The sequence below is a fragment of the Pinus tabuliformis genome, chromosome 5_1 (genome assembly GCF_031772625.1).
Source record: "Pinus tabuliformis cultivar Carrire ecotype Pingquan chromosome 5_1, CPIR1, whole genome shotgun sequence".
Lineage (NCBI taxonomy): Eukaryota > Viridiplantae > Streptophyta > Pinopsida > Pinales > Pinaceae > Pinus > Pinus tabuliformis.
The window spans coordinates 141,214,935-141,359,113 of NC_142305.1; the positions used below are offsets into that span (position 1 = coordinate 141,214,935).

Genomic DNA, 144,179 nt, shown 5'->3' on the forward strand with positions numbered 1-144,179 from the left:
ATCATCATATTTCCAAGCGAAGACATGTTTATTTTTTCTTAATAATCTAATGAATGCTATCCTTTCTTCCACAGAAAGTCCTAATCCCAAATTAATGTTTTGAGGGTTCTGCTCAGTACCAAGGTTTATCAATTCAAATCTTAAGGTGGAACTTTGGAGCTTTGCATTGGTCACCTGTTTAAACCTGTCTTTAATATCGTAGAGATCCTCAAGTTTAACCACAGGTTTTGGTATTGAGTTTTCCTCATGTTTTTCTTTCATCTGAAGATCATGATCGCTTTCCTCAATGATCTGATCATCGTAGGACTTGTCGGAAGTCAAAAAATGTAAGATGTCTTCATCATGATTGAACACTTGCCAATTGGTAACATTGTCAGGAATCGATGGTCTAAAAATTAACTCTACTGAAAATCTATTTGGGCTATAATCTTCGGAAGGTAGGAGTTTGGAGGCAACATTAGCTAATAGGTCTGCTGCTGAATTCTGAGACCTAGGGATGGGAGAAATATTGAATCCTAAAAATTGAGAGGTGAGTTCTTGTACCAGAGACTGATAGTGTTTGAGATGACTAGAAAGACAATGAATTGTGTTTCTAACCTGTTTTATGATAATCTCTGAATCACCAAACACTTTCAAATGTTGAACATTAAGGCCAATAGCTTTATATAGTCCTTGAACTAAGGCCTCATTCTCAGCTGTATTATTCGTGCATTCAAATTCCAATCTGCATGATAACATATTTTTTCTCCCAAAGGGCTAACCAAAATACATCCTCCTCCCAAACCTTCACTGGACTTAGACCCATCAAAATATAGTGACCAAAATAAAGAATTATCAACAATTTTATTTACAGTTTCCTCAGTAACATTAAAACATCTTGACCTATCTGTTTATGAAAAATTTTCGATTTGAGATGTGAAATTGTTAACTGGGAAAGGAGATGGTTGGGCAGTGAAGTCGCCAAAGAATGATTCAGATGAATAATTCCCTAAGATATTGTTATTAAATGCTATTGGTTGATTCTCCTGTTCAAATTCTGTAACAGTATGGGTCATGTGTTTCTCCCGATCAATCTTGATATGATTAGGTTTTCCTTTGTAAGGTAACCACATATGGGACCAATCGATGGAAATATAACCGTGGAGTTTTTCAGACCAATCTCTACTTAAAATCAACCCATAAAATTTAGGTATATCAGCGATCAAAATATCAATTCTTTGAACTACTCTAGGATCAGCTGATAACCTGATAGTTACTGAGTTAATTTCCCCTAAAACCTGGACCTTAGTTCTATCTAACTGTACAATATGAATTGCAGACTTTTGGGGTTCAATGTTTAGTTTGGAACAAACTGAAGCTAGCATTATATTAGAGGATGCCCCTGAGTCAATCAAACAGTTGTGTAGGTTTCTATTGTAGATCTCGTAGGTTAAGAGGAAAGGTGGAGTATGAGAATTTGATCTATCTCCAATTAGAATCATATCAGTAGTTTCAACCCTACCAGAAGGTGGTTGACCTGAATCATTTGCAGCTCTAGCACTAGGAAGAGGCGAAGAAGGAACTGCATTCAGTTACTTAAGAAGTAATTTCTGCTGATGTTTTAATTTTGTAAGTTCAAACATGGTTGTCATGCGAAAAGAGTCAATTTTGCGGACAAAACCGACCTCCCTAGAAGCTAAGGCTTTCTAGTGACAAACAAGACAACTAAACACTACCTTTCTCTAAATATGCATTTAGAATACAAGTAATCAGGTGATTATAACATACCTTTAGTCCAACACTTTGTAGTAGTCTAGCCTCGCCGATCTGGATGAGCTCCTCCTTCTCTTCGAAACCTGCATTCACTAACAAGCAAAGGATTACATAGCACCTGAATAACTCATAAAATAAAACATATTCATCATACAGACCAAGGAGTATATGAAACAAATCATGTATAACAATCTGTTGAGAAAAATGAGCTTAATTGTATTAAGTGGAAACAAAAGAAACCATTACAACTTGTGCCTTGGTGTTATGCAGGTTCCTCCCAGGGTCCAGCAAGAGTTCTCCTTTACTTTGATCAGCTCACCCACTTCCAAATGAAGCTAAGAAAGGATGGGAATCTCTTCTCTCAAGCTCTATAAGGGAGTCTTAATTCCAGAAGCATCTACCCTTAGGAATGTTTAGCTTTCAACCTCCCCTCCCTCTGGCCCAAAGCCTGTATTTATAGTGCTTTAGAGGAATTTAATCAGGTCCACCATCAATGGGATAAGCCCCTCTTTGAATGGGATAGCTCCCCTCTTGATGGGATAAGTTCCTCTTTCATAGGGATACGTGAACCATCTGGAGGCGCTCAATACACGACAAACAAACTTCTAGAATGCTCTAGAATCGACCACAAGTAACTTTTTTGAAGTAAAACTCGCGCCTTTTGACCTTTACAGGGGTACGTACCCACCCCTTTACAGACAGAGCGTACAAGTACGCAAGTATTGTGAACTTGAGGTGCGTACACGCAGGTAAGGCTAAGAGAAACTGCGTACCCAGAGATATATAGATTTTTAAAGACTTTCTCTCTTTCTTGGAGTTTGACATGAAGAGCAGAGGTATGAGACTTGCTAAGGAGGATAGTATGACAGTTGATAGAGCCATACTAACTGCAAACAGTCATGGTGACAAATTTTAGTGTAACAATGGTGATGTTTGCCTTAGTCTTCTTCATATCATCAACAATATTATAATCCATTGAATCCGATACTACCAACGTTTTAGATGTTGAAGGTATTGTTACACTAAAAAATGTCACCATGACTATTTACAGTTAGTATGGCTCTATCAACAGTCATGCTATCCTCCTGGGCAAGTCTTATGCCTCTGCTCTCCATGTCAAACTCCAAAAAAGAGAGAAAGTCTTTGTAAATGTGTTTATCTCTGGGTACGCAGATTCTCTCGGCCTTACCTGCGTATACGCACCTAATGTTCACAAAAACTGCGTACTTGTACGCTCTGTATATAAAGGGGCAGGTGCGTACCCCTGTAAAGGTCAAAAGGCGCGAGTTTCATCTTTAAAAAGTTACTTGTGGTCATTTCTAGAGCATTCTAGAAGGTTGTTTGACATGTATTGAGCGCCTCCAGATGGTTCATGTACCCCTATGAAAGAGGAACTTATCCCATCAAGAAAGGAGCTATCCCATCCAAAGAGGGGATTATCCCATTGATGGTGGACCTGATTAACTTCCTCTTGAGCACTATAAATACAGGCATTGGGCCAGAAGGAGGGGAGGTTGAAAGCTAAACATTTCTAAGGGTAGATGCTGCTGGAATTAGGACTCCCATTTAGAAGCTTGTGAGGAGAGATTACCATCTTTGCTTGTTCTATTTGGAAGTGGGTGAGCTTTGTCAAAGTAAAGGAGAACTCTTGATGGACCCTGGGAGGGACTTGCACAACACCAAGGCTCAGGTTGTAATTGTTCCTTTTGTTTCCTATTAATGCAAATGAGTCCATTCTTCTCAATAACTTGTTATCTATGAGTTGTTTCATGTACTCCTTGGTCTATATGTTAAATATGTTTTATTTTATGAGATTATCAAGTGCTATTTAATCGTTTTATTGTTAGTGAATGCAGGTTTCGAAGTGAAGGAGGAGCTCATCCGGATTGGCGAGGCTGGACTACTACAACAGCGCTGGATTACAGGTAGGATCTAAACACTTGATTTCTTGTATGGTAAAGGCATGTTTAGAGAAGGATTGCTCTTGTTTGTCTTGTTTGTCACTAGAGAGTCTTAGGCTCCTAGGGAGGTTGGTTGTGTCCGCACTATCGACTCTTTCCGCCTGACAAATTGGCGACTCCACTGGGGACTCCATTGATGTGAAAGTTTTTTCCTTTGTATGCAACTTTGATCTGAGAAAAGTCATTTATTTTCTGGTTTTTTCCTGTGTGACTTTGTATTTGGGTAGGCTAGCTTAGGGTTAGATTAAATTTAGTTTTTCTTGGTTTTTCCAGTAGTACGCACCCTCTGAGTATTGCACAGTGCGTACCTGTACGCACTGTTGCTGTGTGCACAGAGCGGGCCTGCACCTGTCTTAACAGGTTGCCTGCGTACCCTGCTAAAAATTAAGAAATTTCCATTTTTTACATTTTTCTTTTTAGATTTTGCTTTTTCTTAGTTTTTACTGCCCAGATCCATTAGTCTCCTGTCAAAGATCTTCACCTGAACTTGTTTCGATAGCATTGAGTGTTTTAGTGGATTTCATAGAAGTTTAAGCCCTAGGGTTTGATTTTTGAGTAGGTCCTGTAGTGACTTTGGCGGTAGAAGTTGTCAAACCTTAGATCTCTCTGGTTTTGTCAGCCTTCTTAGGAGTCGGACCTGTCATAAAGTCTACCTGTGAGAGCAACTTATCTTTGAGTTGTCTCTTTGGCAAATTTCGAAGTGCTTGTTGATTGAGTATTGAATTCCATTTTACAAAAAGAACAAAAAGATTTGAGTTTTGTTTTGACTGGTTTTTTGATTCTACATTAGCTGGTCCTTGGCTTGATTGTGGTCAAGTAAAACAACCTAGAATCGTCCTTGTAGGCTTTTGCCTCGTTAGGTTTGCTTTAGAGTAAATTTCCTTTTGATTTGCTTGTGAGTCAATTTTTCATAGATTTTATAGAATTTTGAGATTGATTTTCGTTAAAATAGATTTATATGCTTTGTTAAACAAAAAATACAAAAACATCTCCTTTGAAAAGTTTTGTTTCAAGTAGCTTTTGGAGTATTTTGAAAGAGAAAGAATTTTTCGTGCACGTAATGAGTGGTCATGTTTGTATGCTTGGAAAGATAAAGAGTTTTATTTCTTTGATTTTCGTTGCCAAGAGAGTTGTTTTTATATAAATTTGCATTCTCTAAACTTTCTTAGCTAAGAATTTCATTGAAAAAGAAAAGTAGCGTAAATCATCTTAGGTGCATCTTTGTAGTGGTTGCGAGTCGAGTCTACACACCATTGGTTTCATTTCCGCTACCTTTTGTCTTTAAAGAAAACCATAAAATTAACGCTTAAAGTAAAATCAACTTAGTAACTTTTATTTACTAGGGCTCTGAAACACCAATTTAGATCAGGCTAGTGTCTTGGAGTAGGAGAGTAATTAACTCTCCAAGACAACAAAACCAAACAAGTAGCTTATCTTGTGATAGAATAAATCCAATTGTCTCATTTGTACTCTGGGAAAGCTCCTCTTAAAGGAGAAGCACGAGCTCGTGTCCGAACCAGTGAGGGGATCAATCCTCCCTCGTTGGGAACGACGCCAGACACGCACGTATTACAAACGGTAAACCTCGGATTAACCATTGTCGAGGAGCCAGGGGTCACTTGTCGGTAAACCTTGGATTATTGTCAAGGAATCGACAAGGGGATTGAGCTTGATACTCTGCCCTTGCGTGCTGTCGGAGTGTAGACTGTTCCCCCAGGTGCATTTGTTGCGGTTGGTAACCTTAGTGACCATTATCTTTAGGATTCTACCGAGGTGACGGTGGAGGGAAGATCCCACTGTACCTGGAGCAGACGTCGGCTAGACTCACTTGGATTTTCCGAGGGGTTCACTTCACTCGAGACGGTTAAAGTGGAGGAACTTTTGCCGGTCTATTCATTAAGCAGGTTGCCAGGGTAACTGTTCCACCCGCCTCTTCTGTACTGAATCCGGCGATGTTGGGTTTCATCTCCAACTAGCGTTTTCGGTCTGGAAGGCTACTGTTTGTGCTTGGTTTGACGCCCTAGATTCTTTAGGCGTGTGATTCAAATTTGTTTGGTTCTTTAGCGACTTTAGGTGTTTTGATTTGAAATTTTACTTTGTTTTCGTGTGTAGTAGTTAAAAGTTTTTAGCTGTGGCGGAATTACCGAGACAGTCCCATAGACTTCGGGGCAAGTCACCTGAAATTGTTACCGGAACTGATTTGTTGAGGAAACTCCGTAGATCACGGGGTGGGCCTCCTGAAGACGTCCCAGGTCAGTACGAAGGATTGAAGGTCCTTGTAACTCCTCCTAGTGGCAGTAGAGTAGGTTCACCTGAAGAAGGAGAGTCTTCCTTGGTAGTCCATCCAGATTACCAAAGTCTAGAAACAGGTTATAATCCTGAAGCTGTTACAGTTTCTGAGCTTGCTGGTAGTTTTTCATCTACTAGTGATATAGGCGAAGAACCTGAAATATCTGAACCTGTTACTCCAACTTCTAGTGTACCAGATTCACCCAGGGTAGAAAGAGTCATCACCGAAAATCTTCCTACTGGTTTGATAGCTATTGAAGAACTTGCTCCAGAGGAAGAATTAGGCGTATCTACCCTTGAAGATCAACCTACTCTTGATCTAAGAGAGCGTGAATCTATCTTTTACAGTCCTCCTAGAAGTACTACTTGGTACCTTTCGTTAACCAATTACTTAGACAACTCAGGGGTAGGTTTTTCTCCACCTCGTACTCCTTTTCCACCTGGAGGTATTTATACTCCTGTAAATATGTCTGGTCAGTCGTCCGTGTTCACTCAATCTCCTGAATCTTTCTTACACGGCGGTCCTTCTGTTCCCACCGGGTATCAGTCACTTTCTGGTACCTTTGCGGGGGCATCTCCTCAACCCATTGATCATGGGTTATTAGCTGGAAACAATGGTAATAAACCGTTGGGTGTAGGAGACATTTACATGATGTCAGGATCAGTTCCCATTTCTCAACCTCAAGGTGGCCAATTACCGCCTGGGGGGCAGCCTCAATTAACGCCTGGGGGGCAACCTCAAGGTACACAAATTGTGTCTGGGGGGCAGCCTCAAGGTCAGTATGTACCTATGGTGCAATACATGCCTCAAGGTCAACCCCAGCCTCAATATGTACCCCAAGGTCAACCTCAGTATCAGTATTTACCTCAAGGGTATCAACCCCAAGGGTAGCAACCTCAAGGGTATCAACCTCAAGGTCAAGGTCAACCCCAGTATCAGTATTTACCCCAAGGTTATCAACCTCAAGGTCAATACTCGAGTCAAGGTTATCAACCACCTCAAGGTCAGTCATATGTTCAAGGTATGGGAACTGTACCTTTCAGTTATCAATCCTATCCTCAATCCGGTTATGGATCTCAGTATCCTCAACCTGTTACGGGTCAATACCCCGGAATGATAGTGTGGGATCCATCACAGGGTCAACAAGTGTTGCAGCCAAGTATACAATTGGTACCTCAAACTGGACAACCCGTGGTTTCTGGTTCACCCCAGCAACCGCAACCTGTCCAGTCAAATGTTCAAACTTCTGTAACTTCGGTAGTTACTCAGCCGCCAATTGCACCTAGTACTCCATCTCAAACGGCTGCAGCAACTACCGCAACATCTGCCGCACTTACTTCTGGAGTATCGACAGCTCCTGTTTCTACTGTCTCTGTGACCACTCCTCAGACATCTTTACCCTTATCTGGATCTACGATTCAAACTACGGTTCAGATGCCTGTAGGTCAGCCTGGTATAAGTACGGTTGTCACTACTCAACCGCAATTTGTTCATCAACCGTACCAGGGACAGTACCAATATGGGCAAGCTGTCCAGCAGCCGGTTTACCAGTATCAACCGTATCCTGGGTATACTTATCAACAACCTCAACAACCCCAGTACGGTCCGGTTAATCCTGGTTTTCCAGGAGGATATAATATCCCGAATGCGATTCCTGTTCCAAGTTATCCTGGATATCCTCCTCCTGGGGCTGGTCTTGTGACCCAGAGTTTCAAAGATCCTAACCAGCAGTTACCGTTTATCGCAACTTTGGATTTACCAGACTTGACGCGCCTAACGAACGATCCAATTCAATATCTTCCGTTCTGGCCGCCAATTCCAAATAAGTTGCCCAGTGATATACCCAAGTTCGAAGGTAAGTCTGGAGAGGATCCGTCCAATCACGTGATGACTTACCACCTCTGGTGTGCTTCAAATTCTATCTCGGATGATTCGATCCGCTTACGTCTTTTCCAGCGTACACTCATTGGTCTCGCGGCCAAGTGGTACATTGAGTTACCTCGGGCCTCTTTTTACAATTTTAGCCAGTTAGCTACCTCGTTCTTAACTCATTTTCAGTTGCCGATCAGATACGATAACGGCACGGAGTTATTAACTTCACTAAAACAATCGACGTCCACGTATATTTCTGATCACATTCATGAGTGGAGACGTCGAAGAAGGTTAGTGAAAGCTTTTATTCCGGACCAAATCTTAGCTGAATGGTTTGTTAAATAATTATTACCGAAGATTACTGAAGATGTAGCTAAGGCCGGAGTAGTTACTGAGGAGCAAGTCATTGCTCAGGCGCAGTACCTTGACTTAGTTTATACTCAGTCGGGTACGTTACACGAGAAGATCCCAGATCTTCCAAAATCGAATCAAATCGTTGCTGCTCCTTCGGGATCTCATGCCGCTGATGGTATGATTGGTACGGTGAACACAAAGAGCAAGAAGAAGTCTTCCAAGAATTCTACTACTCCTATAATCACCTTGCCTGATTCCCCGACGGGAGAGTCTTCTCCTGAACTTTCCGCCAATATTCACGCTGTAGAGTCATCTACGGCCAAATCAAAAAATGGTGGAAAGAAGAAAGGAAAGAAGAAGGCTAAAGCAGACAAGGCTCTGAAGGAGAAATCAGAAAAGTCGGAAACCAATGACGAAAAGCGCAAACCTCGATATCCTTGTCTTATTTGTGAAGAGGATCATTTTACAAGAGATTGCCCTCATCGGGCCGAGGTTGTGAAAATAGTCAAAGGTTCTCCCACTCCTGCTGTGTTGAAAGATCCATTTCCAAAGCAGGAGAGTAAGATGATAGGTTCTTCCTCGACTACCAGTGAAGAACCCATTTTGATGATGTCTCATGTGAGGATTGCGACTCGGTCGCAAGATTATGGTAGTAAGAATCCTGTTGATGGTAAGGAAGCAGAATCTTCTCATTCTAATCCATCAACCTCAGCTCCTGGTTCCGATCCACTACAGATCGAAAAACCTAACCCGGACTTAGTAATTAAACCGCCCGCCAAGGGTGTTCTTCGAAGGTCTGCTTTCAATCCACATGCGAGAGCGGCCCAGAATTACAACATTGTTGAGGATTTAGCTGTTTCACCCTCAACAATGTCGGCTTTAGAAGTGCTGCAATCATGCCCATCACAACGAAAATTACTTTTGTCGGCTATCGGAGCTGTTGATGTTCAGGACCCGAATCTGATAATCTTCGATCTAGAAAATAGTACACCGCGCCTTCCCCATCAAATGGCTTTCCAGATTCCAGTGATAGTCAAGAACACGCCTATTCATCGGACTGTAATTGATGAGGGAGCTTCCACGTGTATTATGTCGATTCAGTGTTGGAGATCGCTTGGTTCTCCTTCGCTGAACCAATCCCCGACCATCCTTAAGGCCTTTGATGGCCGTGGGTTCCATCCGTTTGGTATTCTACAGGAATTGCCTATAAGGGTAGAAGGTAAAACCGTTAGTCTGGATGTGGAGGTGGTTGATGCCCCTCTAGACTACAACCTTCTTTTGGGTCGAAGTTGGTCATATGCTATGACAGCGGTCGTTTCATCGGTCTTCAGAGTAATAAAGTTTCCACATAATGGCAAGATCGTGACAATTGATCAGCTGACATACTTTTCATCCGACCCAGCCTCTTCAGAAAGTATCCAGCATGTCGGTAAGACGACAATCCCTTATAGGGACATTGGCGTAGGTTTAGTTAAAGATTCCGGTTTACTGGGAACTTTTCCTTTCCCTCCAATCAACGCAGACCCTTCATTTGCATCAATTCATATGATTACATCAGACACCATTATTTACGACAATCCTTGGATTGTCCCATCTGAATCTGAGATAGACTCATTAGGTGATGCTATGCCTTTGAGTCCATATGAAATTGCTTATGAAGCCGTCGTGTCTTTTACCGACTCGCGTTCAACCCAAATCGACCAAATGAATGTGGTCAGTGAGGAATCACTTTTCACATCAACCTCAGAACGGATAGCATTTCCCGAAGTCGTGTCATCTGACGAGCAACTTCGCGAAATCCTAAGTGTAGACGATCTACCATGGGAAGATCTCCATCATCGATCTTCGTTTTTACCTGAGGGTGATGTTTTTGAAAACGATTTTTCATCTATTTTTACCACTGAATATGTCAAAGACGCTCAGAATCCAACGAAACATCCTGATTCAGAGTTGAATCTAGGGAATATTTCTCGTACTGTTCCCATTGACATTTCAGTGAAGTCCGGAATTGAGGAAAACATTCATATAGGTGCCTCATGTACAGAAGATGAAATTCAAGCTTACAAGGCCCTATTCCAAGAATTCTGCGATGTGTTCGCCTGGTCTTACGAGGAAATGCCGGGAATCGATCCTGCCATTGTTGTTCATGAAATAAAGACCTACCCGGACGCTAAACCCGTCCGGCAACGGTTGCGTCAGATTCACCCTAGAAAAGCGGCTGCGATTAAAGCAGAAGTCGAAAAGCTGTTGAAAGCAGGTTTCATTTATCCAATCCCGTTAACAGATTGGGTATCGAATATTGTTCCAGTTAACAAGAAACAAGGAACAATAAGAATCTGTATCGACTATAGGGATATAAATCGAGCTTGTCCAAAAGACAACTATCCTACGCCCTATATCGATCAAATAATTGATGATTGTGCCGGAAGTGAAATTTTTTCCTTTATGGATGGTTTTTCGGGCTATAATCAAATCAATATTCTACCTGCCGATCAACCAAAAACGGCATTCATTTGTCCGTGGGGGAAATTTGCTTACTGCAAATTACCTTTTGGGCTTAAGAATGCCGGAGCCACTTTTCAACGGGCGATGTCTTATGCATTTCATGACATCAAGCACATTGTGCAACCGTACCTCGATGATTTGCCTGCTCATTCTTTACATCGAGCTGATCACCTTGTCCACTTACGAGCAATCTTTATGCGGTGTAGGTATTATCGTATTCGGTTGAATCCGCACAAGTGTGTATTCTGTATAGAAGCGGGTCGATTGCTGGGATTTGTTGTTTCAAAAGCCGGCATTCGCGTCGATCCCTCGAAGATCGAAGCTATAATCAAATTGCCTCCTCCTTCGAGTTTGCGCCAACTCCAAATTTTGCAAGGGAAAGCAAACTTTTTACGGCGATTCATTCCAAACTACGCCGAGGTCACTAAGGGTTTTACACGGTTGTTGAAACAGAACGCTCAATTCTTTTGGGACAAGATTGCCCAACAATCTTTTGATGCACTTAAGCACGCGTTGACCCATGCACCGTTGTTGCATCCTCCCAACTACAACCAGGACTACTTCTTATACCTCGCAGCTTTGCATTCCACTATTGGAATGGTGTTAGTCCAAGAAGATGAATTCGGAATGGAACATGTGATATATTATTTTAGTAGGACGTTAAACCCCACTGAGCTAAAATATTCGCATGTGGAGAAATTGGCCCTGGCAGCCGTTCAAGCTGTCCAGCGTTTTCGTCACTACATTCTTCTCCGTAAAACTACAGTTATTTCGGATTGCAACCCTATGATTTATATTTTGACTAAACAACTGCTAGGGGGCAAGTACTCTAAATGGATCGTTATCCTGCAAGAGTTCGACTTGGAGTTCGAGAAGTCCAAGTCTAAGAAATCCTTAGTTTTTGCGGAATTGATGTGTGATTTCCCGCGTACTGACACAGAGACTGTGGTAGAAGAGTCCATTGCGGACGAATCTTTGTTTCTTATCAGTACTTTAGATCCGTGGTATGGGGATATAATCATCTATCTCCAAACCCAAACCTTTCGGCCTGAAGCTTCAAAGTCGGAACGTCGAAAAATTCGGTTTCAATCCCAGCAATACAAAATTATTGGAGATACACTTTATCGCCAGGGGGCAGACTTAGTTTTTCGACGTTGTTTAACTCACGAAGAGGCTGAGAGGGTTTTGAATGATTGTCACTCTGGAGCGTGTGGCGGTCATATGTCTGGGTATGCCACAGCTCAGAAGGTGTTGCGTGCTAGCTATTTCTGGCCGTCCATGTTTAAAGATTGTATCATTGCGGTCCGAAAATGCCACAACTGCCAAGTGTTTGATCGTAAGATGCGCGCACCACCTGCTCCTCTCCATCCTATAATTGTCGTTGGTCCTTTCGCTAAATGGGGTATTGATTTTATTACTTGTAACCCTCACTCGGCCGGGGGGCATGCGTATATCATCCTCGCGGTTGATTATTTTACTAAATGGGCCGAGGCGATGCCTACATTCGACGCAAGCGGCAAAACAGCTGCAGTTTTCGTATTCAATCACATTATAACTAGGTTTGGTGTCCCGCAAGTGATCATCACTGACCATGGGAGCCATTTTCGAAACATCATGATGACTGAGCTTACAAGCTAGCTTGGTTTGCGCCACGATAGCTCTACTCCTTATTATCCGCAAGCCAACGGTTTGGTTGAGTCTATCAACAAAGTTCTAGTTATCATGATCCGACGAATCATTGGTATTCATCGGTCAAATTGGCACAACATGTTATTTTAGATATCATTTTGGGATTCAACTGCGTTAAGTAAGTCATTCACGTATGAACATTTCCATGAGAGGTAGTCGTAACTGACTAATTTCTCATGATTTTTGAATAGTTCACTTAGCACTCATTGCATCGGGTGATGCTCACAGGGGTGAAGAAGTGGGATTGAAACTAGTGAAATGAATCACATAGCATCAATCATCACTTCCGGGGCTTGCACCCGATAACTAGGACTTCCCAGGAGGTCACTCATCCCAGAACTCCTCTGGCTCAAGCGCGCTTAACTGTGGAGTTTTCCCCACAATCAAGCCCACTTAGCTTGCTACCCCATTTGCAAAACCTTAGCAAGTATTGTGCCTCATGAACCATTCAAGTAGAGATCCCTTGACTCTTTTTGAACATGTTATTTTCAGCGCTATGGGCATACCGAACTTCAGTGAAAACTTCAACAGGGTTCACTCCTTTCCAGCTAGTTTATGGCTTGGAAGCCGTGTTACCCATTGAATGCGAAATCCTATCACTTCAAATGGCTGTCGAATTACTCCCAGCTACTTCCGAAGAGGAGAAACGTTTATTATACTTAGCTCAATTAGATGAGACTCGACGTGACGCTGCATTGGCAATCGAGACTCACGCGAAGCAAATGAAAGCTCAGTATGATAGAAATGTGACCCCTCGAAGTTTTTCGGAGGGATACCTAGTGCTATTATATGATCAAGCTAACGATAAGATAGGTGCTGGAAAATTCGTTCCTATGTGGCATGGACCCTACATTGTAAAGCGAAAGCTAGCAAAAGGGGCCTATGAGCTGGTAGATTTTGATGGGGACTCTTTGGGTAAACCCAGAAATGGACTTTACCTAAAGAGGTATTATGCTTAAATGATGGGTATGGAGAATTTTTAGTTAGCTTAGGTTTTCTTTCTAGCTAGTATGTTTGTTAGTTTAGATAGTGTGCTTAGCTTAGAAAGTGTGTTTTTCGTCGTTATTCTGGCTTATCTTGGTTTTAATCTTGATATTGCAGATGTCGACGCCTCTCCAAACGTACATTGGATTTGCTGATGGTGCTTGTCGTAGTACACGGAATATCTCTTCCGCAACTTGGGTTATCTATTCGCCCTCTGACGAGTTAGTTTCTATGCATGGGGTGAGCCTCGGTCAAACAACGAACAACATTGCAGAATACAGTGCAGTGGTTGAATTATTGTCTGAATCTATTTCATTTGGAATTCGACGTTTGATAGTGAGGTTAGATTCTGAACTCGTTGTATTACAGCTTAATAGAGTATATGCCATTAGAAATCCTGTGTTATTAAGGTTGTTTTTGAGAGTGCGTCTCTTGGAACGTGAATTTGATTACATTGAATATCAGCATATTCCAAGGTCTTTAAATACATTAGCAGATGCAATTGCTTCTCGAATGTTGGACAGACATTTGCGATAATCATGCAAGTAAATTTAAAAACATTTCATCACATATGTTAAACAAGATAAGCCGGTAATAATGATATATATATATATATATATATATATATAGATAGGAGTGTTTCAAAAATATACATCGTCTTCGATCATAGGTTGGAAAACACCTTATGATCGGCAAAAATGATAAGTACAAAAAACCAAAAATGTCATATGTGTCTACAAAAGTGACTAGCCAATCACTGGTGGTGCTCTCTATATGAGACCACTGCCCGCGCTACCCTACACAGGAACCTCCTAAAAGGTCCTGGGACTGCGACCACATAGCGCTGAAGTCGAATAGGAATGTCATCTATGGTGGTCTCTGGTATACCCGTCGTTAGACGCTCTAGATCTTGTTCCAGCTCGGCTAAGGTCTCTGCGGCCGCATCCTGTGGGGCTGGTGCTGGTACAGCTGGTACTCTCCTCTCAAAAGCCCGAAGGTTGGCCGGACGCCGTGGACCTACATCTGCATTTTGGAAATTTGTGCTGTCAGTTTTGAGACGATATATAAAAAGCAAAAAAAAAAATAGATAATTTAAAAACTTGTGAAAAATGAAATACCTCTGTCGTCCCACTGTTCTCCCTGTGGAAGAACCATGTCCGGATCATTCCGAAAATCCATTCCGGCATAAGGAAAATCCTGAATAGCAAAGACCTGGCTCTCTAGCCAGTGAAAGTAACCATCAGGAGATCGAACAACTGTCGCGCCCTCATCAGGATGCCGGGCCATTACCGCAACCCATCTCGTCAAATTAGGCTCCCGAGGAGCCCCAACTGGAACAGTAAGTTGTTGGGGGATCATCATCAGAACTCTCTCTAGGGCAAAGCTCACAACTAAAGGCCCATTTCCAAAGGTCTTCAGTTGTCCGTTCTTTGCCCTGGTTAGTTGGCCCTTCATATTGCCCAACACAGCATCGCACCAGTTGAAAATGGTGCCTCGGTAGCAATCTATCACCATCCGCATTTGGGACCCGGTGGCAATGTGCAAGGCGGTTGCGCCGCAGAGTCTGGTAACAGTAAAGGCTATCACCATAAGTTCGGGCAGGGTTATGTACTTGATTTCTATCCCTCTCTCCTGGTTCTGATTGTTGCACCACTCTAGCCGGAGGCTAGCAAGGGATTGGCCACCCGGCCTAGTCCCGGACAGAGTCAGTTGCTCACCCCTATTAGGCAAGCCAGAGAGAAAATATATGTCGGAGGGCTCTATCTCGAGCTGGTTCTCTCCGATGTAGAAGCATTGATCCTAAATGTTCCACCTTTCAACCAGCCACTCAAGGAATGGCACCTGGCCCCTCATGCCAGGTATGGCCCAGTATTTGTACAAACCGCATGCTTTTAACGCATCAATAGAAGGTTGATGACCAATTGCGGCCAAATCAACGTCCTCGTGTTCTCTTTCTCTCCAATCTAGCATGGTGAATGCCCTACACACCAAAAAACAATAGTTAGAATTCATAAAATAAATTTTGGTTGGTTGAATTTGGAGTTTGGGGTTTCAAAATGCGTGTTTCACGGGGTACGCACCCCGCGTTCAGAACACAGAGCGGCGGTACGCAGCTGGTCTGAAGGCGGGCTGCGTACCCCGACCTTTTTCCTATATACAAAAAAGGTCGGGGTACGCAGGTCGCCCATGGGGCACCTGCGTACCCCGAGAAACATATCCTAAAACCCTAAACCCCCTAAAAAATCAAACTAAAACCTAAAAATGAATTTTAAATGGATGAAATTGAAGAGGAGGATGTTGTGGAATACCTGAAAGAGACGGCGCTCGATTCTGACGGTCGGATTCTCCGCAATGTCCACGGGAAGTTTTCTTGTCAAAAGCCCTTTTCTCAACCTCAACAGTAAAATGGTAAAAATGACATGGTAAAAAGTCTTTTTATAGGTTTTTTGGATGAATGAATGCTAAGTTTGTTTATTTTTCACCATGAAAGGACATTTTTCAATGTATTTTTACCCATCTTAAACAGGTATGAGTAATGTGTCGTTTTTGTGCAGGACAAAAGGACTTTAGAGTAAAATTGTCATTTTCCACGAACCAAAACATCAGAGTCATCTTTTAAGCCCTTTTCTGACTCCTAAAACATGAAAAGATTGCCGAGCGTTTCTTTTACACTCGTTAAAACGGAATTAAAAGACGGTCCCCTTATAGCTCTTTTCTGACCGTAAAAACAGGAAAAGATTGCCGGGTTTTTGTCGTTTCAAACTCGATACGGAAATAAAACGACGTGTCCTTGATCGCTTTTTACTTTTCAGGTCAGTGGCACTAATCATGAAAGTACTCCTTGGTCGCAAGATCAAGCGGTTCTCCCAGGTATTATTTTATACTTTTTCGGGCTTGGGGGACACAAATTTACGAAAAAATTCAACCTGGAGTCTTCTTAAGTTTTTCAGACTCTCTAAAATTGAAAAACGCCGAGTTTCTCCTATACTGGGCTCGTTAAAATTTCATAGTAAAGGGCCTGTTCAATTACAAACAGGAACGAACCACTCCTTCCTAGGGTTCGAATCAAAACTAGGTTGGACTCATCCGAAGGATGAGCTTATAATCAAGCATATGTTATCCTCCTCAAGCTTGTAAAAAATAAAGAGGTACTTGCCAGAAATGGTGGGGGAAAAGAGAGAAGAATGAGCCTATTTGTTATCCTTTGTCTCAGAAGAAACCTTATTACCTCTCTTGAACACGACACTTTTCATTCACCTGGGTTGGGAAATCCTTTACCTCACAGTTGATCAAACCACATTGAAAGTCTTCAGCCGGGTTCCGGGGATTAACTTTGAGTCATTTGTTACCAAGCCATCTGTTGTGTCGTTATGTGTTCAAGAGGTCTGCAAACAAAACTTTCATCTACAAAATACTTGTCATCCATTTGACCATCCCTGAGTCAGTCCTTACAGCAACATTTCTTCAACTTGAACAATGATTTCGTGTTGTAGGCTTGCCTGCAACGGGTCGCTTTCTATCGACATCAGCACATTATCTAGAAAGATGACTTAGAAATCGTCAGTACCTTGAAGTCCGCATGCATCAATGGCAGATTTCTCGCCTTTGACGTCAGTTTACATCATTGACTTTCGATCGAAGGATTCCGTGAAATGTTCGACATCAACTCATTCATTCACATTTCATGGATTGTACTGGGTACTTTGAGAACCATTGACATCACTGGTGGTCTCTCTCACACTTGTTAACGGTTTACATCATTGACTGGTAATCAAGTGGTTTCTACCATGCTCGCCATCAACTCATTTATTCGCATGGCTAGAATCGTACCAATTTGGGAAGTAGAAATGAAGACCCTGGATCTAGTTCCCACCATCCAGGCTGCGAGGAGTTTTGTATTCATTATCTAGTAGACTAATCATAAACAAATGGCTGCGTCTATACTGTGTCTACAAAAGTCTATGATTATGATGTACTGCAAGATCATTCATGTATCAGAATAGTTAGTCTGTTAGTTAAAGTTTTGATCTGAGTATGGGAATGCCTACCTCAGCGATGATATAATCTTATACATGTATTTTGTGTTGAAAATTGCAGGTTCTGACCAGGCTCTCCACGAGATAATCCTTGAAATGATAAAGCGCTTCACCCTTCCTAGATAAAACAAAACCCTAATCTACTACAGGCTTCGCACTTTAGGGGGCAATCTGTTACACTAAAAAATGTCACCATGACTATTTACAGTTAGTATGGCTCTATCAACAGTCATGCTATCCTCCTGGGCAAGTCTTATGCCTCTGCTCTCCATGTCAAACTCCAAAAAAGAGAGAAAGTCTTTGTAAATGTGTTTATCTCTGGGTACGCAGATTCTCTCGGCCTTACCTGCGTATACGCACCTAATGTTCACAAAAACTGCGTACTTGTACGCTCTGTATGTAAAGGGGCAGGTGCGTACCCCTGTAAAGGTCAAAAGGCGCGAGTTTAATCTTTAAAAAGTTACTTGTGATCATTTCTAGAGCATTCTAGAAGGTTGTTTGACGTGTATTGAGCGCCTCCAGATGGTTCATGTACCCCTATGAAAGAGGAACTTATCCCATCAAGAAAGGAGCTATCCCATCCAAAGAGGGGATTATCCCATTGATGGTGGACCTGATTAACTTCCTCTTGAGCACTATAAATACAGGCATTGGGCCAGAAGGAGGGGAGGTTGAAAGCTAAACATTTCTAAGGGTAGATGCTGCTGGAATTAGGACTCCCATTTAGAAGCTTGTGAGGAGAGATTACCATCTTTGCTTGTTCTATTTGGAAGTGGGTGAGCTTTGTCAAAGTACAGGAGAACTCTTGATGGACCCTGGGAGGGACTTGCACAACACCAAGGCTCAGGTTGTAATTGTTCCTTTTGTTTCCTATTAATGCAAATGAGTCCATTCTTCTCAATAACTTGTTATCTATGAGTTGTTTCATGTACTCCTTGGTCTATATGTTAAATATGTTTTATTTTATGAGATTATCGAGTGCTATTTAATCGTTTGATTGTTAGTGAATGCAGGTTTCGAAGTGAAGGAGGAGCTCATCTGGATCGGCAAGGCTGGACTACTACAACAGCGCTGGATTACAGGTAGGATCTAAACACTTGATTTCTTGTATGGTAAAGGCATGTTTAGAGAAGGATTGCTCTTGTTTGTCTTGTTTGTCACTAGAGAGTCTTAGGCTCCTAGGGAGGTTGGTTGTGTCCGCACTATCGACTCTTTCCGCCTGACAGGTATATTTGACGATGATGGTTGATTTTGAGGTACTGTTGCAGCCAGCTTTCTTGTGGGTACCTTTTCCTTTGTAGTAGTAGTACCTGCACTCCTTTTCTTTGAACTTGCCTGGACAAGTTCAGGGGCACCTTTACTCCTAGTAGTCACAGGAAAAGCCTCTTGTTCATTTTCTGTATCGGAGTTAGGTAATATGAAATCCCACATTCCATGGCATTCAACAACTTCCTCTTCTTCGAATTCATCGGATGGTGGAATTGTTTCATCTTCTTCTTCCTCTTCAAGATCAGAATCTGCATTAGATATAACATTTGGTGGTTTTGATTTAGTTTTCTTGAAATTCCTAAATGGCCTTTTTGTTGAGGTTTCAGCTACTTGTTTTTTGATTTCAACCATTTCATTTGACACAGTCTTGAGGACCTTTTGTAAACCTTCTATATCATATGGATCTTTAGCGGTTTTCTTCTTTGAATCATCTTTAAAAGAAACTTTTTTGGATTTTCTATCTTCAAGAGCAGCTTTCTTTTCTAGAGCATTAATACGTTTCTCCACAACAAGTGCTTCTTTCATGTTTTCAGCTAAAGTTGGTTTTGCAGTCCTGTCTACGAAGATAGCTATATTGGCGGGTAGGGCGGTTATATACCATTCACTTTTGTTTGCTCACTTGGTTTGGAGGCCATTGGAATCTTATTTAAGAGTTTATTGAATCACGAGTTGAATTCTTTAATCAGTTCCTTATGCTCTATCCTAAGATTGGAGAGATCACTGATTAATGTGGCTAAAGATCTATCATCTCCATACTTAGTAAGAAATTGTTCTTGGCAAATGTTTCAACTGGTAATGGATCTAGAGGGCAGGGAAAAATACCAAGATCCCGCTGATCCTTGCAAAGTATAAGGGAAAAGCCTAACGACAACATCTTCCTCTGTTACTCCTTTCAAATTAACTGATAACATGAAGTTATTAATATGTTCTTAAGCTTGTATTCCATCATCTGGGTTAAACTTGGGTAGCCATTTTTCAGAAGCATCATGAAATGCATGTAATGGTGCAGGCATATTGACCGCACCAGGTCTATTCCATGGATTTGCCATTGAAACACCAGCAGTGGATGAGATTGCTGATGAAATTCCAAATGTTTGGGAAGGAATTGATATTGAGGATTGAGCAGGTTGGGATGTTGAAGATCCTAATCCTTGATGAACAACAATATGTAATGAGGGAGTGGATGGCTGACTTCGCACTTGGGAAGATGAGATGGAGGATGTTGATGAGAATGCTTCACTGTCAGATCCTTCAGTGTTTTTCTTTTCCCTTTTCCTTTTAGGTAAGGGCAACTCAGTAGGTTTGATACCGAGCTTTCCACTCTGAAGTCTGGTGAGAGGGTGAGGTAGATTGAATTGCGAAGTCTCACTGCCTTCAGATACCTCAGATTTCTGTGGTGATATCGAGAAGCCTTGAATTTTATGGATAAGTAACTGAACTTCAGGAGACTCAGGACTTAATCGTTCTGGAGTATTATGAGCTTGAGCAATGGTAGTTGATTCCTCTTCTTCTCACTTGGATACTGGAGAACCAGCATGCAATTGGGAAGTACGAGGTGATGTGGAGGGAGATTTACTCTCAGAATGGGCTGTAGATTTGGGTTTGCTCGCCATTCACAGTTCAGGCCCTCCTCCTAGCGCCAAAAGTGTTGATGCCTAGAAAATCGTTGCATCAACATTGGGGGATAACCACCCGGTCTGGACCTTAATACAACTCCTTTTCCGTTTGGGATGGTGGCTCCGACTGGATATAATGGGACCAGTTTCCCAGTAATGAATAAAAATGGATGGATGATTGATTGGTTTTCTAATAAGTGATAATGAATGGATGACTTAATCTAAAAGTGAAAATACAAATGACTATTCTATCCTGGGAAGCTTCTATTCTTAAGTGCAACGTTTGATAATCTCTGTTCATCAATAGGCATATAGATGACTCTATTCAATAAACATAGACATTCATTCATATAATAATTGCTTTGTTCAAATAGTTGAACAAAGTAATTAATAAAACATTGTTACACTTATCTTTTTATATTACTGATACATGTATGATTAGAAGAAAAGCATGCTGTAAACATCCAATAGTGGAAAGTATAAAGAATGTTGTTAAAACACATGCATATATTCAATAATAGAAAAAATGATCAAATAACAATTCACATAAAAAGAATGAACTCAGACATAGATAGTAGTACCATATGAGCTGCAAATCATTCCCCACATCAATCGCAATTCGAATTCCTTCTTTCGACTCAGAAATACTTTTAAATAAAGGCAGTAGTGCACATCCACATGAAAACTTCGCTATCAAAATTGGAATAATTGGCCCAGTCTTTATAAAAAATATACCTGAAGTACAGTAGTGCAACTTCAGGTTTAAGTCATATACAAAAATTTATGACCCTTTCTAAATACATGAAAGGGTCTATAAATACTTAATTAAACTAACTAACTACAAAATTAAAATGCTACTCAATTAGCACAACTTGATCTTGCATATCTCCCCCATAGCAATCTGGTAGTCGGCAGCATGATTCATCACTCTGGCTATTTGCCTTTAGACCTGAGTTGGCATATCGCTAACATCGGTTCCATTTCTTGAGGGTGGCTAAGACGAGAATTGAGTTGAGTAGCATAGGTCGCATCTTGTATATCGTGAATGATACACCCGATTGCATCTGTTAGGCACTTGAGGGCGGCTCTATGGCTGTATGGTTTTACTAGGAACAACCAATAGGTGTCCCACGTTAAACTTTTAATACCTGCAATCAATCTCCCATTCTTTTCCAGCTCTTGATAACATGATTGCTCCAATGTTTTGGCCAATAGTAATTTACCTGATGTACACTGAGAGATCATATTAGATAAATAGAGAGTATCATTAATTAATTCAACCAAATTACTTGTGGTTAATTTGCATCTAGAAACTGCTCTCTCTGCCTTCATTAACTGGGACTGCCACTCCATAAATAAGATTTCTTTATGGGATTCTAGGATTATAGGCAAATTTTCTTCCTGTCCCTCATTAGTGTCCTGCCAATCAAGAAAATTTGTCAAGGTCTCATCGGCCTGCTCTAAGTCTTGTCTAGCATCGACTGATTTATCGATTATTGATGTTGTTATGTCACGCAGGGGTTCCACTTGAGCAATTTTATGACATAATAATCTTATTTGTGTTACCAGTGCCTTATTAATCTGTAGTGCTTCTGCTCTGAAATCGGCAGGCTGCAGAAGATTCTTGAACTTCTCTATTTGACCTGATAATTGAGCAATTTTCTCATCTTTTTTCTTTACCATCTGTTCATTTATTGTTTTCAATTTTGCTAATGCCTCCGATAGTTCTTTCTGCTTTTGAATCGCACTCGAATCGATCCTCTGTTTCTCTTCATGCAATTGCTTGCTCAATTGATTATTTATTTGTTGTTGCGTGGACAATTTCTGTTCTAATTGTTCTACTTTTTGTTGTGCCTCTGATAGTTGTGCTTGTAATGAAGCGATTGCCTGGTCCTTTTCTTTTAAAAAATTACTCACTTCTAATGCCTTGTCCATGGTGGCCGCAGAATAGGCTCCAGCATATTGGGACAACTTTGTTAGGTCATCAGAAGGATCAAACTCCTCCTTCCAAACCACGTCGGTTGTCACTGTTTGTTCAGGGAACAAGTAAGGTTGATCAATCCTTCTCCTCTTCCGCTGTTGCTTTACTACGGCCCTGTGCTTCGGGCTGTAAAAGACATCAAATGGAGGTATATCCTCCACTTGCAAAATGATTTGATCCGAAGGATCTTTGGGAATTATTTCTATGTCTGTAGTAGGGGGTAGACCGCTGGTTCCTTCACTTGGAACCTCTTTTGATGCTGTATCCTGTGTATCAGCCGCTTTGGATGTATCAGCTTCTCTTGAGCTTTCTAGATTGCTTATGATTGAATCAAATTGCTGCCATTCCTGGAGCAACCTTGGGTCAATCTGGGTATCGACATTCACATCCTTGCTGCTCTGCTCCTGCTGCCTTTTCTGTTCCTCTTCACATATTCTCTCTTGTTCTTTCCTCTGCGCTTCCTCTTACTCTTTCCTTTGGAGTTCCTCCTGCTCTTTCCTCTGGAATTCTTCAAAAATTTCTGATGTAGCAGGAGGTTCATTGGTAAGTCACTTTTCAGGCTCGCTTGACTGTGTCATCGGGGCAGTGGCTAACAAATCTAGAGGCAGAGTTTGCAACCTCTGCTCTCTGAGTCTGTTAAACTTGACTAATCCATGGTCGTGATATCTCATTTTAGCTAGCGCTTGAACCTGAAATAATGACTCGGCCCAGGAGAATAGGTCATCAAACTCATCTTTTTTATGTTCAAATTTAGTGAGTTTTGCCTGTTCTAGTGCATTATAGACGACTTTGTTTGGATCGAATCGTCTGTTAGGAAGAGTGGCGAGATTCAGTGTATTTATCTTTTCTGCTTCTTTCTCTGCATGCTTATAGTCATGCAGAGTGTAAACGCCACACCTTAGAGGAAAAGGAGGTCAGACTTGCTTCTTTTTATTCCTCAGAGTCTGTGTAACTCCTTCGGATGTAAGCTGATATGCTATCTCTCGAGCCAATAGTTTGTTAGGTATATACAAGGGGAGGACGTGAGGCCTGGCATGACTGCCAAAAACTCTTACATATGTAAATTTTTCTTCTCTGAACCAGGCTCCTACGGCTGCCAAGTCAATCTGTGCTTGTGAGGAAATCTTAGGTGCAGGTTTGTCAAAAATTGCATAGTAAATGGGTAACATAAATCCATTGCCAACTTGATATAGGTGGTGTTTATAGTGGGCTTTCCACAACTTCTGGTGATATATATGAATGGGGATGAGGTCCTGTGGAGTCCATCTCCACCCTAGCACAAGAAATTCGGAGTTAAAACAGAGAGTATCTAAGATGTAGGCACTAAAGTAAAATGGAAGAATGAATCTTTCAGTAACGTGGGATTTGTTTCTGAACTCAAGAATAGTTGTTGCTAACTTATCAGATAATATATTCCCCAATCCATTATTTCGCTATTGCATGCTGCTTCCATTAAAGGTACCATCTCTATGGTGAAGCTTGAAGAATCATGCAACCCCCAAATCCTACACATCATCGCTCCAACATAACAATAAGGGGAACACAAAGAATCGACAGAGTACTTACCCGAGGACTCATGCTTGTGTTTCACTGGATTTTGTCTCCATTCCCATATAGGTGCTGACCCAATCTCATTTTCATCTCTTAACTTCTCCAGAAACGCTTTGTTATACTTCTTCTCTGGTGCGGGCAAATGGTACATTTGTCTCAAATCATCGGGTTGAAATGAGCCAAACACTCTCCCATCGATAGTGCAAAATGTTCTGTTTGTAATTGGGATTTCCTCAATTTCCCATCTTACCACATCTGTGTATGAAAGAATTTGTTCTCGAGCAGCTATCTGGTGTAGGTAAGAATCGGCCAAATCCTTTAGGGTTGCATCGGACTTCCGGGTTGAGTCTGCTGTAGCTTGTACTGATGTTTCCTGAGGTTCTTCGGCCTCAACCAGATTATAGATGCTCTGCCAAGTAGTATTACCAAGACCAAGACATGTGGTGTCCGATATTAATCCCTTTTTACTTGGTCCCGAATCGACAGTGTGTTGTCCTGCTACTGCTGAAGCTGAAGCTGTTCCAGATTTCTTAGACTTCTTCCCCATTTGGCCTAAATTCGCTGCTTCGGGGGAGCTCTGCACAGGAGATAAAATGAACGTAATGCGGAGAATAGGTGGCGCAAACCGAGTATGAAAGAGTTATATCAATCAATGAATAATGGAGGATTAACATAAGGTGGCCGCGGATACAATCTCTAAAGAGATTTTGGCATTACTGCTCCATTAATTGGCCGTTTAAACCTGTCAATCATTTAAATGCTCATCATATCGTTTATTTGCCGAATAATTCATTTAAGCGTGGATTTGATGTTTTAGCGGTTGGGCGTAAGTGAATCACTATCAGGAAGAGAAAGGCTTTTAATAATAATTAAACATAATATACCCAAGCCTTATCAATCCTTTTTGAAAGTCACGCTTTAGCTTTATCGCAATCGGGAATCGGAGGAATGCTTAAGTTGTTATATTGGTGTCATTACGGAATCCCCGATCACCGATAGCGATATCGCCAATTCACATCGGGAGCTTTTATACAAGGGCTTTTAGTTGCATGCATGTTACATTCCCCGATTGCCGATAGCGATATCGCATCGGAGCAAAGAGAGGGGCCTTTTTTTATGCTTGCTTACCTTCCCGATATCCGATAGTTATTCGCGCTTGTCACATCGGGGAAAACCAATGGGTCTTTTGTTATGCATCCTTTGTTATTACGATATGCGATCTTGCGATCGCTTTATCGCAATAATAAAGGATTATTCATTTTATATTATAAGACTGATTATATTATTGTCTCGAAAGCTTTATAATGTTTTATTTCTTTTTGGACCTTTGGAGGAATGATAAGTTGATACCAATTTAATCTAAAAGGGACCCATTTCATATTATAGTTTTGAAAGTAAAAATTTTATGAAATGGGGGGTTTTTGTACAGCACAACACGGTCACACTTCAATGATGCTGCAGCAACACTCCTCTCATTTCAAGTGTCCTCATTTGCACACAGCTATGCACACACCTATGCTCTTCTTCCTAATTTTTGTGCCTTCACTTGGTCAACACTTTGGTTTGCATGGAAGTGGATTCTTCTCTTTTGTGCTACATGGAATACTGGAGATCAAGGCTCTAGTCTCTCACATCTATCATTCTAAATATTCCCATTCTCCTTCGAATCTAAGACCAATTGTTAGAATTACAGAGGGCCGAGAGAAGCAGTGGTGTCAAAATACAACAACATTTTCTTCCCAATGACCATTGAGATGTATTAACATGGAGACCTTTGAGACTTTAAATAGGAAACATTGAAGATAAATACCATGGGAAAAATCATGGGTTGTCATAGACCCAGAGCCCGAAAATCACCGGTAACTTAACCGAGTCAAGTTTTCCTTGAGAACCCTAAAAATTATTTAAAAGGGTGACACAAAATTGGAAGTAAGGATACATTACATTCTATTTCCCCTTAATGACAACTCCTTCAACTCTTAACATAGATCGAAGTTGAGAAAAAATTGCTTCTATAAGATACTTTCTAAAATTATTTGCAACTTGATCATCCATAGAGAAAAAGAACCCTTTGATACTGCCATCTCAGTAAGATTGTTAGTGAAAGGCATGTGTAGTTCAATGTGTTCATTGAAACAAAATATATCCAGGGAAACCTTTTCGATGAAAATCTAGTTGGATGGTGAGGCTGCTCTATTCTCTTTTTTTGAATGGGAATTGGATGCAAGTACAAGGAAGTGAGGCATGTGGCTCATGGGCTACTACAATGCACAAATACTCTTTGATTTCTCTCCCCCTATCCTTCTCATCTACTCTTCTTAGATATGGAACAAAATGCACTCAAATGGAATGGAACCCCTTTCCCTCCTAGTCGCTTGACTATAACACATACCAATAGCCTACTCGTGCTTAGGTTCGACTCCTTCAACTCTTAACTAGAGTTACAATATTGACTCTTCTAGAGTATTATTCATCATGATCATGTACCTAGTCCATTTTTCATGAGTAATGGGGTTTGACATGTCATCCTCTTGAATTATGATGGTCCAAATACGCAGGTCAACTTCTGAGTGGCATAAATTTTGCATATGGACTTCGATTGAGGTGATTTTTTTGTCATTATAAAGCTCTCTTTATGTAGAATATAAAAAAAGGGGTAACAATCAAGAGTCAAATTTTTACCCCCTTAAAATTTAAATTTTATGCCTCAAACTTCTCTTGGAAGGTTTTAGACATGAATTTGTCAAACTAGGTCCCTCCAATAAAAATAGTCCTATGAGATGATTCCTCCACTTTTTCCACTTTGAAAGCATCAATATGGATGAAAAATGATATAATGATCCTATCCATATCAAATTACCTCATCAAATAGAGGAACCTCTTAGTAGAAGAGGTGACATGCGAAGATGAGTTCTTCATGTAGAAACATCCATAACTAATCAAGTGTTTAGGACAACACTTGTTTGAAAGGGAGGGGAATGTTAATCCCCAAAGAAATATCCATGTAAATCCCTATGATGCAAGAGCATTCTTCAAGGTTTATAAGACCTAGGAGTCTTATCACACATTTACTAAAGGGAGTGGGTTCCCTTAATTATTTATTTATTTTCCTAAGTTTATTTTGAGTTTTAAAGAGATTGGAATGTAATTTGATTAATAGGTAATATCTTGTGAGTTGTAGAGATCTTAGGAATGAATGAGTAATCCTAGAAAGAGTGAGGATTTTAGGGATTTGAGATATCTAATTTAGTATTTTTTTGAGGGAAAAATGGAGCTGAAAAGATACTTTAGAAGAGAGTGAGAGATTGTTGGATTTGAACTAAATTGGTTCATGAATCCTTTTCTTTTATATATTGTAAGCTTTAGAAACATTCGAGAGGTTTTTTTAAATAAAGAGTTCTTCCTTTTGGGAAGCGAATTGGAGGTTAGCTATAGGTTAGAAAGAGTAGTAGACGGATTTTATGGAAAAGATCTGAAATAGTCGAATGTGATGGTTTCCTTGTAAATATTTTATAAATACAAAAACGGTGTGGATTTGTATGTATCTGTGTGACAACCAGGGTTTCTTCACTTGAATAGTTGAATTTGTGCATTGTTAGCGAGAGTCTGTGATTATTAATTTCCTAATTAGCATCTTGCTGCATATCAGTAATTTATACGCATGAATGGTCGAATTCATGAGGTTTTAGATTCCCTGTGAAATGATTGAACCTGTGTTCCTTACGTTTCGAACTCATATGATTTTGTGTTCGATATGTTTTGATTCTGTGACTATCCTTTTGTTGATAGAGGTTTATGCTGGTAACTACCCTTGGCTTGGTGGTTGGCTATTTTGTAAACTCATGTCTAGTTATTGATTAGCCGTAAAAGAATAATCGTGACATTCTAAAAGTGGCAGATGAGAAATAAATTTGGTATATTGCTAAAATTGACGGAAATAACGGGGAAGCGGTGATCGTCCGATCAGAGGAGATCAACGCCTATCGTGTTAGAACATGCAAGTAGGTTAATATTTTAAGCAGATGCAATGTGGTTATTAAAAAGAGTTTAAGGCTCAAATTAAAATGGTAACTGGTATATCGCGTGGGTCATAAAATGGTAAATGGTATTTGTGTGAAGTGCGCAATCAACCATGGTTATGCCATGTAGCACAAGGACAAGGGACCAAAACCACTTATCTTGCGCGATTATAAAATGATAACTATCGAGCTAGTTGAAACGTGATCATTGTTGGATCAACACTAAACCAACGGTGGAGATCTTGGCGCCAGAGTCAACTTCACAATTCGTAAGGTTTATGAGAAAATTGCTAAGTCATCACAAAGTAAACAAATTTGTTTGCAATGTTATAAAGAGGAGGACACATGTTGGCTCAATGCTTAATCTATGGTATACATTTCTATTATGGGTATTCACGCTGGGAAGTCCCACAATCCACGTAGAAAAGGGTTGCGGAATATTTCGTTTAATAAAATTAATTTAGTTGAAAAGTCTCTGCCTATAAAATTGATTGAAAATAATCAGAGCATTAACCCGGGTTATACAATGGGGTTTAGTGTTAACCTTACATGATTGTTGGGTTAAGTACTAGCTCTACATCATTTTTGGTATTAGATTAGAGACTAATGCTCTGTGGAGATTAGTTGAGAGATTGAATTTTATTCTCAGCGTGTATATAATTTGCATTGTAATGGATCTAATACAAAGGGAAAATAGTACACAATGATTTATGCATAGAGGAAACTTGAGATGTTGCAAGCAATGAGGACTTCAGCATTTCATCAAAGACAGTTTGTGGAAATATTTGAGAAAGTCAGAGTCAGGTAGAGGTTGTGCAGGTTTTAAAATTTCAATGATATATATGACAATGCAAAGTAACAACAGATGTTCCAGCACGTAGCTGTGACAAAAAAGTGAATGAAGAAATTGCAGAAAATAAAGTGAATATGGATGTACTCAGCAAGAAAAGGAATTTAGTTGAAAGAAGAACTTAAGTGAAAACAGTTAAAAGAAAAGCAGCGTGTGTATTAACCAATCCAGTGAAAGGTTAAAGAGATAGATCATTTGAATATCTCTCATTTATGAGTTATATTTTGATGTTTTGTTCATTTGAATTGTTTTTATAGGGAAAGAGAATGATAACAACAACACACAGTAGCAGACTGTGTAAAGAAAGACAGGAGTTGTGTTAGTGGCAGTGAACCTAAATATTCCAGCTGAAAGTTGGACAGGGAGGATAGTTAAAGTGTTATCAATAGAGGTGAGTTGAGGATATAAGCCTAAAGAGAGCATAAGAGAGTGCTCAAGAGGTTCCAGAGATAGAGAACCAATTTTTACCAAAAGACCAAGTCCAGAGAGGGGATTGGTGAGGTAAATGACAGCAGGGAGGACTTGCTGTTGCAAGAGGCTTAGTGCAGTTCATAGTGAGTGAGTAACTCATAGAGTGAGATGAGAAAATGACTACTGATAGTCATAGCAGGGGTTCAGAGAGAAGCCACAACAGAAGAAAGAAAGGTTCCAAGGAAAATGGCATATGGAAGCAGTTGACTGATGAAGAATATGAGAGGGAGAAGGCTGAGATAGTAGTCCATCTTGAAGTACTAATGGAATTGTTACAGAGGAATGAGAAATACCAAAGGTATGGCTAGACTATGAAAAGAAACAAAATGAAATGGAAGCTGCTGCAGAGATAGATAAAGAGGGTAATGTACATCAGATTAAGTGAGGAACTCAAAGAAACGGATTTAGAAGTGAAAGATAGTTATTGTAGACGTGAGCAAGAGGTTTACCTTGTTGAGGAAGGAATCATTGATGATTTTCTGAACTCTTGTACAAGTTCATATTAGCAGAGAGATGTGATGATTGAAGCATCAAAGAAAGAGAAGCCTAGTGTTTTTGAAACTGATGATTTGTGTATGTATGCAGGTGATGAAAAACCTTTAGAAGATATGTTTATGCAGGTTGCTGAAGAAATGAAACTGTTAGAAGAGATTGTTGTAATAGAACATTTCTTGATTGAAAATATATTCAAAGACACTAAAGATGGACAAATGTTGAAGACTACTAAGGAAGCTGAAGATTATGAATCTAGTAAGACTTGGCAAAAAGATGGCAGACGACCTGAAGACAAAAGGAAATTGCAGATTGCAAAAGAAGAAGTAGAAAAGAGGTATGAAGATAACCTTATGACAGGAGAAAACAAGAGTATATGGGCAGTGCAAACACTTGAGGTAATGGGATTATCTCTTCAATTTTTATTCAAAAATGATGAACCTGTATTGATAGTTAATGGACAAGAAATTGTCCTCGAAGGACATAGTGGAACATTAATGGAAAGGACTCTTACTAAAGAGTGTACTATGGAAGATAGTAGAGCAAATATTAATAAAGAGAATTCAGCCCAAGGAGGAACAATTAGTCAAGAAAAGGCTATGAAGAGGAGAGGAAAAGAGGACAGCCAATAACATAAAGAGATGTTGGTAGAGACTGATGCACAACAAAAAATTGAAGACAATGCTATTTGTACAAATTGCAAAAAGAGTAAGGGTGAATGTAATCAGCAACTTGGAAAGAGACAGGCAATCTCAGAGGATGAAGACAAGGACGCTTTCATGAACTAGTGCATATGCAGTGAGCAACAAAGGGGTTCAATGGAAGGTGATATTCATGGTGTTGACAGTAATTTTTACTGTTGTACAAGGGACTCTACAGTGGAATGAAAAATCTATATGGTGATTTTGTTTCCTGTATAGAAAGAAAGAGAACTTTAGGTTCGATTTTGGTTGAAAAGAAAGAGGAATGGAAAAGGCAACTTAGTGGCTTATAGATTTGTAAGGAAGAAACACAAAGAATGAAAAGGAGTGTGAAAGGAAGGAAGGACAAAGAGAAGAGCAAAAAACATAATTCAAAAATTAGACAACATCCAAAGCAAAGTAAAAACAAAGAAGAATTTTTTGAGACAAGACAATATGGAGGAGCATATGACAAGTTTGAAATGTCATATGTGCATCAAGAGGATGATAAATCAGAGAAATTATGGAGCAGTGTTAGTGGAAAATGTAATGTATTTTCTGATTTTGAATTATTAATTGTTGAATGTGGTTTCCAGGATGAAGGACAAATTGATCTTGGAGATATGATTATTTGTGAAAACATGAAGGAGTATTTAAGTTTTAGAAATGCAAAAAGTCAGTTTTCCTTATGGAAACAAGAAGATGAGAGTAAGAAACTAGTTGACTCACCAGTTTGCAATGAAAGAAGGAGAGTTGGCATAGCTCTTAAACAAGTCATTGCAGAAGAGAAAGAAAATTATAGAGAATGTGAAAGTACAGTCCACAAACAATTTTTTTTTTAATCCAAATAATATTTGAATATCGAGAGTTTATTTTGAATTTGCAATTGAAAATTGGGATGAAGAGTTCAGTTAAATTTGACACGAATATGGAGGAAATTGAACAAGGTTCAATAACTAAAATATTTGCAACTGATGCATAGTATGTGGTTGAAAGGTTATATGTTCTTGTATCAAACAAGAACCAATATTATTTTGAGATTGAGAGTATTCTACTCAAGATATTCGATAGGTGGATGATGAAAAATACAAAGGTGATAAGCATGAGAAATTGTCAAAGTCAGCAAGTCAAGGAAAGATGGAAGGATATGAAAGACAACATAAAGGAAATGGTTTATAGATAGGAGAATATGTTGGTGAATGAGTCAGAAATCAAAATATACAATTAGGTACAAGACAGTGGAAAATACATAAATTTGGAGCTCAATTCTATTGAGATGATGACAAGACAACAACAGACAGAGAAGCAGAAATTTATGTTGTTTGAGGAGTTGTTTATGCAGGATATCAACACTAAAACATTATGCAAAGGAGATGCTTATAAAATCAAAGCAAAAGGACATCCACAACGTAGAGTTTGGCATCCAGGAGAAAGAGAGAAGGCAGTAAATACACCTGCAATTGAAAGAGGTCAGACAACCAGTTGGAAGATGAAATCTTACGAAGTTTTCAACAGGAGCAGTTGGGTGACTCATGAATAGGAGTCCATGAATTATTTCAACGTGTGGAGTCTAATGCAGGAGCTTTCTTCAAGTTTTATAAGACCTAGAGGTCTTATCACACATTTACTAAAGGGAGTGGGTTCCCTTAATTATTTATTTATTTTCCTAAGTTTATTTTGAGTTTAAAGAGATTGGAATGTAATTTGATTAATAGGGAATATCTCATGAGTTTTAGAGATCTTAGGAATGAATGAGTAATCCTAGAAAGAGTGAGGAGTTTAGGGATTTGAAATATCTAATTTAGGATTTTGTTGAGGGAAAAATCGAGGTGAAAAGATACTTTAGGAGAGAGTGAGAGATTGTTGGATCTGAACTAAATTGGTTGATGAATCCTTTTCTTTTACATATTGTAATATTTATAAACATTCGAGAGGTTTTTTTAAATAAAGAGTTCTTCCTTTTGGGAAGAGAATTGGAGGTTAGCTATAGGTTAGAAAGAGTAGTAGAGGGATTTTATGGAAAAGAGCTGAAACAGTCGAATGTGATAGTTTCGTTTGTAAATATTTTATAAATACCAAAACAGTGTGGATTTGTATGTATATGTGTGACAATTAGGGTTTCTTCGCTTGAATAGTTGAATTTGTGCACTGGTAGCGAGAGTCTGTGATTATTAATTTCCTAATTAGTATCTTGTTGCATCTCTATAATTTATATGCATGAATGGTCGAATTCCGGAGGTTTTAGATTCCCTGTGAAATGATTGAACCTATGTTCCTTATGTTTCGAACTCATACGATTTTGTGTTCGTTATGTTTTGATTATGTAATTATCCTTTTGGTGATAGAGCTTTATTCAGGTAACTACCCTTGGCTTGGTGGTTGGATGTTCTGTAAACTCATGTCTGGTTATTAGTTAGCCGTAAAAGAATAATCTTGACAGTCTAAAAGTGGAGGATGAGAAAGAAATTTGGCAGAGTGCTAAAATTGACAGAAATCGCGAGGAAGCAGTGATCGTCCGATCAGAGGAGATCAACGCATATCGCGTCAGAACATGCAAGAAGGTTATAATCTTTTTACAAAGATGATATGTTATGAAACCAGCTCAAGAAAAGATAGAAAAGATATATCAACGCCTTAGAATTCAGCCTCTTCGAGGGGGCAACCTCCTTTACATTACATAAATGAACAATTCTTGGATGATTCAAATGAAAAAACCTCCTTTCTATATATAGGAGTATAAGGAGTCACAATATAACCCAACCTACCTAACAATAATAATATAAAGCCACAAGAATAACAATAGAGGGATTCGATGGGGCACAGTAATAACAATATGGGGATAATAGGGGCACAACAATATTAATAAGGGATGCAACTACAATAGTAATGGGGTAATCACAAGTATTATAGGGACCCAACATGCCCCTCTCCTTCAAAAAAGTGTTTTCCTCAACGCTTGAGTAGTTCTAGATGCTTCTATATAAAATTCTCATCCTCCCTTGTGGAATATTCAGCGGATAAGTTCTTCTACTTGATAAGATACTCCGAAATTGATCAATTTCGTAGCTGTCGAGTTATTATTTCTATGACTGCTTCCAATTCCAATATAATTTTTCCTTCCTCATCAAGTTCTTGCAATATTGTTTGAACTAGGAGCTTGTCACTTATAACCTTCTTTAAACATGAAACATGGAAAACTGGGTGCAATCGAGAAGCTGCAGGAAGCTCCAATTTGTATGCCATAGTACCAATCTTTTGCAACACCTTGTATGGACCATAATACTTTGGTGATAATTTATTATCCTTATTAGCTTGCTTGAGGGACATTTTCTTATATGGTTGTAGCCGTAGGAATACCCAATCACCTACATCAAAACTTATTTTGATGCGATGTTGATCTGTGTGTTGTTTCATTCTATTCTATGCCAACACGAGGTTATCCTTTAAGAGTTGGAGGACTTGTTATTGATGTTCGATGTGATGTTCCACTGCTTGAACCTTAGAATTTTCTCTTAAATATGATGTGATGGATGGTGGCTGATATCCTTAAAGTTCCATAAATGGGGTCATTTTTGTTGCTGTATGGAAGGAAGTGTTATACCACCATTCATCCAGAGGCAACCATTTGACCCATTGTGTCTGTTTATCAGATACAAAGCAACGAAGATATCCTTCCAAACATTTGTTTACTATCTCAGTTTTCCCATCAGATTGAGGATGATAAGATGAGCTATGAGCTAACTGAGTACCAAGACAAGAAAATAATTCTGTCCAAAAATTTCCAGTGAAAATGGGATCTCTATCACTTACAATAATCTTTGGGTTTCCATGTAGCTTTCGAATTATTTCCATAAATGCAGTAGAAACTGTACTGGCTTTAAATGGATGTGATAATGCACAAAAGTGTGCATACTTGGTAAGTCTGTCAACTACCACCATGATGACAGTCTTTCCCTTAGACTTGGGTAAACCTGTGATAAAATCCATTGAAACCTCCTCCCAACGTTGGCTTGGAATGGATAAAGGTTGTAATAGACCCAGTGTCTTAATTGTTTCAAATTTATTTTGTTGGCAAACCAAACATTCCACCACAAATTTTTGAATATCTGATTTAAGGCCATCCCAAAAAAATTCCTTCTTAACCCTGTGGTAAGTTTTTAAAAATCCTGAGTGCCCTCCTAAGGGAGAAGTGTGCAATTCCATACGAATATTTTTTTTTAGTTGGGAATTTTTACAGAGGTATATGCGATCTTTGTACCATAAAGAATCATTTTGACAGCTAAATGTATCAGACGTACTGGAATCTTGTTGTAAATTTCGAATAAGTGCCCACACCTCTTCGTCATTCTTCCATTCCTCCCTTGCTTCGTTTATCCAATCTGGTTGTATAATAGAAATGGCGCACAACAATGCTTCCATATCCTCATCCTTTCTTGAATGTGCATCTGCCACCACATTTTTCTTCCCTTTTTTGTAGATGATTTCAAAGTCATAACCCAACATCTTTGTGACCCACTTTTGTTGCTCTTCTGAGGATAATCTTTGTTCTAAAAATTATTTAAGGCTACCATGATCCGTTTTTACCTTGAAGTGTTTTCCCATTAGGTAGGGTCGCCATTACTTAAGTGCACAGAGTATTGCCAACATTTCCTTCTCATAAATAGCTTTGAGTAAAACATTTCCCTTGATTGGACGACTTTCAAAAGCAATGGGTCTTTCATCTTGCATTAAAACAACACTAATTCCATTTCCTGAAGCATCACATTCCACAATAAAGGTTTTTGTGAAGTCCGGTGTAGCTAAGACTGGTGCTTGGCACATTGCCTCTTTAAGATGTTCGAAGGCCTTTGTTGCTTCTGGAGTCCATGAAAATGCATCTTTATTCAATAATTTTGTTAGAGGTGCTGCTATTCTCCCATCATTCTTAACAAACTTGCGATAATACCCTATCAACCCGAGAAATCCTTGCAGATGCTTTATGGATGTGGGGATTTTCCATTCCTTAATGGCTTTAATTTTGCTGGGGTCTACCTTAACTCCTTCATGAGATACAATATGACCCAGATATTCCACCTCTTGTACTCCAAAGAAACATTTGGATATTTTTGCATATAATTGTTTCTCCTCCAATAGTTGTAGCACCCTGTCAACATGTTCAACATGATCCTTCCAAGACTTGATGTAGATTAGTATATCATCAAAAAATACTAACACAAATTTTCTAAGGAATGGTTTGAAAATGGAATTCATCAAACCTTGAAATGTTGAAGGTGCATTGGTAAGGCCAAAAGGCATGACCAAAAATTCATAATGACCCTCATGAGTTCTAAATGTTGTTTTCAGAATGTCTTCAGTCTTCATTCTGATTTGACGATATCTTGAACAAATATCCAACTTGGTGAAGTAAATTGATCCATGCAATTCATCCAGTAATTCATCAATGACAGGAATGGGAAACTTATCTTTAATAGTGAGCTTGTTGAGCTCCCTATAATCCAGACGCATGAGCCATGATCCATCCTTCTTGTGCACTAATACTACTGGAGCAAAGAAAGAACTTTGACTCGGTTGAATTATACCAGCCTCTAGCATTTTGCAACCATACATTCAATTTCACTCTTTTGGGCATAGGGATATCTGTATGGCTTGATGTTTGGAGGAACACTTCCTGGACTCAGATGAATAGCATGATCATGATCAAGAATAAGTGGGAGACCTTTGGGAGTCTCAAATACCTTGGAATGATTGTCCAAGAATTTTTGGAGATCTGGAGAAATAGATGATTCCAATGTAGAAACATCTAGCGAACATAATTGTCCAATTACACCCCTTTGTTCCTTTTTTAGAAGTTTTCTCATACCGTTATAGTTGATTATCTTTCCTGGTTTCCTTGCAATACCCCTTAATTCAACTTCCTTTCCTTCCACAAAAAATTTCATGAAAAGTTCTTGAAAATTAAAAGCTATTGTACCCAAGGATTGTAGCCATTGGACTCCTAGTACAACATCAGCACCTCCCATTGGAATGGAAAGCATTAGGCTAGTCAATACATATTCTCCCATCGATAGCTTGATATTATGGCACCTTCCCGAGAAATTTATTGTTCCTCCATTTGCAACCATCACTTGACACTCTGGCACTGGATATAAGAAGCAATTCAATTCTTTTGCTACCTTACAATGAATAAAATTGTGGGTACTTCCTGAATGAATCAACACTATTACCTTTTTCTTCTTGATTTGTCCTTCTATCTTGATGGTTTGAGGAGTGGTAATTCCCGCCAATGCATTACAAGATATGGTTGGATTCATTTCTTCTTTATCTAGGATTTGTTCCTGGAGTATATCCTCTTCTTTTGACCTTTCTTACTCCTTTTCTTCTTCCTCTTCGCAATCTATGTAGAATAATTTCTTCTCAGCACACTTATGAACTTTAGTGTATTTGCTATCATAACTGTAACAAAGCCCTTTTTCTCTTTTTTCTTCCAATTGTTGTGGTGTCAACATTATAGGTTGTGGAATACTAGGGGCAACAACACTTAAATCTTTATAGTTGTGAGTGGTATGCTTCCTGGTTGCCATAATTTTGCTTTCCATTTTTCTTTCTAACCTGAATGCCTTCTCTAATGAATCAGGTTCCCAAAGGCGAACATCATGTTGGATATTATCCTTTAAAGTCCCTGTGAACACAATAATCCTATGCTCCTCTGGAATATTTTTGACCCTTATGTTCAAGTTTTGGAACTCCTCAATGTGCTCCATTATTGAACCCTTTTGTTTGAGACTTATCAATTGGCTAAAAAAAGTGTTGCTTTTTGTATCCTCATAATGTGCTGTCAATTCTTCTGTAAAAATTGCCCAAGTGATAATTTGTTTACGAGAGAAAAGCCATTGATACCATACAGACTGATTTGGTTCTAAATATAAAGTTGCAATAAGTACCTTTTGTGTGTTTTGCACATTATTGAGATCGAAAAATTGCTCCATCTGTAATATCCATGTTGCGGGATCCTTGCCATCAAACTTCCTCAAATCGATTTTTCGAATATGGTGGGTCTTCGATCCCACATTAGAGTCTATGAAATCATGATTAACATTTCCTTTGTTCGCAATCATGAGTTTCCTTTACTACCTTTTCACCATTAGTAATTATTTCTTGTAGAAAATTTGTCAAATCTGTCTTCAAATCTGCCATGTCTGTCTTCAAATTTGTCTTCAAATCTGCCATATCTCTCTTCAAATCTATCTTCAAATCTATCTTCAAATCATCCATCTTATCTTCCATTCCCTTTATCTTATATTCCACGCCATTTATCTTAGCTTTTGTTATTTTTTGTGAGAGTGACATTTTTTGCACTTGTTCTTGTAATTTTGATATATCATGTAGCATATCTTCATTTTCTTCATGAGTCATGCTAGAGCTTTCAGGTTGCTTACTAGGTGTTTGCATTTTCTTTCCTTGAGGCATCAGTTAACAATAATAATTCTCTACTATGCCCTTTGAATTCCTTCAAAATAAATTTTCAAACCAATCTTAAGCAAAAATTTAAAAGAATCTACACACCATTTTTCACTTTGTAGGAGCTCGATATTGCCTCTGATGTATCTCTGTACTTTTGGATCATCCAGTTCTGAAATTGCGACCTGCAGTAGCCCTCTGTGTCCTCTTTCCAATGCCACCAGTTTGATCCAAATTGGATTCTCCAAGGAAGAGTTATGCGAAATCTCCCACAGTGACCTAATTATAGACTAGTTCAGTAGAGTGAACTTGTACGATGTGCCACGAGTCATTGTTTCGACCTTTGGCTCTGAAAAATATATACAAGAAACTATAGTCCATCATCTTTCTATGCCTTCTTACGAAATTTCAATCTGATGCTCAAAGAGAATGTTATGACGATTTTCCCAAGGTCACCTGTTTGGAATGTAATTCAGGAGTCTACAAAAAGACCAACTTCCTCAGAACATATCTCCGCAAATATAGCGTGAAAAGCTCTGAAATTTGGACCCGAGGTTCCACTTGATTTCTTCTCAAATGGGTTTTTTTTAGCTTCTGAAACATCATAGAAACAAAAATTATAGCAAAAATGCCACGATGACCTATTTGGAGCAGCGAAACACTAGAACCAAAGCTCTGATACCAAATGTTATGAAACCATCTCAAGAAAAGATAGAAAAGATAGATCAACGCCTTAGAATTCAGCCTCTTCGAGGGGGCAACATCCTTTACATTACATAAATGAACAATTCTTAGATGATTCAAATGACAAAACCTCCTTTCTATATATAGGAGTTTAAGGAGTCACAATATAACCCAACCAACCTAACAATAATAATATAAAGCCACAAGAATAACAATAGAGGGATTCTATGGGGCACAATAATAACAATATGGGGATAATAGGGGCACAACAATATCAATAAGGGATGCAACTACAATAGTAATGGGGTAATGACTAGTATTATAGGGACCCAACACGATATGGTTATTAAAAAGAGTTTAAGGCTCAAATTAAAATGGTAAGTGGTATATCGCGTGTGTCATAAAATGGAAAATGGTATTTGTGTGAAGTGCATGATGAACCATGGTGATGCCAATTAGCACAAAGACGAGGGACCAAAACCACTTATCTCACGTGATTATAAAATACTAACTATTGGGATAGTTGAAGCACGATAGCGCGATAGTCATTGGATCAACACTGAACGAACGGTGGAGACCTTGGTGCCGGAGTCAACTTCGTAATTCGCAAGGTTTATGAGAAAAGCGTTAAGTCATCACAAAGTAGAGAAATTTGTTTGCAATGTTCTAAAGAGGAGGACACGTGTTGGCTCAGCACTTAATCTATGGTATAAATTTATATTATGGGTATTCACACCGGGAGGTCCCACAAGCCACATAGAAAATGGTTGTAGAATATTTCATTTAATAAAATTAATTTAGTTGAAAAGTCTCCGCCTATAGAATTGATTGAAAGGAATTAGAGAATTAACTTGGGTTATACAACGAGGTTTAGTGTTAACCTTACATGATTGCTAGGTTAGGTACTAGCTCTGCATCACCCTAGATATTGAGTTATATCTATATTTTTATATTATTTTTGTCAAATAGACCCTTAGTTGTCATTGTACCTTTCATCTACTATATATAGAGCAAGGATACCTAGTTTTAGGATCATATCATCTCATTCTTATACACTTTTTCTATTGTTAAAGGAAATTTACCCAACAAAGAGGCTTATCTTTCATTCTAATTTATATTCTCAAGCATGGAGCTACTTTTCTCCATTTCCATAATATGTTAGTGTTTGTTATCTAACAGGTCTTGAGAGAAACCTAGAATTGCATCCAATAAACATAAAGAAAATTATTCAGTTAATCATACATTTTACTCCTTTCCCACCTTCTTGAGAGAAACCTAGAATTGCATCCAATAAACATAAAGAAAATTATTCAGTTAATCATAAATTTTCCTACTTTCCCACCTTCTTGATATTTACACTTACAACCAACTAATTTTTGATAGAATTTAACTGTTTTCTTGTTGGTTTATAGGTAATTCACCCTATGTTACTAAGGATTTTTCTCTAAATCATTTACTAATTTAATTTAACCCTATAAGTGCAATATGCACCTATATGTTATTTTATTTGTATTGTTCTATCTATTCTTGAAGAATGTGTTTTTAATTCTATAACGGAATTGAGATTGTAATTTTTTCTTGAAATAAAGGGAGAGGGTTTTTAAACTTAAACTATGGTTAGTCATATTGAGGGTTCAATGACCAAGTTCTATGTTTATACATGTCATAACAAATATCTAGCCTAAAACAAATTCTCTAAAATTTGATGCATGTCAGTACAAGAAAGTTCTTTGATAACATTTGTAGTGTATTTATAGAGAAAATAATAGGTAGTATATAAACAAAATAAAACTACAATTTTCAGAAAATATGAGTAATTTTCACGTGCCTGTTTGACAGGGAAGTCTCTAAATGGATAGTGCTCCAACACAATGATAATTGTTGACAAAAGCATTAAATTTCTTTCTACCATTTGTTAATAGTTATTATCTACCCAAAACCTAATCACTAGTGGCCCCAACAATAATGAGTTGAACACAATTACGAATGAGTACCAACTACCTATTTAGAATTATTCAATAAGGATATCACTTTTAACTAACCATACAACAACTATCTAGGGGGCCTTATTCAAAGAGGATATTTGTTATGCATCAATTAAGTCACTACTAATTATCCCTAACGAGAGGGATAAGGTATTACCTTTTCAATGGAACTTGAATCATGGTGTAAGTTTGGTCCTACCTAAAATTTATATTGCATTCATGTTGCATTTGTCACTATAAAAAGAAACATTATGTTATATGAATAACTTACCCCATGTTTGAAAGATATAAAATGAATTCCACATTATAACATCATGATAACCACAAAATATTAATTATCATCTAATATTATTTTTTTGTTACATTTATTCAATATTCATTTTAAACATGACAATAAGAAATTACTTTGTAAATGTGATTTAATGGATGTAATAGCATTTGTACAAAAATGGTACAACGATAAACTAAAAGAAGTGTAGATTAATGTATAGTAACATAGAGGTAACACTACAAGAGACAACGATGTGGACATGGAAGGCGTGAGGAAATAGGAGGCAAGGGGTGGGGGGAATCCAAAGAAATTTGTGAAGTAGAGGGATATGTGTGGAACATGGCTATGCTATCAAAATCTGGCGAGTTTTTTGGGTGATCAAGTGCCCTCATAGAAGCACTGAGGAGATAGATATAGCCACAAACTAATAAGGAAGTGTTGACAGGTATTGGAAATCCGTCAACCTAGGGGGTCTCCCCGATTTGAAGTCCCAATTAGACCTCACACCATTTGGAGTAGGAGGCCCATTGAGAGTATTAGTCCATTTGTCATGTATTCTTATATATTTTCCTTAGCTTTAGTTGTCAACAAGAGAGAGAAACATGTATGTTCCTTTGTTAAAAGAAAGTAAATGTGCTTGGTGAATGTTCGGTTTTAGGTGTATAAAGGTTCTTCCATTGCAGAGGGAGGAGAAGTGAGCCTCTTAAAAGTGAGGTAATAGTACCACCCTAGTAGAGGCACACAAAATCTGAAAAGATAATAACCTAACATCAAATAAAATAATACACATAGATGTGGTGATTGTTACAAATATTACAACACATTGTCAATAAGATAAGCACTAAAATAACTAAAATAGTTTAACTACTTTAGTACAGGTGAAAACAAAAATGAATAATAAAAATTCATAGAAAAGTATAACAAATATTCACAATCCATGCATGGAAATGTGTTTTCCATCAAGATTCAAGTATTAAGTAAAAGTCACAAGATACATGTATACAATGAACATCACTAGCTTGAATAGTGGAGTGTTGGAGACACAACCTTCTCCCAGAAAGTGTTGATTTTGTCTCTCTAATGCCTTATGGGAGAAGGAAAGGTGAAAATTCATTTGCATAAACAATGAGGATGTATATATAACAGATGGGGTGATCCTTCACCTCCCTTATGACTCTTGGACTGCCCTCATGACTGTTTAACTTCTCATGGATTTTTAACTTCCTACATGATTCTTCAAATTACATAGATGACTCTTGGACTTCCACTTCACATTACATTTTCCAATATAGAATTACATAATCCATGAATGATGTGGCACATGATGGCTCATGAAATGACATGACATGACACTGATGACATGGCAATGTCAAGTCACATTTTTTGTTGTTTTCTTTGAGTCTTCTTGAAAATATGGTGCATGTTTTTCTTCTTCCTCCTCCTTATGACTTGAAGATAAGGAGTCTTCAATACAGTATTTATCTTACATCTTCTATTATAATTCTAGTGTTCCTTCATCTTCATGCCCGATGATCATCTTATCTCCTCATCTCCTTAGGTGTCTTCTAGCATGTCCTCCTTCTCCATTTCCTTCTTCATCATCTTGCAATAGCATGATAGAGTACCCATATATGACATCCACTCATGATAAGATGACATCAATCTGATAAACCCCTAGTCTAAGATGTTTCATGATGATCTAGTGACTAAGTTGGAACTCAGTGGCAGGCTGAGGGAGAGGCTCAGTGACTGCATAATTGAGCATCTCAAGCAATCAAGGGTTAGGCTTGAGCCTTGAGACTGTGTAATGTGCAATTCAGGATTTGACCAAGAAAAAATATGACATAGTTGGGGAGCTTAGGGAGCTAGGTGGAGGGATTGAGCATTGATTTTTCACACTACACGTTTCTAGAAGGTAGACGAGGTGAGGTGATTGCACAGTTCCACAGCTTAGGGCTAACACTTGAGCCTCCAAACTACGCAATGTGCAGTACTGATTAGGAAGGAGAGAGAAATTACATAGTTTTTCAAGTCAAAGGCTAAGCTTGAGCACTATGATTGTGTAATGCACATTCCTAGAAGGCAAGAACTGTGCATTGTGCAGGGATTTAGCTTGAGGGTTGAGACTACACAATGCGCAGTTTAGGAGGGCTAGATGAGGTTAGGTTGTTTTGTCAGGAAGTTTACAAAATTGGACTAAGTGTGGGATCCGTAAAACTAATGTGAACACTAAAAAGACATGTTTTTGATCACTGAGGATATAACATAGATCATCAAGAACACATCAGCATCATAATTCCCTTAGTGCAACAACTTTGCGACAACTTACGACAAGTGCGACACCAAAGATACACTTTTCTATGAGTGTGACGAAACTTGTGTGACATTGCTTGAAACTTTGAGAATGAGTGCAATACATGTTTACATGGTAAGTACAACACACTAATAGAAATATTACCCCTTGAAACACACCAAAACTAGCTTTCGTGCATTGTGTGACAGTCCACATGCGAAAAGACGTCATTTATTATATGAAGAGAAAAGGGAGAATGAAACTTGTGATACACGAACAAAAGTGAAAGAGACACATGCCATAGAGAAGATAACAACAAAAATACATTAATTAAAGTGAAATAAAACAAAATCGACAGTCAAAAGCATGAAAACGACACTTACGAAAGCGAAGGTGCCCAAAAGCAACAGTTTGAAAAAATCACCAAACTAGAAGTACAAATGTAGCCAAAAGTGAGGGAATATCAATAACAGTGCACACTAACTGTCAACATGGATTGAACATTATGCAGTGATTGTCTTGATCGATTTTGTTATGCTTGTTTAAGCTTGCGTAAAAGAATGCGCTCATAAAATTGTTGCAACTAAGCTTGTGTGAACAAGTGACTTCGACCGATGAAGGAGTGACCATCGAACGAACGATCCCATGATCCATAGTAGGCTACAAAATTCAAGCGTTGGTAAAATTCTGGAGGGTGTTTTTCGCAGCAACAACTGTTACAAACACACTAGTAGAACTCCAACTTCTCTACCTTGGTTAATTATTTCGTGCAATGTTTCATTCTTTAGGGAGTATTGATCCATTGTTTATATTTCCATAGCTTCCCCACTTACCCTGTACATAAACATAGTCCCATCCACTCCTTTACTCGGTTAAACACAAACATAAGGCCAACAATCACACAATGTTTCGAATTAGGAAAGGGAAATGAAGTTTGCGAGCTCTAGATTTTCAGAGGGTATTTTTTCATCTCCAGTGTTTCTCCACTACTAGCAGGCCTAAAAAGTAACCCAATGGAGTCATTTCAGGGATGAAAACTTTTCTATGATGTCAGTAGGCTTGGATAGTACCCTGGCAGAGTCGCTTGCTTCACCTCTCTGCACGGGAAGCCTTTCTCTTTTTTTTTTCGTTTATTTATTTATTTTATATAGGACTGTGCATCAACACTTATTTATTCCATTGGCGAAAGAGGGATCCTAAATTATTGAGAGAAGAGGCGGTTATCCCTTCATAGAAGCATATACAAGACCTTTGATACCAGTTTGCTTATTTAGATTTTCCTTTTGTCCTTCTCTACCTTATTGGATCAACCTAAAAACACTGGAACATAAAGACCTGAGTGTAGTCATGAGGTTTCTAGAATAGGCATGGAGATCATTTTTTGACATAAGGACTTCCTTCCACAAGGATCATATTTTTCATTGGAACATCATCGACCAAAAGGTGTAATCAAGACAAGGAAGAAGGACAGAGAGTTACCCAAATGTTGTAGTGTCAGAATTCCCTTTTCTATTTTGTCACATTTCCTTTTGAGCCAACAGAGCATTTCTTGCAAGGTCTCACAAAATGAAATAAAATACAACACACAATAAGGAAACAAAACCATAAGAAAAAAAGGAGGCTAAACCACAACATGATGCAAAAAAAAATTTTAGAAAACACAAGATAAACTATAGAAAATGAATGTAGGATGAATGTGCAGGTAAACTAATATGCAACTAGACCTACTCATAACCTAACCATCTTAGAAGTTCAAGGTCATATATAATGAAATTTCCGAAGAATCCGTTGTAGGTGCTTGTGACTTGCATTAAAAAAGATACAAGGAATTAAAAAAATATATAAAATAGTGTGCCAAGGGAAAGAGAAGAGCTTGAATAACTTGCACAAAAAATATGAGGTCTTTCCTTTCAACATAAATGTAGGACATAGCCACTACTTCTAACTGGTTCACATTCTTACCTTTTTAATGACCATTATAAGTAGACAAATCATGAAAGCTTCTTGTGAATGCACCTTCATCTATGTCATCCTTCTTAGCAAGCATGAGAAAATACCAAAACTTGTTATTAGAAAAAGGGCTTGCTAAGAAAGATGCTTCCAGGAAATCATAGATTGGAACGTGAAATTCGAAGAAATCCTCTTGAAAACCCCAAAATCCTTGAAGATATGAATTTTCAATTAGAAGCACAAAGTCACGATGAGAATATTGTGAGAGAAAATTGATCTGATCATATTTAGCTGTCTTGTCAAGATAGTGAGGAGTTGACATGAGAATCCATAGAGGATGAAGTACCTCAACCATTTGACAAGTACTTGAAGGATGAAATGTTAAACCATGATTTACAAAGGATGTAAAAAAATTGTCATTGGATATACTATTGGAAAAATTATAAAACAAATGAGAGTTAATATTATTATGAGATGGGTTGCTTATAACATGATATTCCCCGTTCAAAGATGGATCAATTTAAACACCTTTATGAATTCCTTGAACAAATGAATCGTATTTCTCCCATGATAGATTTGACAACCCGTTTCCTTGTAACTAGTAACATACTGCAATAGCATTGTAATCATTGAAAGAAGTGAAAATAAATGTCAGTACAACAAACACATGAAACAAATTAAGATCGATGGGTGAAAAAGAATTTGATTCACTAGATAAGTCATGAATTCATTATCATTCAAGAGGATTTTAGGTGCGATTGGTCCATGATCTCTATTTAAAGAGCATGGAGGTGTTGGGTTGTGTTATATTCTTTCCACGACTAGCCCACGTAGTTAACTGGGGAGTTAGGAAGGGGGCGGAGCCCCCCCTTCGTTGCACCGATTACGTAGTGGGGGGGGTCACAGGGGGTTTGAGGGGTGCAGGTAACCCCACTCTATGGGGTCTGGGGCAGCACCCCATAAAATTTTGTTGTTGGACCCTATATTAGGTTGGGCAGACCTACCTATGGTTTTGCACATGATTTTTTGCACATGGTTTTGGACACGATGGTTTTTCGGTCCATGGTTTTGGACGCGATGGTTTTCGGTCCATGGTATTGGATGCTCTGGCATGTATAAATATGTATTGTAACATTGAAATGAACATAATGAAAAATCCAACTAGTAGTCCCGGTTTCGGGATCTAGGGGAAAATCTTTCTGTATATGTGTTTTATGTGTTATGCTCTCGCATAGTTTATTTTCTGTGTTTTAGAATTCATATGCAGGTAATTTCTCTACGTGGTTAAAACCTACATTTGGTATCAACAGGGTTGGAATTTGGATTTCTCTTTACCCGTCAAACAAATTTTTTTTTACGTTTTAGATCTTCATACTACCCGTCAAAGAACGTTATGTTAAAAATGTTACTCTTCACCAGTGATGCTTTGATAATAAATTAACCATTCACCAAAAAAGTTTTGAGTAAATATTACCCTTCTATAACACAATTATGTTAAAAATTTCACATATTTATCATAACAAAAAATACAAAATGACCATAACACACAAATGAGTTATTGAATCTGATTATTTCCATATAATTAATAATGATAACATATTTTCTATTTTAAAATATCTTTTTATATCAAAATTTCTCAATAACCAAATTGAAAATCAAATTAATTGTTAAAAATTAAAATAAAAGTACTTCATTGTAAGTCTTGTACAAAAGATTATATAGTTCTTCATAAGTGAATTTTTGGTATTTTGGACATATTTAGACAACCGTTTATCTCTCATTTACTTTATAGGTCACCATATTATTTTTTATTTTTGTACATAGCAATATTATTATTTGTACACAATTGTTATTATTAATTCCAATTAGACTCAATTAAGTATCATTATTTACCTAAGTTGTCAAATCCCAATCTTCATGAGGGCTACTATGACGACTCCACCCAGCTAAAGAAGACAACGCCTTTTGAAAATAAAGTTTTATCCTATTGCACAACCCTTTTTAAAATAAGTTATATCCCATTATACCACTTTCCAAACTAAAGCTAGTGAAACTATTAACATAGATATGCAATTACAAATTATTCATACATCATTAACTTGTAGCAAAAACTAGTCTAGTGAAATCAACCCTAAAATGTTGGTCTAAGGAAAAATTGATTAAATTACATTTTAAATTTCCACCCAAAAAAGTTGGTACAAGGCAAAGTTGATTAATTACATTTTCGATTTCCATCCTACATTACAAGTTTATATATTCGATAATAATTTATGTCCCTCTTTCCCATATATGTAGTAGTAAATCTATAGTCAATAAATACTATATCCTCTTCCTCATCTTTTAAAGTATCCTTACCATTTATCTTGGGCATGGCTATCATGTCATCCTCATGTAATTTTAGTCATCTCATGTTGCACATATTCTAATTTTCATGTGAAAATATAGGGTTTGCCTCTACTCCACTCCTAATGTCTTATCCTCAAACTAACTCCCTTTTTTTCTTTGTTTTGTGTGCTAATTTCTTATCATTTTAAACTAACTCCCTTTCTTTCTTTGTTTTATGTGTCAATTTCTCATCATTTTAGAGCACAAATTGATATATTTCTTCTAAAATGAAACTTACCTAAATTTATCTCATTATACATAGTAAATTTTTAACATATTTGGGATGTTGGAATTCTCATCATTTTAGAGCACAGATTGATATACTTCCACTAAAATGCAACTTATGTAAATTTATCTCATTTTACATTGTGAATTCTTAACATAATTGGGAGGTTGGAATTAATTTTTGCTAGATATTTTTATGTAAAATTATATCTCATAAAATGCCATAATATACACTTTATTCCTAACACATTTTCACTCATTTTCCTTCTCTTACATTTGAGTAACACTTTCAACTCCTTTCCTTCATTTAGTTCTTTCTTAGTCATAATTACAACTCATATCAAATTGAGACTAAATTTAATTGAGAATTTCTTGGCAAAGCAATATTAATTAAAACTAAAATTATTTTTATTTTTTTCCAAAGATTATTATGAAATGTTTAGTAAATTTTAAATTAAACAATTAACATAAAAATAAAAACCAAAGGCTAATGAAATTTATCACTTGAATTGGGATTTAATCACAGCATTATAATAAATCAAGAGAAGTTAATCATCTCCTCATAATTGGCACTTTAGGACAATGTTATAATAAACCATACATCATTTCAACAGAATCAAAAAGATGTTACTTTACTTTATAGTTGGCATATCAAAAAGATGTTACTTTACTTTATAGTTGGCATTTCAAGACACGTTATAATAAACGATATTTGCTTTTTATATAAACACAATTAAAAAAATGTTAAAAATTTTAATGGTTAAAAATATAATTTAAGAAGAAGAATGAAAAAAAAAAAATAAATAAATAGATTTCGTTGTAGTATTAAAAAATGAAATAATTGGTCAATATGTGATGAATAAACACCATAATTAAAGGTAACTTATGAATTTTTTTAATAATAAAAATAGATAATAATTTGCAAAATTTATAATAAAAATACACATCACCAAAAGTAAAAATACATAAAATATTTCCACCCAAAAAAACACAAAAATCTAATAAGTACACGATAGCAAAGGTAAAGATACACCAGATGTTACCTGCCAAAAGGCACAAAAATTTATGTAAAGATATAATTCGCCCTTTATAAAATTTCCTAACCTAAACACAAGGCAAATGTCACCCGTTATAAAATTTGCTAACCTAAACACAAACTATCTCAAACCATCTTTGCTAGTTCCTTGTTTTGATTTATTTAGTTCGCTCGTTTTGATTTAGTTTTCATTGCTACCAAATTTCGATATTTTTATTGGTTAATTTTTTTAGTTAAATGACCAATCAATAATGGTTTGAGTAGTTGAGATTTGGTAATGAATGCACATGTAATAACCCAAAGAATAGTTAGACTCTGTCAAAATCCAATATCTCAAATGCTATGATGGCGTCACTCGCCTATCTAATTAATTCATTAGATACAACACAACATAGTGACCAACTTGGATAGCTACCGACTGATGACGGGTGGAATTGAATGTAAATAGGTAGATCTCATTAATTACATCGCAGAGTTGGAGCGTGCCAGAGCGTGAGAGGACAATTGTGGGAGAATATAGGTAAATAGGTGACAAGGTATAAATACGTTTTTGAAAAAAAGTAGACCGTCAAAAACGTTCCGGAGGTTTCAAAACACATCGTATGAAATGAAAATGTAAAATTATTAAACGTATTTTACGGTCAAAATGCCTTCTGATGGGCATTTTGCCCGTCAAATTCGAACCCTGTTGGCGACTTCTTTAGATTGCATCTGCAAACGGTAGCTAGGATTGTCTGTGGGAGCGGTCGACGGGGAGATGGTTGCGGCTTAGGCGGCGGTAGCGCTTGGATTGCCGCGTACTTTTTGAATTTTGAATTTTAGTTATAGTTTTATTTTTTATATAAAAACTTTGTTTTTATTTGTTTTTTTCATACATATTTTGTGTTTCAAATATTTTTGTTGATTCTTTTTTGAAAAAAAAAAATTATAAAATTTTCTTATTTATTTATTATTTTTTTGAATTATTTTTTTATTTAATATAAACTATATTTAAAAAAAAAAAAATTGTAGATTTACTCTTTTTTTTTTTTTTCTTTAATTTTTTTGGATGTTTTTTTTCCTATTTCCAATAGCCAAGGGCCTGATAGTGAAATGAAGAATCTCCAGGAACAATATAGAGAAACACATTGATCACAATGACAAGAAGTTCGTGGAAAGTTGGTGGCCAAAGGTTAGATCAAACTGACTTTCTATAGTGGTTGAGCAGTCAAAAGATCGAACAACTCTCATACCAATGTAAGGAACACAATTCATATACTCTGTAAACTAGTTTAGAACATCTGAAATATATAAATATCCATGATAGGACAATAATATATTATATAAGAATTGTTGAATGTAAAAATATGTTTGATGTTACAAATGAGGCCCGCTTATATATTTAGGCAACTGGCTCTTCATGGAAGGTCATGTCCGATTAGACATGTCTCTTCAGTACTAACTACTCATTAATTTTCACTAATTAGTCATTACTATATTTACATTATTTATATATAAATTATATTCATAACAAACCGTCACTGAGTTTATTGTACTCATAAAGTTTGTGTGATCAATAGAAGATCCGAGACTCATGTTATTGTTTGCGTGTGTGAAATTTTGTGCATTTCCTCCTCCACCTTTCCAACATCTTTGTCATTTGCTTTCCTGGTGCATAATCCACTGGTGTAATAGCTAGCGACTTTATATTTTGCTTCGTTGGTGTATGAGCCATCGGTCCAATATATAGTGCTTTCGTTGTGGATAGAAATGGAGGCAAAATCGAGTTAAAGAAATATGAAATATTATGAGAGAGTTGACTATTGAGAAAGAGTTGTTGCAAACCCGTGTTGAAATTCGTACAAAGTTGGAGTGTGTGGGTGTGAAAGAAGTCATGGAGCCATGAAAGAAATGTTGAGTGTTGTAAGCTAAGCATTGAATACTTGGAATGTGACAATTGTGTGAAAGAAGCCATGGTAGGAACCTATCTATGAGGGAATGCTCCATGTAGGCTGGTTGTTTTATAATGTGTGGAGCTTTTTACACATTGAAAGCCCTGCACAAGAAAACGTCCACAAAGTCTAGAAATTCAACTCTAACAGAATAATTAACAAATGGACTTGATGAAGTAGAAGTTATCTCACTGTCACTTGGTGATGGATGTTTCCAGGTCACTTTCCATAATGTGTCTACCATGATTTAATTTCTCAATATGACATAAAGAAAGTAGTTGGCACAGTTATGATAGAGCCAAAGGGTAAAATCTTAGAACAAATATCACCATTTCTTGGATGAGGGACAAGCAGTGTTCAAATCTTTTCCAAAGCTTCACATAAGTCTAGCAATTCAACTCTAGTGGAAAAATGAATGCATAGAATTAATGGAGTGGATGTTATCTCGTTGTCACTTGGGTACCCAATATCAATAACTCAATAACCACCAACAACTGCATAGTAATAAAGAAATAATTGAAGGTTTTGATTAACATCTAGGGTTGAATCACATAAACAATAAACTTATCACTCATCACATATTAAATGCATAATATCTATTTATAGTCATTGTCTAGAGAGGTGGAGGGTAAGCCTGGTAATTAGCAGGAGGTAGAGGGTAGTTCACCTGGGGTTTATGAGGTAGCGGAGGGTACTAGTTATTTGCTGGTGGATATGAGGATGAGTTCACTAGTGGGTAGCTTAGGTACATGGTCCCTGCCTCCAATCTAGATGCCCCATATAGCCTAGCTAGAAACGTTGACATGGTATCCTACTTGACTATCCCATATCATCTTTGTGCAAATGTACAAGGACCTATGTGAATCTGCAATATGTTATTATTGGTCTGAGCTATTATTATTACTAGTACCAGGGATTAATATGTTAATTGGTAGTAGTGGGCTATGATCGGTTTAGTGAAATATTCGTTTTTACAAATTTCATATTTTTGTTAAATTGATTAATAAAGCTCTATGTTGGGATTTCGATTAATAGACGAATGTGTTTGGAATTAAACCCAACAGTTGGGAATGGGATTTTCAATATATTTTTCATAATTCAAGAAATAATTTAACAACGTTAATCCTTAAATGTCTAGCATAAATTTCTATCCAAACTTACCAAAGAGGACCAAGATTTCGTTATATGAAAATAATAATTAAATATCACGCTCTAAATAAAAAGCGAAGAAACATTATCTTTAAATTATCATGAAAAAAACTAGTGAGGCCATTCTTCTGCTTTGAATACCTCCTAACCATGAAATGGTTGATACAGGTCTACATTTAAACTTCTGGTTAGTGGATTACTATTTTTGAAATTATAATCAGTGGTAGAGAGACATATGAAAAGTGTGTCAAGAATGGCGAATGTAGCATAAGAAGAGGGGTTATTAGCGCCACATGACAATTTTAAGAAGTATACCTGAAGAGGTAGTGATGGGCCTTGGTTTAAATGGAGAAAAGGGCTCCAAAATCAAACACTTGCAAACATGAAACTAAGACCACAACATAAAAGTGGTCCTTAAGAAAAAACTTAGGGTAACATATTTCGTTAGTCAAGTTGTCGTCTTTCGGTAACACCCACATTCAAAGCCTACAATAGGAGAAGCACAAATTGGGAGGATTTTTAAATCAATTTTAGTTACTCAACTTCTACTCCATTCTTTCAAGTCTAATATGCAGCGTTTCTACTTAGTACCTGTGTCTTATTCAAAATGTAATTGATAGTAGAAGTATACGAATTCCCTTCATGCCCAAGCATAAAGATCTTAAATTTTTTTAATTATTAAAACTTCTGATTTGAAAGGTTCTATTTTGTAAGTGACGTTATAATAGTGTAGATCTTCTTCAATTTTTGAATTTAGTTTTCTACTTTAGAATATTAAAAAAAAATTGTTAAAGTTTTTAAGTAATGAGTATTTTTATAGTTGAATTCATAAAGTTAAGATTCAATAAGTGTTTAGTTAAAACATTGAAATTTATGTTTTTCATCAAAATCATTTATAACAAAAATTTACACAACAAATGACATCAATTGAGTTTTGTTTATTGTCTATATTCTTAAATAACTAATGTATCTACAAATGCTTGTAAGTCTTTACCCTGCATTATTTGACAACTTGATATTTCAAGGACTTATATGACTCCTACACAAGTTGCCCTAAAAATCAAGCTAGTTATTAAAGGTAAGTAGAAATGTTTGAAATAAAAAAATTATATAATATTAAATTAACACATAGTTAATTATGAAAAGGCATGTTGAAATATCAATACATTATATTATTTTGAAATACGATGTTAGTAAAGAAATAATTTAGTTTTAGACATTTTATAGTGTTATGAAAAAAATAATAGAAAAATATTTATAAGTATTGGAAGACTTTAAGTTATTAATTGATTAGATAGGCAATATATGTAAAATTGAGAGTTACAATTAGAAATCAATTTATGAAGGTAAAAAATATCCTTTATCACTTGATATATATATATATATATATATATATATATATTGCTTCTCATATAATTACAGACTCCAGATATGATATAGCGCTCCGTATGCAAGCAGATCGATAAAACTTCTCGCAGATGCAGAGCAGGGAGATCTCGTCTCGTCTAAACTCAAAGAACTCGAACTTCACAATACAGACTATAGAGTTAAACTCCGTGATGCAAGCAGATCGAGAAAACTTCTCGCAGATGCAGAGCAGGGAGACTTCACTCAGACTACAACACTACTCAGACTCTCTCAAAACTCTCAAGACTCCAATGCCCCTAATGAGCTTACAATGCTAGTATTTATAATATCCTAGCAGGTCATCCGGTGAAAGGTTTTACCGGGAACTTGAAACTTAAAAGATTCGTTAGAACATCATGCAAGATGTCTATCACGAATCACGAAAGAACTTTGTACAAAAGTAATGAATAGTCCTAAAGATTCGGGCAAGTGGGGACAACCACTTGTTATCTCATCCCTTGGAGGCTAAGCCATATGGGGACCGAATCATGACATCTCTGAAGTGAAAAGATGGCCGGAATCTAGGACGTCGGCTCTTATACAAAAGTAATTACACAGTGGAGATTTTATTCGGACCAAATCCCACGCAAACCAAAGAACAGTAATTACACAGTGGAGATTTTATTCGGACTAAATCCCACGGAAACCGAAGAGCAGTATATGTACAAATAAAGCAGGATATGAAAGGATTTCATTTGATTGATCCCTTCAATCAGTCACTGTTAGCCCTGTCGTCATAATCATGTGCATGAGTATCTGGAACAACTGGATTATTATGGCCAAGCCTGATTTGGTCTTGTTCTATTAATTCTTCAATTAGTTCTTCATTGTTTGGAGCCAGCACTTCGTATGGGACAGATTCATCTAGCCAATATGGTGCTACATCTCTGGTACAACAAAAGAATGGAAATGTGAACATGAATGTTGGCCTGTCATGTGGGTCCACTGATATCAATCCTCTGAATCTGACAGAAAGCTTAAAGGACTCATCTTCTTCATTAGGAATGACAATTGTGTGTTTGTGGATGAATTCAAACTCTAAGACGAAATCATTTTGGACAGCTACATGCATTTCCCAATGAAAGATTCTGACAAACTCAGCAAAAGTCCTATCAAAAATGCTTTTGGCTCTAGGCAAATATCTAAACATGAATAGCTTAAACCATGGACTCCACCAATTGTTAGAGGGATCTATAGCATTAGCATAAAATATGACCTTAACCGAACCATGTATCCTAGCTCTTTGGTGAATGGAAAAGTAGTCTGACCATGTCCAGTCAGTATTTTGAATACACCCAAAATAAACAGGATCTGGTTCCCTAGACAATGCATAATAAACACGCCATGGCCTAATCCTATATGGTAACTCTTTTGTATATGACCATCTAGACTCCTCGGAATCAAACCATTTTTGCAGAATGATTTGTCTTAAGCATAATGGCAAGACTCGGACCTGTTTTGATAGACATTCTAGACAAAACTCATAATGACAGTTACTACAGACTGTAACATACTTAACTCTTTTAGACTCGACATGACTGGACTGACTTGTGGAAGCTTCGTGCTGGTTAAGTGGTCTGAACATCTTGATCTCCTTGGTTTCTTGAGCACCCTCTCTGGTAAGCATGTCAGCAAGATAATTTTCTGCACCAGATTTGTAAACAATATCAAAATCAAAACCTTCTAGCCATAGTGCCCATCTTAGTACTCTGGTACTACCTTCTTCTAACAACCTTTTGTTTGCCAACATCTGTTTCATATGCTTTAGATCTGTTCTGACAATAAATTTAACACTTTTCAAGAACAAGCGAAATCTTTTTATTCCTCTCTTTACTGCAAGTATTTCTTTATGAGAAGAAGGATACTTTTTCTCTGTATCATTAAAAGATCCTGAGGAATAGGCACAAACCAATTCTTTTCTTCCATGCTTTTGTAGCAAAACTGCAGCCCAAGTGTGATAAGAAGCATCTGTTTCAAGTATAAAAGGAAGATTAGTATCAGGAAGCTTGAGTTTTGGCAAATCATTAAGCTTACTCTTAATACTAATTACTGCTGTTGTCATTTCATCTGTCCAACTGACACCTTTCTTCTTTAGTCTGTTCTGCAGTATATTTGTATCCTCTGATTGTTTAGCATAAAATTTTCTTATATAATTCAGACATCCAAGAAATCTCTGCAGGGTCTTTACATCGGCAATTATATCAGGAAACTTTAATAGATGGATTAGCACATGTGGCTGAAGTTCTACATGTCCTTTTTCTATGTGTAAACCCAAGTAATCAATCTTGACTTTTCCAATCTGAAACTTCTCTTCTGAATCTGAAAGTACTAATCCATGCTTATATACAAGTTGGTAGAATTGTTCTAAATGGATCTTGTGCATATTTACATCTCTGCTAAATAAAAGCAAATCATCAATATATACAATAATGTACTCTACCCCACCAAAAATGTCTTCCATCCTTTTTTGGAATTCAGATGGAGCATTTTTCAAACCAAAGGGCATCACAGTCCATTGATATTGGCCATGAGGAACAGTGAAGGCTGTTTTATACCTGTCATCAGGAATAATACCAATCTGCCAAAATCCACTTTTAAGATCAAACTTGCTAAACACATTAGCATTAGCAATTTTGGCAAGTAATAATTCTTTGTTAGGCAGAGGATATCGAATAGGAAGAAGAGCATCATTCAAAGCCTTATAATTAATCAGAAGCCTTTTCTTGCCTCTTTTTTGCTCACTATGCTTATTGACATAAAAAGCCGGGCAGGCCCAAGGGCTCTTGCAGGATTCAATAAGCTTTTGTTCTAACAATTGTTCAATTTCTGCTTTGCATAATTCTTGCTCTTTTGGACTCATATGATTTGCACTGGCTTTTTGTGGCCTAGGAATATATCCTTCTCGGTAAGGTAGTGCAACAAAATACTTTTCTCTTGCCCAAAAGGCATCTGGCCTACTTGAAGTACAATCTGCACGAAGTTTATCAGAAATTTGTTGCAAAGTTTTGGGACCATGTAACTCTGCATTTTTTACGATCTTATTAATCTTGGTCAGATCTTGCAGACTATACTGGAGAGGATCCTGATCTTCAGGTTGCACATTAATTTTATAGTCACTAGAAGCAGGGACTGTGATAGGACCAGCAGTGGTGGAGAATATAACATAATCTTGTCCAAAAGTGACTGGCAAATATTTCTTCAGAAAATCTTGTCCTAACAGAACATCAGCACCAGTATCAAAACTATACAAAGTGACAAAAACCTGGACATCATTCAAGAAAATAGGAAATTCAGGAGCTATGTGACTTATTTCCATTAAATCACCAGTGATAGCCCTGAATTGGAGTTTAGTAGGCTGCCAATAATAATGAGGAATAGCTTTATATTTGCAGCAGCTACTCATAGCACCAGAATCTATTTGAGCATCCAAAGTATACTGTTTAATGCTAGGGACTTTAATTCTTATTGGAATAACTACTCTATCTCCTATGCCCATAACATTAAAAAGCTCAACATTTTTCTTTGGGGATATTTCTTCAATAACTGGCACATTTTTCATCACTAGGCTGGTTAATTTGGAATTACAATCATCATAATCAGAAATAAGTATTTGAAGTTTGGAAGACAACTGTATCATTTCTGACCTTGTATGGTGAATTGAAGATTCCAAATCTGTGATCTTCTTTTTAAGAGCATCAATTTGATTCATACCTGGAGATACTAAAATCTGCAAAGGTCTGAACATTGAATCGAACTCTTTTCCGATGAAGTCATCATCATCTATTTCTTCCTCTGAAAATTTTTCTTTCCTTTTGGATGGCAGTTGTTTCTCAAGAATTTCAAGTTTTTCAGTCAATCTTCTTCTTGCCGTAAACTGAACTGGATCTAACTGTGCTAGATCAGCTTTGACTGCTGCAATCTTTGCTTGTATCTCTCCTGAGGAACTCAAACTAAACATTTTAATATCAGGAATGAATGTTTCATCAGAATCAGATGATTCTGAATCAATTGTTAATTTCCTGATTTCAGGAATTTCACTATCCGAAGATTCTGAAGAAGAACTTGAAACTTCAAAATATTCTCCATCAGAGTGGGATATGAGATCCCAATCTTGTGGATCATGTATTGTAGAAAAGATATTCATTATCTTCATCTGCTTTTTATCCTTTCTTTCTCTGCAAGTGTTAGCATAATGACCTTCTTTACCACAAATAAAACACACACCTTTTTTAGAAGGTTTTGATCTTTTCCTAAATACTACCCTTCGTCCTTTAAGTGATCTTTTAGAAGGAAAGTATTTTTTCTTTTTAGGAAAGTATTTATCAGCCTTGCAGGAGCAAGAGTTATCAAACTTTGCCTTTTTAGAAACCTTTCTTTCACTTTTCTTGTGACAACCAAAATTATAGGTTTCTTTGAAATTATTGCAAAGCTTTGTGCTAAAGTGCATCTGTTTTGAAAAATTCTTCTTGGCTTTGCTCTCTGCACATTCTTTCTGCAATATTGTGACAATCAATTGGTGAATAGCTGCAAATGATTGTCCTTCCAAATTTACTTTATGATCTGCTATGTACTGGTTAATTAGATCAAGAATTTTCCCAGGCATAGACTGGATGTAATATCTCAGATAGGCAACATTATGTGGATCACTAGCCTGATACAGAAGTTTTTGCATAACACAAAAATACTCTTGAAAGTAATCAATGTCGCATAACTTCTGGGAGAGAAATAGCTGTGAATGATGGGCTGAATCTTCAGGGACTAATCCAACAAATTCATGTTTTAAAGCTTCAAAAAGTGCTCTTAATGGATCAGTACTATGTTCAACTATTTGATCTTTCTCTTCCTCTGCAAGCCTTTCCCACCATTGCTTTAGTATGCCAGTAAAAGACCATACAATCTGAGTAACTACATCAGACCATGACACTTTGGCTTCAGCTTTCCTCTGTAATGCCCAAGCATGGACATTATGCAAAACAACAATTACTTCATTATAATCAAGGCAATCAATATTTACTAACAATGAATTTCCATATCCTCTCGAAGCAGGATTGTTTAGCCTTATAGGTACAAATTGCAGATTTTCAGTATATCTGCTGAACGGGCTGGATGCTGATGCTTCATGTGCATTGGTATCATCGGCACCTCTTTTCCCTTTGTTGGAATGGAAAAATGAATCACTTCTGTCTCTTTTAGAATTTGATTCACCTTGTGTTTGTTCACCAGTTATTCCTGACATGGCCATTATTGAAGGAGCAGATGGTTGGCCATTTTGTTTCATCAAAGAACTAAGGCTAACATAGTTCTTTGGTAGTCTTAGACTTTCAAAAAAAGGAAGATCAGCTAGTATATTCTTCATCAACTCTGTCTTTTCTCTAGCTAGATTGATTCCTTTCTTGATCTTCTCAAGTCTGGCTTTATCTATATTCTCTATCCCTTTAAAAAAAAATTGCTTTGATTCATTAGATTTGGAGGAGAATTTCAGCTTTGAACTTAAGACATCTACTTCTCTATAATGAGGTGGAGAAGCAGGAGTGGGGAGTGCATTTGTAAGATGTTCTAAAGACTTGTAGATGATACCCATGTTTGACTGAATATTATTTAACTTTTGTGTGTGTGCATCTTGGATTCCCAATGTCTCAACATAACCAGTATGCATCTTTTTGATGTGCTCTTTAATTTCTAAAACATCTCGGGCTATATCATCAATATTCTGAAGCATACAAACTATTTGGTAGTTTGTATAATTATGCAGCTTTTCATTTTCATTCTGATCTGGATCAGAAGTTGCTTTCATAGATAACCATTGGAAATCTGCTTTCTTCGTTCCATTGCTAAATGTCCTTCTAGAATTTCCAGATTCTAAATATCTTTCTGGTATTTTTGCAGTAACTTCTGACTGAGCTCTAGGAAGTGAGAAACTTTTGATATCAGGTATAAAGACTTCAGAGCTAGGAGATTCATCAGTCTGGAATGTAGAAGATGAAGATGGAACACAGAACTGACAATCATCAGGTTTATGAGAGGTGGATTTTCTATGATCCTCTCTTGGAGCAGAATGTCTTGATGATAAGCTTCTGGGAACAGGGGGTATCTGTGGATTCCTACCACCCAAGATTGTAGATCTAGGGAAGGATGACATAGATCTAGTAAGTGAAGGAGTGGTAAATTTAAGACCAGTGGATCCGTCAGGATGATGGATGAGAGACAATTTCGGAGGAACTTTAGAGGTTTGCAGTTGAGGATATTTCTGTGAAAGTGGAATATAAGTACTATTCCATTCATCTGGAAGAGTACATTCTGCAAAACCAATCTGTAGGGGAGCAGTGTTACCAGGGCCAACAATAACACCTTCTTTTAAAGCTCTACCAGTTAACTTTGGATTCAGAGGAGGCATGGAGGTGGAGACAAATCTCAGGCATGTAGAAGCATGGAGCTGAGCAATCTGTGACTGTGGGGCAACATTAAAGCCATAAAACTGAATATAAGCATTCAAGAATTCATTGATATAAGGGTCTGTTAATGAAACTTGATACCTAGGGATAACTGATGACCAAACAGGGCCATTATTGAGGGGACTTTGGAATCCTCCCAATAAAGTGTCATCGAAGTTATTCATTCTTGTATCGAGGACACATGTCAAGCATGAAGTATTTAGACCAGGACGGACTCGAGGATTAATTCCAAATTGTATGATACCGATATGGATATATCTATAACCATTTTCTAAACCCCATTTGATATCTTCTGGCTGTATTAGTGGGATTTGATATACAGACTGGCCAGTGGAAATGGGAATATTCACAGTTGTAAATCTAAATAGCTGAGCAGCTCGAAACTGGAAAACAGGCATTTTATAAAGCTTATCAATATCAATCTCTGGCAATGTCCAGTTAGGCTGTGGTTCAAATTCTTGTACTAGTACTTTTTCATCATAGAGAACATCTTCATTTATGGTTTTATTTAAAAACTTATTCATAAAAGACCATCGATTCTTATGAGCTATCTTTCTGTCTTCGGGCTTCTGAAGAGAAAACTCATTCATATAACCAGCCATTGAAAGAAAGTATGAGTAAGCACCTGAACAGAGGAGAATCAAAGCTTTTGTGCACCAGGAAAGCAAACACGGTAGTCCTTCACCTTCACAGCTCTCTACCAGCGCCTTATCGCAAACTTAGACTCGTGGACAATAGCTCGGACAAATACTACTCAATGGAAGAACCAGACAATTTAAAACAGCTCTTGGACAAAGAACCAGATGGCTCTGATACCATAAAACAAAGAAAGAACCAGATATGCAGCAAAGATGTGCCAAGATATATTTGCTTCTCAGATAATTACAGACTCCAGATATGAGACTAGCGCTCCGTGATGCAAGCAGATCGAGAAAACTTCTCGCAGATGCAGAGCAGGGAGATCTCGTCTCGTCTAAACTCAAAGAACTCGAACTTCACAATACAGACTATAGAGTTAAACTCCGTGATGCAAGCAGATCGAGAAAACTTCTCGCAGATGCAGAGCAGGGAGACTTCACTCAGACTACAACACTACTCAGACTCTCTCAAAACTCTCAAGACTCCAATGCCCCCTATATATATATATATATATATATATATATATATATATATATATATATATATATATATATATATATAATTCAACTCAAATGTTGATCATCTATCTAAAAAAGTTGTATTAATGTAGGAAGAGACTAAAATGCATTAAGAGTTTAGAGGAAGAACTTAGATTTCATTTAAAAATATATATTTATATTGACATATGAAGTGATAGAAAATCACAAATGTTTTGGATTTTTTTTAGTTGTCACAATAGTATTGGAGTCCTAGTTGTGAGGCTTAAAAGAGATTTTGTTAAAGGTTCTCCATTATAACTTAGGAATATTTTATTTAAGTAGTGACATAATAATTTTAGATGTTTTATTATGTTAAGTAGATTATATATGTTAATATTATATATAAAAGTGAATCTATATATAAAGTAATTTAACATATAAAATATCATATATATATATATATATATATATATATATATATATATATATATATATGAGCCTGCCAAAAAAATATCATAAAATAAAATGTAATTGTTAAAAAATTTCAAAACCTTAGAAATGAAATTTCCATAAATATTGAGATTTGATGTGTGTAATATTATGACACTTGGTGGCATATAGAATTTTTTGATTTTTTATTTTTAAAATAAATTCTATTTTTGATCAATTCTATTTATAATCCCATAAAATTAGTCATTTCGAATAAAAAGATAAAAATTCAAATTTCAATTTTTATTTTTTTATTTTCAAAGTATTCAGTTTAATAGTTATTTTGTCAAAACTTTAATAGATTTTATAAATAGTTAAAATTTTTCAAAACTAATTAAAAATCAAAATCATTTTATCAACATCATAAACCCAAGGCACCAATAAACCCAATTGTTTAATATTATAAACCCAAGGAAATAGTAAACACAAGAAAACAAAAATATAAACCAAGAATATTAACAAACCCAAGGGATCAATATTAAAAATATAATGGATGAATAAACTCTAGGAATTAATTAAACCCAAGGGATCAATATTAAAAATATAATGGATGAATAAACTCTAGGAATTAATTAAACCCAAGGGATGAATAAGTGCATGTGATTGTAAATATTATAAATCGAAGTGGCTAATAAACCCAAGAGTTTAATATTATAAACCCAATCAATTGGTAAACTCATGAGATAAATATTATAAACATAAAGGTTCAATAAACCCAAGGAATCAATATTAAAAACACACCACATTAATAAACTGTAGGAATTAACATTTTAAACCCAAGGGATTAACAAACCCATGAGATTATTAATATTATATACCCAATGGATTAGTAAACCCAAGGGATAAATATTATAAACCTAATGGATCAACAAACCGAAGGGATCAATATTAAAAACCCAATGGATTAATAAACCCTAGGAATGAATATTTTTAACTCAACGGATTAATAAACACATGGGATTATTGATATTATAAATCAAAGGGATTAAATTATAAACCCAAGGGACTAATAAACCAAAGGGTTTAATATTATAAACCCAAGGGACTAATAAACCCATGGGTTTAAACCTAAGGGATCAATAAACCAAATGTATCAATAGTAAAATCCCAAGGGATTAATAAACCCTAGGAATCCATTTTTTTAACTCAAGGGATTAATAAACCCAAGAGATTATTAATATTATAAACTCAAGGGATTAAATTATAAAAACAATTGATTATTAATATTATATACCCAAGGAATTATTAACATTATAAACATAATCGACAAATAAACCCCTACAATTTAAAACTAAGCGATCAACAAACCCAAGGGATCAATGTTAAAATCCAAATGGATTAATAAACCAAAGGAATCAATATTTTTAATTTAAGGGATTAATAAAACCAAAGGATTATTAATATTCTAAACCCAAGGGATTATTAATATTATAAACCTAAGAGACTAATAAACACTAGGAATTAATATTTTTAACCCAAGGGATTAATAAGATCAAGGGTTTAAATTATAAACCCAAAGAATTATTAATATTATAAATTTAAGGGACTAATAAGCCCAAGGGTTAAATATTATAAACACTATGAATTAGTAAACCCAAGGGATAAATATTATAAACCTAAGGGATCAACATTAAAAATTCAAGGGATTGATAAACCTAAGGGATTATTAAGATCATAAACCCAAGGATTTATTAATATTATAAACCCTTGGAATTAGTAAACCCAAGGGATGAATATTATAAATCGAATGGATAAATATTATAAACCGAAGGGATAAATAATGATGATGATGATGATGGTTAACGTCCACTGAGACCAAACTTTGGTCTATCGGACCTAAAGAAACGAATTATTTAGTTTGATTTAAGATTTTATTCCTGTGCTCATAAAGCTTGGAGAGAATCCTCCCAAGCTCACTGTAATTTTGACAACGGAAAAGGCTAGGAAGGTCAGTATTGCAACAAAGATTTTGAAACTGAGATCTAATGTGGTTGTATGCGGGGAACTCTAAGAGGAAGTGATTTTCATCCTTGATGTTCGTATTCTCAAAGAGATGGCATAAACTTTCCATCCATGGTGCTTTAGGAATTGCCCAACGACCCGTTTCACTAGGCAGCTCATGAGAGTTTCTTCTAATCTTGGCTATATTAATTTTCTTCTTTGAGCTAGATAAAACAAAGAGACACTTTTGATCTTTTAGGGTGGGGTTGATGACCTCCTTATAATATCTTAATTTTCTTTTAGCTGCTAAATCTTTCTCACACCAAATTTTTTCTTTGAACTTAGAAGTAACAATATTTTTAATGTTATTAATGTTTTGCAATGCAACATTCTCATCGATCTCCCAATGGTTTAACCAGGCCCTGGTGTCTTAATACCAACCTCATTCGAGCCTTACGTGGTTTTGGCTAGAATTTAAAGCTAGCTTAGGAAGTTTATGGTCTCCTATGTTATTGAGTTTGTGCTTGTACAACAGAAGCATAGTCATAGCTAGGCTCTCGATGGGGGAAAGACCCACTTCTATAAGGAGAATAGGATAGGGTGTTTTGCTTTTAATTTTAAGGTTATACGTTATAAAACGCTTCTGTATTTGCTCAATCTTTCTCCAGGATTCTCTAGAGATGCCACAACCCCAAATCTCACATCCATATAAGATAACCGGAGTGACTAAAGTTTCAAAGAGGAACTTCTTTCTATCCCACATTACAAGGTTTGCCATTTTACAATTATTTTCAAGACCAAAATATGCTTTCCATCCCCCATTAATCCGTTTCTCAATGATATAGTTCCAGTTGAGCTTGTGATGAATATCAATTCCTATGTACTTGTAGGAAGACACTTCCTCCAAGTTACTATTGTCATACATAAAATTAGCGTAAGTATCCTTCTTGGATTTGATTATCATAACTTTTGTTTTGTCAGTGTTAACAATCATACCCATGGTAGAGAATAAATCCTTAAGAAGTATAAGTTGCTTATCAAGATCATATGGGCACCTTGCGAGAAGAACAATATCGTCAGCGTAGAGAAGAAGGATGATGACTATCCCAGCTAAGATCAAGTCAGTACATCCTGCTTCCTCCAAACAACCTTCTAGCTTGTCGATGTAAATGCTAAATAGGGTAGGGGAGAGGGGGAACCTTGTTTAACTTTGATATTACACTTAATATCTTTCGACCACTCCTCATTGCTCTTTAACTTGGTAGTTACATTCTCTTATAACCTTATAGCGGCAACTCTCAACTCAAAAGTAACCTTAGCTCTTCTAATTTGTTCCAAAGGTTGTTTCTAGGAACTGTATCGAAAGCCTTTCTAAAGTCCACAAAGCAACAAAAGAGATGGATTTATCATTGTGGCGTTCCTCCACAATGATCCTAAGCATAACGAGGTGGTCTGTTGTTGAGTGCTTCTTTCTAAAACCCACTTGGCCTTTAGCTCGCTTACCTTCACTTTCAAGCCATATGCTCAACTTCGTTTCCAAAATAATACCATATAACTTGGCTAGGAGAGGGCTGGTCATAAGTGTTCGATAATTAGAGGGGTTATTTGTATCCCCACTTTTAAAAATAGGGATAATGAGGCTTTGAATCCATGGTTTAGGGAACCCTTGCTTGACCGCTTGATTGAAAAGCTTGTGAATGTCGGGGATGAGGATATGACCTCCAATTTTTAAGATTTTCGCCTCGTAACCTTCAATGTCCTTAGCTTTCCCATTAGCCAAACGATTAACCCCAAAATCAATGTCTTCTAATGAGAAAACTTATTTCGTTGTGAGCAGGGTTACAAAGTTATCCATGACATTTGGAGATTCATAAAGCTTTTTAAGATAGGAATTCCAGTCGTGTAAAGAAATTTTATTATTTATGATATTAATCTCTTAAGTTTATAATCTTAAGGTTTATAATCTTAAGGTTTATAATTCTAGGGTTTATAATATTAATCCTAGGTTTTTTATTCCCTTGGATTTATAATATTAATGCTAAGGTTTATAATCATTTGTGTTTATAATAAAAATCTTAGGGTCTAATATTGTTCATTGGGTTTATAATATTAATCCCTTGAGTTTATAATATTATTGAACACTTTGGTTTATTAATCTATATTAATATTTAATATTATTACTATATTATCTTTTTATATATATATATATATATATATATGTTAATATTATTAATATTGTGATTATAATATAAGTATATATAAAAGATATTGATAGTTATATTAATACATTAATAGATGTATATTAATAATTAAGATGATGGTGGAGAAAGATAAATAAGTATTATTTGTAATAACGATATACTTTTATTATTAATTTTTTTTGTAAGTTTGGTAGGACTACATCTTCATCATGTCCAATATATCAGGGGTGGGGAATTGAACCTGTGACTTTACATCAAACAATGCCTTAACAGAAGACCCAATCTAATACTTGACTATATATATATATGAATGATTGTTTTTATTTATATATTATTAATAAGTACAAACAGTCAACCTCCACATTAACATTAATTATTTATGTAATTAATAAATATTTACTGCATTTACTAGTATAATTATATATTTGTTTCATATACACCTTTAGCGTATACAACAACATTAATAAATATAATTCTACTAATATATATTTATAAATATATTCTACAGTAAAATATCTCCGCAATCAAAACCTCACACAATGCTAGTAAAATATCTCCGCAATCAAAACTTCACACAATCCTAGCAGTTCAACCCTAACTGAACAATAAACGGGTCGACTCGATGGAGTGGATGTTATGTTGCTGTCGGTTGGGTACTCAATATCAATAACTCAATAACCACAAACAGATGCATAGCATGAAAGAAATAACACAAGGCCTAGATTAACGTCTAGGGTTTGAATCACATAAACCGTAAACCTATCACGCATCACATACTCAATACATAATATTTATTTATAGTCGCTGTCCGCTGAGGTGCAGGGTAAGCCCGGTAATCAGCCGGAGGCGGAGGGTAGTCCACCTGGGGTGTATAAGGTAGCGGATGGTACTGCTTATTTGCTGGCGGATACGAGGATGCGTCGCTGGTGGGTAGCTTGGGTACACGGTCCCCGGCTACGACCTAGACGCCCCATATAGCCTAGCTGGAAACGTGGTCACGGTCTCAGCTATTATTACTACTAGTACCAGGGATTAATATGTTAATAGGTAACAGTGGGCTATGATAAGTCTAGCGAAATATCCGTTTTTACAAATTTAGCATTTTTGTCAAATGGATGGATAAAACTCGCGTTGGAATTTCGATTTTAATAAAAAAATATACTGGTATAAATTGCAATGCAACTTTTGTTTTAATAATATTTAGCCTAAAAAATATTATTAACTCACTAATGAATAAAAATATGTTTTATTAACTCACTAAATTGGGGTGTGATCAACTTATATTCCTATAATAATTTTCGAAAACCACATATAAATCCCACTGGTCCATAAAAATTCTACCAACAATAATAATAATAATATTTGTTCTTTTTATATTATTATAATACTTTAATCTATATTTTACCCAACTTCTCTATATTAATATCTCATTTTAATTTTTGTAATATCAATATAATATTTTAATGTAAGTATTTAGAATTATCATTTATTTCGATTTGTACGAAATTTATATAGTGGAGCTTAGACAATCACGCCAACTTAAAGTCAAGTTAATCGTGTTAAATGGTATATGGCTGATAACAATATATAAAGTTTTATGCCACTAATTTAATCTCCAACTTGTGCTAGCGTAATAAGGTGTCTTTGATTTACTTGCGTAGAAGGGCATTAATCCATTATTTCTATAATGGAAGAAAACCTATTATAAGTCAATGCAAAATAGATAACAAACACTTCGTACTGCATGACCTAATCGGCTGTGACATCATTTAACCGACTGGTCAAAACATTGAATATAAACAATTATAGCAGTGAGTTGCATGAAATTTCACTCTGACATTATTATAAAATAATATTAATATTCTCTTAAAATATTAAATATAATTATATTTTTTTTATTTTTTTTTTAGGGTTAAGAGTGTTATTTTTATTAATTTTACCAAAAAAAATTAGATAATCCTACATTAGAATTACGTTCAAAATATATTTTAAACATTAGAAAAAATATAAATTCATTTAATTAAGAGATTGTATTTTTTAATTTATAATTTAATAACAATTTAATATAGAAATTAATATATTATATAAAATTAAACCATAAAAAATATTACCTAATTAATTTATTAACTTAAAATTTAAGTTAATCTTATTCTACTTATATATATATATATATATATATATATATAATTTTACTTAAAAGTATGAGGACGTTATGAAGCAATATAATATAAGAAAATTAAAAATAAAAAATAAAAAAAATTAGAAACACTTTAATTAGTAATTAAAATAATATAGGTATTTTGCAAAAACCAGGTATCAAAAATTCAAATCCTCAATCATTATATTTAAATTATGTTAATTCACTATACTTACTCAAAATAACTTAATGTACTAAAATATAAAAATATATATATTAAAACAAAAATTCTACTCCAATAAAAAAACCTACTCTGATAAAATTCTATTCCAAATTTTATCGCTAATTATTGACTATATATTTGACCAAAAATTAACCTTGTTGATTTTGTTAGGGCTCTAGGAAACTCTCCTAGGTTGTAGCTCGGAGATGCCTAGCAACATATAATCTTCAATATGGTTCTAGGAACTTATTGGGATGGGTGATGGTTTGGTTCAAGCCAGATAACCACTTCTACTCTGTTTTCACTCCAAACATGCATGAACACCCTCAGACTACAAGGCTTTAGACCACCAATGCTCAAAAATTTGGGAATTAGGTGAATAGACGAAGAATACTAACCACACCAGCAAATACATACAGAATGTAAGATGGCCAGCTGGAACGAGTAAAGAAACTTGCAAATCTAATCTATCAACGCAGAGATAAGATGACAATTATCTTGCATTAGATACAGAACAAACCTGAGTGACCTACTCACTGATACATTCAATTGTCTGATCCACAGATAAGATGACAGTTATCTAGCATTAGACGTAAAAGAAATCATGAATAAAACCCTTTAGGCACAAGCTTAGAACAGAGAAGAAATGGGCATTGAGCAATTAATAGCAAAAGAAGCTTGCATTGCTAAAAATGAAGATGAGACATTGCAAGTTACAGAATGTCTACAATCTCCATAAGTTGAACCAAAACACAATTTCCAACCCTAATTACATCTTTCTTTCGGCTATTTATAATCTATCATTATAATGGCCCTTAGCCGTTTAGGGATGGAGGGGTCTTAATTAACCGCCAACTATCATTAACTGTCTGATAACGTCTTTGAACATAGCTGCTTTCTCCACTACGAAAACCTGATCAGTTCTAGTACAGTGTTGTCCTCCTAGTGGACGGATTAATTATAGCAGTGGAGCTCCATGATTGTTTAATTCGGTTGTTGAGTTGTGTGTAGGAATTTACAGGGTAGGTTCCTCAGAAAGAACACCAAAAGGACACCGCTCACAACCAGATCACAGATCAATACACCAGTATTTTTGACGTGGTTAAAACCCTCAAAGAGGGAAACAGTCCACGGCCTGCGCCAACATGGCTACTACAGGAAATTTATTAATCAAAGAATGAAAATTTACATAAGCTTCTCTCATGCACGGATTACCCGAACAATGACCCTCCATGCGCTTTAAATAGAACTCATGGACCAATCGGGTGTCAAGCCACGGATCAAGTGTCGGTAATACCGAGGAGAGAATGAACCGTCAGATCACTACATATCGTGACCGTCGGATTGTAAGTTACAATATGTACAACGGTAAAGAAACACACTTTACCTAACTCTATACCTAACTCAAAACTAGACCAAGTTGTACTTAACTATTTCCTATGTGTCGAAATATCCTAACATCCCCCCTTAAGAACAACTTGGGATAGGATTGAAGGATTTACAAATATGACACAATAGGAGAAGGAAGGAGGCACTAGAGCCTATCCCCCCTTAGTGACAACTTCCTGAACTCCAAGCATATATCGAAGTTTAGTGAACTTCGCCTCTGTGAGAACCTTTGTGAAGATGTCTGCAACCTGATCATCTGTTGAACAATATTGCACTTCAAGAACATGGTCATGAATGAGCTTTCTGATGAAGTGCATGTGTAGTTCAATGTGTTTGCTGCGCTGATGCTGGACTGGATCTTTGCATAGCTGAATGGCACTTTGATTATCACACCAAAGTGTGGTTGGATGCTGCTGCTCAAAGCCAAACTCTGATAGGATCTGACGAAGCCACAAGGCTTCCTTACTAGCTTCCACGGCACCACGATACTCTGCTTCTGCTGACGAAAGAGAAATGGCAGCCTGTTTCTTACAAGCCCATGTAATAGGTCCTGAACCAAGAGTGAAGACATAACCGGCAGTAGACTTTCGATCATCAGGGTCACCAGCCCAATCAGAATCAGTGAAACCGACTAATAGAGGAGCTTCTTTGGCACTGTAATGAATCCCAAACTGTACTGTACCTCGAACATAACGAAGTATTCTTTTAGCTGCTTTCCAATGACTTTCACGGGGGTTTTGCATAAAACGAGCAACAAGGCCAACAGCAAAGGAAAGGTCAGGACGAGTATGGGTTAAATACAAGAGTTTTCCTACAAGTTGACGGTATAAGGTAGCATCAACTTCAGGAGAAGTACAAGAGAGTGAAAGTTTGACTCCAGACTGAAAGGGAGAAGGGGCTGGCTTACAGTCTTCCATGTGAAAATGACAAAGAATATCACAAGCATACTTGGACTGGGAAAGGAAAATACCCTCCTTGGATTGCAAGACTTGAAGACCGAGAAAATAGTGTAAGTGTCCTAAGTCTGTCATTTCAAATTTCTTTTTAAGGCTGGACTTCACATGGTTTATAAGGTTGGGATCACTACCAGTAAGAATAAGATCATCAACATAAAGAACAAGGATGATAAGAGAGTTGCCCACTTTCTTGGTGTAGACAATGTTGTCAGAATAACACCTAGAAAAGCCAGATTCTAAAAGAAAGCTATCCATTTTGGCATACCAAGCCCGAGGAGCTTGCTTGAGACCATAAAGGGATTTCTAAAGTCGACAAACAAGGCTGGAGTCTGTTTGTATGAAGCCAATGGGTTGTTCCATATAGATTTCTTCCTGCAAGTCCCCATGCAAGAAGGCAGATTTAACATCCATCTGATGGACTTCCCATTTTAAAGAGGCAGCAAGGGAAAGAACAAGGCGGATAGAGTTCATTTTGGCAACAGGGGAGAAGGTTTCAGTGTAGTCAATGCCTTCAACCTGTGAAAAGCCCTCAGCAACAAGACGAGCTTTATGTTTATCAACTTTCCCATCTGGTCCATACTTAGTTCTGTAAACCCATTTACATCTAACAAGTTTGCGTCCCTTTGGTAGAGGAACAAGCTCCCATGTATCATTTGCCAACAATGAATGATATTCTTCATTCATAGTTGCTTCCCAATGTGGATGGCGTGAAGCTTCTGCAAAAGTGTCAGGATCATGATTTACTGGATCTTGAGCCAGTAAAGAAGAGGCTCTTTCAAATTGAGAACGTGTACGTCGTTGATCTGTAGGATCACCGGCAAGATCACCTGCTGCATCCCGAGTAGCACGGACCCATCTTGGAAGTTGAGGATCCTGAGAAGGTGGGGGAGGATTATCATCCTCACTTTCATCATCTGAAGAAGAAATGTTTTCAAAAGTAGAAGAGATAGGAAGAGGTGGCACATCCGCCGGACTAGGCTCACAGGCCGATTTATTTTCATCAAATTTTACATCTCTTCTAATGATAACATTTTTGGACTTAAATGGAATAAGTCTATAACCTTTTACATCTTCAGAATATCCAACAAAAGTACATTTCTCACTCTTAGGTTCTAAAGCTTTATGCTTTTCATCTGGAATATGGGCCCATGCTTCACTTCCAAAAACACGAAAGTGACTTACATCTGGTTTAATGGAACTCCAAGCTTCTTCTGGAGTGATATTCTCTAGAACCTTAGTAGGAGTGCGATTGATTATATAATTTGCACAATTAATTGCTTCGGCCCAAAAACTAAGACCGAGTCCTTTAGATTGCAGCATACAATTAGCCATTTCCTTTAAGGTGCGATTTTTTCTTTCAGCTACACCATTTTGTTGTGGAGTGTATGGAACAGTATGTTGCATTTGAAGTCCATTTTCGGTGCAAAAGTTGATGAATGTGTTTTTAACATATTCTCCACCATTATCAGTTCTTAGCTTAAGAATTTGATGTCCAGATTGTTTTTCAACAAAGGCTTTGAAGGCCAAAAATGTGTTAAATACTTCGCTCTTGAGTTTTAAGAAGTATACCCAAGTGCGTCTGGAGAAATCATCAATGAAAGTTAAGAAATACTTGCAGCCAAAGAATGAAGCAACAGGAAGAGGACCACATAAATCACTGTGCACAAGCTGTAAAGGGGCTGAGGCGTGCCAAGAGGCACGTTTGTCAAAACTGTCCCGATGATGTTTTCCGAGTACACATCCGGAACAAACGCCATCTCTGCAAGATACCATAGGAAGACCTGTCACCATATTTTCTTTACATAGATGCTGAAGGGAGCGATAGTTTAAGTGACCAAATCGCTCATGCCAAAGTTTGCTCATTTCATCATTATGAGCAACAAATACTGAGGGAAGATTTGATGACCCAAAGTTGTGAAACTTATACAACCTTGTGGAATCATCAGCAATACCAGTAGCTAGAATCTGTTTAGGATCTCTTAGATCCTTGATTACAACATCATGAGGTGAAAATTCAACAATTTTACCTTCACCTGAATGAGTTATCTGATATACAGATAGAAGGTTGCAGGATAAGGTTGGAACACATAATACATCATTAAACTGACCATTGTCTAGATGAACAGTTCCAGTCCTGACAACATTAAGAGATCTATCATCACCAACATATATATTTTTGGTGTTACAATCATTTAAAGAAGAAAACATGGCTTGGTTTTTGGCCATGTGATAAGAGGCTCCAGAATCAATGAGCCACTCATGAGAAGGAGAGGAAGAAGATACATTTAATGCATAACCAGACTGAGATGATTGACAACGACATGTAGAAAGTGCCATTCCGGAAGTTGAAGTTGAAGTAGGCTCCACATGGATGTTATGTTTCTTCATTGCGGCTTCCAAGGCTTCCATCTTCTTAAAGCATTTAGATTCTAAGTGGCCATCTCGATTACAAAAGTTACAATGTCTATCAGTCTTCTTCCATTTGTTTTTATTGGTCTTATCATTTTGCTGAAATGATCTTTCATTTTGAGGCTGAGTTGGTTTAGGACCATTCTTTTGAGGATATGACTTCTTAGGATTCTTTGAATTTGGTTGCTGCTGGGCGGCTAACGCTTTCGTGGAAGAGTTTCCAAGATTAAGAAGACCAAGGTGTAAGAGTTTTTCTTGTTCTCTAATTAAGGAATCACAAAAGGAGTCAAAGGAAGGGGCCTTGTAGTCTTTTCCTTGACAAATGAAAGCTTCCCTTGTAGAATGGAAAGTGGAAACAAATACAGAGTAGGCTGGTCCCAACTTAGTAAGGATGGAATAAATAAGGTTACCATCTTCTTTCTTAACCTTAACACCTTCCAAGAGATATCTAAGGGTCTTGAATTTGGACAAGAAATCTTCAATGCAAGAAAAATTATTAGGATCCAAAGTAAGCAACTCATTTTCAAGTTGATGGGCTCTAATTTCATTTTTAATCCCAAAAACTTTAGCGATTTTTTCCAATGCTTCATGAGGAGTCTCAAGTTCTGCAATATGGAATCTAAGATCAGGAGAAATAGACATCCCTATTAAATCATGTGCTTGATCTTGTCTATTTTCCCATTTTGCAGCCTTTTCTTCATCTTTTGGTTTCTTCTCTTAGTCTGTGGCTATTCTGTAGAGACCTTTACTTCTAAGTAAATCTTCCATGTAGGCTATCCATTGGAAGTAGTTAGTGCTGTCAAGAATGACTTGGCATGGACTTTCCATTTTTTTTTTTTAAAACTGAAGCTAAAGATGCTGAAAGTAAGTGTTCCAATGGATAGATCTCGAAAAATTAGGCTGTTTTAAAAAAAACGGCTCTGAAAAAGGCTTCCGGATGAAGAAGTTATGGCTTTTTGAAAAAAAATTGTTGAAGTTGCCGGCAAAGTGCGCGAATGTGCGGGAATGAAAAAAATTCGCCCCCACAAAATGGAGACTTGAACCCAAGACCTCTACTCTCTTAAAATAGCTTTGAACCAATTGATCTATACAAAAAATTTGAGAGAGAGAGAGAGAGAGAGAGGGGGGGGGGCCTCGGTTTGCGTGCTTGCCTTGAGAAAGCTCTTTTTCCCTACAAAACACAAAACACAAAACCCAACACGAATATGCAAAGAAAAACAAACCTTGTGGCTCGAAGTTAGCTTTAGCAAAAAAACTAGATATTTTTAAAAAAAATCTCAAAGTTAGCTTTAGCCGAAAAACTAAATATTTTTCTCAATGTTTCTGATTTTCCGAGATCACACTAAGGTGCAGGGAAAAGAACATACGCATGAGAAAAATCCTTCCTTTCTGTTTCTGATTTGCCCAGATCGTACAGAGTCGCAGGGCAAAGAGCATACACAGAAATGAAAGGTATAGATCCTGTTAAAAAAAGGGGTAAATAAACCGAAACTGAAATAAGCAGAGAGAAAATAACAGTAAACTGCAAAAACACTGTATACCTCTCGATCTGAAAAATGACGCAGCTAGGGCTACCGGAAACCTTTTCGCGTGAAACGAAAGGGGTTCCTCACTGGAACAGATGCTCCGAACGCAACAGAGCAGTCCTCTCAGCCCGAAAGCAGTCAGAAACAGTAGATCTAGGAAACGACAGCCGCATGCAGTTCTACCGGCTTCAGATTTGGATCACCAACGGACGCGACCCTCAAATAGCTCTGATACCATGTAGGAATTTACAGGGTAAGTTCCTCAGAAAGAACACCAAAAGGACACCACTCACAACCAGATCACAGATCAATACACCAGTATTTTTGACGTGGTTAAAACCCTCAAAGAGGGAAACAGTCCACGGCCTGCGCCAACGTGGTTACTACAGGCAATTTATTAATCAAAGAATGAAAATTTACATAAGCTTCTCTCATGCACGGATTACCCGAACAATGACCCTCCATGCGCTTTAAATAGAACTCATGGACCAATCGGGTGTCAAGCCACAGATCAAGTGTCGGTAATACCGAGGAGAGAATGAACCGTTGGATCACTACATATCGTGACCGTCGGATTGTAAGTTATAATATGTACAACGGTAAAGAAACACACTTTACCTAACTCTATACCTAACTCAAAACTAGACCAAGTCGTACTTAACTATTTCCTATGTGTCGGAATATCCTAACATTGTGCTATGTCCTTTCTTCCTTCGCAATGCTCTCTGTTAATTCAGTTTCATGGTTAGATTGTGACCAAACTAATAGAGTTGGCCATATTATTCTTCGTGTAACAGACAGGACGTGGGGTATGGAGTGCATGGGCGGATGGACGATCGGGAGTGATCATGAATGATGGCCGTCGGATCAAGGGAGACGTACAGTGGAGATCATGTGTAGGGAATTCGAGGTTGTGGTGGGAGAGGGATATGTCCGGACCGCTAAATATCAAGTGGACAAATCGGACGGTTATTGGGCGACGGAGATGCGCGAACGGTAACATGCAGGGTGGCTTGGTTTAAGTGGAAACAGATTTTATCAGGTGGGCATCTGGCAGTAAGCGGAAAATGTTATAACTCACCCGATGTCATTCAGTGGATGACACGTAGCGGTGGAGGAGAGAGAGAAACCACCCTCATCGGGCGGGTACTTTTCGTGCTAGTTGTCCGCGGGATATGGGCGTTGATCGTTAGATCTGGCGGGGATGATCTAACGGCGAAGAACGATCAGGCATGTTGCATTGATCGGGTGAAATGTGGGCCATTGGATTGGTGGGGTAGATCGACGGCGGAGATGTGGTGAAGGTACAAGATGTCTTCGGGGAATGTGCTATAAGTGCGTAAGACATATGGGTAAGGTTTTATGGGTATTTTTGGCTTTTGCGCTTGGGGCTAAGGCCAAAGGGGTGTTTTGTTAGGATTAGAAGGTTAATAAAGGAAGCAGAAAAGGGAAGAAGTGGAAAATGGCCCGTGTGGGACCCCTTTAAGAACATCAAAGATGACCAAATCTTTCCGTTGACCTCCCAAAACTCAACACTGCACTCCAGGGCTAACACTGGCTCCTTCTGGGGATGAAATCCTCCTTGTGAGGTTTCAAGAACCATAGACCATTGCCTTTTACATAAGAAACAAAATCAGACATATTACCTAGTATTCCATTGGCATGGAGTCTATCTAAGCCTACACTAAAATTTTAAAAAATAACATATTTACAATACTGAGGCCTAAAAGCCTTAAACAAAAGAAACTTTCAAAAACTGCCCATTGACTGGGCCATCAAAAACAGTTTCTCACTCCAAACTTTGCAGCATGAAAGTATTGTTCTCTTGGACCTGAGAGATGACAAATGGTGTTGTCCATAGAGCATCAAATCTACCATGATTGCCTTTCTTTTCCCTCAGTGCATCCCATTTGAGAACCCAGTCACCAGCTTGAAAACTGTCCATCTTTGCCTTTCTGTCGAAAGCTTCCTTGATTTTCCTTTGATGTATTGCAGACCTCTCAATCAGTTGATCTATAATCTGATGAACTTCAGCCAGGTCACTCATCCTCCTTGCCATGTCACTTATCTCGTTCTTCTCTCCTTGCAAGAATTTGGCCACAAGGAGGATTAATTAGATTGGAAAAACAACCTCAGTGCCATATACCGGCTTGAATGGAGAATTCCTTGTGGACTTCTTAATGGTAACCCTGTCAGCCCACAATGCAAAATTCAATTTGGAATCCCAGCTCCGCTTGTTATCTTCCAGCAGCTTTTTGATTATCCTTACTAGGCTTTTATTGGATGATTCTGCTAGGCCATTACCTTGAGGATAATATGAGGTGGAATGCACTAATTTAATGCCCATTGATTCACACATGTCCACCAACTCTTTTGCCCTGAAAGCTGCTGCATTGTCTGTAACCAATTTGGTTGGGCAACCAAACCTGGTGAAAATGTTTTCTGTCAAGAACTTCATGACAACCTGGTGATCAACTTTCTTAGTGGGGATGGCCTCAATCCATTTGGTAAAATAATTAGTGGCTACTAAAATCCATCTATGCTGGCCACTGGAATGTGGATTAATCTCCCCTATGAAATCCAAACCCCACTGCTGGAAAGGGCCACTAGTATGTATTGGCTTCAGGGGCAAGGATTTCAGCTGTTGCCTTCCTACAAATCTCTGGCACTTGTCACAGGATTTCACAAATGAAAACACATCAGAGAATAGAGTGGGCCAATAATACCCAAATCTGAGGATCTTGTGGGCTGTTGTTTTCCAATAATGATGTCCTCCACAGATTCTAGAATGGAATTGGTGCATGACTTCCACAGACTGCTCCTTGTCTAGGCATCTTAAGAGGATTCCAGCTAGGTCCTTCCAATAAAGAAGGTTCCTATTAATACAAAACTTGGCTGCTCTAAGCTTGATGGTTCTGGCTTGACTTGAACTAAGCCCTGGAGGGACTTCTAGTTTCAATAGGGAATGAGCTATATTGGAATACCAATCACAAGAAGCCAAATTCTCAGCTAATGACTGGTTTTGCTTTCATTCTTTTGTTGCCTCCTCTGCTTATTCAACCTCTAAATCTGCACCAATGCAATTTATTTCCAGCAGACTGCAATTTTCCTCAGCCATAAGCTTAGCTAGGCCTTGGCCTTTGACAAGCTTGGTGGGCTTCAATTCTATACTGAACTCAATAAGCTTTGCAATCCATTTATCCCTTCTTCCATCAACATCTGGTTGTGTTAGGACATCCTTTATTGAGGTAGAAGGTACATAGGCAATCACCTTGGAGTGCAGAATGTAGATTCATAATGCCTTCAAAGACTTAATAAGAGCATAAGCCTGTTTTTCAATAATGTCATATCTTAATTTAGCATCTCTTAAAGTTTTGGTGAAAAAGGCCACTGAGTGCTCTATACCTTCGTCATCTTTCTGCAACAACACTGCTGCAAGGGTGTCACAGGAAGCAAAAGAGAAGATATGGAACTCCTTGTTATAGTCTGGGTTGATTAGAGTGGGAGCTTCCATAATAGCTCGTTTCATGGCTTTAAAAGATTTTCTTGATGCATCTATCCATTTGATCTCTGATCCATTCTTCAGCATGGAGGTGATATGTTTCACTAGTTCTGCAAAATTGGGAATAAACCTCCGTACAAAGTTTATCTTACCCAAAAAGGATTGAATGTCCTTCTTTGACCTTGGAACAAACAATGTCTGTATTTCTTTTACTCTTTTTGGGCCGATCCTGACGCCTGTAGCAGAAACAATGTGCCCTAAAATTTTGCCTTCTTCCAGAGCAAATTGTGACTTCTTGGGATTTACTAAAATCGAAAACTTTCTGCACTTCAAAAACACCTTCTTCAGATGTTGCAAGTGATCCTGATGACTGTTGGAGTAAACTGTTATATCATCAAGGTAAATCAGGACAAACTTGTAATTTTCTCCCACAAAAGCTATATCCATGGTGTTATAGACATTTTTGTGCCTTGCAACTCCAAGCATGAAATGTCCATAAACCAAGGGCTCCTAAGTCCCTAAAAGTGTTGTTCTAACCCCTAAAGGAACAAGGTCAACAAATTACAGCTTCTCCCAGAAGTTCTCCACCAGAAACTGCTCATAATAAGTCAAAAAAGGATCATTTCAGCTGCTCCACTGGCTAGGTGCATTGCATAGCACCTAAACACACTGGCTAGGTGCGTTGCAACGCACCTAAATGCACTATGAGGGTGCGTTGGGCGAGAAATGACAAATGGCAGTGTCATTCCGCGAGGTGGAGGGACAATGGAAGCTTCCAGAATCTTCTCCTATGACACTTGCCTCACTGAATTCGACCAAGGATGAGTAAGAGGCCTTCAGTCTCCAAGTGGAAGCAAGAACTGACAGAGAGAAGACACTAATCAAATCACAAGCTGACTCATCCTCCTTACATACATCTATATATGGATCCCTCATCCCAGAGATCCAGAGGCTGGAATTTTGCACATTGTAAGGAATTGTTGTTGGTTTTGAGACAAATATCAGAGTATTGGGTGATTTATGCTTTGTTGGAGGTGAAGAGGGGCTTCTTTGCTGGGAGGTTGATGCTGGGTCAGGAACCATCGGTTGTAACTCCTCCTGGATCTTCTTGTTTATCAATAAAAACTATTTGAGTTTTTCCTCTATGCTTTTGTATCATTGATGCTTGTTACATTTGTATGGTTAACTTAAATTTGATCCTAAGTTGTTTATGAATATAGATCCATGTCTTTGTATAGTGTTCTTCTTCTGTGATCTTACAGGTACTTGGTGAAGCTGGGCAAGTAAGGGAGTAGGTAGCTGGAAGCTGTCAAAGAAGAGAGGGATTAGATCAAAGGATTAGCGCAAGACACAGGTCAGTTCTTTCTATTCCTCTCTATCTATAGTTCATAAAGGAAATACAAAAGTAGTTTTCTCTGTTTGTTTCTAAGGCAGCTGTCACACCTTAGTGGGATAGAGCAGTTCTAAATAGACGCTTTTCCCGGTAACAAAATGGCGACTCCGTAGGGGAAGAATGTCTAATTAGTTTGTTTGTGTATCTCTTTGTTGTTTGTTTCATAAACTTATAAGTAGCATTCGAACTGCATTTGCCATAACAAATGCAAAGTAGACATCTGTTGCTTCAATCCATTCACTGGATTTGTTTATGATTTGAACAGCTGATTCACAAACTATCTGATTGCCCTTGTGATAGCTCTTAGACCCTCCTTAGATCTACCCCTGATTGTGCATTACTGATTGTTTTTACTCGGCCAAAAACCAAAGACTAAACTGCAAACTGTGACCCAGAACCCGGATAGATTCTCGTTTCTGGCCCAGCGCAGGTACTGTGAAGAGATCATGCATTTCAACGCACTTCCCGAAAGGGAAACCTACGCTGCAATGCAGTTTCTCTGTGTTACAGGTGCGCTGATCAGACTAGCCCTGTGCAGCTGAGGTTCTTGTGCTTCATTCTTTCCAGTTTTGTCTCTGAATTTTGCTGCCTGTGATCAGTATATGTCTGCTTAAAACCCCTTTTCCTTGCTGTTATTCTGTCTCCTTTGTACAAAAGAACTGTAGATGTTTTTGTGTGTTTGTTGAGTCGTTTACAGTTTTCCATTGCAAAAGTAGAATAGTCGTACTGTCGTCCTTTGGTTTAGATCTGTCGCAAGTGTCGATTTCGATCATAGGAGAAAGTTTGATTGCTGTTGATGGTCGATTATACGTTTACTATTGCCTTTGGTCTGAATTTGTGATTTTCTAGTGTCAAAACGAGTATTAATTTCAAAATCGCAAGGTGTCGTAATCATCTCTATCTTTTGATTTCGAAAAGAAGCTTGTTTGTGTTTGTCGCTTGAAAGCAAATTCAGATTTGTACATCAACTTTCTTTTTAGCATCAATACTAAGAAAGTCAAAAACAAATACATGCATGTGCATTTGCATATAGATAGTCTGTTTGGCTTGATTTAGGAAAGTGCATTTACAGTGTGCTCTTTGCTATTTGTGAAAAGATTGTGTCTTTCTTTTCCTCTAGTAGCTAGGATTTTCATTGCACAAAAGAGATAAAAGTTTGTTTATCATCTTTAGATTGCATTTTAGGAATTACATCTACATTTCGTGGTGAACCCAAAAGGCAAACTTCATAAGCAAGATCAACTTAAAATAAATTCAATGAATCTAACAACGCTTTGGAACTTAACGCACAACATTTAGAGGTCTAGGCTAGAGATGTATTCCGGCGTCGTAAAGCCTGGTAACTGTTGTCCTCACTGATGGTTGGGTGATTCCTCCACTTTGAGACGATAAGTGCCAGTACGAACTTGTGCTCCCACGTACCGTCGAGTATATTTTGGGAGACCCCTATAGGCTTAGATCCTTTATCCTTAGGAAGTCGTGTCTACCGCCTTATTGATCGCAATGCACTGAACACAGCATTCGGGAAGATTGACTGCCGTACCGTAAAAAGTATTCTGCAGTTTTGCGATTGGTTTGGTACTCCCTCTACCTAGATCTCTAGAGTAGTCCCTTTCGTTCCTTTTCAGACTTCTTAACGGAAAAGGTCCATCTGAGCACTTGTCACTTCAGGCTCATTAAAAATCGAAGGCGACTAGAGTCATCTTTTGTTTTTTCTTGACTCTTAAAAATTGAAAAAACAAGTTGTGTCAAAGCATCTAAAATCTATTTTAATCAGAATAACATCATTGTTCCCTCGTTGGTCTTAGAAGTTAGTCTCCCTTCATCGCAAAGTTCTTGTAGAATCGCTAGGTAATCTTTTGGATAGACTAGATATGTCTGAACAACCGTCGACATCCAGGACTATGTCATCCGATGCAGCAGTGGCAAAGCCTCCTGCTGCTACTCCAACGATGTTCGATGGTATACCATCTGTCCCAGCAAGTTATCAACAACAAGCCGAAGTCCAATTAGAGACTATTTCGACGACATGGTCAGTTCCTATTTCTTCATCCGGATTATCATCTGGTATTTCTTATGTTGAAACTCAACAAATTGATCCAATGTGTCTTCAAAGGCCAATCTACCCTTTAAGTACTGGATTGCCACCATATGGAGGGTAGTATGCCTTTTCATTTTTCCCTCCCGGAGAACAACCATATGGGAGTTTACAACAAAGTTCAGGTCAAACTGGAATTACATCCAGCTGTTGGGTACCAATACTGCCTCAGCAACCAAGGGTTGTATATTCAATGCAACCAGTCCACCCTGTGTCGAATATTCCCACTATACCTGCTATGGTGACTGCATCGCAAGTACAAGCGCTACCTGTTGTATTTCAACCCCAAGAGCCTTAGGTTGCAATACAACAGCCTCTTGTCTCAACGACTCAATCACAACCTCAAGTTAGTGCCTCCTTATTCGGAGCGACTCAGCTCAAACAAGTACTATGACTTCTCATCTTGGTCAATCATCCAGTATTGGGCAACAGCCAATGGTCCAACGACCATGGTTGATTCAATCTCAACAACCGCCATTCCAGCAATCATATCAAGGACCTGAGAAACAAGTCTTTGTAAGTAATAAGCAACCGCATTTCCAAAGCAGTTATCAACAACCATATTATAATGGTTATTCCCATCAACCTTGTCAAAGTTGCCAGCATCAAATACATTATGTTGGTATGCAAAGACCCACTGCTCAGGCGATTCCATCTTATCCTGGGTATGCTTCACTTAACCTGAATCAAGAGTTGCCCTTTGTAGCAACTCTAGAATTACCAGATCTAAACCGGTTGACGAATGATCCAATTGCTTATGCCCCTTGGTGGCCAGCGATTCTGCATAAACTTCCGTCAGATATTCCTAAATTTAATTGAAATCCGGGTGAAGATCCGTCGAATCATGTGATGACCTTTCATCTGTGGTGTTCATCAAACACCCTGAATGATGATTCGATAAGACTTCGCCTTTTTCGGAGGACGTTAACTGGTCCAGCGGCAAAATGGTACATCGAATTGCCTAGAGCTTTATTCGACAACTTCAGTACCCTAGCCACAACCTTTTTAACCCATTTTCAATTACCGATAAGGTATGAAACGAGAACGGAACTCCTTACCAACTTCAAACAAACGACGGCCACTCACATATCTGATCATATACATGAGTGGCAACGTCGTCGTAGAATGGTAAAAACATATGTTCCCGATCAGCTTTTAGCTGAATGGTTTATTAAGTCATTATTGCCTTCCATCACGGAAGATGTGGCAAAAGGAGGAGTCGTCACCGAAGAGTAGGTTATCGCTCGTGCGCAATATTTGGACTTGATTTATACTCAGTCTGGCACGCTCTACGATAAAATACCTGATGCTCCTAGACCGGAATTTTCCGTTCCTCCTCCTCCTAAATCAAACAATGACTCTCATGCCAGCGATGGCGTGATTGGCGCAACAGACATGAAATCGACAAAGGCTACATCTAAAAAGGCCCGTAAGATTTCCAGTCAAAATTCAAATGAGGAACTTCTTGGCTTGGAAGTAAATGCCGTGTCGACCGACAAGGGCAAAAAACTGAAGCAACCAGGGGGCAAGAAGAAAAAGAAAGGGAGAAAAAAGAAGCAGGATGAGTAATCTCCTGAAAAACCTTCTACAAACCCTTCTGGGCAAAGGAAACCCCCTGCGGGGTGTCATATATGCGATGAGGATCATTGGACAAGAGATTGTCCACATAAAGTTGAAGTTAAGAAACTCTTTAAGAGTTCAAAAACCTCAGCAGTATTGATAGATCCGTTTCCAAACCCGGGAACCAAACTGGTTGCTAATCAAAATGCTTCCCGATCCCAAGTGCTTATGTTGTCTATCTCAGAGTAACAAAATGATGCTTTGACAAGGAATAAAGATTATGGGAATCCACAGCTGTCGAATAACAAGGCTAATGAACAACCTAGTAGTTCGACAACAACTTTGACCAAAGTTGTGCCACCCATCATTCCTGAGCCAATGATAAAGTCGCCAAAGGGAGTAGTACACAAATCGACATTTAATCCTCGTGCAAAAGTAGCACAGAATTATAATATAGTAGAGGACCTGGCCCAATCGCCGTCCGCTATGTCGACACTTGAGGTACCGCAAAATTACCCCTCCCAAAAGCAAGCTTTATTATCAGCAATAGGTGGGATTGACCCAATGGATTCCAATCTTGTGGCCTTTGATCATAAAGGATATGACCCTCAACTACCGGCTCAACTAGCTTTCCTTATTCAAGTGAAAGCCCTCAATAAAACTGTTCATCAAACAATTATTGATGAGGGGGCATCTACATGTATTATGTCAATGAGTTGCTGGAAACATTTAGGGTCACCACCCTTGTCGAGATCATCAACGACATTAAAATCATTTGATGGACGATCATACACTCCATACGGGATTTTAAGTAACTTGCAAGTTGAACTGGGGGGCAAAACAGTAGAAATTGATGTTGAAGTAATCGACGGAAACCTCGGTTACAACATCCTACTGGGAAGGCCCTGGATATATTCCATGGCCGCAGTTGTGTCGACCTACTTCAGGAAGATTGCATTTCCCTTTCAAGGAGGAATTACAATCGTTGACCAACAAACATTTCTCCCCAACAGTTCACAAGTTACGAGAAGCATTCCAATGATCCATGGAAGCAATCATTCGCTTCAAAATATTGGAGTAGGTCTCCTAAAAGACGCTGCCTTAATGGTTACTTTTGCCCTACCGCCTCCGAATAATCTGACGGAAGTGGCCACAGTGGAAACCTACAATATGAAATCTTCTATATCTAATGGGTTCGGAAGATTCCTAAACATTTTGTCAGCATGGATCATCGCCATTTTAGAAATATTGTAGCAATCAATTTTCTTGGCTTGGGGGGCAAACCAAAATCAATGCTCATCGAGTGTTTGGATAGATAGGTCTAAGGAATATGGTACCTCTTCGGATCCTTGGTCGCATGTACATTCTACAGACGAAGGAATCATTCAAACAATGATGATACGAGAGGCACCATCGGAAGATTACCACCATCGCTCCCATCTTCTGGATTACAACAAAGATCATTCCAGTAACCTTAATCATCCTTCAGTTTTTTATTTTCTATCAAATACTGTAAACACGGTGGATTATGAGGATAGTTCTTTTACTGTGTCAACCTCATTAAAAAATAAAACAAATCCCCTTTCCAAGTCTCAAAGGTAAACCTTCATTCCAACCACCGAGTTGAATGCAATGAAGCTTGGGGGGTATGCACCTCGATTTGAGTTATTATGCTGGGGGCATGCAAACTTATCGAGCAGTGTTACCGCAAGGTTCAAGCTCATTAAAAAATAAACCCACATCGAGCAGTTTTAGCACATAGTTCAAGCTCGTTAAAAAATAAACATAAGACATGAGAAAATGTTTCCACCCGCTTTTAAGCTCATTAAAAAATGAACTATTCCCTGGTAAATAACCACCGTGAATGAAGTACTTCAGCCATTAAAGCCTTGGTCATGTTTGCACCGTCACCTCCACTTTTTCATTAGCCGATCATTCACCTCCACTTGATTGTTTACCCATTTTGAGGAACAGCTGCGAAGAGTGATTTCACTAGCCATCCTTGTGACACTGTCGTGATTTGAAAATTCCAAACCTTACCTGGAATCAGCTGCTACCCATTTTATCACTCGTTCCTCAAAAGACGAGTCTTCTTTAAGCTCTTTTCAACTGACTCGTAAAATATGAAAAGATTTCCGAGCCATTGGCCTCTCCAGCTTGTTAAAGGGACAGGAAGTGTTATCCCTCCTCTAGATTTTAATCTTTTTGGACCTGAGGGATTATTGCACAAAAAGATTGAGCGCTTGTTTTGTTCGGCTCGTTAAAACTATCGAAAATTCATCCCTTTTGTATTGTTTTATACTTTTCCGGACTTAAGGGATTAGATGACGAAAAAGGAATTTTGGAGTTACCTTTATGTACCTTTTCAGACTCTCTAAAAATGAAAAGGACTGAGTTATCTTTGTCGTTAAACTCATTAAAAAGATTAATAGCGACAAACTTGTCTTTAGATGAGAACGAGTTTCACTATCGCTAGGCTCGTTAAAACATAGCGATGGGTTTGCCCGAAGGGCAAATTATAGAACAAGCATATGTTATCCTCCTCAAGCTTGACAAAAATAAAGAGGTACTGGTCAGCAATGACTGGGGAAAAATTGGGAAGAAAACTCAAAGAATCTTTATTGGTAGCAAGTCGCTCTTGAACATGACACTTCCACTCCGTGTCCGAGTCGGGTTGGGTTGTTTCATTCACCGGTCACATCGCCATGGTCACACCATACCATCCACATTTGGGGTTAATGCTACCAATCCATCACATTAGTGTCACCGAAATGTTCAAGAGAAGTCATCCAGAGAAGCCACCTGTGTCCCACCCACTACCATACATTATACTCCATTCTTTCATGACCGCCACCCTGAACCGTATATCATCAAATCGTTTTCACCTCCATCAAAATCATTTGCTTCGTTCCGTGTCATTGATGTGGGATTCATTAAGGCCCTCCTGTGACGGATCACTTCTTGTCGACATCAGCTCATTATCCAAGAAGTTGGTCTAGGAACACCCCATTCAGTACTTTGAAGCTTGCATGCCTCAATGGCAAGTTTCTCACTTCCGACGACAAGTTTACATCAATGACCTTCGACCGAAAGATTTTGCGTGGTGTTCGACGCCAAGTCCTTTATTCACACCACATGAATTGTATTGCAGTACCTTGAGGATCATTATCATTATCAGTGATTCCTCTCGCGCTTGTTAACAGTTTACATCATTGACTGGTAATCAAGCGATGTCTTTCCATGTTCGACTTCAGGACATTTCTCACATGGATCGACTTGTACTTTGAGTGAAGATCGGACGAGATTGAAGACCCCGGATCTAGTTTCATCCATCCGGGCTGCGATATATATTCATGGAAATAAAGACATTAAATGTACAAGCATTGCAGCACAGATAATCATCCTACCAAAAGGATGCTGGCTCTATCAGAATCATCAGTCTACACTCAGACGACTGTCTGTCCTATGTACATAAAAATGAATTTATAAATCTGAGCATGGGAATGCCCGCCTCAGCTAGGTCACGAAAATAGCATGAAGATAATGTATTGTATTGTATCTTATTATAGGTCTCCTCCCAGCATTGAAAGAACTTCGGATCCTGATAATAAAGCATTTCACCCGATTAACGGCCTCATACTTTAGGGGGCAACTGTTATAGACATTTTTGTGCCTTGCAACTCCAAGCATGAAATGTCCATAAACCAAGGGCTCTTAAGTCCCTAAAAGTGTTGTTCTAACCCTAAAGGAACAAGGTCAACAAATTATAGCTTCTCCCAGAAGTTCTCCACCAGAAACTGCTCAGAATAAGTCAAAACAGGATCATTTCAGCTGCTCCACTGGCTAGGTGCGTTGCATAGCACCTAAACACACTGGCTAGGTGCCTTGCAACGCACCTAAATGCACTATGAGGGTGCGTTGGGCGAGAAATGACAAATGGCAGTGTCATTCCGCGAGGTGGAGGGACAATGGAAGCTTCCAGAATCTTCTCCTATGACACTTGCCTCACTGAATTCGACCAAGGATGAGTAAGAGACCTTCAGTCTCCAAGTGGAAGCAAGAACTGACAGAGAGAAGACACTAATCAAATCACAAGCTGAATCATCCTCCTTACATACATCTATATATGGATCCCTCGTCCCAGAGATCCAGAGGCTGGAATTTTGCACATTGTAAGGAATTGTTGTTGGTTTTGAGACAAATATCAGAGTATTGGGTTATTTATGCTTTGTTGGAGGTGAAGAGGGGCTTCTTTGCTGGGAGGTTGATGCTGGGTCAGGAACCATCGGTTGTAACTCCTCCTGGATCTTCTTGTTTATCAATAAAAACTATTTGAGTTTTTCCTCCATGCTTTTGTATCATTGATGCTTGTTACATTTGTATGGTTAACTTAAATCTGATCCTAAGTTGTTTATGAATATAGATCCATGTCTTTGTATAGTGTTCTTCTTCTGTGATCTTACAGGTACTTAGTGAAGCTGGGCAAGTAAGGGAGCAGGTAGCTGGAAGCTGTCAAAGAAGAGAGGGATTAGATCAAAGGATTAGCGCAAGACACAGGTCGGTTCTTTCTATTCCTCTCTATCTATAGTTCATAAAGGAAATACAAAAGTAGTTTTCTCTGTTTGTTTCTAAGGCATCTATCACACCTTAGTGGGATAGAGCAGTTCTAAATAGACACTTTTCCCGATAACACATGGCCCTCTGAAAGGTGGCCCCGGCATTCATCAATCCAAAAGGCATCTTGGAGTACATAAAAGTTCCCCAAGGAGTGGTGAAAGTAGTATTTTCTTGGTCCTTTGGATGTACAGCCACTTGGTTGTACCCTGAAAATCCATCCAAGAAAGACATGACTCTAGCCCCTGAAACCTTTTGCAGCAAATGTTCCATTTTGGGCAGGGGATAATTGTCTTTCTTAGAGCATTTGTTCAGGTTTCTGAAGTCGACACACAGTTGGATTTCCCCACTTTTCTTCCTCACTACTACCAAGTTGGCTACCCACTTCAAATACCTCAGTGGAACTATGATCTTGGTAGCCAACAATTTCTTAATTTCCTTTTCAATCAAAGGAAGTAGTAGAGGGCTAATGGGTCTCAGTTTCTGCTTGAAAGGGATGGTGTCTTTCTCCAGTGGAATCTTATGCTGAATGATGTTCTTGTCATAAGTCTTAAGGTCACTATACTCCCAGGCAAAAACATCAGCAAATTGCTTCATTAGGGTGCAATAGTCAGAACTTTGGGCAGCAGACAAATGGGTGGACAGATTTATATACTTGGGATGATCTGGGCTCCCTATGTTATGTCTATGGACTGTAGACTCATTTTCTTCTTGAGTAGGCTTATAGGGTACATCATTATGGTCAAACAGCTTTTCCAGAGGCACCAACCCTTTAGGTATATGGTTACTAGGCAATTGTACAATGTTGTCCTGACCGATTTTGCTCCTTAGCTGGGACTGATGACACTCCTCCATGGCTTCATTCTCTTGATCAATTTGCATTTCAGAGAATTCATCAATAACTTGCAGAAACCTATTGACTTCATCATCATCCTAAAAAACTTTCCAATATTTGACATTATCAAGCAGAGATGGTCTATATTTTACCTGAACTTCATAAGTCAATTTAGGGGGCATGGGAGGGATGAACATGCTCGCAGACACAGCAAGGGAATCAGCAAGCTGATTTTTGACTCTAGGAATATATGAGATATAAAAGCTACTAAAAGAATCTTTGAGTCTTCATACCTCATTTTTTTATGCTTTCAGCCTAGGGTGTTTTGCTTGGAACATTTTGTTTACTTGTTGAATGTTGCGATTGGCATCTCCAAACACCTTTATGTCTTTGATTCCCATTTCTTTAGCAGCATTCAAGCCTAAGATCAAAGCCTCATACTCTGTTATATTATTTGTGACTTGAAAAGTTAGCTTGAAAGACAGATGTATGCATTCCTGTGTTGGGGATACCAGCACTACACCTGCTCCTGCAGTTTCCCTAGAGCAAGCTCCATCAAAGAACATGTCCCAAATTTGTGGACCTTCTTCCTCTATGACCTTACAAGTTGATTTCCTGAGCTACATGGAAGCCAACTGAGATTCTTCTATTTGGATAATACAAGCTCCAAAGTCAGTATCAATAGCATAGATGGGATGATTAGTGGGATGCTTCTCATCACTAATGATATAGGCCAGCTGAGCTTCTCTGTATAATCTCCTGCTTTCTCCTCCAAAAACCGGGACAGTGGCATATGACAGGTCATTCTCCAATGTCCCACCCAATCTTTTAAACCACCCTCTGGAAAGAAGCATGCCAGACTTTGAGGGCACATTTTCTACCACAATATCCATCATCATGCTCTTCATAGGCAGCTGGGACAGGGTGATTGCTAGATCATTGATTAACCCCAGAAATTTCACCTTTCTGGAATCGAAAGAAAACAGGTCATGCTAAGGTCTGGTGATATCAAGGCCTAACTCATCCATGACAGCATTGGGCATTAGATTATGGCTGGCACTTGTGTCCAACAGACAGTTGTGAAGGGTTTTGTCATGAATAGTCAAAGAGACATAGAATGATGGGGAGCTACCATCAGAGGGTTCAGTCCTTGGGCTAAGCACAACTGCAGGTTTTTCATCTTGCAAATTCACATAGTCGTTTGATGCTTGTGTGGCCTTAAGCTCAAGGGCTTCAAGGATGGGTCTCATAAAGGCTTCATTCTTTACTAGTTTTATCAGAGGTACAGATATTTTCAACTTCTGGACTTCTGATTCAAAACTGAAAGGGGAAGGGGACTTATTAGGACCTCTCACCTCTTGAGCTAGTGCTTTGAGGATGATGGGATTAGCTGTTGGTCACTTTTTCTTGCTAATATGCTGCTCTACCGGGATAGAAGCTCTTTGGATAAGGCTTTCTTTGACATTACTCATATTTGACCTCAGGTTATATCTCTGCTGATTCTCAGTTTGTAGAACAGCTTCTCTGTCCCACTCTTGGTTGGTCTGGTCCTTGAGCAATGCCTCCTCATAGGAAGCTAATGTCAAAAAGGAAGCACTCCCTTGGTCTTCCATGTAGTGGATTTCATCCTCTTCATCAAATTTCTCCTCCTCCATGACTACGTTCTGGAAAGGAGTCTTCACCTTCTGTTCTTCACTGGCCTCTTTGCCCCTTTGCATGATCTGCAATTGTTCATTTGCTCTTCTATATGGATTTGGATTTCTAGGAGCAAATGTATTAGGAACCCTTCCTTTCCCTGAATGCTGCTCAACCTTCAACTTCGAGATTTCAGAGGCCAATGACTCTATCATCTTGGTTATTTTGTCTATCTTTGGGTTTGAGGCTGAAGAAAATTCACCCCTCTGTCTCCTTCTGTCAACATGTCTCTACAACCATGATGTTGGATTCTACATCCAAGGTTGCATCCTGCATTTCAGCCAAAGAAGCACATCTTCTTTCTCTCAATAGTAGGCAGAAGTCAGAATCAAAGGCATTAGCATAGGTGAGCTTGGCAGAGGTGGAAGTAGGTTTCACCTCAGCGGGTATCTTACTGTACATGTGGTTAAACCTTTTATTGAAATCAGAAAGTTACTCCCCATTTTCCCTTTTCAGGTTCCCAAACTCAGTATGATAGTAGAGTAGATCTTTCTTATCCCCCCCAATGCTTTAGAAATACATCATCTAAGGCCTCAATATCTGTTATAGATCTAGGGGTCAATTCTCTGAACCATTTTCTTGCCTCTCCATCTAGGCTTTGGACAAATACTCTCATCCACACATCATCCTCACTAATGTCTAGATTATCAGCATAACTATAAAAGGACTAAAGATGTTCTTTAGCTGTAACCCCTTCAGTCCCAGTGAACTTAGGCATGTATTTCTGATATTCCCCAGTAGGCATTGCATTCAAAAGAGTGGGTAGTACTAGAGGTCCATACCTAGTAGCTATGATTCTTTCCATTTTAGTGAGTGCTTGTTGACCTACCATGGCTGTGGTGGATGGAAGAGCACTGGTAGTCTGAATGATAGAGAGCTGAGGAGTGACTGACAAGACTAAAGGGATATGGGGAATAGGAAGTGAGGTTTCCTTCGGGCTTAAAGAAAGAGGAGAACCTAAATAATAAGGAGCTTTATGAATCTCTGAAATTTTTTCTTCACTACTAATGTTAGAGGCTATACTCCCAACATGTATTTGTTCTATTACAAGCCTTTCTTTCAGAGAGATGGAGGATTGTTTAGGTTTATCTAATCCTAATGCTCCTTTTTGTGATATCTTTCTTCCTTTGATGATCTTTTTAGGGTCAGGTACTGGGTCAGCTGGTAACTTCTGAGGATTTCTCCGAGTATGCCTCACAAACTGAGCCATAACTATGATGTGGAGTCGCCAAAAGGTTCGATCTCCAGTAGAGTCACCAGATAGATGATTACAACCAAAAATGTGTCCAGACTTTGTCTATCATCAAAGCTAGATCTGTGTCGTTCTCCTAGGGAAGCTGAGCTTCAATCTCTTCTCCCTGGCAACAACGCCAATTATGTTAGGGCTCTAGGAAACTATCCTAGGTTGTAGCTCGGAGATGCCTAGTAACATATAATCTTCAATATGGTTGTAGGAACTTATTCGGATGGGTGATGGTTTGGTTCAAGCCAGATAACCACTTCTACTCTGTTTTCACTCCAGACATGCATGAACACCCTCAGACTACAAGGCTTTAGACCACCAATTCTCAACAATTTGGGAATTAGGCGAATAGATGAAGAATACTAACCACACCAGCAGATGCATACAGAATGTAAGATGGCCAGCTGCAACGAGTAAAGAAACTTTCAAATCTAATCTATCAATGCAAAGATAAGATGATAGTTATCTTGCATTAGATATAGAAGAAACCCGAGTGACGTACTCAATGATACATTCAATTATCTAATCCAGAGATAAGATGACAGTTATCTAGCATTAGACATAGAAGAAATCATGAATACAACCCTTCAGGCACAATCTTAGAACAGAGAAGAAATGGGCATTGAGTAATTAACAGCAAAAGAAGCTTGCATTGCTGAAAATGAAGATGAGACGCTGCAAGTTACAGAATATCTACAGTCTCCAGAAGTTGAACCGAAACACAATTGCCAACCCTGATTACATCTTTCTTCCAGCTATTTATAATTTATCATTACAATGGCCCTTAGCCATTTAGTGATTGAGGGGTCTTAATTGACCACCATCTACCATTAACTGTCTGATAGTGTCTTTGAACGTAGTTGCTTTCTCCACTACAGAAACTTGACAAGTTCTTGTACTGTGCTATCCTCCAAGTGGTCAGATTAATTATAGCAGTAGAGCTCCATGATTGTTTAATTTGGTTGTTGAGTCGTGCTATGTCCTTTCTTCCTTCGGCCATGCTCTTTGTTAATTCAATTTCATGGTCAGACTGTCACCAGATTGACAGAGTTGGCCATCTTCTTCTTCGTGTAACATATAGGACGTGGGGTATGGAATGCATGGGCGGATGGACAATTAGGAATGATCGTAAATGATGGCCGTTGGATCAACAGAGACGTACGGTGGAGATCGTGTGTAGGGAAATTGAGGTGGTGGTGGGAGCAGGACATGTCTGGACCGTTAGATCTCAGGTGGACAAATCAGACGGTTATTGGGCGGCGGAGATGTGCGGATGGTAACATGCGGGGTGGTTTAGTTTAAGTGGAAATAGCTTTTATCGGGCGGTAAGCGGAAAATGTCATAACTCACCCAATGCCATTTAATGGATGACATGTATCGGCGAAGGAGAGAGAGAAATCGCCCTCATTGAGTGGGTACTTTTCGTGCTAGTTGTCCGTGGGATATGGGCGCTGACCATTAGATCTTGCGGAGATGATCTAACGATGGAGAACAATCAGGCATGTTGCGATGATCGGGTGAAATGTGGGCCATTGGATTGGCAGGGTAGATCGCCGGCAGAGATGTGAAGGTACGAGATGTCTTCGAGGAATGTGCTATAAGGGTGTAAGACATATGGGTAAGGTTTTATGGGTATTTTTGGCTTTCGTGCTTGGGGCTAAGGCCAAAGGGGTGTTTTGTCGGGATTAGAAGGTTAATAAAGGAAGCGAGAAAGGGAAGAAGTGGAAAATGGCTCATGTAGGACCCCTTTAAGAACATAAAAAACGACCGAATCTTTCTGTTGACCTCCCAAAAGTCAGCGGTGCACTTCAAGGCTAACAGAGTTATAACAACATAAATTTAAATTAACATAAATTTCCAAACACCGAGCCATACAATTTTATCATTAATTTTTAATGATAATTACATGTTTACTTAAAAGTCAAACCTTCAAATTTTATCTCGAATTTTTAATAATGACTTATATGTTTGATCAAAAGTTCGACCCCATTTTTTCTGTTTTAATAATAACGGCATGTTTAACCAAATGACAAGCCCTATTTTAATTAGAGCATGCGTTTAAATTAACATAAATTACAAACAAGTAGGCCTTCAAATCTTATCGCTAATTTTTATATAATTACTTTCACTTACATTAAAATAACATGAACATAAGCGTTTTAACAGTTACAACCCATGATTGTAACTCTCCAATTTTGGGGAGTGCAAGGATGAAGCTCGATTCTCCGTTGATTTAACTAGGGGACAAATTTAATGCTTTTTGCAGTATGAAAAGGTAAAACTTTACATTATTTTTTCTCAAAATTGTGAGGATTTAAATGTTATAAATTTTTTAAATGATTTTAAAATATTAAATTTTACAAAATCTTTTTAAATTTAAAAAAATATAATTTTTATTTACTTCTAGCAATATGTAATAGTTTTTATTTTCTTAACGCATAAAATTTCACTTTATTTTTTCGTATTATATTAAAATAAGATAAATTAAATATTAAATTTATAGTAAATTCTTTTCTTAACACATAAAATTTCACTTTATTTTTTCGTATTATATTAAAATAAGATAAATTAAATATTAAATTTATAATTTTATTCTTCTTGGAAATTTTAAAAATATTAATTTAATTAATTTCAATTTATTTTATATTTAAATATCAATTTATTTTTGTTATATATTACTATTTTGGGTAAATATTGTATTGTTTCTAAATTAAAGTATATATGAATATATTATATATTTTAATTTTTTTTTATTAAAGATATTAGATTTTAGTCCAGAGTGCACTCTTCACAAAGAAGTTTAGGAGATCATAACATTCAAAAGAAAAAAAAGAAGATATATTTACTAAAAAGTGAGCCGAGTTGGCTATTAGGATGAACCAGAGTGCAAAATAAGTCGGATCATAGTATAAGATTAAGTATAGGGATCAAATTCAGTAGTGGAAAATTGAATGCGGTCTTCATTGTTGCCCGAGATGCTCCGAGTCAGGGGAGGAACACCAAGATGTTGCTCAATGTGATCCAAGCATTGGTATAGGTCCCTCGTGACGATGCAATTACTCTATAGAGTGTAGGATGTCTGTCGAATGCTCGAACCGGTCCATCATAATTTTTCCAAGGAGAAACTTCAAATGCCAATATAAGTCAATGGTGTACATGTACTAGTTGAAACAACTACATGTGTGTCCAACATCTACCACCTAGTCAACGATAAAGTAAGAACCTCTTTGTCTAAAATTTGTTACCGTTGGGAGGCTCCTTCGCATTCCATATGAGCTAACTCCACTTGGATGCAAATGAGGGTGAGGATGTGTGTATGTCCCCTAAAATATCACTCTTGGTAGTAGGCTTCCCCTCAAGGGACATGTGCACGGTGTCGAGGCATGGTGAGAGGCTTGACAAGGATACAAGAGAAAATTATCAGGGAGGTGAGGGGACAAGTGGCATGCCTAGGGAGATGTGCCACATGAGGTGGAGAAGGGGCCATGTAAAAAGATGTCAAATGGCACTGGGAGCTAGAAAAGGAGAAGACAATTAACTTGCCACAAGAAAGAAAAATTGGCTTGGCAGAGAGTGTAGAGGAAATTGCAGAGCCCCTTGAGAAATCTAGTTAGAGAAAGAAGGAATATATGAGAAATAGAACACAACCACGAGAGAATATCAAGAAATGTTTGGAGAGAAGCTCCCAAGAATACTAGCTAGAGGAGTACTAATAAGATGTTCAAAAATATAGGCAAAGGCCAAGCAAAGTAACTCCCACTAAAGAGGTCCAGCGCCAACAGAGACTGTTAGCCACCTTGCAAAGGGAATAGGTATCAGAAGCCACTAAATATGTGCGCCAATTTTGTCGTGAAAGGGAAACAACAAAGTTGTATTGATATTCGATGGTGCCAATTAGAAAGCGTTGTTGAATCTCTGGATGGGGGGTATACTAATTCTAAAGAAACCAAACAATGCTAAGAGTGGAAATACAAGCCCTGGCCAAGGCTCACAGAAGTGGGTCGTCCTGTAACCCCAGTTTATATTGATCAGAATTGTAACTAATGTGAAAGATAGGGATGTCTAATACCCAACCACACCAAATGATATTAGCATTTCCAATAAGAAACCCATGAGTCACATTGAAATGAGAACAGTCACCACACGAGCAAAGACGTGATAGGTCTAGCAAGATGACATGTATTCAATGTAGTGGTAGTGCTTGCGCATGGGATCTAATCTCCTTTAGACAACTCGCCCAAGGTGAGATCTCGAGAATAGAACAACCAAAAATAATATTTATGGGGATGTGGTCTCACATCCCCAATTGCCTAGGCAATTAGTGCGTTGACAACCTCCATTGCCACCAACACGCCTTGACCTCATGCCTTACCATGATTTTCTTATGACAAGTGTTAATGTAATTGTACTTTGTAATTTTTGACCCAGTAAATATTAGTGATATATATTTTTTATGTGTAAAAGTTCTATGCATATGATTTTATTTTTTATTTTTTTGCTAAAAATGTGATCTAATTTTCCAATTAGAAAAGAAAAAATTGAAACAAACATGGAACACATCAGTGAATATATCATTTGGTTTTGGTAGAAGTAAATAAATTTTAACTTGAACGTACCAATTGATAAGCTACTTAAAATATCTAATAAAAAAAATTATAAGCTACATAAAATATCTAATATAAACTAAATAAAAATTTGTAATTATTTTACAATTATAGTAAAAGTGGAAACAATTTGTCCTAAAAAAAAATCAAATGAAAAAAACAATCAATTATATTTTGAAAAGTATTGTTTAAAACTGCATAAAATATCTAATGTAAAAAAAAAAAATTAATTATTGTAGTTTTTTTACAATTATACTAAAAGAGGAAACAATTTAACAAAAAAAAATCAAATGAAAAAAACAATCAATTATATTTTGAAAATTACTGTTTATTATTTTTCTAAAATTCTATATCCAATGGTTATTGTTTTTTCTAATAATATTATATTCTTAATTTATATTTTATTAATAATCAATTTGGCAATAAAAATATATAATAAATATTATTTATAATTTTTTAATTTATTTCTAACTTTTTGTAAAATTAATTTAATAAAATATTAAAATAGTTAATAAACATTTATAACTAAAATTATCTAAATAAAAAAACATTTTGATTTGTAAATAAGAAAAATATTCTCTATTTCACTAATGGTTAATAATTATTTTATTTTAAAATTTTACAATAAAAAATTATTGTTGATATCCATTTTCTCCAATAGATTTAGAATTTCTGTGAATAGAATAGTAGTACAAAGCATAGATTCCTCTCCACAAGATATTGTATACCTTTGTTTTTAAAAAAATGGTTGTGAATCAATCATCTTGATTGCTCATATTTATTGTTATTATCCTAATTCCTTCATATTATGGTCTTAAAGATTGTGCCTAGGAAAAAAGTTGTTGAAATATATTTTACAAAATCAAGTCAAATAATCAAGATTCAAAATTTCTCACTATGACATCATACAATTGAAGCAATTGTAGTATTGATTATACCCACAAATCCCTAGCTATATTCCTAATTCGCTTGATTTCTTAATAATATTTTTTTTTTTTTTTTTTTTTTTTTTTTTTTTTTTTTTTTGATAATTTTGAACTTGAGTTACCTATATTCGTAAATCAATTTTAGTTACTTATAATAAAAATATACTAATTTTTAATAATATTTGCTTAATAATATTTTTCGTAATAATATAAAAAAATAAGTAAAAAAACATTTAAATAATAATTTTCCAAAACCACATATAAATCTTACTATTACTTTTAAAAAATAAAAAATCCAGGAATGATGATGATAATGATAATAATAATAATATATTTATTTAGTTACCAGTTTTAACCTATATTTTAACCAAATTCTCTATTTTAATATTTCATTTTAATTTCTGTAATATCAATATAATATTTTAACGTAAGTATTTAAAATTATCATTTATTTCGATTTGTACAAACTTTTATATATCGGAGCGTCTAAAATCATGCCAACTTAAAGTCAACATAATCATGTTAACTGCTATAATGGTTGCGAACAATATATAAAGGTTTATGCTAGTTTAATCTCCAACTTGTGCTAGCGTAATATCCAACTCATGGGATAAGGTGTCTTTGATTTACTTGCGTAGAATGGCAATAATCCATTATTTCAATAATGAAAGAAAAATTATTTTAAATCAATGGAAAAGACTTCGAACTGCATGACGTAATCTGCTGTGACATAAGTTAACAGATTGGTTAACAGATTGAATGTAAACAATTATAGTAGCGAGTTGCATGAAATTTTACTGTCACATTATTAAAAAATAATATTAATATTTGTTTTAAAATATTAAGTATAATTATAATATTTTAGTTTTTTTTGGTTACGAGTGTTATTTTTATTAATTTTACAATTTTTTTTTTATAGATTTATCATAATCCTACATTAGAATTATGTTCAAAATATATTTTAAACATTAAAAACTTAGAAATTCATTTAATTAAAATATTGCAGTTTTTATTTATAATTTAATAATTATTTAATATACAAATTAATATATTATATAAAATTAAACCATAAAAATATGACGTAATTAATTCATTAAATTAAAATTTACTTTAATTTGATTTCTTTATGATGATGATGGTGGTTAACGTCCACTGAGACCAAATTTTGGTCTATCGGATCTAAAGAAATGAATTATTTCGTTTGATTTGAGATTTTCTTCCTATGCTCAAAAAGCTTAGAGAGAAGCCTCCCTAGCTCACTGTAATTTTGATAACGTAAAAGGCCAGGAAGGTCAGTATTGCAACAAATATTTTGAAATTGAGATCTAATGTGGTTGTACGTGGGGCACCCTAAGAGGAAGTGATTTTCATCCTCGATGTTCGTATTCTCACAGAGATGGCAGGACCTTTCCATCCATGGTGTTTTAGGAACTACCCAACTACCATTTCACTATGGAGCTCATGAGAGTTCATTCTAATCCTGGCTATATTAATTTTCTTCTTTGAGCTAGTTAAAACAGAGAGATACTTTTGATCTTCTAGGGTGGGGTTGATGACCTCTTTATAATATCTTAATTTTCTTTTAGCTGCTAAATCTTTCTCACACCACAATTTTTCTTTTAACGTAGAAGTAACAATATTTTTAATGTTATTAATGTTTTGCAATCAACCTCTCAATGGTTTAGATACTTTTGATCTTCTAGGGTAGGGTTGATGACCTCCTTATAATATCTTAATTTTCTTTTAGCTCCTTCTCACACCACATTTTTTCTTTGAACTTAGAAGTAACAATATTTTTAATGTTATTAATGTTTTGTAATGCAACATTCTCGCCAATCTCCCAATGGTTTAACCAGGCCTTGATGTCTTTATACCAACCTCGTTTGAGCCTAAGGTGGTTTTGGTTGGAATTTAAAGCTAACTTAGGAGGTCTATGGTCTTGTATGTTATTGAGTTTGTGCTTATACAATAGAAGCCTAGTCATAGCTAGGCTCTTGATAGGGGAAATACCCACTTCTATAAGGAGAATAGGATAGGGTGTGTTGCTCTTAATTTTGAGATTATATGTTATAAAACGCTTCTAGATTCGCTCAATCTTTCTCCAGGATTCTCTAGAGATGCTACAACCCCAAACCTCACATCCATATAAGATAACTAGAGTGACTAAAGTTTCAAAAAGAAACTTCTTTCTATCCTACATTATGAGGTTTTCCATTTTACAATTATTTTCAAGACCAAAATAAGCTTTCCATCCCCCATTAATCCTTTTCTCAATACTATAGTTCCAGTTGAGCTTGTGATGAATATCAATTCCTAGGTACTTGTAGGAAGACGCTTCCTCCAAGTTACTATTGTCATAAATAAAATTGGCGTAAGTGTCCTTCTTGGATTTGATAATCATAATTTTTGTTTTGTCAGTGTTAACAATCATACCCATGGCAGAGCAGAAATCCTTTAGAAGTATAAGTTGCTTATCAGGATCAGATGGGCACCTTGCGAGAAGAACAATATTGTCAGCATAGAGAAGAAGGACGATGACTATCCCAACTAAGATCGTGCCAGCACATCCTGCTTCCTCTAAACAACCTTCTAGCTTTTCGATGTAAATGCCAAATAGGTTAGGGGAGAGGGGGAAACCTTGTTTAACTCCGATATTACACTTAATATCTTTCGACCACCCCTCATTGCTCTTTAACTTAGCCATTACATTCTCATATAACCTTATAGCGGCAATTCTCAACTCAAAAGGAACCTTTAGCTCTTCTAATCTGTTTCAAAAATTGTTTCTAGGAATTGTATCGAAAGCCTTTCACTTAAAGCACGTTATGAACCAATATAATATAAGAAAATTTAAAATAAAGTTTTAAAAACAGTTTAATTAGTAATTAAAATAATAGGGCTCTTAAAGTATGAGGATGTTATGAACCAATATAATATTAAAAAAAATTTAAAAATATAAAATAAAGTTTTAGAAACAGTTTAATTAAAGTATGAGGATGTTATGAACCAATATAATATTAAAAAAATTTTAAAAATATAAAATAAAGTTTTAGAAACAGTTTAATTAATAATTAAAATAATATAAGTTTTTGTGAAAACTTAGGATCAAAAATTCAAATTCTCAATCATTATATTTAAATTATGTTAATTCACTATACTCATTTACTCAAAATAACTTAATATACTAAAATTTAAAAATATATATATTAAGATAAAATTTCTACTCCAATAAGAAACCTTATTTTTCATTAAATACCCATAACATAATATAACATAACCAAAATAATACCTTCAAATTTTATCAACTAATTATTTATAATGACTATATATTTGGCCAAAAATTAACCTTGTTTTTTTTAATACCTTCCAATTTTATCAACTATTTATTTATAATGACTATATATTTGACCAAAAATTAACCTCGTTTTTTTATAACAACATGAGTTTAAATTAACATAAATTTCGAGAGGGGCCTTACAGTTTTATCATTAATTTTTAATAATAATTACATGTTTACTCAAAAGACAACCCTTCAAATTTTATCTCTAATTTTTAATAATGACTTACATGTTTGATCAAAAGTTCGACCCCATTCTTTCTCTTTTAATAATGACTACATGTTTGACCAAATGTCTAGCCCTATTTTAATTGGAGCATGCATTTAAATTAACATAAATTACCAACAGGTAAGCCTTCAAATCTTATGGCTTATTTTTTTATAACTACTTTCACTTACATTAAAATAACATGAACATAAGTTTTTTCACAGCTACAGCCCATGATTGTAACTCTCCTATTTTGGGAAGTGCAAGGATGATGCTCGAGTCTCCATGGATTTAGCAAGGGGACACATTTAATGGTTTTTCCGGTACGAAAAGGCAGAACTTTACATTAATTTTTCTCACAATAGTGAGGATTTAAATGATATGAATTTTGTATATGAATTTAAAATATTAAATTGTACAAAACCTTTTTAAATTTTAAAAATATATTTTTTATTTACTTCTATCAATATGTAATAGTTTTTATTTTCTTAACTCATAAAATTTCACTTTAATTTTTCGTATAATATTAAAATAAGATAAATAAAATATTAAAGTTATAATTTTATTATTTTTGAAAATTTTAAAAATATTAATTTAGTTGATTTAAATTCATTTTATATTTAAATATCAAAATTTTGTTATATATTATTATTCTTGATAAATATTTTATTATTTTTTAAAGTAGAGTATACATGAATATATTACATATTTTAAATCAATTTTTCATTTAAGATACTAAACTATAGCTAAGAGTGCACTCTTCACAAGAAAGTTTAGGGGATCATAATGTTCAAAAGATACAAAATATGATACATTTACTGAAAAGCCGATTGAGTTGGTTATTAGGATGAACTGTAAAATCAGAGTGCAAAATAAACCGGAGCATAGCATAAGATTAATTATAGGGATCAAAGTCAACGATGGTAACCTCAATGCGGTCTTCATTGTTGTCGGTGATGCTCCCAGTGAGGGGAGGAATACCAAGATGTTGCTCAATGAGATCCAAGCATTCGTCTAGGTCCCTCGTGATGATGCAATTTCTTTATAGAGTGTAGGATGTCTGTCGAATGCTCGAACCGGTCCATGATAATTTTTCCAAGGAGAAACTTCAAATGCCAATATAAGTCAATGGTGTACATGTACTAGTTGAAACAACTGCATGTGTGTCCAACATCTACCACCTAGTAAACGATAAAGTAAGAACCTTTTTGTCTGAAATTTGTTGCCGTTAGGAGGCTCCTTCGCATTCCATATCAGTTAACTCCACTTGGATGCAACTGAAGGTGAGGATGTGTGTATGTCCCCTAAGCTCTCACTCCTAGTAGTAGGCTTCCTCTCGAGGGACATGTGCACAGTGTCAAGGCATGGTGAGAGGTTTGACAAGGATACAAGAGAAAATTATTAGGGAGGTGAAGGGACAAGTGGCAGGCCTAGGGAGATGTGCCACATGAGGTGTGGAAGGGGCCGTGTAACGAGATGTCAAATGGTGTTGGGAGTTAGAAAAGGAGAAGACAGTTAACCTGCCACAAGAAAGAAAAACTAGCTTGGGAGAGAGTGTAGAGGAAATTGTAGAGCCCCTTGAGGAATCTAGCAAAAGAAAGCAAGAATATATGAGAAATAGACGAGAGAAATATAACACAACCATGAGAGAACATCAAGAAATTTTTGGAGAGCAACTCCGAAGAATACTAGCTAGAGGAGTACTAATAAGAGATTCAAAAATATAAACAAAGACCAAGCAAAGTAATTCCCACTAAAGAGGTACAGTGCTGCTGACACCACCATGCAAAGGGAATAGGTATGTGTGCGTCAATTTTATGGTGAGAGGGAAACAACAAAGTTGTATTGATATTCAATGGTGCCAATTAGAAAGCGGTGTTGAATGTCTAGATGGTGGGATCTACTAATTCGAAAGAAACGAAATAATACTAAGAGTGGAAAGGCAAGGCTTGGGCAAGGCTCACAAAATTGTGAGGATTGTTACAGATAGGGGTGTCTAATACCCAACCACACCAAATAAGATTAGCATTTCCAAGGAGAGACCCATGAGTCACATTAAAATGAGAGTGGTCACCACCAGAGCAGAGACGTGCTAGGTCTAACAAGATGACAAGTATTCAATGTAGTGGTAGTGCTTGAGCATGGGATCAAATCTCTTTTAGCCAGCTCGTCTGAAGCGAGACCTTGAGAATAAAACAACCACAAAAACTATTTATGGGGATGTGATCTCACATCCCCCATAGCGATCACATCCCCATAGCTTAAGCAATTAGGGCATTGACAACCTGCACCCCTTCTCTCCCCTTTTTGTAACATAAACACCCCATTCAAAAATATATTCATTTTTTATATTAAACAAATACACCTCTCCTAATACTTTTATATATATATATAATTTTATTTTATATCAAATTTGTTTGCTTTTATTTTTTATTAATAAAATATTATGTTTATTCATTTATTGATATATCCCATACTAAATACCTATCTTGGCATTATTCAGGATAGAGGATAGAATGATTTGCTGAGATATTTCTTCATACCAATCTTGATATTATTTTAAAGCATATCATACATCACACTCACCCTCATCCTCTCTCGGCGATAGAATATGTGAGGAGTTTCTAATGTCAAAGCACCGAATTATTCAATCGTCCAAACCTTTCTTTTATATAACATATAATATGGAAATGTATGTAACATATAATATGGAAATATATGAACTTCGGATTATCAAAACACTTGAAAATGTCAATCTAATGACCTTATGCGATATTTCTCAGCTTCGGCAGCGCAGTCTTGGTCTTTCATTTCAAAAACAATAACATCTATCACATGTACACAGATGCTTCCCCTCCCCCCCGCTCGGCGATGGACGTGCAAAAGGCAGGACTTTTCAATGGCAAAGCGCCAAACTATTCCAGTCATCATTTTTTTTTAAAGAATAATATGAATCTCTAAACTTGCGAACTTACCACTGATATTTCCACGAGATTTCTTAGCTCGTCACGCACAGCGTGGTATTTGTTTTTTTAAAGATAACGTACATCACATGGTCACGCATGCTTTCCTCCCCTCTCGGCGATAGACTTGCAAATGCATGGACTTTTTTGAATGTCAAACTGCCAAACTATTCAAGTCGTCCAACCCTATATATGTGTGTCTGTGTATCTTTATGTTTGAGAGATTTCTAGCTTTTTGTAAAGAAAATTTGGATTTGTACAAAACGAATTGCCAACGATTTGCAATGCCTTGTTGGTTCCTGTTATATCTTTCAGTAGGTTTGATGGTAGTGGCGGCACCATGGTTTGCAGAGGCAAAGATTCGTCATTACCGATGGACTGTGAAATATGAATATAAATCTCCTGATTGTTACGAGAAATTGGTGATTGCTGTCAATGGCCAATTTCCAGGCCCAACTATCAAAGCCCAGGTTGGGGACACCATCTACGTTGATGTCACTAATCAGCTCGAAACTGAGGGTGTTTCCATTCACTGGCATGGTATCCGCCAGGTACGTACATTCTGAGGATTCATAACTTCTCCGGAATTCAAGAATGTTTTTACTAACTGTTAAGACCGCAAAAATGTGTGTTTTTTTAAAGCTTGATATGTGATCAGAATCCAATCATTAAGTAATCAATTGGTTTGCAGTATGGAACACCATGGAGTGATGGAGCAGCAGATATTACCCAGTGTCCTATCATGCCCGGAGAGACCTTCGTTTACAAATTTACAGTGGATAGAGTAAGCATTGAAAGCCTTCATAATTATCTTTATTGTAGAGTTTAGGAATATTTTTAGTGTCAGATAAAGTCAATTACTTCAATGGCCTCTTCTCGGTTAGAATTTAGAATATTCTGGAAATCTTTAACAGATATAAAGATGCCATATCATGTCACAGTTACACTGGATAGAATAAGCATTAAAGATTTTTAAAGTTTCATGATTACAGATTCAAAAATAAATATGAGAAAGTCAATTGTTTCAGTTTGTTTCTTCTGTTAGATTGTAGAATATTTTTAAAATATGCAATGGAATTAAGGATTACACTGGATAGAATAAGCATTAATGTTTTTTAAAGTTTCATGATTACATATTCAAAAATAAATATGTGAAAGCCGATTGTCTCAGCTTTGTTTTTTCCTGTTAGATTGTAGAATATTTTTAAAATAATCGAATTATGGAAGTAAGGATGGCTTATCATATAATAGTCAGTAGAATTATTCTTAAAATTTGCAATAGAATTAAAGATGTCTGGTTATATAAAAAATAGTTGAATTTAATTTACTGTATTGTAGATTTCAAAGAATATTTCAAAGTCTGACTGAAATGGAAAGATAAATTAACGATTTCAACAATATTACAATACAAGAATATTTCAAAGTCTAACTGAAATGGAAAGACAAATTAATGATTTCAAAAATATTCTAAAATCTCATAGAAATATCACTTTTTTGAATTTAACTCATTGCATTGAAGATTTCAAGAATATTTCAAACTCTAACAGAACTGAAAAATAAATTAATAATTTTAAGCCTATTCCAAAATAAAACAGAAATCCATTCTTTAAAGTAACAAATATTCAGCTTGTTATAGAGCATTAAAAAATAGCCATTGTATATACTTATGATGCAATTTTACGACCAAAATCAAGCTGTAAATATATACAACCCAGCTCATTTAATATCCTATATAAAAAAACTACTTATGTTTTTATTTTCATCCATGGTTTAACATGGCTCATGTTCAAATTAGATTATATAATGATATTCATGATTATGTCTGTTATTATTCTATCGTGCAGCCTGGAACGTATTTCTACCACGCTCATTACGGAATGCAAAGGTCATCTGGCTTGCATGGATCTATTCAAGTAGCCGTTGCTGAAGGTGTGAGGGAACCCTTCTCTTACCACGGAGATCTGAGCCTCCTATTGAATGATTGGTGGCATAAAAGCCATACTGAACAATCCACAGGCTTATCTTTGCCTAACAACAGTTTCGTTTGGGTTAATGATCCTCAGGTGACAAGCCCGTTCTCCAAATCTCTTGTTTAATACATAACAGATGAAGTAAAATTTTATCAAATCTATGAACATAGGATTTAAAGACAAACCAAACAAATTGGAGTTTTCTAAAATGGTCTCACTTCATTTTACTTCTGTTTGTACTAATATGAGAGCATTTATCATACATCTTTTTAAAAGGTCCAGGAGGACTCATCTATCTATAATTTTATTATTTATAGAGTAACGATGACCTATAAAGTAAGGATGACTTATGGTATTGAGAACTTATGATATTAAAGTAGAATACAGTCTATTTAAAAAAAGAAATTAAACCAATTAAACCAGTCTAGATCCATCTTAATTCTGGATCTACCAAATATCAAGTATCAGAGTTTGATAAAAAACTTAATAAATAAAACTAAGATAGTTTTAATTTTAGTAATTTGAAATGTATCGCATATCTTTATATTCATGGTATATATGGAAAAAATACTAAAAAAATTTATAATTAGACTAAGTACCTACATATCCCCTTCCCATAAAAATAAGTATAAGAAATTTGAATCTAAAGTATCTCGATACAAAACAGTAAACTACCTCATATAAAAAATCAAATCACTAATATAACATTATTATTAATTAAATAATAAAAATAATTACAAATAATAATACTGCGATGTTGTGGACAGTCGTTGCTTATTGAGGGGTGTGGATCCTACAATTGCTCACTGGTGAAATCTACAAACAATTCAGCAGGAACAGGCAGTATCTGCAACTCCACAAATCCCGATTGTTCTATTCCTCACACTCTATCTGTAGTACCTGGCCAAACATATCGTCTGCGGATCGCTAATGTAGCTTCCTTAACTTCATTGAATTTCTTATCCAGGTATATATTCCATAGCCTCACTAGTCTTCCATTTTATTTTCCTGTTTTATGCTGTACTGTGCAAAGTTTTAGGTTGCGAATTTGAAATAGATGAACTTAATTCACTTAAATTTTGGGAAAATCAAAAGAGTGGAGTGTGATGATATTAGCTGAACAACGAAGTTAATTATTTTTTTGACCTTATATATTCTTTTTATTTATCCCCAAAATCTACTAAAGTAATAATTATGAAATAATCTTCTTCATCACACTGCAGGGACACAACTTGACTGTGGTTGAGGCGGACAGCAATTACGTTGAGCCCTTCGTTGTTGAGGATCTGAATGTATACCCAGGAGAGACATATTCAGTACTCATAACAGCAAATCAAAATCCATCCAGGAATTACTGGATAGCAGTGAATGTGCGGGGTAGTGGTGCATCCAAGACACCAACGGGGCGCGCCATCTTAAGATATATTCCGAATCCTCCCTCGATGCTACCTCCCTCCACACCTCCAAAAGGACCGCTCTGGAACGATACTGCCTACACCCTTAATCAGGCCAAAAAGTACAGAGGTAGAGGCCATGTGATGCCTCCTCCCCTTACACCCCACAAGCGCATCGTGCTTCTGAGCACACAGAACAGAATCAATGGTTACATCCGTTGGGCAATTAACAATATTTCGTCTGTGCGCCCTCAAACACCATATCTCATAGCTGTCAAGTACGGATTGAACAACGCCTTCGACCAGTTCCCAGCTCCAGAGAATTACTCAATCACTGAATCCAACTCAAACGCCAGATATGGAAATCCAGTTTACAGATTGGAATTCAACAGCACCGTGGATGTAATTTTGCAGAACGGCAAGAAGCTGGATGGTACGAGCGAGATTCATCCATGGCATTTTCACGGCCATGATTTCTGGGTTCTTGCTCAGGGAAACGGGACGTTCGATCCGCTTAAGGATACAGAGAAGTTTAATCTGAGAAATCCGCCCAGGAAAAACACAGTGCCCCTCTTTCCATTGGGCTGGACTGCAATAAGATTTATAGCCGACAATCCGGGGGTGTGGACTTTGCATTGTCATATAGAAGCGCATTTCTTTCTGGGAATGGGAGTGGTGTTTGAAGAAGGGGCTCAAAAAATTGGAAGGTTGCCGAGATCCATCCTGGGCTGCGGCGGAAGCAAAGCCTTGCTGCGCCATTGAACTGCTCCGCCTTGCAATTTCTTCAGCACGCCCATTGTCTGTAACTGTTGGTGAGGATGTGGAGTGTTGAATTCCATCGCTTTTCATATTCCATCTCGGCGTAACCTTTTTACTGCCAGCCATAGCTTCCAAGGTCAACGTTCTATTTTACTCTATTTTTCCATTTATTAATAAATTTTTTATTATTCATTATTGTGATTCGAATTGTGGATGTCCAAATATGGAACCCGATCAGACTCGATTCATGTTAAAGGTTATAAGGAGGGATAATTTTTTTTTTTCAATCTATGAAAAAAGTTTGCATATCAAAATTTTTTATCTCTCTTAAGTTGGATAATTAACTTATATTAATCTATTTATGCTTGGAAAAATATATTTTATATAACAAAAAAACATATTTTTGCTTAAAATTATATAACCAATTTTATTGAGGTTATTTCATATATATATTTTACTCATCATTCATAATGCAAAGTTAGGAAAATAGTCTTTACTCCAAAAGTTTTATCAAAAACTAAACCCTAAAATTGGCTCTATAACTCTAATTTTACTTAAAATACAATAGCAATATTTATAAGCATTAGTTTAATATAAATTGGGATAATTTTTTTTTTCAATTTATGAAAAAAAGTTTGCATATCAATAAATTTTATCTCTCTTAAGTTGGATAATTAACTTATATTAATCTATTTATGCTTGGAAAAATATATTTTATATAAAAAAAAAACATATTTTTGCTTAAAATTATATAACCAATTTTATTGAGGTTATTTCATATATATATTTTACTCATCATTCATAATGCGAAGTTAAATCGGAAAATAGTCTTTACTCCAAAAGTTTTATCAAAAACTAAACCCCAAAATTGGCTCTATAACTCTAATTTTACTTGAAATACAATAGCAATATTTATAAGCATTAGTTTAATATAAATTTAAAATAATTTTATAATTCCAATTTTATTTTTCATTTTTAATTATATTGTAAAGATTAATAAAGAATCAGTATTCCCCCAATCGGGGTACGATCGACCTTGCAAGTTAAAGGGGAGAGAGGATGGTCAAAGGTCATGGCGGCCCAAGGACGGAGAAGCTGCCCAGATGGCACGACAGGCAGAGGGAGGAGAGGCTGGATAGGAGCCACGAGAGCCGACAAACGGAAGTGGAGTGACAAACAACACATGGCAGGGATAGTTGTCAAAGTGAGCAAAGGCAAGGGCAGTTGACCAAATGGCATGGTAGGCAGAGGGACGAAGGCAAGGATGATTGGCACTGTTTCAAGGAAAACTAGTGTCGATTCGAACTGCTAGTCCCACTAAGGCGGGTAGCTATCTTAGAAACAAACAATGAAAGCTTTTCAAGAGTTCCTTTAAGTGTGATAGATGGAAGAGAAGAAAAGAGGACCAACCTAGATCTTGTGCTTTGATCCTAGCTTGATTTCTCCTTGATAGAATTTGCCACTCTTCTCCTACTTGTCCTGCTTCAAAGAGTACCTGTAGAGTCAAAGTAACAACAAACTATCAAAGAATCTCTATCTAAAACATCATAAACAATGCGGAATCAGAAACACATTGACCATACAATTGCATTCGTAAACAATAAGATTCACAAATACAAGATTATATGGAGTAAAACTCAAAGAACTTTATTAATAGTAATGTAAGAGAGGATTACAACCCAGCTGTTTGATCCAACATCATCCTCCCAGTTGTAGAAGCCTTCTTCACCTCATGAACAAGCAAATCACCCAACAATGCAATGTCTCTTCTCACCAACAAACCAACAACACTTCTTACAAAATAAAAAATTCCAGCCTCTAGATCTAACAGATGAGGGATCCATTTATAGATGTCTTGCAAGGGCGTGAGTTAGCTCTGGGTTTTTTATTAGTGTCATTACACTGATAGTTCTTGGTTCCACTTGGAGATTTCAATAATCTCTTACTCATCCCTAGGCGAATTTAGAGAGGCAAGTGTCACAAGAGAAGTTTCTAGAAGATTCCATGATCATCCACCTTGCAAACTGTCTCTGCCATTTGTCTATTCTCACTCATCGCACCCCACAGAAGGCCATTTGAGTATGCATCGCACCTGGCCAGTTAGGCAATCAGTATGCATTGCACCTTGCCCATGGAGCAGTCTGTATGGTCCAACTTTGGCCAGTTCTAAGTAGTTTTTCAGGTGGAACTTCTGGGAAATGATGTAATCAATTAACCATGTTCCCTTAGGGTGTGAAACAACACTTTTAGGGACTTAAGGAACCCTTAGTTTATGGAAATATGAGTTTGGGGTTGCAGTGCCCAAATATGTCTATAACAAGCACGGAAGTCGGAAAGTGGCGAGGGAGAAGCAGGTAACTCGCATCAAGAGCAGCTGGTGGTAGGCAAGGATTAATGATCGGCATTTATGGGAAGGTTAGTGGAACCCCATCCCGAGACCCTCACATGAGAGGAAGGGTGGCAGACAACGGAGCTGATCACGTGGCAGATTTCTTGGAAGGGATGCTAGGCAGGTGGACGAGAAAACAAAATGGAAAGAAGGCAAGGATGAGAAGCATTTGCATGCACAAAAAAAAAGGCAGGATGTGCAATTGAAGGTGGTAAGAGCCAAGCGTTGGGGGGTGTCAAGCAACATTTGGCTTTCGATTGCAAAACCTAGTATGTGCTCCCTGCTTTCACTTGCAATGGTTCGAAAATATGAATTGGCTCCTGCGAAGACTTTAGTTAGAAAGAGGCACTGTAATGAATCTGGAAGAAGAACACTAGTTAATTTTAATGGTGTTCCCCGTCGATTTAAAAGTTGAGGCCTCCCGGTATTCTTGGGTAATTGGCCTATCAACCTGGGGTGGGATTGACTGGTTCACCATCTAGGGAGGGGGGGTTTGGACTTCTGATTTTAGCCTCAGGGTAGATAGGTTCTGGGGCAAAAGAAGAAGGCTGAGTCGAATTGATGCCAGCAGGGTCATCCTAAGCGGTTTCAACTGCGTTTGTAGGAAAAATTTCTTTAAGTAGTTAAGGATGGGTATGTGGATTGAGAAGGAAGGTTTCATGAATAATTGTAGAAGGCTAGAAGTATTATCTGACCTTGGCACCTCCCTCAGCCCATCAACAGGGCTGCATTTCCTCAATCTAAAATTGCTTCATGACTTGGAAAAGGTAGGCAGAAGAAGGTGTCGTAACTAGGCCCAGAACTGGGGAAGGGAGAATGCCAAAATTGAGCTTTTGCTCAGCTCCTTGGAGGGGACCCAATGGCGAAGGGTAGGATTGTCTTGGATCGGGGATATAATTGTAGACTAATGGGAAAGTGAGAAGCATTGTCTTGCCCTCTGGGGTGGCGAAACCCAGGGAAGAAAGAAACCTGGGAAACCGGGTGGCAGGGTTGGGATAATAGTATGTTGGAGGTGCAGGGTAGTCTTGCAGGAGCTGGACAGAGGGACTATCCAATTTCTCATGGGAAGCACCCTGGAAGATTGCATTGTTACTATCCTTCGAAACCTTGAGGGGAGAGTGGGGAACTTGGGTGTAGATGGGGGTCAAAACAGTCTTCAGGGCATAGAGCAGATGAAAGCGCTTGCTCCTAAGAAGGTTCATCCGGATTGGGGGAAGTATGTGGAGAATCCTGAAAGGATCGAGCCCAATTCTCAGACCGAGTATCAAAACAAGAACTTAAGGAATGATTTCAATTTCAAGGCCAACTTACAGAGCACGAAAAATTTTGAGTTCACTATGGTAAATTTGATGACAATTCATAATTCTTTATTTTTAGTTTCTATTATAGGTAGCTTAAAAACCAGGGTGTAGAGGACTCTGACGACAAAGTACTTGAACCACGCTAGAGAGCACCTATCCCCAACCCACACAAGGTACTTGGATAGGAAATCAAAAGGAAGAAATAAGAATTAGATGGCGAAGGAAGGCAACCAACAGGGAATGAAGGGAAAGAGAATACCGGGAAAGATAGGAAAAAAGATGAAAGGCCTGGAACTGACTACAAGCAAAGGATCGAGAAAAAGAGGCAAGAAAACAGGGAAGGAGAGTATCTAGAACCTTATCAACGCATACTACAAAGGAACCCTGACAGAGGTGAAAGTCGTTATCTCTTAATGGGAAAGAGAACTAAACAAAAACATCGAAAATGAAGAGATCCAAGCAGAGGAATGGGAGACAATCGTCAAAGATCTAGATAATATCAGAGGTCACCAAAATTTGTTTCGCCAGACTATCCAGCATTATTGGATCATGAAAAACATCCTAGCCCGTACTATGACAACCTATAAAGAAAGAGAAGACCCGGAGGAGGATAGACCAGAAGATCCAAGTCTGAAGGACCTATAGAGGGAGATACAATATTTACAAATGTCTTTGTACCACAACAACCTCTATTTGAATAGGATCGAACAGAGTCTCCAAAACATGATGCGAAGTGAAGTTCCAGGATTAAGCACAAAAGCCCCAGCCCCAATTGATTCTTCAGATGACCAAAGCAGCCCAACTAGTTTGTTTTTGTCTTGATGATGGTAAGAATTTACTTTTTTAGCAAAAATTATATAGATGATAAAGTTTCCAACCTAGCATGGATGATTATAAAAACTCTTTTTAAATTTGGATAGCATTCGATGCAGACAGGTGGCCAACAAACCTGGTTTCCTGCGGACAGGTTAAGGCCACCTGCAATTTTGTTGAAATCAAACTTATTTTTATGAAATATTAATAGAAAAAGGGATCTACCAAGCTTACACAAAAAATAAAAATAAAGAATCAACATTAGTTATAAATATTTATTTTATTTTCATTTTCATTTTATTTGTTAATAATTATTTATTTTATGTTATTTTTATCTTTGTATTTACATAACATCATCACCTATTTTCCATACTTGCATGGACAACACTTCTTATTTATTTTATTTTGTTTTTATTTTTGTTTTTATATTTGCATAATATATGATTACACCATCTCTTTCATATTGAGTTCGAGGGTTTTTGGTGCAATTAAATTCCATTTCAATGTGCCTTTTGCTATAAGCCATACAATTTGAGGTATTAAATATTTTTTTAAAGAAAATTGTTGAAATTTAATTAGAAATAGATAAAACTGTCATTGAAAATTTTTAAATTACAAAGAAGTTCTTTATAATTAATTATTACTAATTTTATAATTAATTAATTACTAAAAAATGATCTTTTACATTATTTAAATAAAGTTTATGAGACTACATAACTATAAACCCATATAAACATAAATTCATTTTAACTCTAATTTTATGAATGACGAACAAAAATTAAATATGTTGTTGAGTGAAAACTTTAAATAAAAATTTGCAATTCTTATTTTAAATTTTATTAAAACATACATATGTTTTAAAGAAATTTACTGATATGCACAACATTCTTCTTACATAGATAACTAACTACTTTATTTGATAAAAAGTATTGTAAATCTTCATTTTTTTATGCTTCATACTTATGAACCGGAATCAATGTTTATATATATATATATATATATATATATATATATATATATATATATATATATATATATATATATATATATATATATATACTATGTGGTTCTTAACGGTGACCGCTACATCCATGGAACAATTGTGCAAGGAGATCCACTTCACTTCAATCTAACTTAAACTCATTAATTTTTTATATGTTTCTTAATTACATATTCTAAAACATCATAGTTATAAACATGAATCATTATTATTTAAAATTATTTTAATGTGACATCTTACAAAAATTGTTTGTAATTTTATTAACAATATATAAAATTAAATTTAATGGATTTATTATTTAATATTGTTATGTTGTATTAATTTTGCAGTTACTATAATACATAATTTAAATATAGCTACAACATCTCCCCATACTCGGTTGTAAAGCTCATGTTGCAACCACTAAATTAACACACTAATATTCATTAAACCAAGTAGATGTTAACTAACTTATAAGTATCTAAATATCCTAAAATCCTTTTTGAGATATAAATAAATGATTCTTAGGATTAAAAAGTGCTAAGAGAAGTGGTGGTGTTTAAAGACACTGTTACTGTGTTCCCAATGGCCACTAGAACATCTTAACATGAAGCCTTTTGAGCTTTTAAATAAGATACATTAAAGATAAATACCATGGGTTGTCATATATCTAAAGCATAAAAGCCATTGATAACTTGACCGAGTGAAATCTACCTAAACCACCCTGATAATCCCCCCCTAAACTTGACTCAAGGAGATTGACCTAGTCCCAATTATTCATCAACCATATCACACCTGAGATCTCACATTCCCTCCCTCAAGACAGATACCAATACACCTGCCACCTTGGTACATCTCCAAGTGGTCCATTCCATAACTTGACAACTCCATTTTCCATTACACGACATGTATGCCTCAACAAACTCTTAAGGCCTTATAACAATTCTTCTCTCATGCAACATGTACGCCTGAACATAAGGTCTTACAAATTCCTAGGGGAATACACCTACCGTGAAAGGATTTCAAAACTTAGACCAAAACCCTTAGGGTGTTCACACATCACAAAGTGGCTCTTTCACTCTATACCACTCCATCTTCATTATGTTCATACCACCTCTAATCTATCTTTGTCTCGCTATATCTTGTCTAATCCATACATTTACTTATCATTTTAACATGACTTGCACATATCTATTCCACACAATTTATCATTAGCACAACTTCTATCAATTTAGTGCGAATCATTCTCTTTTATCGCAACAACCACAACCATGCACAACACATCCACACACTTTTCAAGGTAGCTTCTTTGTGGCCTCCAAAGCATGTTTCCACACTACTTTACCACAATTAACAAGACCTTTCTCAACCATATGGGCACGTTCCTCTTACTTCAAGAAATCACTACCTACAAGGTCCTCTCCTATAAGATACTTCGAGCATTTTCACTGGAAATTTTCCTAAGGTGGTTGTTGAAACAACTGCACACTTGCCTCCTTAATTATTCGCCACATCCCTTGACACCATCACTACTCTCCATAGCATCCTATATTATGTGTGTGTCATGGCCAAACACCATGGCCCAAAACCATGGACCACTACTTCAATCAACGAACACATCCTTGCGGAGTTGAACCTTTTTATTGCATTTCAACTCCTCTAATTCTCTTTAGTCATTGATCACCAACATGCCATCCTTTTCCATGTATTTTAGATTTTTCTTTACCAATATCGACATATCCAGCCATAGCTAGAAGGCTTCATCATTTCCTTCAGCATCCCAGGGCACTCCCATGCCTTCATGTGGCCCTACACTAGTGTCACTGCCCAACATGAAAAATTAGGGTTATCGACCAAAATAATCATTGCAATGATAACTTCACTCACGACTATCTTGACCATGTCATGAGGCCCAACCATTACCATCTACCTTGATGTTATTCACACTCTGTTATAGTGTACATTGTGACTTTCAAATGGATCTCCTATGCCCTGGTCATGCATGTGGTGCCCAACATTCTTGTCATGGTGGATGTTCATACCACTGTTGTCTCTTTCATCCACAACCGATACTAAATTTCCATCACAGTCGACCATTGCTCAGCGATATCCACATGCATAAAATCCTTGGACTCATCCAACATGGGAAATATATAATTCTTTCATTTTTCTTCACGTTCTACAAGGCTCTGTTCAGGTCCGAATCAGTCATTCATAACTTCTTCGAATGTGTGACCTGTGAGCCCCACCAGCATTTAACTGAAAAGCTTTGGTTTTTCACACTTCCTTAAGTGCATTTATTCAGCAAAAGCATCTCTAATACCACCATGTAAACCATTTCCTCATGAAATTTAATACCATTTTTCATCTGATCAAGCCACATTGTTCTATGATATCTGTGTGACCTCAAGGTGATCTCTATGTTTTCTCCAAGCAAACCCTCATCCTATACAATGGATGTCTCTTGGGTCAATGTTTCAAAGCCTTATGCTTCATCAACCTCACCAACATTGCAGTCAGTAAATGATGCCTCTCATAGTCACGCCTTATTCGTCAGCTCAATCCCACAAAACAATTCATTGATAGTTATTTCTTTTTTTCCACATCTTTTTCTATGGAGTTTCCTCACCTATGAAAAATATTCTTAGTTCTTCATTCACAAAGGCAGATGACCTTAGCACCATTTTTCACTGCATTTTTACCAACAATAAAAACATACAATAATGGCTATTATTCTCCGCCTTTGTTCTCACACTTCAATGATGCTGCAACAACATCCTCTCATCCCAAGTCTCCTCATTTTCACACAAATATGCACACACCTATGCTCCTCTTCCTTGTGTTTGCAACTTCACTTGGTCGACACTTGGGTTTGCATGGCAATGGACTCTTCTCCTCTATGCTACATGGAATTGTGGAGATCAAGGCTCTAGTCTCTCACATCTACCATTCTAAATATTCCCCTTCTCTTTTGGATCTAATACCAATTTTTATAATTACAGAGGACCGAAAGAAGTGGTGGTGTCTAAATAAAACATCATTACGTTCCCAATGACCATTGTTACATATTAACATGAAGCGTTTTGAGAATTTACATAGGCAACATTGAAGATAAATACCATTGCAAAAATCATGGGTTGTCATAGACCTACAGTGCAAGAATCACCAGTAACTTAACTAAGTCAAGTTTTCCTAAACCACCCTAACAATTATTTAAAAAAGTGACACAAAAGTAGAAGTAAGGATGTATTAGAGTCTATTTCCCCTTACTGACCACTCCTTAAACTCTTAACATGGATTGAAGTTGAGAAAAAATTGCTTCTATATGATACTTTCTAAAATTATTTGCAATTTGATCATCCATAGAGAAAAATAACCCTTTGATCATCTCAAGTAAGAATTTCAATGAAAGGCATGTGTAGTTCAATGTGTTCATTGACACAAGATATATCCAAGGAAACTCTTTTGGATGAAAAACCAGTTGGAAAGTGAGGTTGCTCTATTCTCTTTTTCTAAATGGAAAATGGATGCAAATACAAGGAAGTGAGGGATGTGGCTCATGGGCTAATATAGTGCACAAACACTCTCTTTTTTTCTCTCCCCCTATCCTTCTTAGCTACTCTACTTAGCTATGGAACAAAATACACTTGAATAGAAAGGAACCCCTTTTCCTCCTAGTGGCTCGATTATAACACATACCAATAACCTACTAGTGGTTAGGTTCAACTCCTTCAACTCATAACTATAGTTACAATATTGACTCTTCTAGGATATTCTTCATCATGATCATGTACCTAGCACATTTTTCATGAGTAACGGGGGCTGACATGTCATTCTCTTGAATTATGGGGGTCTAAAGAACAAGGTCAACTTCTGAGTGGTGTAACGTTTGCATATGGACTTCGATTGAGGTGATTTTTTTGTCATTATAAAGGTCTCTTCATGTAGAATAGAAAAAAAATGGGTAACAATTAAGATGCAAAGTTTTACTCCCTAAAAAATTGAAATTTGATGCCTCAAACTTCTCTCGAAAGGTTTCAGACATGAATTTGTCAAATGAGGTCCCTCTAATAAAAATAGTCCTATGAGATGATTCCTCCACTTTTTCCACTTTGAAAGCATCAATATGGATGAAAAAAGATATAATGATCCTATCCATATCAAATTACCTCATCAAGTAAAGGAACCTATTAGTAGAAGAGGTGACATGGGAAGATGAGTTCTTCATGTAGAAACATCCATAGATAATTAAGTGTTTAGGGCAACACATGTTTGAAGGGGAGGGGAATTATAATCCCCAAAGAAATCTCCATGTAAATCCCTAGATATTGAGTTATATTTATATTTTTATATTACTTTTGTCAGATATACCCTTAATTGTCATTGTACCTTTCGTCTTCTATATAGACCAAGAATACATAGTTTGAGGATCATATCATCTCATTCTTGTAAACTTTTTCTATTGTTAAAGGAACTTTACCCCTCAAAGAACTTATCTTTCATTCTTATTTATATTTCTGAAGGTGTGGATCTACTTTTCTCTATTTCTAGACTATCTTAGTGTTTGTTATCTAACAGGTCTTGAGAGAAACCTAGAATCGCATACAATAAACATAAAGAAAATTATTCAGTTAATCATACATTTTCCTCCTTTCCCACCTTCTTGATATTTACACTTACAACCAACTAATTTTGGATAGAAGTTAACTGTTTTCTTGTTGGTCTATTGGTAATTCACCCTATGTTACTAAGGATTTTTCTCTGAAACATTTAGTCATTTAATTTAAACCTATAAGTGCAATATGCACCTATATGTTATTCTATTTGTATTGTTCTAAAAATTCTTGAAGAGTGTGTTTTTCATTCTATGATGAAATTGAGATTGTAGTTTTTTCTTGAAATAAAGGGAGTGGATTTTTAAACTTAAACTATGATTAGTCATATTAAGGGTTCAATGACCAAATTCTATTTTTATAGAAATCATAACAAATCTCTAGCATAAAACGAATTCTCTAAAAATTTATGCATGTCGGTACAATAAAGTGCTTTGATACCATTTGTAGTGTATTTATAGAGAAAATAATAGGGAGTAGTATATAAAGAAAATCAAACGCGAATGTTCACAAAATATGAGTAATGTTCGTGTGCCTCTTTGACGGGGAAGTCTCCAAATGGATAGTGCTCGAACACAATGAAAATTGTTGACAAAAGAATTACATTTATTTCTACCATTTGTTAATAGTTGTTATCGGCCCAAAAACTAACCACTAGTGGCCCCTGAGTTGAATACAATTACGAATGAGTACCAACTAGCTATTTAGAATTATTCAATAAGGATATCACTTTTAATTAACCATACAACAACTATCTAGGGGCCTTATTCAAAGAGCATATTTGGTGTGCATCAATTAAGTCATTCATAAGTATCCCTAACTAGAGGGATAAGGTAGGACCTTTTCAATGGAACTTGAATCATGGTGTAAGTTTGATCCTACCTAGAATTTATATTGCATTCATGTCACATTTGTGACTAGAAAAAAGAAACATTTTGTTATATGAATAACTTACCCCATGTTTAAAAGATATAAAATGAAGTCCACATTATTACATCATGATAACCACAAAATATTAATTGTCATCTAATACTATTTTATTTTTACATTTATTCCATATTCATTTTTCACATGACAATAAGAAATTACTTTGTAAATGTGATATAATGGATGTACTAGCATTTGCACCAAAAGGGTACAAAGACAAACTGATAGAAGTGTAGATGAATGTAGAGTAACGCAGAGGTAGCACTACAAGAAACAAGGATGTGGACGTGGAACGCGTGAGGAATTAGGAGGTGAGGGGTGGGGGGAATGTGAAGGAATTTGTGAAGTAAAGTGATATGTGTGGAACATGGCTATGTTATCAAAATCTGGTGAGTTGTTGGGGTAATAAAATTCCCTCATAGAAGCACCAAAGAGATAGATATAGCCACAAACTAATAAGGAAGTGTTGATGGGTATGGAAATCCGTCAACCTAGGGGGCTCCCTGATGTGAAGTCCCAGTTAGAACTCACATCGTTTGGAAAAGGAGACCCATCGAGATTATCATCCCAGTTTCCATGTATTCTTATATATTTTCCTTAGCTTTAGCCGTTAGAAAGAGAGAGAAACCTATATGTGCCTTTGTGAAAAACAATTCAATGTGCCAGGTGAATTTTCAGTTTTAGGTGTATCAAGGTTCTTCTACTGTAGAGGGAGGAAATGTTAGCCTCTTAAAAGAGAGGTAATAATACCACCCTAGTATAGGTACAAATAGCAGAAAAGAGAATCACCTAACATTAAGAAAAATAATCCACATAGATGTGACGATTGTTACAACCATTACAACACATTTTCCATAAGATAAGCACTAAAATAAATGAAGTAGTTTAACTACTTTAGTACATGTGAAAACAAACATGAATAATAAAAATCCATAGAAATTTCTAACAAATGTTCACAATCCATACATGTAAATGTGTTGGCCATCAAGATTCAAGTATTAAGTAAAAGTCCCAATATACATGTATATAATGAACATCACTATCTCCAATAGTGGAGTGTTCGAGACACGACCTCCTCCCCAAACGTACTCACTTTGTTTCTATAATGACTTATGGTAGAAACCAAGGTGGAAAGTCATTTGCATGAACAATGAGGGTGTATATATAACAAATGGGGTGATCCCTCAGCCCCCTTACAACTCTTGGACTACCCTCATGACTATTTAACTTCTCATGATTTTTAGAATTCGTACATGACTCTTCACATTACATAGTTGACTCTTAGACTTCTACTTCACATTACATTTTTTAATATATGATTACATAATCCACGAATGATGTGGCACATGATGGTTCATGAAACAACATGACATGAGACTGATGACATGGATTGCATGATGACATGGCAATGTCAAGTCACATTTTATCATTGTTTTCTTTAAGTATTCTTGAAAATATGGTGCATGTTCTTCTTCTTCCTCCTCCTTATGACTTGAAGATAAGGAGTCTTCAATGTGGTCTTGATCTTCCATCTTCTATTATAATCCATTGTTCCTTCGTCTTCATGCACGATGATCATCTTATCTCCTCATCTCCTGAGGTGTCTTCTGACATCTCCTACTTCTCCATCGCCTTCTTCATCATCTTTTCGTAGCACGATAGAGTACCCACATATGAAATCCACTCATGACAAGATGATATCAATCTGATAAACCCCTATTCTAAGATATCACATGATGATCGAGTGACTAAGCTAGAATTGGGTGGCAGGCTGAGGGACAGGCTCAGTGACTGCGTAATTGAGCAACTCAGGTATTCAAGGGTCAGACTTGAGATTTGGGACCATGCAATGTGCAATTCATGATTAGAATAAGAAAAAATATGGCACAGTTGGGGAGCTTAGGTAGCTAGGTTGAGGGATCGAGCACTAATTTTTCCCACTACACAGTTCTTGAAGGTAGAGGAGGTCAGGTGATTGTGCAATTTCATAGTTCAAAAGTTTAGGATTAAGGCTTGAGCCTCGAAATTGCACAATGTGTAGTACTAATTAGGAAGGAGAGAGAAGTTGTGCAGTTTTTTAAGTCAAACTCTGAGCTTGAGCACTGTGATTTCCCAGTGCATGGTCCCAGAAGGAAAGAACTGTGTATTGTGTAGTACCAAGAGGTAGGGTTGTAGCTTGAGGATTAAGACTACATAATACAGAGTTTAGGAGGGTTGGATGAGGCTACGTTATTCAGTCGGGAAGTTTTCCAAATTTTCTTAAGTGTGGGATCTGTACAACTAATGTGAACACTGAAACAACTTGATTGTGATCACTAAGGACACAACATAGATCATCTAGAACACATGAGCAACATAATTCGACAACTTACAACAAGTGTGACACCAAAGATACAATTTTCGATGACTGTGGCAAGATTGTTGTGACATTGCTTGAAACTTTGAGACTCAGTGTAATACATGTGTACATGCCAAGTACAACACACTAGCACAAATATTACCCCTTGAAACACACCAAAACTAGCTTTCATTCATTTTGTGATAGTCGACATGCCAAAAGACGACATTTATTATATGAAGAGAAAAGGGGGAACGAAACTTGTGATACGTGAATGAAAGTGAAAGAGACACATACCATAGAGAAGATAACATGAAAAAGACATTAATTAAAGTGAAATAAAGAAAAACTAATAGTCGAAATCATGAAAATGACACTTATGAATGTGCCCAAAAGCGACAATTTGAGAAACTCACCAAACTCGAAGTACAAACATAGCCAAAAGTGAGGGATTGTCAATAACAGTGCACACTGATTGTTAACATAGGTTGAACATTATGCAATCACTGTCTTGATGGATTGTGCTCTACTTGTTAAAGCTTGCATAAAAGAATGTTTTACATGAACTTGTTGCAACTAAGCATGTGTGAGCAAGTGACTTCGACCGATCAAGGAGTGACCATGGAACGACTGATCGCAAGATCCACAGTATGCTATGAAATTCGAGTCTAGATAAAATTTTGGAGGGTGTTTTTCGCAGTGACAACACTTGCAAACACGCTAGTAGAACTCCAACTTCTTTGCCTTGGTCAATTCTTTCACGAAATGTTTAGTTCTTTAGGGAGTATTGATTCATCGTTTATATTACCATGGATTACCCACTTACCCTTGTTGGAAATAATACTGAGAGGGGGGGTGAATCAGTATTATCAGATCAATAATATTTTTCCAATTTCATACTTAGAAACATATACGCTACTTCAGTTAAGTGAACCCGCGTGTACACGCTACTGTGTCTAAAGCAACTAGCGTATATCCAGAAATCTTATGATTCAGTTAGCTTATCTTCAGTAAATGCATCAGAACATTATTAACCATATTAACAGTAAACAGGTGCAGTATAATAGAACAGATCATCACACAAAAGCCACACACATGAACACCATGATATAAGGTGGAAACCCAATGTGGGTGAAAACCACCTGCTGCAATTTGTCTCTTTCTTCTTTAATAAGAAACTTCTTTTACAATGTACTAATGCAGTCCTTTACCAGCACGCAGGCTACAACCTGCAGAGGGCTACAACCCTCATAGCTCTTGTACTAGTCGATCCATTTACTAGTACGTAGGTGCCAACCCTACAGAAGGCTACAACCTTCACTCATTTTCCAGCTGCTCCTGGAAGGGAGCTACAACCCCCTGGCTCTTGTACTGGCTGATATATTTACCAGTACGTAGGTGCCGGCCTACGATCTTTTCGGGACCACGTTTCATACATTTTCATACTGGATCCATGAAACAATCACCATTGTAGTACAACCTGCATCATCAATCTCTGAATCACCCAATACTGAATCACTGAAACCCTGTCAACAACAACCAGACAACATAACAACGACCAGATCCAACTCCATCTTCAAATATCATACTTCACATTGTATACGCTACTTCAACGAACCCAACCTGCGTGTATACGCTCTTTTACCAAAACTAACCCGCGTATAGATTTGCAAATTCTAACTTATAACTCCGCAGCTATATCAGACATCAAAACATACCCAGATCATAACAATAAACATGCGTCAATAGATCTAGTCTATCCACAGTCATACCATATGAAGATAATCATTCCAAGCCTTGATATCTCGTTCCATCATTCATCATCCTCCACATGAGTGAAACCTTGGTTCAGATCACCAACCCATAACCAGCATTTGGATCTCACACTTCCTCAGATCTTCATCACTCATATACTCTCACTCTGTCTGGCCTAATGATCTTCTCCTTATATAGGCTTAGGCCCTTCACAATACCACGGTCCAAAACCATAGTAACACAATACCATCAACTTCAAAACTAGGGATCAACACGTCCGTCGAGACACCATGGTCCAAAACCATGGGCACAACTTCCAAGGACTAACCGCCACGGACCAAAGATAAGTTTTCCACATGTACACGCTTTTACTGAATCCAACCTGCGTGTACACGCTTATTTTCCTTACTGAACCTGCGTATATCGTTTTCTTGTCCTGCTGTACTAAGATCTACCCTCTGATTAAGTTGCCATCACCTGTACCTGCCTCTGAGTGAGTTGCCATCAAGGACAACACTTGTATCATAATGCCAACAATCTCCCCCTTTGGACTTGATGGCAACCACCACACCAAGTCACTCTCCCCCTTTGACATCAAGGGCAAAGGGCGGACCAAGATATTCTCCTCTTAGGTATACCTTTTGTTGTACATACTCCCCCTGAGTACCTGCTGAAATCTCCAAATGTGCTCCCCCTTTGTATATGCCAAAGTGTACCAATCTGTCCATGCTCCCCCTGAGTACATGCTGAAGTTTCTGATTTGGCTCCCCTTTGTATTAATCCATCCATGCTCCCCCTGAGCAGATGCAGTTTCTAAGACCAGCAATTCATTCAAGACCATGACTATCATTCATCATATATGATCTGTACCATCATCCTGCAATACCATTCCTTTGATCAAACAACAAGATGTATCATTTAGCTTCATAGACTTTATCAACAACTTCTAACCATAATGCCAACAATGCATTATTTGAAGTATATGCTCACCCTGAGCCTGTGCCATCTGTAGTTAGATCTGATCATGCATACATCAGTAATAAGCATCAAGATCTCATCATCATCAAGTTAGGATTAAACACTTCTAACATTTTACAAGTATCAAAACATTTCCAAACATACTCAGCAGACTATAAACGTTAACCAAGAGAGCAGATATTGGACTGAATCATATCAGACCCCTTTTCTGAGCCTATCCCCACTGCATTTCTTCAAACTGACATATACGCGATTTTGCAGTGTGAAACTCGCGTATATACGCAACTTCCCTTCATTAAACTTGCGTATGAGAATTAGAACACTGAAGTTCTATACCTTCAGCTCCCCCTGAGTCTGTTATGTTTGTGTTGTGCTGAGTACCCTGTGCTGTGCCACATCTTTCTGACTGAACTTCCTTCTTCTTCCATATCTTCAGGCATGTTGATGATTTCTTCTTATCATGAGCTTTATTCCTGCAATCCTTTGCTCTATGTCCAAACTTGTTACATGCATAGCATCTTACATGTTTCATATTCCTCCGATAGCAATCAGCAACTTTGTGGCCAAACATATTGCAAGAAAAGCAATATCCATTAAAGTACCCTGAATGTGATGATCTTTCTGCATGATGGTCTTGAAACCTTCTTCTTCTACATATGGCTGCAACATGTCCAAGATTATGACATACATAACATTCAACATTATTCATGGGGGGAGTAAAAGATTTTCTTTGAGGAGTCTCTTTCCTTGATTGTTGATGGGGTTGTCCTTTCATCTCCTTGTAGAGCCTTTCAGATTTTGCATTAGAGATTCTTGTCTTACTTTGTGAACCAGATTCACCTTCAATAGACTCATGAAACCAAGACCAGTTTTGATAGCGGGGGATCTTTGACTACTAAGAATATCATTCAAGATCTTAGTACTATCTTGAAATCGTAATAGTTTATCTTTTTCTTCTAATTTACTTTTCAAGATATTTACCTCAACTTGATGTCGTTCTTCTTTTTCCAGACATTGCTTCTTCAAGGTCTCTTCAGCTTTCCTTCCTTCATCCAACTGATGCCTTAGTTTGAGGATCTCGTTTTCTTGCTCTTTATTCAGCGCTAGCAGCATTTGTCGAATTCTGGAGGCATATTCCACCTGATCTTTTAATCTGATGATTTCTTCTTTGAGGGCATTCTCCCTTTTGCTAGGTAGATCTTGCTGATCTATGATTTGATCTGATGCTTCATTTGCTTGTCCATCTTCAATCTGAGGTGATTCAGGATCTGAATTCTTGCTTCCACTCAACGGCAAGTTGTCATTGTTCCTTTGAGCTGTTTTCTTCTTCTGACGCGCTTTCTTCCCCATTGTTCTACGAATCTCCTTCAAGCGATCAAGCTTCTCTGAAGGACCTGCTCCGATACGAATTGTTGGAAATAATACTGAGAGGGGGGGGTGAATCAGTATTATCAGATCAATAATATTTTTCCAATTTCATACTCAGAAACATATACGCTACTTCAGTTAAGTGAACCCATGTGTACACGCTACTGTGTCTAAAGCAACTAGCGTATATCCAGAAATCTTATGATTCAGTTAGCTTATCTTCAGTAAATGCATCAGAACATTATTAACCATATTAACAGTAAACAGGTGCAGTATAACATAACAGATCATCACACAAAAGCCACACACATGAACACCATGATATAAGGTGGAAACCCAATGTGGGTGAAAACCACCTGCTGCAATTTGTCTCTTTCTTCTTTAATAAGAAACTTCTTTTACAATGTACTGGTGCAGTCCTTTACCAGCACGCAGGCTACAACCTGCAGAGGGCTACAACCCTCATAGCTCTTGTACTAGCCGATCCATTTACTAGTATGTAGGTGCCAACCCTATAGAAGGCTACAACCTTCACTCGTTTTCCAGCTGCTCCTGGAAGGGAGCTACAACCCCCTAGCTCTTGTACTGGCTGATATGTTTACCAGTACGTAGGTGCCGGCCTACGATCTTTTCGGGACCACGTTTCATACATTTTCATACTGGATCCATGAAACAATCACCATTGTAGTACAACCTGCATCATCAATCTCTGAATCACCCAATACTGAATCACTGAAACCCTGTCAACAACAACCAGACAACATAACAACGACCATATCCAACTCCATCTTCAAATATCATACTTCACATTGTATACGCTACTTCGACGAACCCAACCTGCGTGTATACGCTCTTTTACCAAAACCAACCCGCGTACAGATTTGCAAATTCTAACTTATAACTCCGCAGCTATATCAGACATCAAAACATACCAAGATCATATCAATAAACATGCGTCAATAGATCTAGTCTATCCACAGTCATACCATATGAAGATAATCATTCCAAGCCTTGAGATCTCGTTCCATCATTCATCATCCTCCACATGAGTGAAACCTTGGTTCAGATCACCAACCCATAACCAGCATTTGGATCTCACACTTCCTCAGATCTTCATCACTCATATACTCTCACTCTGTCTAGCCTAATGATCTTCTCCTTATATAGGCTTAGGCCCTTCACAATACCACAGTCCAAAACCATAGTAACACAATACCATCAACTTCAACACTAGGGATCAACACGTCCGTCGAGACACCATGGTCCAAAACCATGGGCACAACTTCCAAGGACTAACCGCCACGGACCAAAGATACGTTTTCCACATGTATGTGCTTTTACTGAAGCCAACCTGCGTGTACACGCTGATTTTCCTTACTGAACCTGCGTATATCGCTTTCTTGTCCTGCTGTACTAAGATCTACCCTCTGATTAAGTTGCCATCACCTGTACCTGCCTCTGAGTGAGTTTCCATCAAGGACAACACTTGTATCATAATGCCAACAACCCTGTGCATAAAAATTTTCCCCTTCACTCCTTTACTCGATTAAACACAAACATAAGGCCAACGATTACACAATGTTTCGAATCAAGAAAGGGTAATGAAGTTTGCAAGCTCTATATTTTCATAGGGTATTTTTTCATCTTTGGTGTTGCTCCACTGCCAGCAGACCTGAAAGGTACCCAGATGGAGTAATTTCAGGGATGCAAACATTGCTCCGCCACCAGTAGGTCTGGAAAGTATCTTAACGGAGTTGCTTTCTTCGACTCTCTATGCAGGAATCCTTTCTCTTATTTTTCCTTTATTTATTTATTTTATATAGGATTGTGTATCAACACTTATTTATTTCATGCGCTGAAGAGGGATCCTGACTTATTGAGAGCAGAAGCAGTTGTCCCTTCATAGAATCATATATAAGATGTATGATATTGGTTTTCTTGTTGAGATTTTCCCCTTGTACTTATTTACTTTATTGGATCAACTTGAAAACACTAAAACATAAAGTCCCGAGTGTAGGCATGAGGTTTCTAGAATAGGCATGGAGATCATGGTTTGACATAAGGTTTTCCTTACGCAAGGATCATCTTTTTCGTCGGAACATCATGGACCAAAATATGTAATCAAGACAAGGAAGAAGGATAGAGAGTTAGCCAAGTGTTGTAGTCTCAAAAAACCCTTTTCTATTTTGGCACATTTCCTTTTGAGCCAACAGAGCATATTCATGCAGGGTCTCACAAAATGAAAGAAAATACAACACACAACAAGGAAACAAAACGATAAGACAGAAAAGAAGGAGGCTAAACCAAAACATGATGCAAAACCAAAATAAGAAAACACAAGACAAACTACAGAAAATGAATGCAGGATGAATGTGCAGGTAAACTAATATGTAACTAGATATACTCCTAACGTAACCATCTTAGAAGGTCGGGGTCAGGTATAATGAAATTTCCAATGAAGCCACTGTAGCTGCTTCTGACCTGCATTCACAAAGATACAAGGTATTAAAAAAAATATAAAAAAGTGTGCCAAAGAAAAGATAAATGCTTGAATAGCTTGCACAATAAATAGGAGGTCTTTCCTATCAACAGAAAGATGGGACAACCACTACTTCTAACTAGTTCACATTCTTACATTTTTTATGACCATTATAAATAGACAAACCATGAAATCTTCTTGTCAATGCACCTTCATATGTGTCATCCTTCTTAGCAAGAATGAGAAAATAGCGAAACTTGTTATTAGAAAAAGGGCTAGCTAAGAAAGATGCTTCCACGAAATAATAGATTGAAACGTGAAATTCAAAGAAATCCTCTTGAAAACCCCAAAACAATTGAAAATATGAATTTCAATTAGAAGAACAGAGTCAGGATGAGAATCTTGTGAGAGACAATTGATCCAATCATATTTAGTTGTCTTCTCAAGAAAGTGAGCACTCGACATGACCACCAACAAAGGATGAAGTACCTCAACCATTTGACAAGTACTTGAAGGATGAAATGTTAAACCATGAATAACAAATGATGTAAAAAAATTGTCATTGGATATACTAGTGGAAAAATGATAAAATGAATGAGAGTTAATATTATGATGAGATGGAATGCTTATAACATGATATTCCCTGTTCAAAGATGGATCGATTTGAACACCCTTACGAATTCCTTAAACAAATGAATCATATTCCTCACATGATAGATATGAAAACCAATTTCGTTGTAACTAATAACATACTGCATTAGAATTGTAATCATTGAAAGAAGTGAAAATGAATGCCAGCACAACAAACACATGAAACCAATCAGGATCCGATGAGTGAAGAAGAATTTGATTCACTAGATAAATTATCCATTCATTATTACTCAAGAGGATTTTAGGTGTGATGAAGGGAAATATTCACAATATAACATTCACAAGAAAAATTAGGTGTTGATTATTCTGAAATGAATCTGATAGACATGATTTCTTTAGCCAAAGATGATTTTTTAAATCATTAACTTCACAGTTCCATGATTCTATGAGAGATACACATTCCATACCTGAGTTTGATACAAGAGATTTACATGAAGATGAATCAACTGAATAAGATTCATGAATCTGATAAGAAATAAAATCTTGAAATCTCAAAACACTACATCAGCATTACCAAACATATTTGAAGAAGGAATTTACATCCAGCGAAACCATGCAAAGAGAAATATTTCACGAGAGAAACCATATCCGACTTAGTTCGGGACCTTACCAGAGTCACAAGATCCTAACATATATATCAACAAAAATTGATGTGCATTGACTCCCTGGCATGCCCCAGAACTTTCAGGGATTATAAAATCACATTTTGAAGATTGAACTAGATCATGTATGGTGTGAGGATTGCTACTGCCACTGATTTCAATAAGACCACTACTAACCGAATGTCAGCCATCGTTGTCATTGATTTCATCGGATTTTAAAGCTTCAACAACTATATTACTCAAGTTGAGAGATTCTTCCGATCACAAATCTAAAGATGAATGAATCAGGAAAATTTCCTGAGCAAGTTAATTTTAAGAATTCTCTTTATGAAAAATAAGAGATGACGAGGGATGGAAAGGATACTCGATGATTTTATTATTTTCTCTTTCATCATGGAAATCCTCACTGCCTTGTGCCAACTGATAATTTAAGTCATTGGATGAAGAACTTCAAGAACATGGAGTATCTTCATCACATATAGATGCATCGCAAACAGGAGAGCACAAGGGATAGTGAGATGAAGAGGAGGTTTCCTAAGAGCATATTATTTGACCAAATTAGATTCTAAGTTTAAACCTTTCAAATCAAAATATTCTAGAAGAACCGAAAGATTGGTTGATGCACTTGGGAATTCATAATCACATATAACAACAGAGTCATCATCATCAGAATGACTATTACCCAAGACTTCGGATTGATTAGGTAAGTAAATTCCATTTGATTCATCACCAAGATTCTAAAATTCAAAATTAGCCAAGGATGAAAGAGCATTATCTTGACATGGAGAACTGTGAAAAATAGAAGAAATATCAAAGGTCTCTTCACTTTATTGACCCTCTATCCATTTTAATGTGACTGTCTTGTACCTGATCGCAATTTGAACCAACAACTTGAAAGTCAAGAGAGTGTGAAGAACTGGTTGGTGGAGCAAATTAATCAAGGAGATCATGATACAAAGACTCATGGCATGTAGATGATAGAGGGTGAAAAATGTACCATAATGAGGTAATACTTTCAGTGAAACAAGATTCACGATTGACGTTAAGAATGCCAGAAACATCTTGAGGAGTGGAAGAATTAGTCTTCACCATAGGCTTCATGAGCCATTCTAGGGTTTCCTCCATTGGATTTGAACCATGAAAAGAAGGAGGAGGATGAGAATATGTATTAGGAGTTTGATTTGCAGATTTATAAACTTTTTTATCATCGCAAGGAGGCACCCACATTGGTACTGGAAAAGGAGGAGGACAAGGGACAAAAGGATCATTAGGTTCCTCCTATGAAATTAGACGTGCTTGATGATTTACAAAATTTGGGGAATTAGAAACATTAGGAGGTTCAGATTCATCATGTAAAGAGATGTGAACCTAATGCTCAAACTTGTACTTAAATAAATCCCAATCTGTATCTTCCCCACGAAAAATTCATAACAAAGGTGAAGGAATCAATCACATAAATCCTTAATTCATTCATTAGGCTTCATATCTATCGAAGGCTTAATAAAGCTCCTTAGGGAAATGATGAGAATAATCGATGAAAGGAGATGGTAAGTATGACACCATTGATTAACATGACCTTCAAGGGTGAGGAAGAAAGCCACAGAAGAAAAATCTTCATCATTGATTTCATAATATTCACAAAAATTAATAAAAATAGAAATGAGCTCAGTTATGGATGTTTCATCATCACCATTAAACATTAATTGAGACGAGTGATAAAGAGGCTCATCAAGGATTAAACGTTTACTAGGTGATAGGTTAGAAAAACACCCTGAGAGTATAATTTCAGGACGAGCCATTTAAGATAAGAGATTCAGAACAAACTCAACAAACACAACTTTTCATGTGGCCCTCCTTCTAGCGCCATTTGTTGACAAGTGCTGGAAATCTATCAACCCGAGGGGTCTCTTGGATGTGAAGTCCCAATTAGACCTCACACCATTTGGAGTAGGAGACCCATCCGAAGTATCCACCTGGTTACCATGTATTCTTATAGATTTTCCTTGGCTTTAGTTGTATGTGCCTTTGTGAAAATCATGTAAGTGTCCTTGGTGAATGTTTGGTATCAGGTGTATCAAGGTTTTTCTACTATAGAGGGAGGAGAAGTGAGCCTCTTAAAAGAGGGGTAATAATACCACTCTAGTAGAGGCTCACACATGCAGAAAAGATAGTTTACTAACATCAAGTAGAATAGTCCATATAGATGAGATGATTCTTACAACCATTACAACATATCTTCAATAAGATAAGAACCAAAATGACTAAAATAATTTAACCACTTTAGTACAGGTGAAAACAAAAATGAAACATAAACATTCACGTAATAATCTTACAAATACTCACAATCCATGCATGAAAACGTGTTGGCCATTAGGCTTCAATTATTAAGTAAAAATCCCAAGTTACTTGTATACAACGAACATCACTAGCTCCAATAGTGAAGTGTTGGAGCCACGACTTGCTCCCAAAAAATACCGACCTTGTTTGTCTAATGCTTTATGGAGAAACCAAGGTGAAAAGGCCTTTGCATGAACAATGAGGGATTATATATAACAAATGGGGTGATACTTCACCTCCCTTATGACTCTTGGACTACCCTCATGACTGTTTGACTTTTCATGAATTTTGGACTTCCCACCTCACTCTTCACATTACATAGATGACTCTTGGACTTCCACTTCACATTACATTTTCCAATATAGAATTACATAATCCATAGATGATGTGGCACATGATGTCTCATGACACAACATGACATGACACTGATTACATGGACTACATGATGACATGGCAATGCCAAGTCACATTTTCTTTTTTATTTTCTTTGTGTAGTCTTGAAAATATGGTGCATGTTCTTCTTCTTCCTCCTCCTCATGACTTGAAGGTAAGGAGTCTCCAATGTGGACTTGATCTCACATCTTCTATTATAATCCAGTTTTCCTTCATCTTCTTGCCCGATGATCATCTTATCTCCAAAACTCCTTAGGTGTCTTCTAACATGTCCTCCTTCTCCATCTCCTTCATCATCATCTTTCCATAGCATGAGAGAGTACTCACATATGCAATCCACTCATGAAAAGACGACATCAGCTTAATAAACTCTTAATCTAAGATGTTGGCATGATGATCCACTAACTGAGATGAAACTGAGTGGCAGGTTGAGGGAGAGCCTTAGTGACTGTACAATTGCATAGCTAAGGAAGTCAAGGGCCAGGCTTCAAAATTATATTCATAACATTGTCTCCCTTTTCAAAAAACTTTGTCCTCAAATCGTATTGCTCACAAAGCGTTATTTTTTCTTTGTCCTTGTAATCTTTTCACATCTTTTGGAATTCTTGAATTTTTTAAAGTACGATGATGTTTGATTGTTACAAATGAGGCACATTTATATAACTAGGTAGGTGCATCTTCATAGAAGGTGTTGTCCCATTAGACATGTCCCTTGAGTAGTAACTACTAATTATTTTTTAATAATTAATCATTACTATATTTACATTATTTTTATATAAATTATATTCATAACATTGTCTTTGTCTTCAAAAAGCTTTTTCCTCAAAATGTATTACCGACAAGGCATTATTTGTTCTTTTTCCTTGTAATCCTTTCACATATTTTGGAATTCTTCGATCAGTCATCCTCGTTGATACAAGATGATAAGATAATATGAGTGATAAATAAAATAGTCAAACTGAGAAGAGGTCTCACTATCCTAAACCAATCTTCTATGGAATCTTGCAGTTGTTAGAAACTTGCGATGAATTGTTATCACCATAATGAATTGTGTGCACTTCAATATTCTTCAAAACATAAGTTTGTTGTTTTTGTTCTGAGCGATATGAATACGTAGATCGATTGAGTTGTCTACTCTTGTGATTCAGATGTCAATAATGAATTATTTTCTTTTGACTTTCCCTTATTAAGTGTGTGGAAATTTTTTTATTTACTCCAGGTACTCATGTTGTTGAGTTGGTTACCGAATTTTCACTTGAAAGTTTGAACTGTGACATATGAATGTGTTTTTTCTTCAACTTGCTTATCTTCTTCTTGAGTTGAGATATTCACTAGATCGATGTTCATTCCTTTTCTTCAACTTGAATTTCTACATTTGAAGATTTTGACACTTCCTTCTCAATAAGTTGTTATACCTTGGTTTCCAATGAAATCATGTCCTTCCTAAGCTTCTTAATTTGTGTTAGTGATTTTAAATTATGGCCTTTAAGTCGAGAAATTTCCTCATTTTTGTCAGCGATGATTTTGTTAACTTCTGTTTGCATATTTTGTAGTATTTTTTTACCTTCTTGGAAAATTACTTTTGAAATATCTTGTATGTCTTCTGGTGTTACTTAATTGATTTAATGTAGCATCCTGTAGTGTTATTTTTTTCTTTTTGTATGAAAATTTCAAACATCTTTTTTGTATTGAGGATGAAAGACCCTAGTGATTCCATCCACGGTGAAGCCAGAATAATGTCCCCTTGATGGCTCCACAACGATCGAATTGAGAATTGCGATAAATGTATAATCCTCAATATTTGATCGTAAGTCAGCTATGTCATAATTTTTTTATCCCAAGGGCCTAATTTTTCGATTACATTTGACTCAGGAATTATTAATTGGTTAGCAAGGTTAGAGTTTATATATTTTTCTTCTTCGTTGGAAGAGATAGTAATAGTAATATATTTTCCTGCAAAAAGTCCCCTTAATTTTGAATAACACGAGAACATAAGTTAATAAAGTTTTTGGAAATGTTTCTTCCTTTATTTTCGAATTAGACTTCATTCTTTTTCTTTAATAGTTGACTCTATTTTGTGTTTATCGAAATGAGATTAAAATTTTTAGAAATAATTTTTTTTTTTTAATAATATTCTAACTCCTTAAATTTCATAAAATAATAAAAATATTTAGCATATATATCAATTTTTTTTCCTTAATCTCTTTTCCCTTTTATTTTATTTTTTATAATTTCAAAAAAAATTATTCAATAAAAATATATTCTGTTTTATATATCTGGACTCCCACTTAATTTTTCTAATCCACCTTTTACTTTATACACCTATTTATTTTATACACCTTATATAAGATAACTTATATAATATGCACTGTTTCTTTATATATAATGGTTTTATAGTCTTTAGCATTTTATATATAATGGCTTTGAGATCACTATTGAATATTTTTCAAATCTCTTGGGATAAATATGACTTTTGGACGATAAATCTGTATGACTTAATAAACTTAAACTCAATGTATAGCCGCGAATTCTAATTTGGTTGTGATGTTTGGAATTTGAAATCAATTCTTCTTTACACACAAAAATCAGAATTTAGGTGTTTAACACATGGTGCTGCGGATAGATTCGATTAGGCCGCTATTGAATTGAAGGCGGGTCGATGTCCAGGTTGCAGATGCGGGCGTCGTTGTTCCGTAGAGCGGCTTGGCGGGCAAATGTGGCTGGTCGAGGCAAATGTGGCTTGGCAGGCAAATGTGGATTTGGCGACTTCTCAGACTGCAGGTGCAAAGGCAGGTAGGATTGTATGTCGAGCGGTAGCCGGGGAGATGGCGGCAGCTTGGACGGCCGTAGTGCTTGGATTTCCGCATTCTTTTTTAATTTTTAATTTTAGTTTTATTTTTTATTTAAAGAATTTGTATTTATTTGTATTTTTATATATATGTTTGTGTTTCTAATTTTTTTTTTTTTTAATATATATATATATATATATATATATATTTTCTTTCTTTCTTTACTTTTTTTCTCTATTTTTTTGGTATTATTTTTTCTTTTTTAATAGCCAAGGCCTTGATAGTGAAAAGAAAAATCTCTAGAAACAATATAGAGAAACATTTCAATCACAACGACAAGAAGTTTGCGGAAAGTTGGTGGCCAAAAGCTAGATCAAATTGACTCTCTCCAATGGTTGAGTGGCCAAATGATCGAACAATTCTGATACCAATGTAATGAACAAAGTTCGTATACGTAGTAAACAAGTTTAGAAGATCTGAAATATATAAATATCCATGATAGGACAACATTATATTATATAGGAATTGTTGAATGTAAAAAGATGTCTGATTGTTACAAATGAGGCCCGCTTATATATTTAGATAGGTGCTTGTACATGGAGCTCATTAATCCGGATTTAAACAAGAATGCAACAAATTACAGATATAACCATACATATAGAGATGCAACAAAAATAATACTCCATTTCATTATTGTAAAAGACTGAAATATGCTTACAAACAGAAATCGAAATAAACTAGCTAGGGCGATAGTAACTTATCTCTGAGAAGAGATGTGGCAACTACATGCCTTTGAATTCTGTTACAATGAAACTCAAAGGCCTATTTATTGTTGAGAAACAATAGAAAACCCTAAACATCCAAAAACCTAACCCTAGAAGATGAAACGTTGAACTGTGTGCCTCGTTTGGGTAAATTGGTACATCAACTTCCCTGGGTCATAACTTTGGCATATGATCTCCATTTGACGCACACAATATCGCGTTAGAAAGATCTATTCGAGAACTATAACTCCATAGTTGCTCCCAGTTTTCCCAAAAAACTTCATTTACGGCCTCAAAACAGCTCTGGAAGTTGAGGACCTAAAAAACTGCTAAAAATAGTAAACTGTGCTACAATTAAGGAAACTAAAAAACTGAAAGAAACAATGGCGGGGGTTCAAGTGGACTTGGCGGGTGACCACCAATATCCACCTGGATCATTCCTCCCCCCTTAGGAAGCAATGGTCTCCATTGCGTTGAGTTCCTCCATGAAATGAGGAAACTTCTGCTGAACTTGGTCCCTGGTGAGCCACCTACCCTGGTGAAGGATTTGACCTACTTTGACAACTCTATACAGTTGGATATTCTGCTGGCGAGTGTACTTGATCTGTGTGTCCATGATTCGATCAGTTGAAGCTTGTTCCATGCAATCTAGATTTAACTCTGTGGGTGTGAGTTGTTCTACAATGTCGGATGTGTCTAGTAATGGTGGAAAATATGGCCGAAGGAGGTCCACATTGAACACTGGCTACAGGCCAAGGAATGGGGGAATGTTGATATCAAATGCATTGTCTCCCACAACCTTAGTAATGGTGTAAGGACCATATCAGAGTGGTATGAGTTTCTGATAGGCTTCGATAAGGCGTTCATTTTGCAAATATAACCAGACTTTGTCACCCACCTGAAACTTGTGTGGCACTCGATGTTAATCATGTTGCTACTTGTACATGGCATTTGATTTCACCAAAATGTCATGGACCTGCTGGCGAATATGTTGGATGTGCTCAATGAAGTTGTTTGCCTTATCTATTTCGAACTGGACATGAGCTGAATCTACATGAGTTGCTGCAAATGGTATGTCCACATCAATGGGACATAGTGGTTGGAATGCCAAGCCCACCTGAAAAGGGTTATGGCCAGTCGAGCTGTGGAGTGCCCGGTTGTAGCTGTGTTGAACATAGGGTAGGCTCTCGTCCCATATGTGTGGATGCTTTGAGTTGTACATGCGTAAAATGTGTACAATCATCTTGTTGACAATCTCTATCTAGCCATTAGTTTGAGGACGGAAGGTTGTGGACTTAGTGAGCTTGGTGTCCAGCATCGACCAGAGACTAGACCAAAATGTATTGAGGAACCTGTTGTTCCGATCTGAGATGATACACTGTGGGATCTCAAATTGTACCCACACTCATTCAAAGAAGAGTTTAGCAGTAGCTTCTGTTGTGATATTCTTCTTGCAGGCTGCCATAATGGCCATCTTCGAGAACTTGTCGACGACCACAAAAACACAGTCATTTCCATGCTTAGTGGAAGGAAGGCCTAACATGTAATCCATGGAGATGGATTCTCAAAGTTGACTAGGTGTAGGTAGCAAGGTATAGAGGCCTTGCTTCTTAATGGTCGGTTTCGCAATGGCGTACGCAGTGCATGATCTAATGTACTTCTCGACATCCTATCGAAGATTTGGCCAATAGAAATACTTCTGCAGTACTACCACCATTTTCTCGACCCCAAAATGCCCAGCAGTCCGACTGTAGTGTGCTTCCCAAATCATCTTGGCATGCTCACTTAAAGGAACACAAATGTGACCCATATGGCATAAAAGGGCATCCTGGAGGTGAAAATCTGGAACATGCTGACCCTCCAAGAGTGTCTGGTATGTGTGGCAGAATTTTGGGTTGCTTTTGTGGAGAAGTGGCCAATCAGAAGTCTCATACCCATAAGAGTTGAGCATAGTGGTTAACACCATGATTAGTGGTCAACTGAGGCAATCTGTAACATTATTGGTGTTTCCCTTCTTATACTTGATATTCAAATGGAACTGTTGTAGATATGTGGACCACTTCTAATGGTGATCATTTTGCAATTTCCCTTGGGTTTGTATGAACTGCAGGGGTCGGTGGTCTGTGTGGATGATCGTTTCCTTCCCAAAAATGTAATGCTTCCATTGTCGGCAGGCCTACACAATGGAATGCATTTCTTTGTCATAAGTGGGATACTTCCAGACTATGTCTGAAAGTGTCCCACTGTGATATGCCAATGGATGCCTGTGTTGAGTAAGGACTGTCCCAATAGCATAGTCAGAGGCATCTATCTCAACCTCAAATGGTTGTTGCAAGTCTAGTAATGCGAGCACTAGTGCCAAGAAGAGGCGATCTTTCAACTCTGTAAATGTCATCTATTGAGATTCAGACCAAAAGAGTTTTGCTTTCACTCCTCCCTTGGTGACTTGACTCAAGGGCCAAGTGATATGAGAAAATCCCAACATCAACCTGTGGTAGAAGTTGGCAAGACCTAGAAAGTTGCGGAGCTGTGTCATAGTGGTTGGAGATGGCCAACCCTGAATGACTTGGATCTTGGCTAGATCCACATGCACCCCCGTTCATCAATAATATATCCTAGATACTGAACCTGGGTCATGACAAAAGTGCATTTCTCCAAATTGGCACATAACTTGTGTTGCTGCAGTATTTGGAGAACCTGACGGATGTGGTGGAGGTGCTCTTCCAAACTTTGGCTGAAGATCAGGATATCATCCAAGTATACGACTACAAATGAGTTGGTGAATGGCCGCAAGATGTCATCCATTAGCCTCATGAAGGTTGTAGGAGCATTCATCAATCCGAAAATCATAACCAACCATTTGAAAAGAGCCTCCTTGTCTTTTAAGGCAGTCTTCCACACATCAGAGGGTTCGATTGATACCTGGTGATATCCTGACTTCAAATCGATCTTGCTGAAATATTTTCCCCCTTCAGTTGGTCCAAGAGGTCATCAATCCGTGGGATCGGGTACTTATTACGGATAGTGATCCTTTTTAACGCCCGATAGTTAATACAGAGTCTCCAACAGGGAAAATTTTAAGAACCCCCCTAAATTTATAAATATAATAAATAGGCGAATCTCCATGGTATATAGGAAAAATGGAAGGCGATTTTATCAATAATATAATATCTATATATAATTTTTTGGCGAATCTCTCACCAGGCATGGCGAATATTTTACTCAATTATAAAATCTTGTAAGATCTTGGCAAGTCTTTCACTAAATAATAAAACTTTGTATGGATCTAAGACGATAGAATTTCCCCTTTAAATAGTCTATGCTCACATGAATACCATGGTATTACCATGGGTCAATACCATGGGTTATCATAAACCTAGAGCTTAAAAATTACTATTATTAATTTATAAAAATTAATAAAATTAATAGTTGATTTTTATTTTAACCAAGCTAAAATGTTTAACGTACATTAAATTACAACATCTATTTTTACTCTTGACCAAGCCCCAAGAGGATCAAATATTTTTTCACTCTATGCTAGTTTGCATATCACGATATTTGATACCTCTCGGGGGTTAGTAGATCCAGAGTAAAGATGGATATATGCTGGTTTAATTCCCCCATTTAAATAGGCTACATTCCAGGTGAATACCATGGGTCAATACCATGTGCCATTTTGGTGAATACCATGGGTCAATACCATGTGCCATTTTTATTTTTATTAATTTTAATATGAGGGTTAATAATGGCTTTTTGCATGGTATTAATAACAATCTAGTCCATGGTATTTGTCCCATAGTATTTTGCCCATAGGTTTCACCTAAATATAACCCATTTTTTGAGTGTTTGTAAATATAAGGTGACTTATGGAGTAAATATATAAAAAATGTTTTATTTGTTTACCATACCTCTCGTTTATTTATATTTTTATTAATTTACCATACCTCTGTTACAAATATGGTATTTGGCCCATAGGATTCACTTAAATAAAACCTCTGTTACAAATATGGTATTTGGCCCATAGGATTCACTTAAATAAAACCTCTTTCTTGAGCCTTCATAAATAGAATGAGGGTTATGGACTAAATATAAAAAGAGGTTTTAGTTATTTACCATACGTCTAGTTTATTTATATTTTTATTTATTTACCATACCTTTTGAGTAAGTATAAAAAGACGTTTTATTTATTTACCATACCTCCACTTTACTTATATTTTTATTTGTTTACACCAGGTGACTTATGGAGTAAATATAAAAAATGTTTTATTTATTTACCATAACTCTCATTTTTTTATATTTTTATTAATTTACCATACCTCTTTTATAAATATGGTATTTGGCCCATAGGATTCACTTAAATAAAACCTATTCTTGAAAATGGGCGAATGGATTCACTTAAATAAAACCTATTCTTGAAAATGGGCGAATGGAAGGTTGTAACTCCTAATTTCAAGGGCTAAATTTACCTTTTTTACCCTCTCCCTTAAAATAAGGTGGGCTATTTGAGGTGATTTGTAAAAATGTACTATGATACAAAATATTCGCCCACTAAAAATTTAAAACCCCTTAATTTCGCCAAAGGGCGAACATTCGCCCCTAAAATTATCCTTGGTCTCCAAGTCCCATCTTTCTTTTGTACCAACACGATCGGGCTCCCACAAGGTGATGAACTCGAACGAATGTGACCTTTCTGTAGCAGCTCCTGAATCTGCCTCTTGATTTCATCATTCTCTAGAACAAAGCGTGGATATATTGGCCATTGGGCAGCTGCGCACCTGGGGTCATATTGATGGAGTGCTTGACCTGACAGTGCAGAGGAACCCTTGCGAGGAAGGTGAAGATGTCCTCGTACTCCTCCACGACCTTTTCCATCTGTAGTTGTTGTGCGGAGGGGCCCTGTCTAGAGGTTGTGGCCATTGTCTTCTTCTTTTCTTAAGGGCGTATCATCAGGAAAACAAATTTCCCAGTTTTGGAAATGAGCTTACTGCATTGTTTTGTAGTAACCAAAGAGATGGCGGTAGATGATGCAACCTCCGGTATCTTGTACAACTTATTTTTCAAGGCAACAGTAACAGCACGGGGCCTTGATTCATACACAACATATCTCTTCCACAAGTATTGTTGTCCTAATAATACATGACAAACATCAAGGGGAGAAATGTCACACAATACCTCAACAGTGAAGGGCTTGATGTTATATGGAAGGCAACATTGCTAGCTCACGCAAAGATTTTTTCCTTGGTGAAGCCACCCGATGGTGTACGGTTGTGGATGTGTTGTGGTCGATAAGCCCAGACACTTTATGACCTCTGGGGAAATGAGGTTCTTTTAGCTCCTGCTGTCGACAAGAAATTGTAGTGGGGAGCCCTTTACCCACATCTGGAAGTGGAAGAGATGCTCCTCTTCCTCTGGATCTTTGGGTTCATCCTTCTGGATCTTCATGGTGACAACAGTGACATTGGGCTCCACATCGATAATCTACTTCCCTTTTTCATTCCCCTTGTCGGGTTCTGACTCAGAGTCAGAACATGCATCTGATTCTGAAACCTTTAGCATGGCCACCAGTGACTGCTTGGCTCGACACTCATTTGTGTTTTGGGTGGAGCTCTTATGGAACTCACGCCACTTTCTCATGTCCTCTTTGAACTTTGCGATGTTGTTCTTTTCTTGCAGCTTTGGCGAGTTGTCTTGGGCCACCTCGCCTTGGATTTGTCCTTTGTTCTATGGTTTGGGGGCACCTTTCCTTTGCTTCGGATTCACATATCTAAAGTCTTGCTTCTTCTGTTTAAACTTTTGTTCGATCTTGACGGCATATCAGTATGTCGTGCCAAGTGAGGAGATGTTTAGGAATTCTATTTCTTCCTCGATGTACTTGTGCAGGCAGCCGTGGTATTTGAGTACCAAACACTGCTTCAAATCCTTTATACTCAACTTTGTGCGAAGGATATGGAAAATATCGGCAAAATCTGGCATGTCTTGGTCCCTTCCCTGCTGCAACATGGTCCACTTTATGTATTTATCCTCATAGCTTCCGACAAGGTAGTACTTCTCATTGATGGTAGTCTGGAATGAATTCCAAGTGGGTGTGGCTAAAAACAGTGAGGTCGTACTTTCATCCTTCTACTCGTAGCAGGTTTCCCACTAGTCCTTGACATGGGGGGCGGCTTTGAGAGGAGAAAAAGTAATCTTTTCCTGGCCGGAAAAATCATGAATAGAAAAATACCCTTCTAGCAGATTTAACCATTTATCTACAACGTTTGCATCTACTAACCCTCAAATGTGGGAATGTCAAAGCTAACTTGTACCTTAAAGGGTGTGGCCCTTCCAGAGTAGCTTCTAGAAGTAAATGTGTCGCCCTTGGGTAGCCTCTAAAAGATCTGGGCAAAGTTGTCCATCATCGCATTCGTTTGTCGCTCAAGGGCCTCTTCGAGCAAGATTTTGATAGGATCTCCTTCCCCCTCTTCCTTCTTTTCATTTGCCATGGGAGGTAGTTGGGATTTGTGGGGCTGATCTTGTAAAGGTTCGACCAGTCCAAGCCCTAACCTTATATCCCAACCTCATTGGGGACATGCAAAGAAAGATAGAGAAAGAGCAGACCCCTATGATACCACTGATCCAGATTTAAAGAGGAACGCAAAAAATTACAGATATAACCATACAAATAGAGTTGCAGCAGAAATAATACCTCATTTCATTACTGTAAAATATTGAAATATGCTTACAAACAGAAATGGAAATAAACTAGCTAGGGCGATGGTAGCTTATCTCTGAGAAGCGATGTGACAGCTACATGCCTTTGAACTCTATTGCAATGAGGCTCGAAGGTCTATTTATTGTTTAGAAACAATGGAAACCCCTAAACATCCAAAAACCTAACCTTAGAAGATGAAACGTCAAACTATCGGCCCCGTTTGGGTAAATTGGTACATCAACTTCATGAGGTCGTAGCTTTGGCATACGATCTCTGTTTGATGTGCCCAACATCTCATTAGAAATATTTATCCGAGAAATACAACTTTGGGAAGACCAACATTAGTCCATAGACCCATGTTTCTCCCAGGTTTCCCAAAAAACTTCATTTAGGGACTCAAAATGGCTTTGGAAGTTTAGGACCTAAAAAACTGCTAAAAATATTAAACTGTGCTACAATTAAGGAAATTGAAAAGTTGAAAGAAACAATGGTGGGGTTTCAAGTGGACTTGGTAGGTGGCCACTAATATCCACCTGGATCAGTCATGTCCCATTAGACATGTCTCTTCAGTGCTAACTACTAATTAATTGTTACTATTTTTATATAAATTATATTCATAGAAACCCCTAGTTGGGTTTATTGTAATCATAAAGTTTGTGGAATCAATAGAAGAGTCGCAGCTCATGTTATTGTTTGTGTCTGAAATTTTTTGCATTTCCTCCTCCGCTTTTCCAACAACTCTATCATTTTCTCTCCCAGTGCATAAGCCATCGGTGTAATAACTGGCCACTTTGTATTTTACTTCTTTGGTGTATGAGCCATCGGTTCAATATATAGTTCTTTCGTTGTGGATAGAAATGGAGGCAAAATTGAGTTAAATAAATATGAAATATTATGAGAGAGTTGATTATTGAGAAAGTGTTGTTGCAAACCAGTGTTGAAATTCATATAAAGTTGGAGTGTGTGGGTGTGAAAGAAGTCATGGAGCCATGAAAGAAGTGCTAAGTGTTGTAAGCTAAGCATTGAATTATTGGAATGTGAAGGTTGTGTGATAGAAGCCATGGCTAGAACTTGTACATGAGGGAACGCTCCATGTAGGTTGGTTGTTTTATAATGTGTGGAGCTTTATGCACAATGAAATCTCCGCACAATAAAATGTCCACACAAGTTTAGCAGTTCAACTCTAACGGAATAATGAACAAATTGACTTGATGGAGTGGATGTTATCTCATTGTCACTTGGTGATGGATATTTCTAGGTCACCTTCTATAATGTGTCTACCATAATTTAATTGCTCAATATGACATAAAGAAAGTAGTTAGCACAATTACGATAGAACCAAAAAATAAAATTTTAGAACAAATATCACCATTTCTCAAATAAAGGACCAACAATGTCCAGAGATTTGCTTGTGTGGAAATCTCCACACAAACAAAACTTCACACAAGTCTAGTAATTCAACTCTAGGGGAATAATGAGGGCCTGAAATTAATGATGTCGATGTTATCTCATTGTCACTTGGATACCCAATAACAATAAGTCAACAATGACCAATAGATGCATAGTACTAAAGAAATATTTGAAGGTGAAGGTGTAGATTAACATCTAGGGTTTGAATCACATAAACGATAAACCTATCTCTCATCAGACATTCAATGAAAAATATTTATTCATAGTCGTTGTCCACAGAGGTGGAGGGTAAGCCTAATAATCAGTAGGAGGTAGAGGGTAGTCCACCTGGGGCACATAAGGTAGAAGAGGGTACTGGTTATTTTCTGGTGGATAAGAGGATGAGTTTGGTGGTGGTGTGCACAGAACTGTTCTTAAGGCAACCAACATATATACAATGAACTTATGATTCAGTGAGTTCATCATATGTTGATCTTTAATTAGTGCATCGGTACTTTACTAAACATTAAACAGTAACTATGTGTAGTAATAACAGAATAAACCATCACACATAAGCAACACACATGAACACCAAGATTTAAGGTCGAAACCCAATGTGGGTGAAAACCACCTTCTCCTGTCATCTCTATCTTTTTGTAATAATAAGAAAACCTATTTACAATATTGTACTGGTACAGACTCATACCAGTACGCAGACACCCACCTGTAGAAGGCTACAACCTTCTCTCGTTCTCCAGCTTCTACTAGAAGGAATCTACAACCCCCTAGCTCTTCTACTAACCAATATGTTTACTAGTACGTAGGCACTGACCTACAGAAGGCTCCATCCTTCACTCGTTTTCCAGTTGCTATTGGAAGGGAGCTCCAACCCCCTAACTCTTGTATTGGCGGAAATGTTTACCATTATGTAGGCACCGGCCTACAGAAGGCTACGACCTTCTCTCTTCCTCTAGGGACCAAGGTTCATAAATTTTTAGACTAGATACTCCTAGAACACAACACCACAATCTGAAGGCCACGCTTCATCAAATTTTCATACTGCACCCATCAACAATATTGAAGCTCATAATCAATCACCACTACAATACAACCATCAAATACATTTGCATCAACCAACCACTGAAACTAAATCATCAAACTCTGAATCAACTAGAATTTAATCAATCATTTAAAACCAATCATCGCTGAAGCAAATCACAATCAATTAATCTGAACATTTAGACCACTGTCACCAGAACACAGTCAACAGAACACAAGGCAGAACCCAGAACTCTATATTAACAACCAGAACAAACTGAAACGTCAACCATAATATTTCATAATGTATATGCTACTTTGATGTGCCGAACCAACATGTATATGCACTTTTACCAATGCGAACCGGCATACAGATCTGCAAATTCTAACTTAAAACATGACAACTATTCCAGACTTCGTTCATACCCAGATCATAACGTTTACAGTGTAAATCACGCGTTAACATTCAGATCTAGACTATCCATGATCAAACCAT

The 144,179-nt window shown here is 37.0% G+C and overlaps 1 protein-coding gene across 1 annotated transcript; it reads left to right on the forward strand.

The window, feature by feature from the left end:
* Positions 1-29,532: 29,532 nt before the first annotated feature.
* Positions 29,533-107,215, forward strand: LOC149163816 (L-ascorbate oxidase-like). Its single transcript, XM_089429268.1, has 8 exons — positions 29,533-29,563; positions 29,787-30,091; positions 30,970-31,186; positions 103,285-103,517; positions 103,658-103,750; positions 104,811-105,029; positions 105,704-105,897; positions 106,153-107,215. Exons 1-8 carry the CDS (start codon positions 29,533-29,535, stop codon positions 107,090-107,092), a joined length of 2,232 nt encoding a protein of 743 aa, XP_089285394.1. The 3' UTR covers positions 107,093-107,215.
* The last annotated feature ends 36,964 nt before the right edge of the window (positions 107,216-144,179 follow it).

Coding starts and splice junctions, on each gene's coding strand:
- LOC149163816 (XM_089429268.1), top strand. CDS start 29,533: ATGGAAGCTGCTGCAGAGATAGATAAAGAGG. Junction 31,187..103,284: donor AAATTATAGAGAATGTGAAA/GTACAGTCCACA, acceptor ATCTTTCAGTAG/GTTTGATGGTAGTGGCGGCA. Junction 103,518..103,657: donor ACTGGCATGGTATCCGCCAG/GTACGTACATTC, acceptor ATTGGTTTGCAG/TATGGAACACCATGGAGTGA.